The following is a 138,590-nucleotide window of genomic DNA, read 5'->3' on the forward strand; positions in this document are numbered from 1 at the left end:
TGCCTGTATATGATGCAGTGGCGTCTAAGGGCCCGAAGATATTGGGCACCCAGTATGGTTTTCCGGCCTTGACCCTTACGCACAGAGATTCTTCCAGATTCTCTGAATCTTTTGATGATATTATGCACTGTAGATGATGATATGTTCAAACTCTTTGCAATTTTACACTGTCAGACTCCTTTCTGATATTGCTCCACTATTTGTTGGCACAGAATTAGGGGGATTGGTGATCCTCTTCCCACCTTTACTTCTGAGAGCCGCTGCCACTCCAAGATGGTCTTTTTATACCCAGTCATGTTAATGACCTATTGCCAATTGACCTAATGAGTTGCAATTTGGTCCTCCAGCTGTTCCTTTTTTGTACCTTTAACTTTTCCAGCCTCTTATTGCCCCTGTCCCAACTTTTTTGAGATGTGTTGCTGTCATGAAATTTCAAATGAGCCAATATTTGGCATGAAATTTCAAAATGTCTCACTTTCGACATTTGATATGTTGTCTATGTTCTATTGTGAATACCGTTTCAGTTTTTGAGATTTGTAAATTATTGCATTCCCTTTTTATTTACAATTTGTACTTTGTCCCAACATTTTGGGAATCGGGGTTGTATACACACACACACTTTATATATATTTTGCTGCTGTAACAATGTACATTTCCCCTTGTGGGATAATAAAAGACTATCTTATAATAATAATAATAATAATAAATAAATAAATAAAGAGCGACACCATACAACTGGAAATAGGTCAAAACAATAAGGACTTAGAAATTTGTTGAGAAATACTTCCAGCCACCTTCCAGTCTTTTGAACTAAGTAATACAGAATCGTACAATTTGAATTCATTCATAAAACAGGAAAATGAGGGTTTGTTTCCTCTCCATTTCCTACAATGGATGTGATATTTGGCTAAAAGTAAGACTAAAAGATAAGATAGCCTTTTATTATCCCACAAGGGGAAATTTATATTGTTACAGCAGCAAAATATCTAAAGAGAAAAAGATAAGGCAGTGAAGGAGTAATGCAAAAGTATTAAAAGATACAAAAAAGGATATTTTATATTGAAATAAACCACAAATTTTAACAATAACTAACTACAAATATTAACAATATTGGAGTTAGATGGGCTTAAATTATCCATATAAAATAAAATGTGAGTAATACTTAATGAAGGAATATTATGTTTAAGAGATAACCAGTTTCTGATATTCAGCCAAAAAAAGTTGAGTCCAATGGCATAAAAAGAACAAATGCTCCAGGGTTTCGTCATCAGAATTACAAAAGGTGCACAAATCAACGACAAAATTAAATCTTCTCTTAAGAAACTGGGCTACTGGATATATATTTTTGATTATTTTAAAGTGAGTCTCTTTGACTTTAGGTGGAAGAGGCCACTTTATGAATTTTGACACTGAAACGGTCACTATGAGCATTAGTCATAATTAATTGATTGTCTATATTCGGCAATTTCTTGAAAAAAAAAAAAAGCTCTGCTATAATCATCTTTTGTTTCATAGCATCATTAATTAGTTTGTTGCCACACGTACCATCTATTAAACTGCAGTCATTCACTTTTAAAGCTGGTAATGATATAGTCGCGTCAGGGTATTTCTGATTTACTGAACCAGAGGTAAAGGGATCACTCTGCAAACCTTATTGAAATCCTTATAGGAACACCACATCATATATTTCTCTACAAAAGCTGAGAAACTCAAAAGTTACCATTACAATCTAATAAATCTTTCACAAATATAGCACCTTTTTTATACCAATCCTTTCTAAATATTGATTTGTTACCAATTGTGATTACTCTGTTATTCCAGAGAGTAGACCCATGAGGAGAGAAATTATGGTTGAATATCAATTTCCAGAAAAGAATTATTTGTCTGCAAGAGTTTGATAATTTAACTGGAATCTTATTTATCTCAAAATCACATTTCAAAAGGAATTCAAGCCCTATGTCGCTCAAGTTTGTGCTCTGTAGTACTGCCTTTACAAGTGCACTTTACTGCGCAAACTCAGCTTTGTGTCATATGGTGGGTTTTTTTAATTGATGAATTTATAAACAATATGGTATATACGTACAATCACAACAGACTCCACAAAATACTGAGGATATAAAAACAAAGTTAGAGTTCTATATGGGTTTTAAAAATATACAAGATATAAAATATATGAGTGTCTTTGCTCCCCCACACACTTGGACTCATCTTGAAGTCCAAGTAAACAAGTAACATTTTAGAGCAAGTCAGGACTTTATGTATTTCACCTTGTACTGTAAATATCCCCCCCACACACACACTACACAAACACACACACACTGCACTATGAGTACATTTGCATTTCAGTATTGCAATGCAATGGCATAATACTGTACATGAATGCCACAGTGGGCTCATGTTTTGTCCATTCACACTATTTTCTCCACTCAACTTCACTATTTTTTTCCTAAAGGCATTTTAAGTTGCATCTTGAAGTTGGGAATTGGTTTTGCATGGATAAAAAGCCTCAGCTTTCTACCCTTGTCTTAATTACAGAAGAAAAAAAAGGCATATTTAAAAAAAAAAGAAGTGTGGATTCATGGGTATACGAACATAATGTCTTGAGTTTTCCTTTGCATCAATAAATAAACCCTGCAAAAAAAAAAATCCAGCTTGGTTTGACCAGCTATCAGGGGCCAAATCACAGGTCAGCCTGTGTTTTGGAAGCAAGTAGGGTCCAATGCCATCCGTCCATTATCCATAACCGCTTATCCTGTGCAGGGTCGCGGGCAAGCTGGAGCCTATCCCAGCTAGCTATGGGCGAGAGGTGGGGTACACCCTGGACAAGTCACCAGATCATCGCAGGGCTGACACAGAGAGACAAACAACCTTTCACACGCGCACCTACGGTCAATTTAGAACCACCAGTTAACCTAACCTGCATGTCTTTGGACTGTGGGGGAAACCGGAGCACCCGGAGGAAACCCATGCAGACACGAGGAGAACATGCAAACTCCACACAGAAAGGCCCTCGCCGGCCACGGGGCTTGAACCCAGGACCTTCTTGCTATGAGGCAACAGTGCTAACCACTACACCACCATGCCACCTGCTTCTAGCTCTCTCTGGTGAAATGGGATATTTGACATAACGCACAAATTTGACACATTTTTGTCATCCCCAAGTAATTATATTACTTGGTCACTAAGGGTCATCGAATCCAGTGCTTTTACAGGCTGGGGCTCAGCCTACATACTAAGCTTGGTAATTAACTGCTGAGTTATTAGAGAATATAAACCATCAGACTGGTATAAACCACCCAAACAAACAACAACAAAAAAAAGACAGACAACAAACTGAATTTCTTCCTCTTTTTAATTTTCTAAAACTGCGTACAAAATAAAGAAGCAACATATATTTCCCAATGTTTACTTTTTTTTTCCTTTTTTTAATTTTCCATTTTTTCAGTGATTTTTTAAATACCATTTTATTGACTAAAATAACATATTGCTTATTTTGGAAATCATATTAATATATTTCATCTTAATTTATTGTGAATTAAATTACCAGGTAGCATGTATGTATGTATATTTTCAGACTATCAATTTTAGTAGTAGTGAGGATTAAAAGTAGCTTAAAATCAACCTTAAAATACAAAAAGGTGTGACATGGTACGATATTAGTCTACAAACCGACATCTGCGTGCGCTTTCCTTAGATAGACCCTACAGAATCCAAGGGAAGATATACAATATAATATTTCTTTTATACACTTGACTGGTTCACAGACATATGAGGCTCCATTTGAACTAAAAATAAAAAGCAAAGTTTTACATGAAGATGGTCTGAAAGAGCGCTCTATCACAACACAACGTTCTCAAAGCCTACCGCTGCCTTTGAATGCATGCATGGCATTCTAGCAAAGCACTCGCATAAGGACAAAGATTTTTCGACCATCTGATGAAAATATTCTCCCTGCCATTTCATAACATAAATGATTTAAAAAAAAAAAGCATTTTAAAATTTGACAGCAGACAATCAACAAATTTACACATATGCAACATCCTTACATAAAATAAATCAACCATTTGTTTTTCAAGGCATATTTTAACTCCTATTGTGATTATAAATAACATTGTGTGACATACAGTGTGCTCTTGTGTTACCTGGAGCTTATTTCCTCATATCAATTAACTGTTCTTGAAATCTTAGAAATTCTGCAGCCCTAGACATTAGCTTGAGTCTGGTAAACAAGCCTTCATCTCTCAAACTCAATCGTTCTGTTCAGCACCAATTTCCTGTTAAGTCCTGAAAGGCATTCTTTTAAAAATGAGGTTACACAAAGTAGGTTCCTAGCTGTGTAAGCTGTATGCATGAATGAAAGTGTATCAAAATATTCCAATAGCAGGTAAATTGTGTGCACTTATGTACATAAACATTGTTGGTAATGCCGTGTTGATGGCTGAACAGTGAATGAAGAAAATAATTCAAACAACACTGAACTGGTCAGGTCACCCGGAAAAGGACAGGGTTTAACGGCAGACCTTAATGCATGTACACAATTTCTGTGACCAGCTGTACAAATAGATATACAGATCCTGCCATGATTATTGGCACCTCTTGTAAAAACATTAGGAAAAAAAAAATCCACCTTTTGGTGACATAGCTTCATCTCACACTGAAAAAGTGAGGAAAAAAATCCAACCTTTAATTGACAAATTTATTCAGAGAAAAACAAAATCCCTCATCAAGAAATAATTATTTAATAAAAACTCCTGTGCCACTATTAATGGCACCCCAGAAATGATAGTGAACACAATGTAACTGAAGCAGGTTTCCCATTTAAATTGTACATTTTTGAGTTGATTGGAGTGTGTAGGAACTTTTAAGCTGTAATCCATGACTTCCTGATTAACTGGGGTACAAACATGAGGTGACACAGAGGCCAAATTCCCTTAGTCATCCATCAACAGGGGAAAGATAAGAGAACACACAAGCCAACTGAGGGAGAAGTGTGTTGGCTTTCATTAGTCAGTTAAAGGTTACTTTAAGGCAAGGCAAGGCAAGTTTATTTATATAGCACATTTCATACACAGTGGCAGTTCAATGTGCTTTACAGAGGTAAAAGCAAAACAGTAAACAATAGAAAATTACATAAAATAAAGGGGGAAGAAGAGAGAAAAAAATAAGAATTAAACAATAGTAGAAATAAAATAAAAGTTCAGTAAAAAAAACAGCAGAATAAAATAGAATAAAAGGTAAGTAAAGTTTAAAACATGCAGAGACTGTAAAAGTTAAGTAAAGTTTAAAACATGTAAAGATGATTATATTTATCAGTTAGCAGAAAGCATCTGAAAACAGCTTGGTCTTTAGTCTAGATTTGAAGCTGCCAACAGCAGGAGCATTTTTGATGTCCTCTGGCAGTTGGTTCCATAGCTGGACTGCATAGTAGCTAAAAGCTGCTTCACCACACTTTGTTTTAACAACAGGTTTTACCAGTACATTTTGCTGCTGCGATCTGGTAGATCTGATTGGGTTAGGCCGCTGCAACATATCAGAGAGGTAATTGGGCCCTGTACCATTTAGAGATTTGTACACCAGCAGCAATGCTTTAAAGTCAATTCTGTAGCTTACTGGGAGTCAGTGAAGGGACCTTAGAATTGGAGTAATGTGCTCTGTTCTTTTTGTTCGTGTGAGAACCCTAGCTGCTGCATTTTGAACCAGCTGAAGTCGTTTGATGGTCTTTTTTGGCAGGCCTGTGAAAAGGCCATTGCAGTAATCAACCCTACTAGAGATGAAGGCATGTATAAGTTTTTCCAGATCATTTTTTGACATAAGTCCTCTTAGTTTGGAAATGTTTTTTAGGTGATAAAATGCCGATTTAGTGATTGCTTTCATGTGACTGTCAAAGTTTAGCTCGCCGTCAATGAAAACACCAAGATTTTTAACCATATCTTTTGTTTTAATCCCCTTTGTATCAAGAATAGTGGTAATCCTGAGTCTTTCATCTTTTTTACCCCAAATAGAATTACTTCTGTTTTATCTGTGTTCAGCTGAAGAAAATTTTATGACATCCAGTTGTTGATTTGGTCGATACACTGGTAGAGACATTCAAGGGGGGCATAATCATTAGGTGATAGAGCAAAATAAATTTGGGTGTCATCTGCATAGCAGTGATACAAAACTGAGTTGTTCTTGATAATTTGTCCAAGTGGGAGCATATAAAGATTGAATACTAATGGTCCAAGGATCAACCCCTGGGGGACACCACAGGTCAAGGACATTGATGTTTTTTTAAAAAAAAAAAAAAAGCTCCTTGCCTGAAAATGTCAATTTCTTCTGTTAGGGCAATAATAAAAAAAGTGGACACCATCTGGAACTGTTAAAAACTTGCCTGGAAGAGGATCCACATTTATTTTGCCCCCACATACAGTGAGGAGGAGGGTAAGAGAGGCAAATAAATAAATAACTAAATAAGAAAAATTATCCCCAAGGATCACTGTTGGTGAATTATAAGAAAAAGTTAAATCTTGGGGGTTCCACATTTCCAAAACCACCATCAGACTCCACCTCCATGCTAATAGATTATACAGAAGGTACGCCAGAAAAAAAAAAAAGCCTTTTCTGTCAGTTAACCACAAACGTAAGCGCCTGAAGTTTGTGAAATAAGGTGCCAATAATAGTGGCACATGCGTTTTTGTTGAAAATCATTTCTTGATGAGGGATTTGGTTTTCTCTGAATAAACTTGTTTCAATTAAAAGGTTGGATTTTTCTCATTTCTTCAGTGCGAGATGAAGCTACTTCAACAAAAGGTGGATTATGTCAAACCATTTTTACTAATCTTTACAAGGGGTGCCAAGAATCATGGAAAGCACTGTATAATTTATATAGATGCAATATACAGCAAATGGAGCATACAGCATGGAATTTCAGGTTAGTAGAATAATGACGTTAACTTTACATAAAAGCAAGTTTTCAAATGAACGATGAAAAAAGAAATTTTATAATTTTCATTAAGTGAATATAATAACAAATGATAAGTGGTAAACTCAGTAGTTCCTTAAACACAATAAAAAGGTTTGATGGGCAAGCTTTAAAACAAAGCATTTGTGGAGTTAATATGATTCATTTGCCGCTTTAGTGAAAATATTTTTTTCAACTAAAAAGAGTGTGTAACATGGCAAATAATAATGTAGGTTATATATAAAAGGTCAATCAATAAGAGGTGACGGTTAAGAGATCATAGTTGAGTATAAACAGTTGATCATTAATCGAGGGGAGTTGTAGAATGATGCTTACCGCCTACAAAATCAAAAACAATATCCTTTTCGTCACAAGGTGGAGGAGAAGAGCCAGGATGCGATTGTGATCATCTCTGTGTAATAGCTCATGATTCCCAACATAAATTTAAAAAAAAGTGCTTTTAATCAGTAGGTTAAATATAAAAACCTTTCGAAAGTTTCCAAAGAAGAAAGGTGGAAAAAAAAAAGTCTAAATCTGGCACTCTTTACAGGGTTGAGATTATGTAGAGAGACTGGCACCAAATAAATATGGAAAAAGGGAAAGCAGCTGAAATGGTGAAACCTGATAAGACGAGTTGCTTATTTCTTGGAAATGATAACAAACGACACCTGAAAATACGTCTCCGTCATTTAGCAAATTCAATTAGGTGTTAAATTTTGGCAATTTAAAACTAGAAAAGTTTCACCACACAACAGTTTCAGATGATGGGTTAACTGTGCTGCATGGAATAGCACTAGGCTTCTGCAGGCAGAGCTCTCACCGTCTCCGTGTTTTGAATAAACACTCAATCCACACATGCGCGCGCGCACCCCCCCCGACGGCTATGATAAATCGAGTCTTCTGTGGTCCAATGCATTGTGCTGACTACTGAGTGCTCCCTTAAGCACACTGAACAGTCATTCCTTTTCCATGTTCATGCGATATGTATCCGTTTTACGTAACTATAAAATAATGCTAGAACATCAAAAGAAAAAGTCTCTTGGTGGTCTATAGTGAATTTGATAATGAAATAAAATTCTCAAGCTCATGTTCCTCATTTTATCCATGTTATTACAATATTACAAAGCTAGTAATGCCCACTCAGTTTACAGTGGGGAAGATGGGGGAGATATTTTTTTTGGGGGGGGGGGGGATAAACTAGATAAAAAGACACCCCTGAAGTAATGGACCCTTTGTTCAATGACATTGTGTAGACGTTCCTGACCAGTTCTAGTTAACCTTACCGCTTTCTTTGCCTTTCTCACTGGGTTTCATTTTGTCTCTCTAATGTACATGCACAAAAAGTAGTTCCAAAAAAAAACAAACCTAAAAAATAAAAAAAAACACAACAACTAAAAGATGACAGCATCATGGATGCGTCCCTCTTCTTCAGACTGGCCCAGTGGAATGGTGGTGTAGTAGTACTGACACTTCGAGCCCCTTCAATCCAGCTCCCTCTCCCCACACAGGGTTAGCAGAAGTGGTCATCCTCATCTTTATCATCCTTCATTCCCTTCAGCCTCAGCCGTGCAAAATCCTCAAACACGAAGTCATCATCCTGAGAGAAGTTACTGTGGAGGCACAGGAGAGGTCAGTAATACCAAGGACAGACTTGGTCATTTCCTCTCATACACACAAACAGCAGACTCACTTTGTCTCAAACTCTATCAGGTTGGTGTCCACAGGAGCATCTGTCTCTGGCACAGCTGAGAGAATGAGGCAATAAAAAAAAATTTCAAAATTTTTTAAAAATTAATTAGGACATATTTTAAGAAAAATAGAAAAACTAAAATACAGCCCAAATTATTATTCAGAACTGATCATCTCTGAAAATGCCTGGATTGAACCCCAGATGGTGAGTTTAATGAAGCGAGTGCGTACGATTGGCTCAGATTTTGTACATACTTGACTGTGGTCTCGAGCTGGGCTGCTCAGAGGGCTTAGGGTGCATCAACACAAAGGGAAGCTCTACTGCCACATCACTGTGCAGGGAGAGGAAATAGTTTAGCACATTTTACAATTATTCCACAAAATCAAGTCAGACGTGAGCTGATAGCTATAAGTCATGTATGATGAGATTGAGTGGAATAATTGTTTTATTCTATCCAGATCCACTGGATTTTGAGAAACTGAGCATTTTTATTTTTTGTAAATTCGATAAATAAAAAGTTTATACAAAGCGTCCAACAAAATCATTTCTGCTTAGAATGTAAACAAACCTGCAAAATGACAGTAGCAATTTGTGAAAAATGCGATAATTTGGGGGGGGGGGGGGGGGGGGGGAGAACTACGTTCTTACCATGAAATACATTCGTTCCATATTCTTCTTGGTTTTTTTTTTTGTATTTGTTGGGGTTTTGTTTTCGAGTAATAAGAGTTTATTTCGTCCTCCGTTGGTTCAGCAAAACATTCTCCATCAGCTCATGTACTCATGGTACATGAGCTGACAGCCTAGTAGTAGAGTAACCAATCGAAGCGCACAATTGCTTATATCCAGTGAATGTGGATAGAATAAATAGCAATATAGTATTATTTGTATAGTTACAGTACACCTGTATACCTGTGCATTCATGCAATGATCCAGATACAGGTCTAGAGCTTCAGTTAATGTTCACATCGAGCATTAGATTGGGGGGGGGAGTGATCTCAGTGATGCTGTGACATGGTTGTTGGTACCAGATGGGCCAATTTGAGAATTTCAGAAACTGCTAATCTCCTGGGATTTTTATGCAAAACAGTTTCTAGAGTTTATACAGAACGGTGTGAAAACAAAAAACATTTGGTGAGTAAGTTCTCTGGTCAGAAATGCCTTATTGAGAGAGAGTAGAGGATTATAGTCTGACCGGTTCAAGCTGACAAGAAGTCTGCAGTAACTTTTAAAAAAAATTAAGCAAACAAACACACTCTTTACATCCGGAGTGAGCAGAAAAGCATCTCAGAAAGCAAGACACTGAGGCAGATTGGCTACAACAGCAAAAAAGGGAATCGGGTTCCCCTGCTATCAGACAAGAACAAGAAGAATATGAAGCTGCAGTGGGCACAGACTTGTCAAAACTGGACAGCTGAAGACTGGAAAAAGACCAGGCAAAATCTGTCCAAACTTCAACTGTCTACGAATGCATGTTCTCAACCCTTGTCCCAGAGTACCCCCTGTCCTGAAGGTTTTAAATGTCTTCCCAGCTAATCGCTTAATTAACAGCCCTTTCTGTGTTTTATGTAATTAAATTCAAGTGGCTCTGTGTGTGTGTGTGTGTGTGTGTGTGTGTGTGTGTGTGTGTGTACGTGTGTGTACATGACTGTGCTTACCCTCCACGAGAGACAACCAATTTAACTTTGACTCTGTAGGACACCAGGATACCCAAAACCTCTTTATTGGATGCATCCTTCACACTGTAGAGCAAGTAAAATGCAGCACTGTGATTCTTTCTGAAAGATTCTGCATCAATTCACAAAACATGTCTTGTTTTTAAATTTGAATATTAATTAGCCTGGAATTTAAAACGCTACAAACAAAGCAAACAGGAACTTCTCAATGCGTGTTTGTGTCACACAGACACATACAAAATATATTTTATACACTAATATATACATACATACATACATACACACACACACACACACACACACACACACATTATATATATATATATATATATATATATATATATATATATATATATATATATATATATATATATATATAAAAATATGAGTGATTCCACGCTTATGGGTACTGAAATGGGGACATGAACTTATTTTTAAAAATTCACCTAAAACCATTTCTTTTTTTTACCATCAGGTCACAAAACATGTAATCTTTAATGAATGATATGTTAAAAGATAACTTTAATTTTCTGAGATGTAATAAAAACATATTTATATGCCAAAGTCAAGCCTATGAGTTCCAAAATGATGTCTGTTGCATTACTTCTGTTACGATTGTCCATCTCGCGTCTGTTACAAATTAATTACAATCTAGCTATATACCATGTTAATCTTATTGAAAGAATGTGTTTGTTTATTCTACTACACATGTTTATTAATTATATTTGCTAAAACATCACCTTCCTATGTTTCAAAAAGTAATTCTACATTGTTAAAATTGAGAATATATATGTCCACAACACTTCTGTTACGTTCTGACTTTGGCATATAAATATGTTTTTATTACATCTCAGAAAATTAAAGTTATCTTTTAACATATCATTCATTAAAGATTACATGTTTTGTGACCTGATGGTAAAAAAAGAAATGGTTTTAGGTGAATTTTAAAAATAAGTTCATGTCCCCATTTCAGTACCCATAAGCGTGGAATCACTCATATATATATATATATATATATATATATATATATATATATATATATATATATATATATATATATCCATCCTTTGTGATAAAACTTTACTGGTTGAGATTTTTTTTTTTGGCATACCAATATTTTCCTGTCACTTGTTTCACACTTTTTTTTTTTTTTTTTTACATTTTTCCTAGGCTACCTCCACGCCATGTAAAATGCATCACTAAAGAATAGTTTATAGATCTGCTGAATCATAAATGGCTTCCTACTCACTGCAGAGTATATAACATAATGAAACCGGAGAACCTACATAGTGTGAAATGCTATTCTGGATTCAGCCAGAGAAAAACTGTGACTCCAATAAGTGCCTGTAGGAAATTGTTCACTACTTGCATGTCATAGGACATTTAGGGCACATATTTCCATCTTTCATTTGTCATTATATTTCATTGAATAACTTATTCATAACCTTGAAAAGTATAAAGTACAACCCCGATTCCAAAAAAGTTGGGACAAAGTACAAATTGTAAATAAAAACAGAATGCAATAATTTACAAATCTCAAAAACTGATATTATATTCATAATAGAACATAGACAACATATCAAATGTTGAAAGTGAGACATTTTGAAATTTCATGCCAAATATTGGCTCATTTGAAATTTCATGACAGCAACACATCTCAAAAAAGTTGGGACAGGGGCAATAAGAGGCTGGAAAAGTTAAAAGTACAAAAAAAGGAACAGCTGGAGGACCAAATTGCAACTCATTAGGTCAATTGGCAATAGGTCATTAACATGACTGGGTATAAAAAGAGCATCTTGGAGTGGCAGCGGCTCTCAGAAGTAAAGATGGGAAGAGGATCACCAATCCCCCTAATTCTGTGCCGACAAATAGTGGAGCAATATCAGAAAGGAGTTCGACAGTGTAAAATTGCAAAGAGTTTGAACATATCATCTACAGTGCATGATATCATCAAAAGATTCAGGGAATCTGGAAGAATCTCTGTGCATAAGGGTCAAGGCCGGAAAACCATACTGGGTGCCCGTGATCTTCGGGCCCTTAGACGGCACTGCATCACATACAGGCATGCTTCTGTATTGGAAATCACAAAATGGGCTCAGGAATATTTCCAGAGAACATTATCTGTGAACACAATTCACCGTGCCATCCGCCGTTGCCAGCTAAAACTCTATAGTTCAAAGAAGAAGCCGTATCTAAACATGATCCAGAAGCGCAGACGTCTTCTCTGGGCCAAGGCTCATTTAAAATGGACTGTGGCAAAGTGGAAAACTGTTCTGTGGTCAGACGAATCAAAATTTGAAGTTCTTTATGGAAATCAGGGACGCCGTGTCATTCGGACTAAAGAGGAGAAGGACGACCCAAGTTATCAGCGCTCAGTTCAGAAGCCTGCATCTCTGATGGTATGGGGTTGCATTAGTGCGTGTGGCATGGGCAGCTTACACATCTGGAAAGACACCATCAATGCTGAAAGGTATATCCAGGTTCTAGAGCAACATATGCTCCCATCCAGACGACGTCTCTTTCAGGGAAGACCTTGCATTTTCCAACATGACAATGCCAAACCACATACTGCATCAATTACAGCATCATGGCTGCGTAGAAGAAGGGTCCGGGTACTGAACTGGCCACCCTGCAGTCCAGATCTTTCACCCATAGAAAACATTTGGCGCATCATAAAACGGAAGATACGACAAAAAAGACCTAAGACAGTTGAGCAACTAGAATCCTACATTAGACAAGAATGGGTTAACATTCCTATCCCTAAACTTGAGCAACTTGTCTCCTCAGTCCCCAGACGTTTACAGACTGTTGTAAAGAGAAAAGGGGATGTCTCACAGTGGTAAACATGGCCTTGTCCCAACTTTTTTGAGATGTGTTGTTGTCATGAAATTTAAAATCACCTCATTTTTCCTCTTTAAATGATACATTTTCTCAGTTTAAACACTGATATGTCATCTATGTTCTATTCTGAATAAAATATGGAATTTTGAAACTTCCACATCATTGCATTCCATTTTTATTTACAATTTGTACTTTGTCCCAACTTTTTTGGAATTGGGGTTGTATGCCATAAATAACGTGCATTAATTTATACCTCTTTTAGGGGGAGTCTGTAAACGTACATTTGGTGACTCAAAATTAAACATAGGCTATTTTCATCATTTTAATTAGGATTGCCCTAAAAAAATATTTTTCATCTGAAATTCATAATAGTGTGAAAACAGTGAAGTCTACAGGGTGTTTCAAAAAATTTGATATCATTTCACAATCTAATAAGGTCAATTAACCTCAAATTTTTAACAGCATGTGTGGAAAAAAATTTATGTTTAATGTTTTTTGTTTTTATCTTTTTAGGTATAGAAATACCATTCACTGGAAAAGAAAAGGTGTTTTGTGTGTTAGAATACGCTCGAACATAGTCAAATCAAGACTGTGCAGTGTGCATTTATGAGAGAATTCTCTAAAAATGTACCAACTGCAATGCAGATTTGGACATGGCATAAAAAGTTCAAAGAGGAAGGCTTTCTATGTGTGTCAGTGTCTCAGGCGGCGTGCATACTGAAAATTTGTGAAATCATTCATGGAATCCATATACCTTTGAATTGCTTATTCAATTTTTGAGGAATAAATCTTATATTGATCAACATTAAGCCTGTTCAGTTTTATTTGCCTAGACTATGTAGTTTATGGGATATTTACATCTCAAATAATATCAAATTTTTTGAAAAAACACCCTGTATTTTGACAGTCCTAATGGAAAACATCAAGCTGAGTGTTCTATTTTTTGTTTTTTTTATGAAAAAAAAGACAAAAAATGGTTCATCAATGACTGTCAAAAATAAAAAAAACTCACAAAAACAAAGAAAACAAACACCCCTTTTATTTACATATACAGTACCAGTCAAAGGTTTGGACACACGCGTGCCAAAATTTTTAACTGGTAATGTATGATGAAATGCAAATAAATAAACAAATATAATATATAAAATTTTCCAGAATTGGTTACTGAATTATGATGAAAACTTTTCTCCAGTCCACTTTGTGTACACCCTATGCAAATGTGTACTATAATCAGGCTTGTAGCACTCGAGTCCAGGACTTGCACTCGAGTCCAACTCGTCCCCTAATTTTAAGTACTCGTGATTTGACTTGGACTTAAGCCCTGATGATTTGGATTCGTAAATTGAAGACGATGACTCAGATTTCTTCTTTATTTTTCTTGTAACATACCATAATAATTTGGCATAAGATATTTATCCATCCATTCATTATCTGTAGCCGCTTATCCTGTTCTACAGGGTCGCAGGCAAGCTGGAGCCTATCCCAGTTGACCATGGGCGAGAGGCGGGGTACACCCTGGACAAGTCGCCAGGTCATCACAGGGCTGACACATAGACACAGACAACCACTCACATTCACACCCACGGTCAATTTAGAGTCACCAGTTAACCTAACCTGCATGTCTTTGGACTGTGGGGGAAACCGGAGCACCCAGAGGAAACCCACGCGGACACGGGGAGAACATGCAAACTCGCCGGCCACGGGGCTTGAACCCGGACCTTCTTGCTGTGAGGCGACAGTGCTAACCACTACACCACCATGCCGCCCTTATAAGATAGTTATATCTACATTAATTTTTATACTAATTTCGTGCAAGAGAATGCACATTCACCTGTTCATACATCATGGTCAGGAACAAATTAACGTTAATGGTGCTAAAATGCCTAGAGAGAATGCCCCAAGGATTGTCCACTTTGCTTGTACAGACTTCTCGTGCAATGGGACAAAAATGCACTGCTATGTGTTCCATGTGTAGAAGAACTATCGAGGAGACAACGGGGACAAGCTTGAACTTCAATCGTCATTTGGCAAGACTCCACCCAGAGAAGTAAGTGACACGCTATGTTCATTGCTCTGTTGATAGTGAGACTTGCTTGCTGACCGATGAACTAGCTAGTGTTAACCCTCTCATGTTATTTGCCCTGTTGATAGTGGACGGGGCTTACTGAGCGATGAACAAGCTTTTTATCTGTAGCCTATTAACTAAAATGGGGCAGTCAAGCAGTAACGTTAGTCCAACACAGTAGCAGAGACAGTTTCACACAAAGGCAGAAACAGCCACCGTCAAATGGTGTGACTGGAGTCTTGGACTTGACTCGGATCAATCGTGGACTCAACTCGAAATTTTCTTTAATGACTTGGACTTAACTCGGACTTGAACACTGGGAACTCGAGACTGGACTCAGACTTGAGGTTTAGTGACTCGACTACAACACTGATTATACTTGAGATTTCAGACCCACTACATGCTCTATCCTCTCAGCGAGTGCTGCTAGAGTTGTACACGCTGCTAGATGTATTTTTGTTTCTGATTTCCATTTGTATGCTGATGCTTTGTAGTTTTACAGTGATGCTGTTATGTACCTGACTTGTTTGGTAGCATCACCAGCATTTCTGACTATAGTTATTCTGTGAGCAAATGTTTTATCCTATCATTTTCCTGTTAAAATAATACTAGCTAGTTAGAACGCGCATACCTAAAACACCTTCCCAATGTACGGTGGAGCAAAAAAGTATTTAGTCAGTCACCAATTGTGCAAGTTCTCCCACTTAAAAAGATGAGAGAGGCCTGTAATTTTCATCATAGGTACACTTCAACTATGAGAGACAAAATGAGAAAAAAAAAAAATCCAGAAAATCACATTGTCTGATTTTTAAAGAATTTATTTGCAAATTATGGTGGAAAATAAGTATTTGGTCAATAACAAAAGTTCATCTCAATACTTTGTTATATACCCTTTGTTGGCAATGACAGAGGTCAAACGTTTTCTGTAAGTCTTCACAAGGTTTTCACACACTGTTGCTGGTATTTTGGCCCATTCCTCCATGCAGATCTCCTCTAGAGCAGTGATGTTTTGGGGCTGTCGCTGGGCAACACGGACTTTCAACTCTCTCCAAAGATTTTCTATGGGGTTGAGATCTGGAGACTGGCTAGGCCACTCCAGGACCTTGAAATGCTTTTTACGAAGCCACTCCTTCGTTGCCCGGCCGGTATGTTTGGGATCATTGTCATGCTGAAAGACCCAGCCACGTTTCGTCTTCAATGCCCTTGCTGATGGAAGGAGGTTTTCACTCAAAATCTCACGATACATGGCCCCATTCATTCTTTCCTTTACACGGATCAGTCGTCCTGGTCCCTTTGCAGAAAAATAGGCCCAAAGCATGATGTTTCCACCCCCATGCTTCACAGTAGGTATGGTGTTCTTTGGATGCACCTCAGCATTCTTTCTCCTCCAAACATGACAAGCTGAGTTTTTACCAAAAAGTTCTATTTTGGTTTCATCTGACCATATGACATTCTCCCAATCCTCTTCTGGATCATCCAAATGCTCTCTAGCAAACTTCAGACGGGCCTGGACATGTACTGGCTTAAGCAGGGGGACACGTCTGGCACTGCAGGATTTGAGTCCCTGGCGGCGTAGTGTGTTACTGATGGTAGCCTTTGTTACTTTGGCCCCAGCTCTCTGCAGGTCATTCACTAGGTCCCCCCGTGTGGTTCTGGGATTTTTGCTCACCGTTCTTGTGATCATTTTGACCCCACGGGGTGAGATCTTGCGTGGAGCCCCAGATCGAGGGAGATTATCAGTGGTCTTGTATGTCTTCCATTTTCTAATAATTGCTCCCACAGTTGATTTCTTCACACCAAGCTGCTTACCTATTGCAGATTCAGTCTTCCCAGCCTGGTGCAGGTCTACAATTTTGTTTCTGGTGTCCTTTGACAGCTCTTTGGTCTTGGCCATAGTGGAGTTTGGAGTGTGACTGTTTGAGGTTGTGGACAGGTGTCTTTTATACTGATAACGAGTTCAAACAGGTGCCATTAATACAGGTAACGAGTGGAGGACAGAGGAGCCTCTTAAAGAAGAAGTTACAGGTCTGTGAGAGCCAGAAATCTTGCTTGTTTGTAGGTGACCAAATACTTATTTTACCGAGGAATTTACCAATTAATTCATTAAAAATCCTACAATGTGATTTCCTGGATTCTTTCCCCCCATTCTGTCTCTCATAGTTGAAGTGTACCTATGATGAAAATTACAGGCCTCTCATCTTTTTAAGTGGGAGAACTTGCACAATTGGTGGCTGACTAAATACTTTTTTGCCCCACTGTAAATGAAATTAATTTGCTTTTATGATGTGCATGTAGCATAAAAAAAGTGCTTATTGCTTTCAGGTTATTCAATGCAACCACTTATGAATTAAAGATGCATAGGAGAGACTCAGGCGGCAAGTTGGTCCAGTGTTTAGCACTGTCGCCTCACAGCAAGAAGGTTCTGGGTTCAAGCCCAGTGGCCAACAGGGGCCTTTCTGTGTTGAGTTTGATGTTCTTCCCCTATCTGCGTGGGTTTCCTCCAGGTGCTCCGGTTTCCCCCACAGTCCAAAAGACATGCAGGTTAGGTTAACTGGTGGCTCTAAATTGACCGTAGGTGTGAATGGTTGAGAGGAAAATACCTCAATAATAATTCAGTAGAAGGTGACAGGAAACCACTAGCACAAATTCCTCTAGAAGCACTGACAGAAGACAGAGCGGCCACATCACGGCAGTGACATGCCAAATAGTGAGTGCGTGAGTAGAGTAATGATCATGTACATTTGTAAAGCCATTTAAGGCTCATTTAGGACAGAGTTAAAACTTAGTTTAAAAAAAAATCTAAAAACATAAAGCTTGCTCTCCTTTATTATCCTTGACTAAAAGTATTTATCTTACTAATATTACTGTAGGTTTATCATCAATTACATCCAACCTAAAAGCACCAGTAACCAAATGACTAAACTGTGACTGAAACTGTTTTTTGTTTGTGTGCGTGTAACGCTGTTTTAAAAGCAGCAAGGGGTCATAGTGGGGAGGAATCATAACACAGGCTATAGAGATCAAAAAATCTTTTAAAAAATGTCTAGGCTGTTTTAGAACAGTATCTTGCTACTCTGAATCAAAATGTAATCAAATCATGCGACACCTGGAGAGTCCCACCAGTTTTAAACAATAATCCATTAAGTTTGTCTTTACTGCTGTTTCCAAAAGCTCGAAGCAGTGCTCTAGAGTTGATGAAGTAGGGAGAGTGTTACTGTGCATTTGACATGTGGATGATGTGTGAGAGACGAGTGCTCACATAGTGCTGGAGGCCAGGTTGGTGTCCTCGTGTTTGAGTTTGCCGTCCAGTGCTAGACCTCTCTTCTCTCGGTTGTTGTTCAGTGTCGGGGTGAGCGTGTACACCTTACAGAACGTGGAGCTGGATGACACCTGATCACTGAAGACGAGTAAGACGGACATTAAACAAAACAGTGATGAGATGCTCTCTGATCATATTGTTATTGTTCTATTGGATGCACGCAAATAGCTTGCTCCTAAATGCACACAAAGGTTTCAATAGTATACATCTTATGTGTAGAAATGAACAACAGTGTTTATGATGCAACAAACAACCTGTTTTCAGACCTGGATTAACCACAGCACATTCAGAGCATATAAAGTTATAAGACCAATGAAGAAAAGAAGGGGGGGAGAGAGAGAACAAAAGCTCTTTCACTGAGGCCGTCACTTAATTGTGTAAACATGATGCTGTAAGTAAGCCAAGAGAAACTAATCATGGTTTTATTTCTACAGGGAGTACACAGAATGGGAGAGACAGTATGTGTCTGAAGGGCCTCATATCTATTTAGCCTGTGACAAATATGGTGTTAACAAACAGGGCCACTTTTCAGTGTACACCGACTTGCACGAGAAATTCACTGCATCAGTCGTCCATTTTAATTCAAGGCGTACGCTAGCATTTTTCTACATAATCTCTGCCTGGTGCATCTGTAGTTGAATGTGATTACCACAGACAACAATTTGGACACTGAGAAAAGACATATCTAATGATCTCTTGGGATTTTCACACACAACAGTCTCAAAAGTTTCACAGAATGGTGGTGGTGGTGGGGGGCAAAAAAAAAAAAAAAACACACATTTCCAGTGAGTGGCAGTTCTACAGACGAACACATCGTCAGTGAAAGAGGTTAGAGGACAACAGCCAGACTCGAGCTGACAAGTCGTCCATAGTAACTCAAATAACCACCCTTTACAAACGCGGTGTGCAGAAAAGCATCTCAGAATGCACATCATGTCAAATCTTGACTCGTACACCACATTGGGTTCCTCTTCTGTCAGCCAAGAAGAGTGTGGGGGGGAGGCCTGGCAATATCAATAATAATACATTTATCAAACTAATTTATATAAATAATACTTTCTCAAAAAAGCTATTCTTGTGAAATGCAGTTTGTAAATAAAGCTTTAGATCCGTGTAATCTTTTCAGAGCTAGGACTTCTTTTCCAGAATGAAGAATCTGTGGTTATGTATTACTAATATAAATCAGTTTTCATCTGATTGAAACATTGCTACCATAAAACCTCAAGGAAAGCGTGAGAAACCGTTCAGCAAGAGGAGCTGTTTACTGTACTGCTCTAGTGTTTGAAAGTTGGATAAAACCACATAAGAACATCTTTGGGTAAACATCCCATCATTTCTGTTTGAGCCTATGATCGGTTTTCCTGTGAAAAACTTGTCTGTGGTAAATTCACATACTGCACTGTGATTGAGCTGAAAAAGCCTGGATCGTTCCTTTAAATATGCGGAGGAAAAGTCCAAAAATCATAGTGACTCAGGGGAGAGGGGGCCAACCCACAGACGTCCTGTAGTCACTGGAGCGCCGAAACAAGGTTCAAAACGAGCTAGATGTAATAAGAGTATTTTCCAGGTTTTGTTCAAGTTTTATTATTGCCACTACAATATATTTGTAGCCCTTTCATGATCATCTTTCATTTGATCCTGTGGCGTTTGTTTGTAACAGCAAAATCAGGCTGAGCTATCATACATCATACAGTATAAAACTAGCTTAATTTAACCTGGCCCTGACGTTTTTCGTTGTTACCGTAACAACCAAAATGTCGAGAAGTGAGAAAATGCGACTACAGTTCGATCAAACCATTTTAACATTTACCTTCTTGTAAAAAAGTTTAGAATTAAGTAGAACATGCTCTGCTGTGTAAACAAAGCCGGAGTATCTGCTCTGATTCTGCAACAGAATGGAAAGGGCGCAAGGTTTGGTACAGAGGCAACGGAGCTGTGGGTCTTGCTTCAAGTGAAAGGTGTTAGGCTCGAGCTGCGAGCTGGTTGCCAGGGGTTCTGGGTCAGTGACAGAGTACTGACTGGCCTTTTGGAGGCACCAACACAAAAGCAATCAGAGCAAAAGCTGGGGACGGTCTGTTAGGCCCAGAGTCACAGAATGAACCTGATTTAATTCATCGCCGCTTCTCTAAACTTCTGTATGCTAATATATGAAAGCTGTAAACATCCAGTTCTGTGTGGGGTACACAAAGGACATGTACAACCTCAAAGCACAAACACACAGAGGATGAGGAAATGAAAAATATTACAGAGACAGGGGGGATGTTGAGTCAGATGTAATGTTTATCAGCTCATAAGCAGAGGAATATGAGGTCAGGAAATAAAAGTATGGGGTGAGAGAGAAGAGAGGGTCTGAGATGAAAGGAGGGAGAAAAGGAGATGAGGGGATACTCACTCGGCTTCTACCTGAGCCACGGGGCATTTGTACTGTGCAGTGCTGAACAAACAGATATCAGCATACTGTCGCACTGTAGGGAGAGAACAGGGACATGCAGCGGGGTTAGCAACACTGGACACACACACACACACACGCACACGCAGTAAAAGTCACTGAAGTCCATAAAACAAATTCTATAACCCATACATAAACAGCAATGTACATCCATATAACAAGTTCTCAGTATCCCTCTCTGCTAACACCTGAATGCCTGGAGATTTCCATCAACACTGAAGCTGGCAAACAGACTTATCTAAAATATTGCCATGGTGCCATCAATAACGGAAGCAAACGCCTCTTTAAGTACTTTAAAAAAACCTCAATAACATCCTCAATAACACTGACCAACAGCTGTTTCTGTTTTCACACACACAATTATTAACTCAAGACCGCCCCTGAGCAGATACAACAACATTCCAGTTGTTAGGAGGGAAACAGAGAACGCAGTGGACAAGGATAAAAAGGGTGGAGGTGCAAAGCAAGAAAGCAATGAGCTGTAAAACCGAGCAACTGATACTCAGTAGACAGTTTCACACATTTAACAAAATAGATTTGATGTCATGAAACAAAGAAATCTGGTTTAGATTGCGTTTTACCTGAGATTTTGATTCGTTTGACAGTTTTGGTGGAGTTGTTGGTGACGTGGACGTTGACACTGATGGGTTCTCCATGGTAATAAAGCTGAGAGAGAGAAAGAAAGGGGCTTAGAAAAACTCACAGAAAGCAAACAACATAACATACACAGCACTGGATGTTAATCAAAGAGGTAGCACTGGTGCTAGTAAAGTTGCAAGCAGAGGGGACGGTCAGGGCCTTCTAGGCCTTCAGAGAAGGCCCAAACATATCAGCATTTCAAATATCTCATCTCATTATCTGTAGCCGGTTTATCCTGTTCTACAGGGTCGCAGGCAAGCTGGAGCCTATCCCAGCTGACTACGGGCGAAAGGCGGGGTACACCCTGGACAAGTCGCCAGGTCATCACAGGGCTGACACATAGACACAGACAACCATTCACACTCACATTCACACCTACGCTCAATTTAGAGTCACCAGTTAACCTAACCTGCATGTCTTTGGACTGTGGGGGAAACCGGAGCACCCGGAGGAAACCCACACGGACACGGGGAGAACATGCAAACTCCGCACAGAAAGGCCCTCGCCGGCCACGGGGCTCGAACCCAGACCTTCTTGCTGTGAGGCGACAGCGCTAACCACTACACCACCGTGCCGCCCATTTCAAATATTATATTTAATTTCTTTCATTCATTATAATTATTCTCTTCTAATTTGGCCTCATTTTCTATCAAATTTGCTTCAGAAATGAAAGGGTTACTGTCCTGAAAACATTAAAATCGAGTTATCCAAGGAGATTTTTTTGTTCGCTGTCTCTACGCTGAGAAGAGTTTAAAGCCGGCTCACTCATTGGTTAGGACTTCATTGCCGGGACAGAAGGCCATGGCAGTGTATGTTTATGTATCAAGTGACAGATGAATTAACCAATCAGATTTTGAGTTATAGTGGGAGGGACCAAAAACTGATCACCCTCGGTCTTCTGGAAGGCCAGCGCTAGCTTAACCGTGAGTTGGTGCTATCGAGAGCAAGTAGCACAGGCTAATGACCGAGAAACTAAGATTTCTGTCTCTAGACTCTTCTTCCACACACATGTAGCAATATCATAATTTCATATGAATAAAGGTTTTTGTCTTTTTCTGAACTTCCCCAAATCCCTCTGTTGTAAAATGTGTCAATTTGATGGGTTCCCTTAGGTGGGGTTTACATTAGACCGTATCAGCGGATCATCAGATTAACGTTTTTAAAACGATTAGCGTGCACACAGCAACGCCAATACACGATTTGCGTGCACACAGCAACGCCAATACACGGATACGCTCGGCTCCGCAGGCATCCTGCGCTCCAAATCACTCCGCCCTGAACAGCGAGTGCCCTCTGGAGGGTGCGCACTCCGGCCCTGCGCAGCTCACAGAGCGCGCGAGTGAAGCGCACGAGCTGTGATTCGGGACTGAGCCGCTGTGTGTGTGATCTCAGTGCATGTCAGGCATGCGTGTCACTTACCACTTGCAAGTGGAAGGATGGCAAGCCTAAAGACAATCATAACTACACAATGGGCAGTATTTGCATCAGTATTTGCAGTATTTTCATACTTTTATACTCTTTAATGAAAGGTGATACAAGGCGCCGTTTTTCAGCAGTCGCGTCACATGACCAACGCCAGCGAATCAGGAAGGTGGATGTCACAGTGACGTTGTCCAATGACGACGCCAGCTAGAGCTCAGCACAGTGTATCCGCGTATCCTCAATGTTTACACAGCACCGGACCAGACACGATCTGGATTGAATACGTGGACCCTGGCGGATTCCCGTTTCCCGGCGTTTTAATGTAAACGGACAGTGCATCCGCGAAGAAAACGAGACAGATACGGTCTAATGTAAACTTGGCCTTAGTGGCGCCACTATTGTTTCTGATGGGGCGTTAATTAGTGTGGACATTATCGTGCTTGGGATGTCTGGAAAGGGGTAAGCTGGCTTCGTGAATCCTGCATGGACAATATTCATTAATACAGTATACTGTACTCCCCAAAAAAGATGTTTATTTTTTGATGCAAGAATGTTTTGACACACATCTGCTGTTTGTATCGGATCAAATATGTAAATTAGCGTTGTAAAATTCCGTGTGAAAAGTTGAGTGTTTATCTGAGTAGCCATTTGGCTGAGTGCTAACTGGTGTATTATGTTGTCGAGATGCCAGAATTCTTTCCCCTGTCTGTGTGTTGATAGCCCTGTCATTCATTGTTTTCCAGAATAAATGCGGACAGATCAGCTCTTCGCCTCCTCTGCATCATCTATTAGCCACAGAGACACTTTTATTATTAGAGTAACTGACTGGTTACAGTCGGTTACACACCCCAGTATTTTTCACTCATAGTTAAGTGTTCATTTTCCTTTGTAATTTACTTACTTTTAAAAATCACATACAGATACACACTACCTGGCACACTGCCACTAATCCCTTGCAAAATCCTTTTGTCTGTTTCCTTCCTCATGAATGAGGGTCAGAGATCATGGACTTGGTCATATCTCTCCACTTTTTCCTGTTGTATGCCATCCTGCTACATTTTGCCAACGACATCCCACTCCAGGTCTTTGATATTGTCTGACCATCTTCTTTTCAGTTGGCCTCTGACCTTCCATTTTCTGCTGTAGGATAACAGAAGAAAGCTTGCCAGCTCTAGTAATGTATCCAAAGTACTTGAGCTTCCTCTCTATAATGTGTTGTAGCAACTGATGTGTGGTTTGAAGTTCTTCCAATATGGACTGGTTCGTTCTCATTTCAGTCCAGCTAACTCTGAATAATCCCTGACAGGCATAGCGCTCGAAAGCCTCCATTTTGTCTCATCTCATCTCATTATCTCTAGCCTCTTTATCCTTCTACAGGGTCGCAGGCAAGCTGGAGCCTATCCCAGCTGACTACGGGCGAGAGGCGGGGTACACCCTGGACAAGTCGCCAGGTCATCACAGGGCTGACACATAGACACAGACAACCATTCACACTCACATTCACACCTACGGTCAATTTAGAGTCACCAGTTAACCTAACCTGCATGTCTTTGGACTGTGGGGGAAACCGGAGCACCCGGAGGAAACCCACGCGGACACGGGGAGAACCTGCAAACTTCACACAGAAAGGCCCCCATCGGCCGCTGGGCTCGAACCCGGACCTTCTTGCTGTGAGGTGACAGCGCTAACCACTACACCACCGTGCCACCCCGCCTCCATTTTGTTTTTATCTTTTTTTTTTAATATAAAAAGAGTCCAGGTTTCACACCCATAGGTTGCAATGGGCCACACAAGCGTTCTGTGTAATTTCAGCTTCGTGTGTATGCAGACAGCTCTCTCTTTCCATAACGTCAAGAGCTCTTTTACTGTTTTATGTGCCATTCCAAGTCAGGGGTGAATTTCCTTACTACAGTTTATGTCATGATGAAAATCCTTTGCCCTGTTGCTTTTATGGTGTGTCTAACAAAGTTTTGGCTGAGCTGAAGTCCCAGCTCTAATAGTAACAGTTCGCCACTGGTTGTAAGTGTTGTAATAAAACATTATAGAAGTCCAGAATAATACTGCTAACAAAGGTGTTAATCCATAGAGGTGGTACACTGATTTTGCATGCAGAACAACCAAAATGTACAAGGTTTTCTTTGACTACAACTATGAGCAGCAGTAGGACAATGCTGTGTGATCCATCCTTATGCCCTGTGTCTGGTTGGAGTCTCATCGTGTCACTCCTGTGGAGGACGGCCCCATACGGACAGTTGAAAGTCACGCTTGGAAGACGCTCTGGACGCTTACAGTAATGCTTTTATGGCTGAGGACTACAGTTGGCTTGCTAACTTTAGGACTGCAGTTGTCATGAACAGTTTTGCACTCAAGTTTCCATCAATGAAGAGTTTATAACATCAACGAAACTGACTACATGTTAAAACTGTTAATGTTATAGTCATGCTGTCTGTTGTTGCCCAAATGAGGATGGGTTCCCTTTTGAGTCTGGTTCCTCTCGAGGTTTCCTCCTCATGTCGTCTGAGGGAGTTTTTCCTTGCCACCGTCGCCACAGGCTTGCTCATTGGGGATAGATTAGGGACAAAATTAGCTCACGTTTTAAGTCGTTCAAATTCTGAAAGCTGCTTTGCGACAATGTTTATTGTTAAAAGCGCTATACAAATAAACTTGACTACAGTGGTGCTTGAAAGTTTGTGAACCCTTTAGAATTTTCTATATTTCTGCATAAATATGACCAAAAACATCATCAGATTTTCACACAAGTCCTAAAAGTAGATAAAGAGAACCCAGTTAAACAAATGAGACAAAAATATTATACTTGGTCATTTATTTATTGAGGAAAATGATCCAATATGACATATCTGTGAGTGGCAAAAGTATGTGAACCTCTAGGATTAGCAGTTAATTTGAAGGTGAAATTAGAGTCAGGTGTTTTCAATCAATGGGATGACAATCAGGTGTGAGTGGGCACCCTGTTTTATTTAAAGAACAGGGATCTATCAAAGTCTGATCTTCACAACACATGTTTGTGGAAGTGTATCATGGCACGAACAAAGGAGATTTCTGAGGACCTCAGAAAAAGCGTTGTTGATGCTCATCAGGCTGGAAAAGGTTACAAAACCATCTCTAAAGAGTTTGGACTCCACCAATCCACAGTCAGACAGATTGTGTACAAATGGAGACCATTGTTACCCTCCCCAGGAGTGGCCGACCAACAAAGATTACTCCAAGAGCAAGGCGTGTAATAGTTGGCGAGGTCACAAAGGACCCCAGGGTAACTTCTAAGCAACTGAAGGCCTCTCTCATATTGGCTAATGTAAACGTTCATGAGTCCACCATCAGGAAAACACTGAACAACAATGGTGTGCGTGGCCAGGTTGCAAGGAGAAAGCCACTGCTCTCCAAAAAGAACATTGCTGCTCGTCTGCAGTTTGCTAAAGATCACATGGACAAGCCAGAAGGCTATTGGAAAAATGTTTTGTGGATAGATGAGACCAAAATAGAACCTTTTGATTTAAATGAGAAGCGTTATGGTTGGAGAAAGGAAAACACTGCATTCCAGCATAAGAGCCTTAGCCCATTTGTGAAACATAGTGGTGGTAGTATCATGGTTTGGGCCTGTTTTGCTGCATCTGAGCCAGGACGGCTTGCCATCACTGACAAAACAATGAATTCTGAATTATACCAGCAAATTCTAAAGGAAAATGTCAGGACATCTGTCCATGAACTGAATCTCAAGAGAAGGTGGGTCATGCAGCAAGACAATGACCCTAAGCACACAAGTCGTTCTACCAAAGAATGGTTAAAGAAGAATAAAGTGAATGTTTTGGAATGGCCAAGTCAAAGTCCTGACCTTAATCCAATGGAAATGTTGTGGAAGGACCTGAAGCGAGCAGTTCATGTGAGGAAACCCACCAACATCCCAGAGTTGAAGCTGTTCTGTACGGAGGAATGGGCTAAAATTCCTCCAAGCCGGTGTGCAGGACTGATCAACAGTTACTGGAAACATTTAGTTGCAGTTATTACTGCACAAGGGGGTCACACCAGATATTGAAAGCATTAGGTTCACATACTTTTGCCACTTACAGATATGTAATATTGGATCATTTTCCTCAATAAATAAATGATCAAGTATAATATTTTTGTCTCATTTGTTTAATTGGGTTCTCTTTATCTACTTTAGGACTTGTGTGAAAATCTGATGATGTTTTAGGTCATATTTATGCAGAAATATAGAAAATTCTAAAGGGCTCACAAACTTTCAAGCACCACTGTATGTCGTCATATCAGAATTAGAGTAATGACAACTTTCTGCTTTACAAAACCCATTCAAGGCTGGCCACTTGTTACATTCTAATGCACAGCTTTTGTTTTATTACATTCTGTGAAGTTTCTGAAAGCATCGTGCAAAACTACACTGTGCCATTCTGAAGTTTCAATTATTCTGCACTTAATGTTGAAGGTTTTAATACATTCAAATTAAACGGTACCTTAAGGCATGGTTTATTTTTGCTATATCGCAGAATGTATTGAGATACCACCATATGATATCAAATCAAATTTTGAGCATCACTAAGCCCCTAATGAACAGCACCAAACAGCCCCTCTGAGGCCTCATATTATGGGTGAAAAGCTCAAATCTGTCTCGAGAGGTGTTCTTGTGCAAGGGTATAACTATTGATGCTTTTGTACAGCATGAAAATATGTATCCATATGCAAATTATGCATGCAAACATCAACCATCCTGGAAAATATCATTAACCAAATGGTAACTGTGTGCATGAACGTGTGTTTGCATGCGTATCTATACACCTCTTTGTCAAGCGAAGCCTCCAGGTGGAGGGAGCGGTCAGACATGAGGAAGCTGCGTGTGGTCTCAACCATAGGCTGTGGTCCTGGCTTCTCCGGAGCATACTGCACCTTACGGATCACCAGCCGCACAGAGTTTCTACACAAAACACACGCAGTCTGTTAATCACTACAAATAAAAAATCTGAAACAAGCAATATAGACACACAAATTACGCTCACGCTTGTATTTACAGTGGCATATCCACCCACATACAGCACACAAACTACACTGTGCTCAGCAAGTACATGAGCATGAAGATAAAGTGCTGCACCTCTTATGAATCTTCTCCTCCACAGATTTGGCACAGAAAGCTCTAATCTCAAAGTCTACACCGCATGCCTGAGGGAGGAAAAGTAAGGATATATTAGTAGTGACAAACATGTAAGGTCAGAAAACCCACGTGAGAGAGAGAGTGCGAGCGAGTGAATGAGTGTGTTTACCTTGCCTGTGTCCTCTGGTCCAGGCTGTAAAGTGACTGAGCAAGGAAGATTCTGAGGAATCTAAAATAAAACAGCAGACGAACTGAACAGTTCTCTCATTTACAGTGGGCATGCATGTATCATTAAAAACAAATCTAGCTGTGGAGTATTTTTCACCCAAAAGAAAAATTTGAGGAAGGAATATTGCAACAATTTTCAACCTTGTCTATCTGCTGCATTGGTATCATGTGTGTGATTAGCACAGTGAAGAACTTCCTTCTACCAAGAATGAATGGAAAACCCGTTTATGCAAAAACAACACTGATGTGGGGCGGCACGGTGGTGTAGTGGTTAGCGCTGTCGCCTCACAGCAAGATGGTCTGGGTTCGAGCCCCGTGGCCGGCGAGGGCCTTTCTGTGTGGAGTTTGCATGTTCTCCCCGTGTCCGCGTGGGTTTCCTCCGGGTGCTCCGGTTTCCCCCACAGTCCAAAGACATGCAGGTTAGGTTAACTGGTGACTCTAAATTGAGCGTAGGTGTGAATGTGAGTGTGAATGGTTGTCTGTGTCTATGTGTCAGCCCTGTGATGACCTGGCGACTTGTCCAGGGTGTACCCTGCCTTTCGCCCGTAGTCAGCTGGGATAGGCTCCAGCTTGCCTGCGACCCTGTAGAACAGGATAAAGCAGCTAGAGATAATGAGATGAGATGAGATATATCTCACACACACAATGCATTTATACCACATGCACTGCTGAATTCTCTAATCTGATTGGTCAAACCTTGTTTATTGATTGAATGTTGTTAATCAAAAACTGACAGTAGTATAAATTGCAAAGGTTTTTATAAATCCATCCATCCATTATTCATAACCGCTTATCCTGTGCAGGATCACAAGCAAGCTGGAGCCTATCCCAGCTGACTACGGGCGAAAGGCGGGGTACACCCTGGACAAGTCGCCAGGTCATCACAGGGCTGACACATAGACACAGACAACCATTCACACTCACGTTCACACCTACGGTCAATTTAGCATCACCAGTTAACCTAACCTGCATGTCTTTGGACTGTGGGGGAAACCGGAGCACCCGGAGGAAACCCACGCGGACACGGGGAGAACATGCAAACTCCGCACAGAAAGGCCCTCGCCGGCCCCGGGGCTCGAACCTGGACCTTCTTGCTGTGAGGCGACAATGCTAACTGCTACACCACCGTGCCGCCGGTTTTTATAAAACGTACTTCTAATGTGTTCTCAATTTTATACTCAAGCTAATTTGATAATTTAAGCTTGTTAAACAGATTTAAAAAGCAGCTGCTTATGTGGTGAAGTTGAGTTAGCATTTATAGAAAGGAGTCTCCAGGGTCATCAATTTGTATCAGGCAGAAGTAAAGCTCTAACTAAGTTTTCCGATTTTGACAAATTTTACAGTTTCAGAGTAACGTAATAAAGAGGCTAATAAGGAAACAACTTGCTTCAGAAATATTCCAGAGCATTAAACGCAACTATAAATAAACAAAAATATATGGCTTCTTGTTCTTGAAAAAAAAAAACACCAAACAACATTCCTGTGGTGTAACAGAGATAAAGCATTACTGACATTTGAATACGTTTTGATTATTTTCCTAGAACAACATACCCAGTCATGTTTTACTCTGTAGATGATTCACTCTTTCAGACGGAATTTATCATCAGCTTGCTTTATTTTAGTAATATAGTAGCTTCATTGTATGGGATAATCCTTGTATAATAATTTGGAGTATGTTGTACTAATCTGACAATAATAAGAAGCATTTGGAGGTTTATAATATGTTCGACTGCTAAACAGGCAGCTGGAGAGGAAGAATGAGAGTAGTAATTACAGTGAAGTTAAAGGGGTGTGCGTGTTGGCCGAGCTTCTTGAGGAGACGCTCCTGCAGGCGGCTGAGTGGTTTGCGCTCCTCAGGCAGTGGAGGAAAAGCCTGGAAGGTGGAGATGTAAAGGTCCTTTCTGAAGGACAAGCCCAACACGTCCAGATCCTCTCGGCCATAACGAAATGCACACGTCAGAGTCACAAACACTGACCAGGAAGTGAGGAGAAAAGGAAGAAGTTTTTTCTTGTTTTTTTGTTGTTGTTTTTTTTAATGCATGATGCAAATGTAGATATGGTCATGAGAGAGATTTAGGTAAACAGATGTCTGAATTTTTTTTTTTTTTAATGTCATGAAAATGAATCGTCAACAATTCACTCACCTTTTCTGTCTTTAAGGTATTCTGGGTCGACCAAAAGTACTCCATCTAAAGTCAGTTAAGAGAAGGAAACGGGTGAACATGATAGCATATACTATACACTATAGAAAGGTCCATTCAGTCCTACAAACTTGAGTCCGAGAAACTCTACCTAAAACATCAATCACAAAACGACATTCTTGACAATACCGATTATTAAACACAAATAACTACCTATACAGTCTACTCATTATTGTCACATTAGGCCCATTGTCTTTAAACCTTTTATTCATTTCATTTCAGTCCTGTATACGAGAAAAATGTGCTATGATAGAAGCGCTGATAAAATGTATAAATCGCATGTTCAATTTAAAGTCACAGCCTCTTACAGAAGTGGACACTTGGAAAAACAGGGTTTTTTCTAGAAAAATTTAGTATGAGGGCGCTAACCATGGCGAGGGAGCGAAGCGGGGGGGGGGTGGGGGTGGGGGGGGGGGTGCCGGTTGTCCCCCCCGCCGTGCAAAGCCTTTGAAAAATGCTCCAATGGGACATTCTGAGTGTCTGAGAGGGAAATTGTAACAAATTGTCTGTCAACATTGAAAAAGAAAGAAGTAATCATCTTCTGCCCCGGACAGTCTTTGGCTTTCTTCCGCTTCGTGCCGCGGGATGACATCTTTAAATGCCCAAGTGTCAACAAAAACAACTCGCGAACTACTTCTGTCAAAAGCTCCCGCGCTGGTGGGTGAAAGGTCATTCAGTCTCGAGAAATCTCGCTCTACAAGTCAGCTGACCTTGTATGTAACCCATGTCAAATCTCGCGAGAGCAGCCGCGACAAGTAAACAACTAAACAACATGGCGCCTCAGTCTGGAAAACGCCAATTCGGATTGTTTTTGCACCGTCTGGCGGTGTATCTACTATGATTGGAATATTTTTGGAGCAATTATAACGTATTTGATGATCAGACACATTGTCACGTAGTGTTGCTGGGATGTTTTCACGGAGTCGGTAAGGGGGCGCACGCCGAGAGTAAGAGGGCGCAGCGCCCCTGTTCCCCCGTTTAGACGAAAGCCTGAAAAAGATGAGCCGTGACTAAGTAACTTACATATATTTCATAACATGCAGCACTATGGTAACATGACATGCTTCATAGCATTTATATGTGTGGCTCCTTGGGAAAATCATCACATGGTGAAATTTTGGACATTTTCTACTATACACCATCCTGAAACCTGCAGACTTTCCTGAGAGAAAATTAATTTTACGTCACTTGTCCATCGTGGGTCACAGGTGAGCTGGAGCCAATCCCAGCTGATATGGGGCGAGAGGTGGGGTACACCCTGGACCGGTCGCCAAACTATCACAGGGCAAACACAAAGATAGACAGCAGTTCACACTCACATTCACACCGAGGGGAAATTTAGAGTAGCCAGTTGATCTAACCCGCATGTCTTTGAACTGTGGGAGGAAACCCGGGGCACCTGGAAGAAACCCACACAGGCACAAAGAGCTCATGCAAACTCCACACAGAAATATGTATGGCTTCTTCGAGTCAAGTTGTCAAAGTAGGTCATGAGCAATTTTAGCCATAACCCTACAGTCTTTTTGCTGCTGGCCAGAATACAGTCACAGCGACACCCAACGCATTTTCCTCAGGCGATCTCGTATACAAGACTAATAATGCAAGATGTAATAATAATAATTTCAATTTATACAGCACGTTTCTCAAAACGCAAGGTCGCTTTACAATTGGGGGGGGCGAGTCCACAGGGCGCACGAAAACAAGTCCCATGCCACCAGCACAGCCGCCGCGACAGCACCGGGCAACATCACTTGGAACACCACGCCATGGATCCACAAAGCGAGCACAGACACACCACCACGCAGAGTGCTGGTATGTCCCAAACCGCCTGCACAGTCGCCGCGATGCCTCTGAGCAACATCACTTGGAACATCACGCCATGCACTAAAGCACTGCTGCTGTACAGAGCGCTGGACAACCACAATGTTAAAATGAGCAATGAGCTCACTGCAGTCCATAGCGAGGAGCACAGGCATCACCCACAGCGAACCAAGGCCTGGAGGGAACCGACACCCAAAACTGGGTCCGGAGCTATGCCACAACCGGCGGACAAAAACGCTCAAACAAAAATAAACAATGATGTAGAAACAGATGGACAGTTTAGCCAACAAGAGTCATCAGGAGATGACATATCCCCCCGGCCCCCACATTAAACCCCACTCGAAATTTTCCTAAGTTGAACTGGTTGCCATGGAAATACGGAAAAAAATACAATTAAAATAAAATAAAAATCACAGAAATCCCAAAAGGCACAACTCCTCTAATCACTTAAACGGTCAGGTTTCGTGAAAAAAAATTCCTAATCGTTTGAGTTATGCTCCGGAAACTAAAATGTTTACAGATGGACGGACAGAGCGATAGTTATATTCCCCTGCATTATATGCCAGGGGGATAAAAATCTTCAACTATAGCCTGTAATCATTAGTCTAACCATCAGGCTACAGACACAAATAAAAAGAAGCTGATATGTCCTATAATGGTTCTTAGTAGTTTCAGTACATCATGTATACGCGCCTGTTCACATTTTTCTGGCCCAGAAATAAGCTCCAACCCCAGCCAGGACAGAGCCGCTCAGCTTCACCACCAACAAGTGTACGTAGTTTCAGTAGAAAGTGTGGGGTTGGTTGGATGGAGGTAAAGTGCCCTCTTTGCATTTGAAACTCATCACATAGGCTTTAGAAAATTACAAACTGCTCCTTTAATCGCTTAAGGTCCGGGTCAGACTGACTCCTTCAAAATTTCAAGTATTCTCTTTGATCAAAGAACATCAAAGCAAAAGAGAAGTGAAAGTACTTAATGGACATACAGTGCCTTAAAGTATTCATACCCCTTGAACTTTTTCACATTTTTCCACCTTACAACCACGAACTTAAAAGTTTTTTTTTATTGAGATTTTATGTGATAGAACAACACAGAGCAGCACATAATTGTGAAGTGAAATGAAAATGATAAATGGTCTTCAAAATTTTAAACAAATAAAAATCTTTAAAATGTGGTGTGCATTAGTATTCAGCCCCCCTGCGTCAATACTTTGTAGAACCACCTTTTGCTGCAATTACAGCTGCAAGTCTTTTGTGGTATGTCTCTACCAGCTTTGCACATCTAGACACTGAAATTTTTGCCCATTCTTCTTTGCAAAATAGCTCAAGCTCAGCCAGATTGGATGGAGAGCGTCTGTGAACAGCAATTTTCAAGTCTTGCCACAGATGCTCAATGGGATTTAGGTCTGGACTTTGACTGGGCCATTCTAACACATGAATATTCTTTGATCTAAACCATTCCATTGTAGCTCTGGCTGTATGTTTAGGGTCATTGTCTTGCTGGAAGGTGAATCTCCTTCCCAGTCTCAGATCTTTTGCAGCCTCCAACAGGTTTTATTCCAGGATTGCCCTGTATTTAGCTCCATCCATCTTCCCATCAACTCTGACCAGCTTCCCTGTCCCTGCTGAAGAAAAGCATCCCCATAGCATGATGCTGCCACCACCATGTTTCACAGTGGGGATGGTGTGTGCAGGGTGATGAGCAGTGTTAGTTTTCCGCCACACATAGCGCTTTGCATTTAGGCCAAAAAGTTCAACTTTGGTCTCATCTGACCAAAGCACCTTCTTCCACATGTTTGCTGTGTCCCCTACATGGCTTCTGGCAAACTGCAAACGGGACTTCTTATGCCTGTCTTTCAACAATGGCTTTCTTCTTGCCACTCTTCCAAAAAGGCCAGATTTGTGGAGTGTACGACTTATAGTTGTCCTGTGCACAGATTCTCCCACCTGAGCTGTGGATTTCTGCAGCTCCTCCAGAGTGATCATGGGCCTCTTGGCTGCTTCTCTGACCAGTGCTCTCCTTGCTCGCTCTGTCAGTTTAGGTGGACGGCCATGTCTTGGTAGGTTTGCAGTTGTGCCATACTTTTTCCATTTTTGAATGATGGATTGAACAGTGCTTCTTGAGATGTTCAGAGCTTGGGATATTTTTTTATAACCTAACCCTGCTTTAAACTTCTCCAGAACTTTATCCCTGACCTGTCTGGTGAGTTCTTTGGTCTTCATGATGCTGTTTGTTCTTCAGTGTTCTCTAACAAACCACTGAGGCCTTCACAGAACAAGTGTATTTATGCTGAGAGTAAATTACACACAGTAGGACTCTATTAACTAATTAGATGACTTCTGAAGGCAATTGATTGCACTGGATTGTATTTAGAGGTATCAGAGTACAGGGGGCTGAATACTAATGCACACCACATTTTTTCAGATTTTTATTTGTTTAAAATTTTGAAGACCATTTATCATTTTCGTTTCACTTCACAATTATGTGCTACTCTGTGTTGGTCTGTCACATAAAATCTCAATAAAAAAAAACTTAAGTTCGTGGTTGTAAGGTGGAAAAACGTGAAAAAGTTCAAGGGGTATGAATACTTTTGCAAGGCACTGTACATTTTGGATTGACGAATGTTTTCTCTAGAAATCACAGTAAACCCTTTTAGCCAAATAGTCTTCCAATAGACGACACGATACAATCCAAACATCAAGCTGTTTAACGTGTTCATTAATTTATATAAATGCCAGCAGACAGAAAGGACTTAAATTAAACACATTTGTTCAAGTCTACATAATGGTTTTCTTCAGAGACCCTAAATTGCACTCAACTAAATAGAACTGTGCACAGACAATCCCTGCTGTTTCGCAGCTCTGCTTAAGTGCACACACACTGGCACACTGTTTCAGTGAAGGAGGCAACAATTACAAAAATCACCTTGTGAAAACGTGATAATTACAAAACGTGAGATTTGGAACTCACTCTGCGTTGCACATTCAGATCCATTATAAATCACCTTCATTAGTGAAACTCCCATCTCTCTCTAACGCAATTAAATCGGTTTCTTCTTAGATTAGCTGCCATGGCAACAGTGAAAGACACAGGCACATCAACGATGCAAAGAGGCATTGGAGAAAGCAAAATGCATTACTTATCCCAAAGCCAGACTATAAATCATATGTGAAGAACAATGTGGACTTGTCATGCGAAAGCATGTTGAAGACTTGAGCATTTCAAGCGACAACAGAGTCTGCAGGCTTACACGAACTCTGATGTATATGCAACTACAAGAAATGAGCCACGCTCTCAGTTCAAATATTCACAACCAGAATGCGTATTAAAATTCATCTCATCTCATCTCATTATCTCTAGCCGCTTTATCCTGTTCTACAGGGTCGCAGGCAAGCTGGAGCCTATCCCAGCTGACTACGGGCGAAAGGCGGGGTACACCCTGGACAAGTCGCCAGGTCATCACAGGGCTGACACATAGACACAGACAACCATTCACACTCACATTCACACCTACGGTCAATTTAGAGTCACCAGTTAACCTAACCTGCATGTCTTTGGACTGTGGGGGGGAAACCGGAGCACCCGGAGGAAACCCACGTGGACACGGGGAGAACATGCAAACTCCACACAGAAAGGCCCTCGCCGGCTCCAGGGCTCGAACCCAGGACCTTCTTGCTGTGAGGCGACAGCGCTAACCACTACACCACCGTGCCGCCCGTATTAAAAAAAAAAAAAAAAAAAACACTTGAGTTTAAATCCATTTTATAGCATTTATTGGTGTACATTTATATTAGGTAGCATGTTGAGATCTTGGAATTATAGGTTTCCATCTGACATTTCTGCGATTATGATACTGAGCCATAAATTTTTGACCCTCATGAAAAAGTCACAGACTTCAATGATTTTTTTTTCTTTATTCTTGGCCAATTCTCACCCACTAACATGTGCTTCCTCTGAGACATGTGAAACCGTTAACTGCACTTTTTGAACTGCTCATGTTGCATCACTTAACACACTGAGGAAAGCGCTATCTGCTCCCTTCTGCATGCATGAGTTCACAGATGCCAGTGACGGACTTGTGTCATGGGTTTTTGCTCTTTTGGACTCCCAGCCTCAGATGGCTATGGCATTGTCGGGACTCGAACTAGAGCTCTCCAGACCACAGGGCAAACATCTTTCTGTTGCACCACTCAGAAGCCCAGATAAACTTTTAATGAATGAATGAATGAATGAATTTATGTATTTCGAACATGTATAAAAAATATGTATGTAACTATTTGTACATACAAAAGAAAGAAAACGAGAAAGTGACAAAAAAAAGAATAAATAAAATAAAGAGCTAAGACAGTGATTCTCAAACTGTGGTACGCGTACCACTCGTGGTACGCGGGCTCCATTCTAGTGGTACGCCAAAGAATCACTTAATTAAATATAAATAAAATTAAAAAAATAAAATAAAACGTGAAATACTATCCATAATATCCGAATGGATGAAAAATATCTTATCAACCGATGACAAGAAAATGAAAGGAGATACAAATTAAGTTAATAATTTTAAAAAGTTTGCAAGTGCTTCTGGGTAGCCATACGTAGCGTACATACGCATTCCCGCTGGTTCCGCTGGCAGACGGTTATCCGCCATTGGTAGACTAGGCTGTGATGGGAAAAGGTGGAGGTGGCTTTGCTAATTATGACGAGTACGACAAAATTACTGTCGTGGCTTAAATCCGCGAATGGGAGCGTGGATCAGGAGAGAGGGAGAACTGAAGAGGACGTGTGTGAGCCGAGCGCAGATTCTAACGACAGTGGCAAAACCAGCCCCAGAACTGCTAGCAAACGGCAGAAACCAGTGAGGAGGAAGTATGACGAAAAATACATAAAACTGGGATTCATTTGGAGCGGGACAGAGGAGCTGCCCAGGCCGCAGTGTGTTGTATGCGGGGACGTTCTGAGCAATGAGTCCATGACATCTCAAACGGCATCTTACAACCAAACACACAGCACTAAAGGACAAACCAATGGATTTTTTTTTAACGAAAACGTGATGAACTGAAGCAGTCCAAGTCCACCATTCTGTCCTATGGTACACCCGCAGCCAAAGCACAGGAAGCTTCATATCGTGCCAGCCTCCTGATCGCCAGAGCCGGTAAGCCGCACACAATCGGGGAACTGCTGTGTTTGCCATTAGCCAAAGAGATGACACGTATCATGTGTGGAGAGAAAGCTGCCAGAGAGTTAAACTTGGTGCCGCTTTCAAATGACACCGTGTCAAGGAGAATAAATGACATGGCTGACGATGTTAAAAAGACACTGATTGAGCGCATTAAGAACAGTAGATATTTTACCATACAGCTTGATGAGACTACAGATGTTGCAGATTTGGCCAATTTATTTGATTCATTATTTAAGTACAGTGTTTTATTTTCCTATATTTAAACACAGTGTTACTGTTCAAAGTACTGTGTGTAATGTTACAGTGGCCAACAATATTAAATATACTTGTTAAATAAAACCTCTGCCTTGTTTTTAATGAATACTTAAGCCTACTACACTACTGTATTTTAAATGTTGGTCATTATGGTGGTACTTGGAGAGCCAAGTATTTTCTGAGGTGGTACTTGGTGAAAAAAGTTTGAGAACCACTGAGCTAAGACATTACAATACACCGCACATTGTTCGAAAAAGGAGTGGGAAGAAGTACAATACTTTTTTAAAATTTCCCACCCCTTTTTAACTACCCCGAAATCCAAACTTCATTAATACACCTATAAAAATATATACCATATATACACTTCATGAATATCCAGGGTGTGATTTGTCAAAAAACCAGAAGGGGGGATGGTTTTTTTTTAATCATGAAACGTCACAAAATTAAGGTAACAATAGGCTAACAGCTCAATAACATCCGATGATATCAAATGAATAACACTAAATGAAAACGAACACTAAACCAGAGATAGTAAATTCATCTTCCTATCTCTCTGACTAAATACACGAACACTAACACACAACAAAGCTCGCATTGCTTGTCGCGTTGCTGTGATGTTTCTCTCCCTCCGGATTAAATGGACAGTGACTCGAAAATCACTGAAATACATGAATACTAAATGAACAGTTTACTCTGATGGCGCAGTTCATGTGGCCTTTCTGCTTTCCCGTCGGTGCGCTATCCGCCGCGTTTCGCCCTTCTTTAATCCACATTTCTGCGAATTTCTCAGCAGGGAAGGAACGCACGTCTGGCCCATTGACAGCGAGGAAAAGAAGGCTGTCAGTGTGGATCCATTCATTCTGTTGCGCTCATCAGTAAGGATGTGATTCATGGCGCTAAATCCACGTTCACACTCTGGATATTGTTATTATCTACAATGTATCTATTTGCTGGGGACGTTCGTGAACATCAAAGCTGCCACTTCGGGTCATTTTGAAAGTGAGTGCAATGTAGACCAAAGAAAACTGTCTCACAACATGCCTGTCATGTCAACTTTTTTTTTTTTGTTTTTTTTGTTTTATTGACGGGGTTGTCCCCGAGGATTTTTTTTTCAGCAGAGATAAAAACCGGGGGGGGGGGATGATCCCCACCATCCCCCCCAGCAAATCGCACCCAGTGAATATCTATATAAATATATAATTACAAAAATTTATATATATATATATATATATATATATATATATATATATATATATATACACACACACACATATATATACATATATATATACATATATACACACACACACACACACACACACCATAAATATCTATATAAATATTTAATTACAAAATTAAATATATACTACATTCCATATATACACTTCATAAATATCTATATAAATATATAATTACAAACACATATATATATATATATATAAAAATTTTTTTTGAATGAATGAATTTAAAAAAAAGGTACTGACTGCAAAGTCATCGAAACTTTTCAATTTTTTTTTTTTTTTGTTAAATTGTGTAGGGTGTTTTCCTATATGCCACAAGAAAAAGATCAGGTGGATGAGATGGGGTCATTTTGATGTGCCGAGGGTCCCTTTTCTCCATTTGCGGACTGTTTTCCTACCTCTTGAGGTAAAACAATATGGCCCTACAGAAACAGCCAAACACAAGGAGCTTTAACTAATTAGCATAACTATGAACTGCGTCACACCAAGATGGCGACACACGGAAAACATCGTGACTCTGTATCGACCTCAGAGAGTTTTGAGTCGCAGAGATACAATTTGTGGTTGACGTTCGCAAATAGATCTGTGAAAAAGACAAATATATATTTTCTCTGGTACTGCTTTTGCGTTATTACTTCTTTCTCTGCAAGATGAAAACATTAGTTGTATAACTCTGTACTCAGACTCACCAATCCAAGACAAGCGCTGCAGATTCTTCAGATTTTGCGCCCATTTCATCCTTCAGTCGATTCCAGTGGTCGATCTGTCCCTTCACGAAAATTTCTGCAGACAACCTTTTGGTTTCCATCACTTTTCTGGCGTGCTTTCTCACTGATTCACGTTGATGTTTTCCTTTTCTTTTCTGCTGGCTTTTAGCTGGCAGGAGAGCAGAGTCTGCCATGTTTGCCCATGCTGACTTGTTTTGGTTAAAAGTAGGTCAAACACGCCCCATGGTGGTCACGTGATATCGTTGCTCACTTGCTTCAGCAATCTCCGGAATCGTAAAACGCAGGACGCTTTTTATCCCGGCAAAGCATTTACACATGAGATACATGGTGTGTGCAGCATCGCAACTCCTCAATTTCAACTCGCATCAATGCAAAACATCTCGAAACTCCAACAGCAATAGAACATTTTTCCACAGAATTCAACTTTGCAGTCAGAGCCTTTAACAATTCCTAGTTTTAAGCAGTGTTCTGGTATAAAACGTCTCATACAGTGAATGCAGAATGTATTCTCACCTCACACCCAGTATTCCCAGAATAGCTTAATTCCCAGAATAGGCTTCACTGCAACCCTGACCAGAAGCTACTGAAAGTAATCGAATGCATGACTCCCATATATTTTTTGTGGCATAACATTAACTAATTTGTGCCAAAATAGACAAAAAAAATTCCAGTTTTGATTTTTGTAGTAAATTATAAATAAATAAACCCAACAAGCTAAGTGGGTTAAGACTTCAGCTAATTCATGTCACTACCGTAAATGCTCATGAGATTGTAGAGCTACAAGTGGGCTGGTGTTGCTAAAGAAAATTAGATTGCTAACAGGAATAAATGAGATACAATTTATTGCATCTGTACAAATCAGTAAAAACTCTTTCAGACTCACCAACTGGATCCACATGATCTAGATGATCCACAAAGTCCCTTTTGCCCAAGTACACTGTAAGCTAAGAGGAGAAAAACACAAGTCATTTGATGCCACTTAAACCAGGGCTTCTCAACCTTTTCTGCTTTGAGGCCCACCTATTCATACTTGTAACAAGTCGGGGCCCATTAAAAAAGATCCCCCAATTATTTTGGCTCATCTATTCTATTAGAATCTAATAATCTACTGTAAAGTGTATGAATGAGATGCAACATCACTCCCTGTTACAGATGGGAGCCCAGGAATTAAATAAGTGCAATAAAAACAAACTTAGATTGTAGCTATTGTATTTAAAACTGTATGGAAGTGCCAGAAGCCAACATAAACCCATGCAGGGCGTTCTCAGTCAAAAGGGATTAATGATCCAAAAGTGGAGTCTGGTCCATTAACACAAGAGCTTATTGCTATGTTTGTGTACAGCAAACAAGCACGTTATTAAAACCAAGACGTACACTCAAAAGAAGTGGATATAGAAACCACTCAATGGGATTAGATCTTTACACACTAGTAAAGAAGGATTTTTTCCTCTGAAAGAAAAATTTATTAGCTAAATTTGACATTAGTAGAATAAATTTTGATCCTATTGTAGCTGTAACTAAATACAAAGACGATAGTTATGCATACTATTAATTAACTTAATGTGAAGATAACAGATTTTAAAGGGGTTTATGATTGTGTTCATTTTTAGCCTTTTGTATCTGTAATTATTTGTATCTGTACATGCATGTCCCCACGAGCTCTGCTGATCAACTTATCGTGTTTAAATAAAAAAGTTATTCGTTCATTAAGAGTTGGAAAATTATCCATCTGTCAAGTTCCCTGACATCTCAAACTACCTGGTGCTGCAGACATCGTTCTACACGGACACACAGATGAAAACCTGGAAGAGCATGGAGGAGTACAACTTTTTATATGTGGCTGGGTTAAAGATTTGGGGATCAGGACACTACAAGATAAATCCTGCATCATTTTTGCCCAGGGTTGGAGGAATTTCTGGGCTTTTTGTACGCGTCTTTGCGGTGGTACGCTACAAGTTTTAGTATTGGGTGTAAACAAACCACACCCGCTCGATTCTCAATCCTCCCTGCTCTTCTCTTCCAGCAGGCATCGCAGATCCATATAAGTTACCCACAAATGTATTTATTTATTCTGCCCACTGCACGCGCTCTGTGTGCGTACGGGTTAAACGTAGAGGAGCAACGTGACAAAAATAAAGGCTTGTTCTTCTTAATTTACCCACAAATGTATTTATTTCACTTGAAAAGCATACAGCAAACCAGCTACCGGATTTGGGATACTACGACATCCTGAACTATTTAGTATTTAGCTTCAAACTTGAAAAAAAACTTGCGGCCCACTAGATGGCACCTCGCGGCCCACTAATGGGCTGCAGCCCAGCGGTTGAGAAACAAATTACTTAAACACTGAAGTAGGAAGCAAATCAGAGTGCTTAAATGCTCTTCTTGGGGATTATTCACCCCCCTACACACACACTTACACAACAAAAAGTCTGAATCATTCTAAGCTGACCCCAAGCTGCTCCACACCCTTCCTGTCGATGACCCTGCCAGACCGAGTGAGATCACAAAAAACATCTTCCACACAAACAGCGACACTGAGACAGTGAACAGATGGACTACACAAAAGGAAAGAGAGCAAGCAACACAGAAGGAGATGGTCCACAGAGAGAATGGGGGGGGGGGAGACACACGAGTCCATCACATGTGTACACATACATATTCAGGTAAAATTACCTTGCAGTTGGGGCTGGACTTCTTAAAGACTCTGCAAGGGAGAGAAAACCAATATTATTAGAAACACACAGAGTGGAATTCCTGTAACACTGAAATATACTATTTCAGGTCAGTGTAAATGTATCAGATGCAGGATTGCTGTATTTGAAGCTAAACACTGATTTTCTAAAAGAATGTCAGAAATTTGGCAAGAGGAAAGGAGATCAAGAGAGACAGAGGTGTACTGTACATGTTGCAATGTGTCTGATTGTAATGCAGTGTGAGGGGTAGAAATAGCTGTGGTGAGAAACTTCACATTCCCTGCCAAGCTACCCACATAAAACAAGTGAAAAAAATAACACCATCAAGTCTTCCACAACGCTCCTGAACATTTTTCCTATCCATTCTGCACCCCCATTTTCTACCTCTCTCTCACACTCATCTCTTATCTTGGCATCTTTATTTCTCCCTCTTCTTAGATAAAAACTCGTCAGAGAGACAGCTGACAGAAAAGCCATCTACACACTTAACCTGATTTTACACAGGCACTTGCACTGGAACAAGTTGCCTGTCTAAACATGATTTCTTCTGGAAAAATTCAACACCGGTGGGTGCAATCTGCTCCACTTTACGAGGTGGTCCAACTTGTTCTGGGCACAACTTGTTCTTGTTTACTATCTAAACACAAATCAGTGGCAAGTAGGAGGGCTTACACGTGCACAGTAGCATTCATCCAGGTCATTTATCATCTGGACAAGACTGCAAAATTCAACTGTCAGTTGTTCAAGTGTTTTTCCCGTGTCAAAATTCTCCGCCTTTAAACAATGGAGTCGAGTGATTCCCAAGCCAACTGCTGTGATAACTAAACTAAAGAAGTAGTTGTTCTTACCCTCATCCAGTTATGAGGAGATACAGATCATTGTTTGCTTTTTCAATTTAAAATTCCTCTGAAAGAGCCGACTCAAAGAGTCGATTCATTCCTCGAATGATATCACTCGGAGTGAATCAATTTTCCAGAAGTGAAAGTTGGATTTACCGCCGAATCACCGAGCATTTAAGGGTGATTCTCATGAAGCTGCAGTGAACATGTCCAGGACGCATTTTCCAAAATCAATACTTAATTCACATAAACTCTGATATTTTGTGTAAAGAAAATAGGAAGCACTGTATGGACAAATGGTTTTCATCATCATATAAACAAATTTTTATATCAATTAAACAAAAAAATCTATGGAAATTCTCATTACCGTTATGTGTCCGCATCCCTTTTTTTAATGTTTACTTTAAATCATAAAAAAATTCCTAATTATATAAAAAAATAGTGTAAAGTTATTTTAAAACATCTGTATTTATGCATAATATTAATATTTTTTGTGTTGAACAAAAAAAGGTACTTGATTTTAAACAAAATAACTGTGTCCGCACCAAATGTTTCTCATTACCGTTTCATGATTTCACCCCCCTATAAAAAGTACACCGTGCCTTTAAATTGATCAGCTATCCCATGATGCATCACTTCAGATACAAGATTCAAAATGGAGACAAGGTCAGTTGCTCACTCTTCTCTTACTTTGTGATATTTATGTTAATGTTGCTAAATCTGTCCTCAGTTACACTGTATTATCATTACCATTATGGTTTAATACTCATTACTTTTAAAAATAAAAAAAATTATTATTTTATGATTATCACCACAATATAAGGCTTTAACATGTGGCAAAGTTATAGGTTGCTAGCATTTCAGGTTATTTGTGAAATTAGCCAAGAGTATCTCATTACCGTTACTCAACATTCTCATTACCATAAAATAAAATGTCAAAAAAATATAAAAGTAGTTGTCATGGACTGTGCTGTTCATTTAATGGGATATTTTGTGGAAATATGAAATAATTTGTCAAAAAATGTTTTTAATTCATGATCTAACTTCATCATTTACTGTAACGGTGATGAGAATTATTCTGGATCATGTAAGCCTCAAATAAGAAAATTCTATTAAAATATTTTCCATTAAAAAAGATCAACATAGTAAAGTTCACACTCTCAACTTGAAAAAAATACTGAAATGAGGTGAAAAACTTTATGTTAATGTGAAGGTCTTCATGAGAATCACCCTTAAACAGAAATGAGCAGCAAGAGAACAATAAAGCAAGTTAAAAACAAGCTTCTGATCACTGATTTGTGCATATGCACTTTTTTATTTACCTGTCTAACCTCCGGTTTGCCACAGACAGTGAGCAAATGTGCAAACACAAAGGAAAATGGGTGCAACTTGCTCCTGTTGCCCATGTAAAAAGCGCATTAAAGAAACACAGAAAAGAGAAATTACTGGGGTATGTGGGTGCCAGGAGCGGGTTGCTAACTTTGCGTGACTAGGCTTGGGAGATTATGTGACAATCATCTCATGCACCATCTCATTTTACCCCCACACTCCACAACCATCACTAACTGACTATTTTATTAGTAGAGGCGGGCAATGTAGTAGCTATTTTGCCAAAATAAACACTTGGGAAAGATCTCAGGCCGATTTTTCAACTATGACCTAGGGTAAGAGCTTCTAAGGACTAGTGCACTTCTTAACTCTGTCCACAAGGTGCCCTTAAATGTAGCATAACTCCGCTATATCCTAAAATGTACAGATTTCGTCTTGCATTACTGGTAGTATACAGCTGAGATAGAGCAGACTGGAGATGATACGTTAAAGCAGCGTTTCTCAACCTTTTTCAGTCACGGCACCCTTCAGAAGGATGCAAATTCTCAAGGCACCCCCATATAAAATATACGCAGTCACGCTGACCATACGCTGACCCCGGCAGTGACGTTGTGACATGGAAAAGGGGGCTGTGAGACAAATTTTGATGATGCACGAGGCAGCGATGATCTGCATTAGTGTAACACTTGTTTTTTGGAATTTTAATTCATTTTATTTATTTCAATGTTAGAATATATAATTTTTTGGCGGCACCCCTAACAAAGCCAGACGGCACCCCAGGGTGCCACGGCACCCTGGTTGAGAGAGGCTGCGTTAAAGTATACCTGAACTTGGAAACTTTTTTTTTTTTTAAAGGTTAACTTGAGATCTAGAATGGCTAAATTTAATTATCTAGTTTAGTACTCTGATCAAATTTGTTACCACAGCTCTCATATTTTTCCATTTAAAAAATAATTCAGGAAGCATGAGGTAATCTCATCTCATCTCATTATCTCTAGCCGCTTTATCCTGCCCTACAGGGTCGCAGGCAAGCTGGAGCCTATCCCAGCTGACTACGGGCGAAAGGCGGGGTACACCCTGGACAAGTCGCCAGGTCATCACAGGGCTGACACATAGACACAGACAACCATTCACACTCACATTCACACCTACGCTCAATTTAGAGTCACCAGTTAACCTAACCTGCATGTCTTTGGACTGTGGGGGAAACCGGAGCACCCGGAGGAAACCCACGCGGACACGGGGAGAACATGCAAACTCCACACAGAAAGGCCCTCGCCGGCCACGGGGCTCGAACCCGGACCTTCTTGCTGTGAGGCGACAGCGCTAACCACTACACCACCGTGCCGCCCCATGAGTTAATGAAACAGGCTTAATGCTATGAACATGTACTGATACTGAGAAACATTTTCCCACACAACCTGCATGCTAAGCTAGCTAATTACCTCAGCCAATGCTAATGATGAACAAAATCATGACTTAATTGTATATTTAGCTACTGGTTATGAACAAGAATGAAAACATTACAATGCCTTTTTTTTCTGCCAGTTTGTTATTGAAATCTTTGTATCCACGAGTAGCAAATGTGCTAGTAAAGTGCTAACAAGCAGCTAGCTATGATTTCTAATAAAAGGTGAAGCTTTAGTGATGTTTTTAGGTCATTCTAAATAATTTGGGCATTAGAACATTTATTATTGTAATTATTTTTGTAATGGTTTAAAATAGGCGGCACGGTGGTGTAGTGGTTAGCGCTGTCGCCTCACAGCAAGAAGGTCCGGGTTCGAGCCCCGTGGCCGGCGAGGGTCTTTCTGTGTGGAGTTTGCATGTTCTCCCCGTGTCCGCGTGGGTTTCCTCCGGGTGCTCCGGTTTCCCCCACAGTCCAAAGACATGCAGATTAGGTTAACTGGTGACTCTAAATTGAGCGTAGGTGTGAATGTGGGTGTGAATGGTTGTCTGTGTCTGTGTCAGCCCTGTGATGACCTGGCGACTTGTCCAGGGTGTACCCCGCCTTTCACCCGTAGTCAGCTGGGATAGGCTCCAGCTTGCCTGCGACCCTGTAGAACAGGATAAAGCAGCGAGAGATAATGAGATGAAATGGTTTAAAATGTTGTCTCAATGATAAAACATGCTATATTTGATCAGAGTTAATATTTATCTGATATGACCTAAAAGGCTAGTCAAGTATCAACACAGGCTAATAAATAACATGAAGCAAACTAGCCAACTGTTACCAGGAACTTCATAAGACATGCTGTTGTGGAGTATGACAGCACAATTTTAAAGCTCAAAACATTGTCGTCTATGGTTTAAAATTATTGCGTGTACACGCACCATATGAACACAAACATAATGCAAAGATTATGTTAAAATTAGAGGTTCGATCATGTTGGCTATTTGCCTAGCATTAGCAGTGAAGATTTCCATTAAGTGAATGAAGTGCGTGTTGTCGGAGGCCAAGTTTTTCTACTTCAGTCCACGTCAGTTGTGATATTCACAAAACAAGTCCGTTATGTGAGTGAATAAATATGAGTACATTCAGAGTTTTGAAATTACTATGAATAGGTGTGATTTCCTGAAACTTTACATTTGACCAACTGACAAATAATTCTGTTCCATGCACACACATTTGTCTTGCTATCCTTCCAATGATGTTCCACTGATTTTTTTTTTTAATAAAAGCTGTAATTTTTGTAATGAGACAGATATATAGACAAACAAAAATAAAGCAGTTTTCCCTTACATGCCTGAGGGAGGAAAAGTAAGGATATATTAGAAGTGTAAGGTCAGAAAGCCCACATGAGCATGCATGCACATACATACACATATATATATATATATATATATATATATATATATATATATATATATATATATATATATATATATATATATATATATACACACACACACACACACACACACTAGGGCTGTGCGATATAGGAAAAAATGAATATCTCGATATATATCGTGAAATGGAGAAAATGCATCTCGATATATTTAAATCTCCTCTAAAGGACCCCATGAAATCTAACTTTTACTCTTTACTGTTTTCACTCCAATCCCTGCAGATTAAATAACATTCTTGGTTAACTTTACAGGTGGTTTTCAACAACACATTTTAAGTTTTCATGTTAGTGATTTAATCACAATTGAATTGAAATAAGACTATTTTTATTCAACAAAGACGTGGCACAAACTGCAAAAACAATCTTGAAAATTGCAACAAAGGGGCAACACAATACAGAGCTGCTCAAACCAATAAAGTGCAGCTCAACACTGAGAAAGACATTTAGCCTAAATAAGAAAAGTGCTCTTTCATTAAATTATTTTAAAAAATAGATCTCCAAGCTATTAACCTGACTACTGAGAACCACTGGAACATTCACAATAGAGAGAGAGATTGAGGGAGAGAAGAGAGAGATCTGCAAAACATCATTTTTCTCTTTGCACACTTTTGAACTGAATGTTTTCTGGCTCTGCCTCTCAGATGTGTTTAATTCCGGCTGCTGCCTTTCGTGATGACAGGGTTTTTTTGCACACTTTACAAACTGGCATTTGCTGCTCCACGTCCTCCTTGCGATATCCAAAAAAATGCCAGATGACTGACCCCTTACTAGTTCTTTTAGGAACCAATTCGTCCGCTTCTATTTTTAATTTGTTGCTGAAATTGACAGAGCTTACACGGTAGCCTATGCAGCACTAGTCTGGTTAACACCAGACCATATCACAAGTGAAATATGGTCTGGAATCTGCCTATTGAATTTCTCGTAGGGGAGGTGTGGTTTACGATTGTCAGCGGCTGTTTATTGGACGTTGCGAATGTCTATCATTTGGCGTATACGTAGCCCATGGCCAATCATGGCAGTTGTACCCGGTGACGTAGTTAGAGCGACGAAGAAAGACTGAAACGCCAAACGCTGTTCTTTTTTTAAAACAAACTTTCGCTCTAAACTATTCAGAACAGTGTCTAAAGCTTGATCGAAAGTTTGGTTTGTATCGCTCACCGCCATGTTAAATGTGATCCGTAAACAGTCCCAAATAAACTACAAGCTTCCGTTTGTCGAGTAGTACGTGTCACCGTCTTTCCACCCCTCCCCACTCTCTGATTGGCTCCCTAACTCAGGCGAGCCTTTAGACCATAGTTTCCATACTGTCTTTTCAGATCGGAACGATTGTGCAAAGCAGCATGGGATTTCCCAGGCTAATGCAGCACCAGCGATTGCACGAACTGAGTCAGCACTGTAAACCGGAACCAGGAAATCTGCCCGCCACGTGTTGCCAGATACTGCTGACGTTTTCCAGCCCAAAATATGTTCAAAACCCGCCAAAACGCACTTAAAACCGCCCAATCTGGCAACACAACCGAAACTAGAAAATCTTCCCGCAAGTTCCTTTCAGCACCGAGATGTCGCCCGGGATTGGTTGGCGAGTGCGTGACGTTATTGTTTTTACCCTTAGGCAGCCTCTCACGTTACTGCCTGAGGGACAGAGAGAAAACCACCGGGAAATGTTTTAAACAAACACAAAACGAACGCAAGTCGGAAGATGACCATAAAATACTCGATAGTTACGATATAATAATTTTATGTATCGCACACAGAATTTTCGGCGATATATCAAGTACATTCGATATATCGCACAGCCCTAACACACACACACACACACACACACACTTGACTCCGACCCTTGCTACAAGTCTGTTGTTGGAAAGTCAATATAAGAATGTTTTCACTAGTGAATGCTGGGAGATTGACAGACTTTAATAGTGCTTTAAAACTTCCATCAGCAGAGTGAGAAAGAAGGAACAAGGGAGAATGATGGAGACATTGAGAGTTGACAAAGAGCTTGAATCAATTGTGTGTGTGGGGGGGGAAGCTATGAGAGAAGGATCTGATTAAATGAACAACAGAAGTGAACAGAGGATTTATAAAAAGATCTGAAGAGATAATGGGAAGATGAAAGAGGTGAGTAGGAGAGGTTGATGGGAGAGAAAATGAAGACGAGGGAAAGTGATTAGAGAGTGGAACCTTAATGACAGGAATTAAGTATGGGGGGGTTGAGAGAGAGAGACTGATGAGGATTTTGTTGCTTTCTTTCCCAAAATTTATGTACTGAAAATAGCTTTGCGAGTGTTCTACGTTAAAATATTAAGAAATCTTACACTGGGATCATGAATGTGTGCTAGTGGTATTCAGGGAAATTGTTTTGCACGCCTCTGCTCTCACCAGGGACTCAAAAAGGTGCAATAGTCCATTTTTAATGCCTTACTTGTACAAATAAACCTGAACAACATGCTGATGTAGAACATTTAAAAAAAAACAAAAAAGGCATTAATACACTGAGAAACCCCACTTGGAAAACTGACTTCCAATGTGGAATTTCTTTTTGTGGTTGGATGTGCCTCCTGCCAATCATTTTGAAGATACGCTCCAGGCCACCACCCTGGAGGTGGAGCTTCGTGAACATGGACGGGCATATGGGAGTGGGCTCAACAAGTGTCCCTCCCCCACCGCCGCCAGCTGGGATTGGCTCCAGCTCACCCACAACCATGACAGAAAAGTAGTAGAGATAATGGATGGATGGAAGGAAAAGGTCAATTCCACCCAACTGTTAGAGACCCAATCTTGGGGGAGAGGAAAAAAAAAAAAAAAAAAAGGAATATCTGAATTCTGACCTTGTTAAAACATTTGGCTGATCTGCCCAAGGGAAAACTTGCCTTTTTTAAATAATATATATATATATATATATATATATATATATATATATATATATATATATATATATATATATATCTCATCATTCATTATCTCTAGCCGCTTTATCCTTCTACAGGGTCGCAGGCAAGCTGGAGCCTATCCCAGCTGACTACGGGCGAAAGGCGGGGTACACCCTGGACAAGTCGCCAGGTCATCACAGGGCTGACACATAGACACAGACAACCATTCACACTCACATTCACACCTACGGTCAATTTAGAGTCACCAGTTAACCTAACCTGCATGTCTTTGGACTGTGGGGGAAACCGGAGCACCCGGAGGAAACCCACGCGGACACGGGGAGAACATGCAAACTCCGCACAGAAAGGCCCTCGCCGGCCACGGGGCTCGAACCCAGGACCTTCTTGCTGTGAGGCGACAGCGCTAACCACTACACCACCGTGCCGCCCATATATATATATATATATATATATATATATATATATATATATATATATATCAGAGAGAGCTGAACAAGAACTTCTTGTTTTATCCACTTTTTGTTCAAGGTGTGCAAACGCCCCAAACTCACTTTTTATTGCGTCACCATGGCAGCTAGAGGTTTTTCTTGCGTTCCTATGACAACAGTGTGAACCAAAACTACAAAAGCTAAACACAAAAAGTGTGAGAGTGGGTTTGTAAGCATGGAGCAAAACACGTCATCGACCCTCTGCTTCTCCAAATAACACACCACCCCTACAAGCCAGTGATCTCCTCCTTATGGTGATAATCTGGTGTGTGTGTTTTAAATGACAACAGAACAGAAAGACAGTGCAGTTAAGGACATTATAATGAAGGATAAAAGCGCTCAACATGAAGCAAAGAGACCAGCAGCTTCTCGTATTTATCCAAACCCCTTTCTTATCCGCACGTTACTACACGTCTGTTCACAGCATCACTGTGTAGATCACCTTAAAAGCATGGCCACTGGGTTTAAAGCAGCTTGTCCACACACCTCTCAGTCGAACAAACAAAACCTGGCCTCATGGCCCAGCGACGAGACCGTGCGAGTGTGTTTATTCATGAATACCTGAGCATTACTGAACATGTAGTTGCAGGTTCGTCAACCTAAATCTGAAAATATTCTGCGCAACATTATTCTGAGTGCCGCTTGGTGGTGGCACAACAAGGAATCGGCATGACGAGTGCTTTTTATGCGGGTTGGACGGACACCTGCTTCTGCGATTTACAAATGCAGACTGATAATTTACACAAGCGTATACAGAACTGTGCATCTCTGCCAAACAGGAATACAAATATTAGTGAGTTTAATGCACGCACAGATACACATGCCCCACTGAACATACAGTTCCTCTGCTGTGATAAATGACCTGCCAGACAGAAGATTGGGGAGCGTACACAGCTCCCAGAGGGTCTTCATTCACCTTATTCTCTCTCTCTCTCACACACACACACACACACACACACACACACACACACACACACACAATTAGGAGGTGAAGGTCACAAAGCATGACCGTTATCCCATTGGACGTATTAGATTTTCTCATAATCCAAAGTGATTTACTTTGAGAGAATACAAGCCAAGCATTTAGTTAAACAGTGGAGGATTTAATTCACACAACTTTACAGGAAATGTCTGGCCAAAAACGGAGTCCTCAATCTAGCTGATCGGTTACGATCTGAAGTTTTCTTTAAAGGTGTTTCCACATAAAGTCCTTTTTAAAGGGGAACAGAGGGCAATATATAGAGTAAATATAACAAAACACACATTGATGAACCTTATTCAAGACTTACAAAAGTTTTTTGTTCTAAGGTTGGAAAGTTCTAGTGTTTTGAAAGTAGCTCGAGCAAACTATTTCCGCAGTTTGAACAGCCCGCTATGATATTAATTTTATCCAATCAGAATGCACGTTCATTTTCTCTGCGTAACACTCATGACGCATGTATGTGCCCAGTTGTGTTGGCTCATTGAGGTTGGGAATAGCACGTGTGAAATACCTGTTTCTGCCTCTTGCGACGATTTCGCAAGTCCACGGGTGGCGCCTATCTCATTGCAGCAAATAAATTCTGCTGGACTCGTGAGCAACTCCACGTTACATTTTCCGCACGAGCACCACGCCATGTCACCTGCACGCAGACGCTCTGCCCCACGCTCGCCATGCCCATGGTCAGCATCAGTCTCATCCTCGCCGTCATCCGAGCTTTCTTCTCTTATTTCATCACCGGAGTCGAGAGTACCTCTCCTAGGTTCAAACTGGTACCCTTCTAAGCCATAGCCTGCTTGCAGTGTGTCTTGCGGGATCTCTTCGTATGATTCGACAGAGCTGTCGCTTTCACTTGATGCGCCCGACGCCATGATTACACGCTTATCTCCTCTATTTCGGAGAGTTCCGCTAGTGCAGTGGGTAGCGCTGACGTCACGGTCTTTTAAAAATGGCGACTCTTGTGCAGTTTAGCGTATAAAGTATTATATTTACAATTACCAAGATATTTCGTTGTTTTCTAGTACATAAATTTGATAGAATACTTAAGAATACGTTACTTTGTCACATCAGCAACCGTCTCATCTCATCTCATTATCTGTAGCCGCTTTATCCTGTTCTACAGGGTCGCAGGCAAGCTGGAGCCTATCCCAGCTGACTACGGGTGAAAGGCGGGGTACACCCTGGACAAGTCGCCAGGTCATCACAGGGCTGACACATAGACACAGACAACCATTCACACTCACATTCACACCTACGGTCAATTTAGAGTCACCAGTTAACCTAACCTGCATGTCTTTGGACTGTGGGGGAAACCGGAGCACCCGGAGGAAACCCACGGGGAGAACATGCAAACTCCGCACAGAAAGGCCCTTGCTGGCCATGGGGCTCGAACCCAGGACCTTCTTGCTGTGAGGCGACAGCGCTAACCACTACACCACCGTGCCGCCCATCAGCAACCGTATATATTATATTTTGTACCCCTTTAAGTGAACCAAACTCAGCCCTCCAAAAGTGGACCAAAATAAAGGGGACTCGGTTCTTTTTGCGTTCACATTGTGAGTTCATTTGAAAGAGGACTCAAGTCTCTTTCTGGTCCACTTCAGCTCTGATGGGGCCAGAGACATCTTTCTGTTCACACTTGTTCCTCTGGACCTCTCAGATCTTTACCTTTAGGTGCATTCATTTTCAATTTCGACTGACTCCGTGGTCTACATGAACAGCCAGTCTCAGTCAGGGAGTTGAAGTACAATAAGGCAGTCAAGCCAGACAGTTACTTCTTCCTGTAGTAGGTTGCAACTGACGTGACTAACGAGATCTTGCGGAATTGTGTTCCTTATTGTCGTTTACAGTTGAAATTCCCCTTCCCTTTTCATTAAGTTGAACATGATAACTGATTAAATAAATTAGTGCTCATTTAATAAATCATTGTTGGGATGCATTCACAAATTCATCGAGTTTTTTTTTTTTGCATATTTTTAAATCATCAGCCTAAACTATGGCAGAAAATAAAAAAAAATAACAGGTTTTCAGTGCCACTGTTGCAGAAAATCACATATCAGATCCAGGTATTTCTTAAAATTTAAAATCAAATCATGCATCAGGAAAAAAAAAAAAAAGTCATGTTCATCATTGGAGATTCCAGCCAATGAGGGTGATGTTCTGACATGACAAAGGCACGTTTTACCTCGTGCAGCAGATGGAAAGCAACTGCAGCTGTCTTGCTCCCACAAGGTTTAATCATCATGTGACATGGTTACGTATCGCAGCGCCGGTGAAAGTCGGACAAAGTTTCGAACCAGCATGCATCATGTTAAATCAGTGCTGTTCAGCGCTGGACTAAGTCAAACACACCTCGTTTTTTTTCTTTTTCTTGAGTGTCCCAGTTAATAGCATGTGATCTTTCTACAGCAAGCGTTGAGGGCTGAAATACAAATGGCAAAGGCGACGTGAACCTGGAGCGCTTTGTGTTCAGAATGTACAGGTTAAAAGGAGAGGCTCACTCTTCCCAGAATCCACTTCGCTGTTTTTTGTTTTGAAAGAAACGTGACTGCTACTCTACTGTCTTTCTGGGTAGTCAAACCCTTACAAATTCACTGGTAATAAATCCATTCAAAATTCACCTCAGACTTTTTCTTCATCTACCTTTCATACTTGGAAGTTTTGAATAAAATATGCCAAATGTATTCTTTCCTATATGGCCACCTTCGAGACGGCTGAAGTCGGTTCTGGTCCATTACAACACAATAACCGTATGAAAATGGAATGGATGAGTCAAAAGAAATTAAAATATACCTGCTTTGCCAAAATCTCTTCAATTTCACATTATAGTTTATGATCTATAGCTTAGGATGTCGCTGGATTGCTTTTAAAACTGGAATGCCCATAGATGTGAAAATGGCGACTTGCTACTTGGCACAGAGGCTTCTGGGAAGGGTGAGCTGTCCCCTTTAAGTGAACCACAATGCAGACACGGGCGATTGCTCTAAGACAGCGAGGGAGGCTCAGCCTCCTCTAAAAATGACGAACATGTTGTAGGATGAATTGCGCTAGGCTTATGTTATAGCCGACCTTATAACATTGCTATTTCAGATCCAGAATCATAGAAATATATGTGCTCAACCCAACTACAGTGCGAAATCATTCCCTTATAACTTCCCCAGTTCGCCTAATGTGTGCGTGAGTTTTTTCCCCCTCGTGACAGCGCGATGCAGCCCAGCTTCAGTGGATTGGGAGCTATGTGCTTGTCAATCTCAAAATGCAAGACGATTATTGGACAAATACTGCGAAAACGCCCGCCCACGGAGTCTCACGGACTCCCAGCCTCAATGGACTTCAATGGCATTTGGGAGCTATGCGCTTTTCAATCTCAAAATGCAAGACGGTTATTGGACAAATACTGCGAAAACGCCCACCCACGGACTCCCAGCCTCACATGGGAGGGACATGGCAGTTTCCGCGAGGAGACTGGTGACTGGTGAAAGCGGCCGGATATTTTCTTTGATTGACAGCTCATTTCAACTATAGACAAGCAGCGGTACAGTGTTGCCAGATTGGACGATTTCCCTCCCAATTGGGAGGTTTTAAGTGCATTTTGGCGGGTTTTGAACATATTTTGGGCTGGATAACGTCAGCAGTATCTGGCAACATCAGTTCAGTCTCATGCGGATTCGCAAGTGCTGTGGTGTATTGTAAGAGATCGGCTTACATTTCGATTTCATTCATTACATATGGTTTCTACCAGCTTTTTTTAGTTTGTATATATTTTCATTGTAAATAAAGTGCAAATATAGTGTTGTCAAGTTTGCTATCTTAGTTCCAGAAATTTCGTTTGAGTGACTGAACTTGAACTTGAGGGGGCTAGTCAGCTAGCAAGAAAGCTGCGCATGGATGCCAAGCATTGCTGATTTAATTTTGGCGAAGCCATTTGCCAGTCTTCCTTTCGAGGAAAAAATTAAAATTAAAGAGCAGGGTAGACCAACGCCTCAAATTGACTTGGTGAAAAAGGTAGGGAATAATACTCGTTCCTTTCAGCTCTCCTGGTACGAGAAAGTGAATTGGCTAACAGCAAGTGACCCACATCAACAACAGTAAATAGGCTACTTTAGTAATATGTCATGGATGGACCAAAAATATAGAATCTATTTAAAATGTTTATGCTGAGTATATTATATTGGAATGTGTGTTTTTCTGGATATGAATTAAACACCGCTACAATTTGGAAAACATTTTTAAACAAAAACACAGCCGAGGTCAATTTTTAAACAACATGCCACAATTTTAAAATATAAAACGTTAAAATATACACCCCCCCACCATCATGTATATTGGACAGTAGGCTAATGGGCCAAAAGAACCTGTTATTTCACAGTTTGTGATCCTGCCAACAATCAGCCAGATCAGAGGCAAGAGTATGGGCAAAATTGATGTGGTTTTTCTTTTAAAATCTGGAAATATCGTAACCGACCAGCCTCCCCTGTTTGAAAGACTACCAGCCGCCACTGAATGCAGATGAAGTGAACTAAAACCACCTCCTGAGATCAGTTTGCTTCAGAGGGGTCCGAGTTCATTTGGACTGTTCACATATAAGCACAAAATACTGACTAATCACTCGTAGTTCATTTTGAGAGCTGAAAGAGACCAAGTGTGAAAACTCCCTAAATTTGCACTGGCGCGATGAGGATAAAGTAGCAAATATTATACCATCATATCACAATCATCTAGCTGAGAAATAATATTTACCTGTTGCATAAAATAGAATAAAAGCATAAAAAGAACGAATTGGAAAATACATTGCCACCTCAGTCATTGTTTTCTCCGTCCCTGAGCCCACAGATGCCCACGATTAGTTAGTGATGCTAGTGTTCATGTAGCAAGCAGGGATTGCTGTGGCAAAGTTATAAAGGAGAGAGTGTGTAAGATTTAAGCATGCAGCCTGCATAATGCTAAACGAGCATCTATACCCTTTTTTTTTTTTAATACTTACAGTGGAGCAAAAAAAGTATTTAGTCAGTCACCAATTGTGCAAGTTCTCCCACTTAAAAAGATGAGAGAGGCCTGTAATTTTCATCATAGGTACACTTCAACTATGAGAGACAAAATGAGAAAAAAAAAATCCAGAAAATCACATTGTCTGATTTTTAAAGAATTTATTTGCAAATTATGGTGGAAAATAAGTATTTGGTCAATAACAAAAAGTTCATCTCAATACTTTGTTATATACCCTTTGTTGGCAATGACAGAGGTCAAACGTTTTCTGTAAGTCTTCACAAGGTTTTCACACACTGTTGCTGGTATTCTGGCCCATTCCTCCATGCAGATCTCCTCTAGAGCAGTGATGTTTTGGGGCTGTCGCTGGGCAACACGGACTTTCAACTCCCTCCAAAGATTTTCTATGGGGTTGAGATCTGGAGACTGGCTAGGCCACTCCAGGACCTTGAAATGCTTCTTACGAAGCCACTCCTTTGTTGCCCGGGCGGTGTGTTTGGGATCATTGTCATGCTGAAAGACCCAGCCACGTTTCATCTTCAGTGCCCTTGCTGATGGAAGGAGGTTTTCACTCAAAATCTCACGATACATGGCCCCATTCATTCTTTCCTTTACACGGATCAGTCGTCCTGGTCCCTTTGCAGAAAAACAGCCCCAAAGCATGATGTTTCCACCCCCATGTTTCACAGTAGGTATGGTGTTCTTTGTATGCACGTCAGCATTCTCTCTCCTCCAAACACAACAACCTGAGTTTTTACCAAAAAGTTCTATTTAGGTTTCATCTGACCATATGACATTCTCCCAATCCTCTTCTGGATCATCCAAATGCTCTCTAACAAACTTCAGACGGGCCTGGACATGTACTGGCTTAAGCAGGGGGACACGTCTGGCACTGCAGGATTTGAGTCCCTGGCGGCGTAGTGTGTTACTGACGGTAGCCTTTGTTACTTTGGTCCCAGCTCTCTGCAGGTCATTCACTAGGTCCCCCCGTGTAGTTCTGGGATTTTTGCTCACCGTTCTTGTGATCATTTTGACCCCACGGGGTGAGATCTTGCGTGGAGCCCCAGATCGAGGGAGTGGTCTTGTATGTCTTCCATTTTCTAATAATTGCTCCCACAGTTGATTTCTTCACACCAAGCTGCTTACCAGTTGCAGATTCAGTCTTCCCAGCCTGGTGCAGGTCTACAATTTTGTTTCTGGTGTGCTTTGACAGCTCTTTGGTCTTGGCCATAGTGGAGTTTGGAGTGTGACTGTTTGAGGTTGTGGTCAGGTGTCTTTTATACTGATAACGAGTTCAAACAGGTGCCATTAATACAGGTAACGAGTGGAGGACAGAGGAGCCTCTTAAAGAAGAAGTTACAGGTCTGTGAGAGCCAGAAATCTTGCTTGTTTGTAGGTGACCAAATACTTATTTTACCGAGGAATTTACCAATTAATTCATTAAAAATCCTACAATGTGATTTCCTGGATTCTTTCCCCCCATTCTGTCTCTCATAGTTGAAGTGGACCCATGATGAAAATTACAGGCCTCTCTCATCTTTTTAAGTGGGAGAACTTGCACAATTGGTGGCTGACTAAATACTTTTTTGCCCCACTGTATTAGAAAACATTAGCCTCATAGCTCCAAATAAAAAAAGAACTTCAGACACAACTTGGCTGAGCGAGTATCACTGGGGTAAAGGGGAAAACTGTGTAAATAGTACGCATCATTACATCTCCAAGCATGGCCTAGCACTGTTTTCCATTAGGCCTAGAAAAAAAAAAGTGTGTTTCCTGTCAACCCTTCAAAAAAATTTAGGGTAGGACGGTCGGATTTTTTTTTTTTTTTTAATTTTCTGTGTTGACTATGCGGCTTCACACTAGTGATAAAATACTTACCAAATGGAGCAGATCGCCCAGATTTATCTCCTCGGCTATTTCTATTCCATGTGGGGCCGTTGTTGACGGTCGTGTGGGACCTATGTCTTCTGATACAGTGGATGTTTTAAGGTTGTGTGCTATATCTTGTCTTGGGTGGTGTAAATTATAAATTTGAATTAAATTGAGATTTGATTTAAAAGGACGAAATTATTGAAAAATGACAACATAAAAAGTTAATTTTAAAAATCATGGTGCCACTGGTGGTCGCCATGTTCTCGTTCTTGTCTCGACAAACTCCCGTAAGTGATAATGTGATCACGATAACACGTGGTCATGTGACCAATCAACATGGCAGTGCCCGGAATGGATTTTTTTGTGTATCGTCTTAAGTAAACGAGTCCACACAGACTGCATGTTGTGTTGTTGATCATTTTCTCGATGTATTTTGTTTAGAAATTGAGTTCTTTATTGAATGAACTAGTTAAAATATGTACAGGGTTGGTGAGGTTTTAGCAGGGTCGGGCGGACGACTGGAGAAACACAATTTTTTTTTCTAGGCCTTAGAAATCTAAAAATACATCATGCCAATACTTCAGTACTGATGCTAAAGAAGTTAGTTATATCCACACCTCCCATTCTTATCTGCATTTTTTTACTCCTTCCTTCCTCCCAATCCTGACCCAGACCAGTCAATGACCATGCAACCTCACTGACAGCACATATGCACTTACCCAGACACAGTCACTAACAGCAAGACCCATCTGTGCGTCAGAAAATCAATCAGGGTCTCATTTTCCCAATTTAATCAGAGTACGGTGATAATGGGCCAAACGGAGATCCATTTATCAAGGCTCTCACTCTCTCTCTCACACACACACACACACACACACACACACACACACACACATACACACACACACACAGAGAGAGAGAAAAGACAGAGATGTGAGCTCCACCTAAACTCTGACCCCGACTCCCTACAATACAGATTGCTCAAAAACCTGAAAGACAAATTCTGACTAAATACGGTGGGGGGGAAAAAAAAAAAAACAGTTTAAAAATAGAAAAAGGAAGACACACTGAAACCTATAAAGCCAAAAGAACAAAGTCTCTGCAAACGCTGTGACCTACAGGAAATAGAGATAGAGACACTTCACTCTGATCTGTCCAAAATATAACCACATGAGACATGAGTGTGACAGTAAATTCACAGCCATCGTTTCAAACATCATCTCTCTGAGCACGGAGCACAAAGTGAGCTGTGTTTTAGGGGAACATGAAGGAAGGACATGCACAGCTGGCAGCTATGTTCATCTCCACTCTCCGTCATAAACACAAATCAGCTCCAATCTAATGCAAGCCTAACACCATCAGTTATAATACTGCACATAGCTATGTAATGTACATCAGTCAATTCAACAGTGTATATCCTTCTGTAATACAGCTGTTAATTTATTTAAATATCTGCTCATGTTAAGTTTTTTTTTTTTTAATTCATTACTTTTTTTTTTGCTAATCCTTTAATTGTTATTGTTTAACTTTTATATTAATTTGCTTTGGCAATATTGTTAAACGTCATGCCAATAAAGCAGTGTGTGCGCGCGCGCGCGAGTGTGAGTGAGAGAGAAGAAAAAGAAACTTGGTGGTGTACATCTAACCACTATAACCCAGTCATTATGGGAGGTGAAAAAGTCACTGGGTTGGAATGGTGGTTTGCTGTCAGAAAAACATGTATGCATGCACACATTTAAACATTTTTATATTATACTGTTTGTGTGCGCACACGCATACATGTTTGTCTGACAGAAAACCACCACTCCAGCCCAGAGAGAGAGAGAGAGACACACACACACTCAGTAGTTCAGTTTAGAGCAGTACAGAAGACCATTTCAGCTTAGCTGCTGTTTCATTATCTGTAGCCGCTTTATCCTGTTCTACAGGGTCGCAGGCAAGCTGGAGCCTATCCCAGCTGACTACGGGCGAAAGGCGGGGTACACCCTGGACAAGTCGCCAGGTCATCACAGGGCTGACACATAGACACAGACAACCATTCACACTCACATTCACACCTACGCTCAATTTAGTCACCAGTTAACCTAACCTGCATGTCTTTGGACTGTGGGGGAAACCGGAGCACCCGGAGGAAACCCACGCGGACATGGGGAGAACATGCAAACTCCACACAGAAAGGCCCTCGCCGGCCACGGGGCTCGAACCCGGACCTTCTTGCTGTGAGGCGACAGCGCTAACCACTACACCACCGTGCCGCCCCTCAAAAACACTCATGATTAATTAAATAAATTTTTTTTTTTTGGGGGGGGGCACAAAAACCACCATGACCTCAGAACCTGTAGACTTGATGCTTTACTTCAGGGTGCATAAAAGTATGGACCTCCTTCAGAGACAGGGAGGCTTCATACATGAACACGCCTGCATAGATACTAACAATCTTCACTTAGACTTTTCCACTGAAATCAGTGAACCTTCTGTGATTCGTCCACTAAAAGCCAAACCACTGTGAAATGACACGAGTTTCTTCGTCAACAGCATAAACATAACCACCGCTGAAGATTTTATAGCTTGTACTTGTCTTCACTTCCTGCAGGCTGTGTGTATTTCATACAGGTTACACAAACTGTCAGACAGTTATGTTTAAGACAACAGGCTTGTAATTGCTTCGAATAGTTCTCTACAAGTAGATGCTTAAACGAAGGTTTACTAGCATTAGCCCTCAGTTCTTTGGAATTGCCAATAAAATGGTGGTTCCTTCTCAGCTCTCCGATTCCAAGATAAGCCATGTCCACGTCTTTTAAATATCTTCCATGCCATGAAAATATTTTCAGTTCTTGTCCTGGATGGTATACAAGACCTGAAGGTCACCAGGACAGCTTGTGCAGTAAAATGTGCAGTTCTAGATCAGCTGCTGGCTCAGGAACAAGAACCAGCACCTTCCTGTGAAAACAGCCTCATCATATCCACTTTTTCCACAACATTACAGTTCCCAGAAATCTCGTTATATAATAATATGTTAATGCTTTGAGAGAAACGTGGTCTACACCACAATCGGTTGTACACGCACATGCACATGCTTCTTATTACCGAAGGCTTCAGATTTGCAACACACCATCAAGTTCATTTTCTTTGAGTTTCAACAAAGTTGATTAATAAAACGCTGAGAGATTTTCAACTGCCAAGATAAAAGTGCGGCTGCATCCCTGACTGTTCTCCAAGACTTCATCATAAAAAATATCCCATGTTGAATTCCGAACATTATTACAGGAGATTATGCACCGCGTCAGGAGTGAGAGTTTTGATCTTCCAATGAAAAGCAGCCAACATGCACTCAAGTACCTACACACACACAAACAACTGGTTATCATTAAGTATTCAGGGGATTTGCACTGCAGCTGACTGGGATGCTTTATCATATTGATAATGAGCACACAGGATAATTCTGCTTCAGGGTTTTAGCTCTGCGTTAACTGCACATTCTGGCTGCTAGCATTCCTCTGAAACTCTAACCACATCAGATAAGTGCACACAGAAATAAACTTGCGCTCTTGCACACACATGCACGCATGCACACGCAATTGTGAAGTGCGAGTGAGAGGGAAGCTGACAGACCGTTAGAAACTGCAGAGTGAGGAAACGTGTCAACTCTCAGGACCATGCATCAGAACCTCTATATAGACATGTATAACGTGTGTGTTTTATTGCATGCAATGTTACACATACGTGTGCATTAAGTGTGCTCTGTATCCTAGACTCTACTTTGCATGTTTATCAATCCCAGTACAATTCTTCATCCAATAAGGCCTAAGCAGAAAGGAATTTATAACTTGGCATTTTATAATTTATGATCCCTTTATGTAACACTCCGTCTCTCCGTCCGTCTCGTTCATCCAGTTTCATTTTATGTTTACATTATCTGTTATTCATTTAAACTTGCAGGGCCCAGGCGCACATTCATCACTCCTGCAAATACATCACATCAGTTTACTGTAGTTTCTGATTAATAAGCTTAACAGATTCACAATATACACTACCGTTCAAAAGTTTGGGGTCACCCAGACAATTTTGTGTTTTCCATGAAAAGTCACACTTTTATTTCCCACCATAAGTTGTAAAATGACTAGAAAATATAGTCAAGACATTTTTCTGGCCATTTTGAGCATTTAATCGACCCCACAAATGTGATGCTCCAGAAACTCAATCTGCTCAAAGGAAGGTCAGTTTTATAGCTTCTCTAAGGTGGGGTTTACATTAGACCGTATCGGTGGATCATCAGATTAACGTTTTTAAAACAATTAGTGTGCACACAGCAACGCCAATACACGGATACGCTCGGCTCCGCAGGCATCCTGCGCTCCAAATCACTCCGCCCTGAACAGAGAGTGCCCTCTGGAGGGTGCGCACTCCGGCCCTGCGCAGCTCACAGAGCGCGCGAGTGAAGCGCACGAGCAGTAATTCGGGACTGAGCCACTGTGTGTGTGATCCCAGCGCATATCGGGTATGCGCGTCACTTACCACTTGCAAGTGGAAGGATGGCAAGCCTAAAGACAATCATAACTACACAATGGGCAGTATTTGCATCAGTATTTGCAGTATTTTCATACTTTTATATACTCTTTTTAATGAAAGGTGATACAAGGCGGAAGTCTGCGCCGTTTTTCAGCAGTCGCGTCACATGACCAACGCCTGCGAATCAGGAAGGTGGATGTCACAGTGACGTTGTCCAATGACGACGCCAGCTAGAGCTCAGCACAGCGTATCCGCGTATCTCAATGTTTACACAGCACCGGACCAGACACGATCTGGATTGAATACGTGGACCCTGACGGATTCCCGTTTCCCGGTGTTTCCAGGCGTTTTAATGTAAACAGACAGTGCATCCGCGAAGAAAACGAGACAGATACGGTCTAATGTAAACTTGGCCTAAAGAGCTCAACTGTTTTCAGCTGTGCTAACATGATTGTACAAGGGTTTTCTAATCATCCATTAGCCTTCTGAGGCAATGAGCAAACACATTGTACCATTAGAACACTGGAGTGAGAGTTGCTGGAAATGGGCCTCTATACACCTATGGAGATATTGCACCAAAAACCACACATTTGCAGCTAGAATAGTCATTTACCACATTAGCAATGTATAGAGTGGATTTCTGATTAGTTTAAAGTGAAAAGAACAGTGCTTTTCTTTCAAAAATAAGGACATTTCAAAGTGACCCCAAACTTTTGAACGGTAGTGCAGAATATTAAGAAATGCATTTCCTGCAAGTTTAACATTGTTTTTTTTTAACCCCCTTACTGTTATAATTAACGTACGCAAGCTCTGCACACAAGCTAGAGGTCATATTTTTCACACCTCCATTAATCATTATTTTTAACCCCTTCTTTAAATTTATCTTGACCAATTTTTTTTTTTTTTTTAAATACAGATGTGTACAAAAACAGCTTGTGGTTAATCAGTTCCAGCAGGATGCGAGTGTCTAATGTCCACAGCTTCTAGTTAACTCCAGTACTCATTAATACACTTACACTAATTTGAATTTCAGAAACTGAGAGAATATGAAAAATCAACAATGATTTGAATTCGGAAATGGAAAGCAGCAGGGGGGGCCAACAACATGAGGGGGCCGGTAAGCAAACACAGTGGGAAGACGTGTTTGACCTTGATCCTGATGCCAGCTATAGATTTAAACAAGAGCTTTTTATTGATAGACACAAGGACCCCATAAATTATTTAGATGCAATCTGCTTTAAAATACCTCTTATAAATGACTCATAATGCCTTCACCAGGGTTATACACACACTTACTGTACACCTAAAAGCGGCATGATGAGCCATTGTGCATTCTGCCTTATTAATAGCAAATCCTTTTCCATCCTCATGTAATAAAGGAGATGAAAAAAGCTCAGCCTAATTACAAAGCATTTACTATTAATAAAACCATTCATTTGGAGGAAGGGCTATAATCTTGATCAACACAGGAAACGTCAGAAAAATTAATTTAGTAACGTAGAACATCAGTCTTCACTACGAAACGAAAATAGCCGTTTTACTGATTTTTTTTTTTTTTTTTTACACAAAATCCACAAATGTGATTCATTACTATGAAAGAGACTTTGAAGTAATTTAGCACACATTATGACCATCACAGTGTTCAGTTTGTATCCTGTCACAATAAATGGGCTGATGATAAAAAATTATGTTAACAGGCATGTAACGATTCATCCAATTCACAATTCAACTGGATTCATGATATTTTTGTCGAATTTAAATGAAGAAAATTATTACCGAAAAAAGCTTCATTTATTTTCCCATTATCAACGTGAATATTCCTTTTGTTAAATTTAAAGAAAAAAAGTCATTTTCCCTAATAACAATTTACCCACATTTGTAAAAGTTGTAGTAAAATATAATAGCCTATTAACCAAAATATTCCATCCATCATCCAGAACCGCGAACAAACTAGAGCCTGTCCCAGCTGACTATGGGCGAGAGGTGGGGTACACCCTGTCACCAGGTCATCACAGGGCTGACACATAGACACAGACAACCATTCACACCTACGGTCAATTTAGAGTCACCAGTTAACCTAACCTGCATGTCTTTGGACTGTGGGGGAAACCGGAGCACCCGGAGGAAACCCACGTGGACACGGGGAGAACATGCAAACTCCGCACAGAAAGGCCCTCGCTGGCCCCGGGGCTCGAACCAGTGGAAAAATTGAATAGCATTTGTACTACTTGCATTTGCTTCTCTTTTCTTTAGCTTTTGGTAGTCTGTTTTTTAAAAAATAAATAAAAATTTAAAAAGGAGGGGGCCCTCTGATTTCTTGTTAAATCTATTTGTACAGCCAGGTCACACAACAGCTCTTTCCCTCTTTAGGATATTTTGTGTGTGTTCACAGCATTAAAGCTGTGTTAAGTCCGCCTGAGAAGACTAGAAGGATTAGAGGGTGAAGTCACGCGTGTTCCCGCTATTGTAAGTTATTGCACCCTCTGCTGTCTAAACACAATTACCACCAAGAAAAACGAAGATTATGCAGCCTGATAAATCACGATTTATTTTATTCGATCGATTCGAATAATCATAAATTTTGATCATGATTTATCCTGCATACAAGACACTTTCAATGGAATAAAAAAAACATGTATTCCATTTCCTTCTAGTGGGTTTCATTCATTTGGTTTAATAGCATGCAATATTGGTATCATATCGCTTATCCTACGTGTATTACATCACTCTACCCAATGGAGAATGAGCGTTGAATATGGTTTACGATATTGCATGGGGTTGGCACGGTGGTGTAGTGGTTAGCGCTGTCACCTCACAGCAAGAAGGTCCTGGGTTCGAGCCCAGTGGCCGGCGAGGGCCTTTCTGTGCGGAGTTTGCATGTTCTCCCAGTGTCCGCGTGGGTTTCCTCCGGGTGCTCCGGTTTCCCCCACAGTCCAAAGACATGCAGGTTAGGTTAACTGGTGACTCTAAATTGACCGTAGGTGTGAATGTGAGTGTGAATGGTTGTCTGTGTCTATGTGTCAGCCCTGTGGTGACCTGGCGACTTGTCCAGGGTGTACCCCGCCTTTCGCCCGTAGTCAGCTGGGATAGGCTCCAGCTTGCCTGCGACCCTGTAGAACAGGATAAAGCGGCTACAGATAATGGATGGATGGATGGATGGATGGATGGATGGATGGATGGATATTGCATGGTTGTCAAGACATGACGTTACACGTCAGAAACGTAAAACTTCTGTGCTTGCAAGTGACTGACAATTTGTAAACGAACATGGCCACCAGGTTTGCTTTGTTAAATACTTGAGATTTTGAGAGAATTTTGAAAGATGTGTTGAACACCCGAAAGGAAAATTACTACTACAACAAATCACCTTTTTTTTGTGGTATACCAGCTATATTCCATTCAGCGAGCATTATACTGAACTTATCTTCAACTTGTTCAATATCATGCTAGCTGAATGGAATATATCTGATATACCACTCAACGCCAGCCAGTATTATTTAAATACATCACTCAGATCAATGATGTATTTTGTCTGAAAAATATAAGTTTTCCAACACGAGAAGATAAACTTCATGTCTTCAAGCCAACGTGTGATTTTCTTATTACTACATAGGACACATTCACAAACAAAAGTACCCAAATCTATCAAACACAATTCATCGATTTCCTCACAAGTGACATATAGAGGTTTGTCACGGTTTTGGTTCTCCATGTCCCAGATGTAGCTCGTATGAAAAATAGGAGTGGCATATTTCCCAGTAAAACACTCACGTCCATCTAATATACATTGTTACATGCCTAGTTGCGAACATCAGTAAATACAGTATGCATAGGAGAGAAGGCTTCCTGTGACTGGTGTGCGTGTTTAACGCAGAGATTTCATAAGGTTGATATTTGCCATGTGCATAGACAGCATGGCTGAGGAGTCCCTGCTTGCACTCAGCGCACAACATATACTGTTCTTAACCACTGGGTGACAATGGGCATACCAAAACAACCTGCATTTTGTCGGTCGGTCACTACACGCCAATCCTTTTTTTTTTTTTAAAAGATATTTTTTGGGCTCTTTTCACCTTTATTGGATAGGACAGTGTAGAGACAGGACAGGAAATGAGTGGGAGAGAAAGACGGGGAGGGATCGGGAAATGACCTCGGGTCGGAATCGAACCCGGGTCCCCGGATTTATGGTATGGCGCCTTAGCCATGACGCCCCACTACGCGCCAATCCTGAGACACCAGTGATGTTGGCCTCTCCTGCTCCTCAGACCTGCCGGATCCATCCTGATGCCCTACTTCTGGCTGCAGTCTCATCACGTCACTCCTGTGGACGATGGTCCCATATGGACAGTCGAAAGTTGCATTTCGATACTTACGGTTCTGCTATAATGGCCGAGGACAACAATTGCCATGATAACTTTAGGACTGCAGTTGTCATGAACAGCTTTGCACTCAAGTCTCCATCAGTGAACAGTTTATAACTTCAACAAAACAGACTTCATATTAAAACTCGTCTCATCTCATTATCTCTAGCCGCTTTATCCTGTTCTACAGGGTCACAGGCAAGCTGGAGCCTATCTCAGCTGACTACGGGTGAAAGGCGGGGTACACCCTGGACAAGTCGCCAGGTCATCACATAGACACATAGGCTGACACAGACACAGACAACCATTCACACTCACATTCACACCTACGGTCAATTTAGAGTCACCAGTTAACCTAACCTGCATGTCTTTGGACTGTGGGGGAAACCGGAGCACCCGGAGGAAACCCACGGGGAGAACATGCAAACTCCGCACAGAAAGGCCCTCGCCGGCCACGGGGCTCGAACCCAGGACCTTCTTGCTGTGAGACGACAGCGCTAACCACTACACCACCATGCCGCCCCATATTAAAACTATATTGAATTTTCTCTGGTTACACAGCTGTACTGTGTAACTATATAGGACATTATAGAAGTGAGTTATTTATAGGTCACGTTATCACCCAGATGAGGATGGGTTCCCTTTTGAGTCTAGTTCCGCTCAAGGGTTTTCCCCTCATGTCGTCTGAGGGAGTTTTTCCCCTTGCCGCCATCACCACAGGCTTGCTCGTCAGGGATAAATAAATTTATTAGGGATAAAATTAGTTAATAAGTCTTTATTTTTCTGTCAAGCTGTGTCTGTTATTAAAAGCACTATACCAATAAACTGACTTGACTGGGCTGGAGTCTGGACATGTGGAAACACAAATAAAACACAATGTCAAACACAAACGTTGTCACATGTGTCCCTGATTAACTCCGACGCATTTCACTTTGTTCACACCTCACTGTGCATTTGTGATCAGATAGCACGAGCTGGATGTGAGCAGGGCTTTAGAAGAGTCCTCGTTGTTATGCCCTACTCTAACAGTTGCCTAAAAACAGAGTTGTGTCTCTTCCGTTGTTGAACTTTAGCCATTATTTTTTCACATAACCACAATGCATGACCCTGAAACACAACTGTGTCGCAACAGAACCTCCTCATTCCACTCCTGCACCCTCACCAACACATAGCAGTTTCTGATTTGTTCACTCAGTCAATCACTTTCTTTCACTCCTAACTACATGGAATTTTAATAATGGGTAGGAAGGTCATCGGTCATTTTAACATTCCTAAATGAGCCACCCAGAAATTTGAGTGAAGCATCTACGTAAACCAGCTCCGAAGCCTGAGAACTTGCGTCAGTATTTGCATGAGGAAAGTAACTACGTAAATAATATATCCTCACGTACAACTTAACTTGCTGATTTTGAATACGCACTGGAAGAAATGGAAGAACAGGAAAATCGACAACACTAGCTGCACCCTGACCGGACAGGACTGGTGCTGTTAAAAGTGAGGAAAGGATGGAAACAAGTATTAGAAAAGAAATGACATGCTGTATGTGGCTAATTTACGGCTGGGGAACTTCTACATTGTGTGTGTGTGTGTGTGTGTGTGTGTAACTTAGCCAACAGTGTAGTCACCCATCAGGAGCCGTTCTACTTCTACAGGGCTTAATAATACTGTTCTCTTAACGTCTTTAGAGAAAATAATTCTCATTATCTCTAGCTGCTTTATCCTGTTCTACAGGATCGCAGGCAAGCTGGAGCCTATCCCAGCTGACTACGGGCGAAAGGCGGGGTACACCCTGGACAAGTTGCCAGGTCATCACAGGGCTGACACATAGACACAGACAACCATTCACACTCACATTCACACCTACGCTCAATTTAGAGTCAACAGTTAACCTAACCTGCATGTCTTTGGACTGTGGGGGAAACCGGAGCACCCGGAGGAAACCCATGCGGACACGGGGAGAACATGCAAACTCCACACAGAAAGGCCCTCGCCGGCCACGGGGCTCGAACCCGGACCTTCTTGCTGTGAGGCGACAGCGCTAACCACTACACCACCGTGCCGCCCAGAAAATAATTATTATTATTATAAATATTTATAACATTCGTTTAAAGAAAAGGGAACGTGCTGGTGGAGCATGCTTGTGCACATCAAAGATCATTTCATTATTTAAGTGGAAGACTGAAGTGGTGACTGAATAAGACAAATCGCACTGAAGTCAGAGAACTGAATGAGCAGCAAGAACGAAAGAGCAAGCAAAAAGCAGAAAAAAAAAGACCAAACAATATTTGTATTACCAGTGGCCTGACTCCTCCTCAAACTCTTCCTCTCTAGAAGCGGAAAATGAAAAGCTCAAGGGTTAAAAGTGGATGGAGGTCTCTTGGCTTTGCATCTCTAACATAAGACCATGGTGCTGTGAACTTCACAACATGGTGCCACTTCACTTTAACGTGTCATGTTAGGAACAGCACTGATCATCTTGCTCTCTCTCTCTCTCTCTCCTCCCCCAATCCTTTCACTCTCATGTCTTCCTCGTCGCATGAATGACCTTTACTGACACTTATGACTGATAACAGAGACGCATTCTTTATAAAAACAGAGCAAGCCACATTTTCATAAACACGGAATGTGAACAGCACAGCACACATGATCCATGTCAGCCTCGTTTCAAATCTTCGTTCTGTCTCACTAAATTACTTTGCCAATCTCCGGATATGGTTTAAATGTGCTGGCATGAGAAAGACCACAAGGCAGCTGCGATTGGAAAATGGAGGAAAATTGTGGAGAAATACATGAAGCTGATACAGGACCTAAAGTCAGGGCTTAATTTGAGCCGGAACCTCCATCGTCGGATCCGGCAGCCATTTTCATTTCATTCGGTGTTCCGGCAGCTATTTAAATGGATCAGATCACCTCCGTGACCATCACAAAGGGAAAAAAAAAATCAAACGATAAAATAAATAAGTAAATAAAATTTGTTTAGTGTTCGGTTTTGATTTTGATATCTGTTGTTGATTTTTCTCCTATGACATCCACAAAATCTACGCGGAAGAGGGGGGTGGTGTATACTTCCACTCAATAGAACACCGGGTTTTTTGTAGCCGTTAGCTTGCGCTGTGGAAAAAATGGCAAAAAAAACAAGAAAGCTTACTAAAATTTTTCAAAGTCCCAGGACAGCCGGACCTAAAATGGACGACGTTGGACACCGTGACACTGCACCAGCTGCAAGTGTACCAGTCTCCAACTTGTTTTGTAAACGCTTTATTTCTTAACTATTACTTGAACTGATTGCACTTGTTTGCTGGCACTGCTTTTAAACTTGAACTATGCTTGAAATCCTAGTCTATGCTTTTAAATACCCTACTTAAATCCTTAAAATGAGTCATTTAACTCAAGTCTTGTGTGATCTGCTCTCCAATGGTAAAATAAACCGGTTGGGATATGAGTACAGGCTGTTATTTTAGAAGATACATTTAATATATAATTTAATATATATGGCTCTCACGAAAATGTATTTGAAAATATGTGGCTTTCATGGCTCTCTCAGCCAAAAAGGTTCCCGACCCCTGCCTTAACGTATGTGTGGAGAGCGAGAGTGAACTTGAGTGCCTGTTTGGAGAACATTCTGAGCGTTGTCCATTGTTGTCCAGGATTTGATAACTGGTGCTGTTGCAATACATGTCATGCAATAGGCGTGTGTGCGTAAAGTTATAGTAAACCACCCCCCGCTTTTTTTTTTTTTTTTTTTGAGTCGCCGGACCCACCCACCTCCTGCGTTCCGGGACCTCCCACTTCACAAATTAAGCACTGCCTAAAAGTGTTCCTCAAATCAAAAAAAAAAACTGATGCTGCTAGAAAAAGTAATCTCATCTCATTATTTCTAGCTGCTTTATCCTGTTCTACAGGGTCGCAGGCAAGCTGGAGCCTATCCCAGCTGACTATGGGCGAAAGGCGGGGTACACCCTGGACAAGTCGCCAGGTCATCACAGGGCTGACACATAGACACAGACAACCATTCACACTCACATTCACACCTACGCTCAATTTAGAGTCACCAGTTAACCTAACCTGCATGTCTTTGGACTGTGGGGGAAACCGGAGCACCCGGAGGAAACCCACGCGGACACGGGGAGAACATGCAAACTCCGCACAGAAAGGCCCTCGCCGGCCACGGGGCTCGAACCCGGACCTTCTTGCTGTGAGGCGACAGTGCTAACCACTACACTACCATGCCGCCCGCAGAGCTGAGTGACATATTGGCTGTCTTTTTGTCGTGGTGTATCAGATATATTCCATTCAGCTAGCATGATATTCAACGAGTCAAAGACTAGCTGAATGGAATATATCTGATAGACCATGAAAAAAGCCAGCCAATATTATAGTTATTATACATACACATTCTTCACGTCAGCATTCTCAAAGGCCAACGCTAGCTCACCTGTGACTCAGTGCTGTTAGTGCAGCAGTCCAGTTACCTTCCAGCTGGTGTAGTGTTCGTGAAGGCCAGTGCTACCGCAGTCAAGTCGAATATTATTTCTCCCCCCCCCCGTGTAATTTACTTGGTTACTTTTAAAATCAACATTGACAGCTACATACAATGGCACGACCTGGTAGCCAAAATTCTCTCAAAGTCTTCTGCTTTTAATAAAGCAAACCTGGCAGCCATGTTTGTTTACAAACGGTCACAGTCAGTCACTCACTAGCGCAGAAGTTTTACATCTCTGACATCTCTTTTCCAGTTTTTCGATGTCTGTTGGTAGGTTTTTCTCTTGTAAACATCTCATCTCATTATCTCTAGCCGCTTTATCCTTCTACAGGGTCGCGGGCAAGCTGGAGCCTATCCCAGCTGACTACGGGCGAAAGGCGGGGTACACCCTGGACAAATCGCCAGGTCATCACAGGGCTGACACATAGACACAGACAACCATTCACACTCACATTCACACCTACGGTCAATTTAGAGTCACCAGTTAACCTAACCTGCATGTCTTTGGACTGTGGGGGAAACCGGAGCACCCGGAGGAAACCCACGCAGACACGGGGAGAACATGCAAACTCCACACAGAAAGGCCCTCGCCGGCCCCGGGGCTCGAACCCAGGACCTTCTTGCTGTGAGGCGACAGCGCTAACCACTACACCACCGTGCCGCCTCTTGTAAACATGAGTTAAGAAAATATAATGAAGTTGTGGTAGCCTTTCGGGTGCTCAGTGCGTCTTCGGTTTCAGTTTATTTATGTAGTGCTTAATCCTAGCAGTAGCACTGGATTAGCCTCGTCTTTCTTTCCTGGTGGACAAAGAAATGATTGTGCGCATGCACGGCAGAAAAGTTGTGTCACTGGATCTTTGCACGAGCTGGGACATGTGACGTCGTGTTGTCTTGACAATGTGCAATATTGTAACAATAGTGCACGCTCATTCTCCATTGGGGAGAGTGGTGTAATACATGGAGGGTAAGCGATATCAATAAACCCGCTAGAAGGGAACAGAATACATGTTTTTATTCCATGGAAAAAGTGGCCCGTACATATAACAATTTCCAACATTTCACTCCGATGAGGTCACTCCCAGTGTTTTCCCACTGACTTGACACCCTTTGTCAAAATGGCGAATCGGTTCAAAATTAAAATTCTTTTGATTAACTTGCGTGGGTTTTTTTTTTTTTTGTGGATGTGTCCATATAATATAAAGAACATTATGTGGTGGCACGAAGATATGAAGAAGTTTATCTTCGTGTCGAAAATATGTTCGCCACTCGAAGATAAAACTTCATATCTTCACACAACTATGCAATATTCTCTCGCTTGCTCACACACACACACACAGAGCAGGGGATTAGTGTTTTTGTTGTTTGTATATTCAAGCTGACCAAATGAGGCTGTTCATGAAAAGCCACAGTACGATGACTGAACTACAGAGCGTATGAATGCATGTCAAAGATCATAATCAACTTACTTCCTCCAAGTTTGAGACTGAAACTTGCTGACATGCAGTTATATTTCCTCATGCCAAGAAAGCTGTACTAGTATGTGTCAGGAACGCCAATCACACATATGTACAGGGTTTAATCATGGGTACAGATCTGATACGAGGAATCACAATGTCTAGAATCACACAAAAGTGAGACAATAGCAAAGCCCTCTGCCATTTTTTTTCTCCCTCTCTCTCTCTCACACACACAGGGGAGATTTCCTGTGCTTCTGCAGAATAATCAAAAAATTCGCATCCCCCACTTCCTCTCTTGCTCACCCAAGGAAACCCAGCCCTGCCTCCACATTTCACTCGCTCACATACTGCACTATGATTTTATGCCTTATTTGTTGCTTAGAGTAATGTGATCGAAGGCAGGAAGGGAAATGCTGACTTCAGCTGAGGTTCAAAATGTGATTTTTTTTTTTTTTTTTTGTGTGTGTAGGAGACACTCAACTGATGCTGAATCATCAAACTTTAACCCCAAACTCTTTCCTCAATCTTGACCAGTCCTTTATTAGTTCCTGTAGTCCCGGAATTATCGGCTTTCATATGAATAAAGATTAGGCTGAAAGAGTTCATAAATTAATTTGAAGCACATTCCGTTTAGTTTATTCATGAAGGTGGAAAGATACAAGATGTAATCACTCCTTTCTTAAAACATGAAAAAAAAAGAGAGATGATAATAATACAAGGCTGCAGTGTGTGAATATAAAATTGCAAATGGATGCAACGAGGAAAGAAAATATAGGAAAAGACAATGCAAAAATGAAGGCTGGAAAATGGAAGGAGAGCAAAAAAAAAAGAGAGACAATAAAACAGCAGAATGGACGAGAGGAAGGAAGAGTAGAAGGGACTCGGTGCTCTTGCTTAATCACGCGCTGGTCACACTTCCTCTTTTCAACCCACTCATTTCCTGTTCTTATTGTATAGGTGTGAAAATTCAGAATATAAGGTGTTCACATGTAAACCCCACCCACCCACCCACCCCCACAAATGCTAACTAACCTGAGCGAACAATTTAATATTGATTTTCAAATTGAATTTTGATTAGAGGCTTTATTTTATTTATTTTTTAAATGAAAAAGTGGGAGACAAAAATTAAAGCCCACAAACACGCACGCGCACACACACACACACACACACGTCCTGCACGTATGAAAGGTTGTGAAAGGTCTCAAAGCCTTGATGACATCCGAGTGTCCAAGACTAAAGTGCAGCAGTCATCTTGCTTCATAACTTCTTCCATCTGCAGTCCTAGAACAGGAACAGTGATCTAAAATGAAGTTCATATACACATCCTGTTGCAAACCTGTTTCATATCATTAAATGAGACGCAACAATTAAATGGAGTTCCTTTTCTTTCAACAGTAGATTTCCACTTTGCTGTGGCTTGTGAGGGAGGAGAAAAAAAAAAAAACACAAAAGAAAAGCGTAGGTATTCTGTATCTCTACAAAGAAGAGAAAGAAAGATAGAAAGCATTCAACATTTACACATTAAAAGCCTATCTTCTGTAGCCGACAGATCAAAATCTTAGGAGGTCTTTATTAGTGCCGTTACGGTAGAATCGCATGGCCCATAAATGCATCTTCAATGTAAAACCACTCGGGTTATGCAAAGTCTAGACATGATGTGGTGTGGCTTATAGAGTAAAAACGGTCTCTGCCACTGGCGAGGTCATGCTACAGCTTTATAACAGCTTAGCTTTATTCACATCAGGAGCCTTTTTAATGCTCAGCCAGAAGGTTCAAATGAACCCAGAAGGTTCATTTCCAGACTAGCTACACTCATGCAACTATCTAAATAGCCAAATCATATGGCAGCAGTGCAAAGCAAAAAAACAAAACAAAAAACAACCCACAAGAGTGCTCGGAGCACACAATATCGCTCACTGGCAACTATACCTATGCTATAAGTGCTTCAAGGAACAGTCCACCGTACTTCCATAATGAAATATGCTCTTACCTGAATTGAGACGAGCTGCTCCGTACCTCTCCGAGCTTTGCGCGACCTCCCAGTCAGTCAGACGCAGTCAGACGCGCTGTCACTCCTGTTAGCAATGTAGCTAGGCTCAGTATGGCCAACGGTATTTTTTGGGGCTGTAGTTAGATGCGACCAAACTCTTCCGCGTTTTTCCTCTTTACATAGGTTTATATGACCAGTGACATGAAACAAGTTCAGTTACACAAATTGAAACGTAGCGATTTTCTATGCTATGGAAAGTCCGCACTATAATGACAGGCGTACTAACACCTTCTGCGCGCTTCGGCAGCGCATTGATACGGAGCTCAGATATCAATGCGCTGCCGAAGCGTGCAGAAGGTGTTAGTACGCCTGTCATTATAGTGCGGACTTTCCATAGCATAGAAAATCGCTACGTTTCAATTTGTGTAACTGAACTTGTTTCATATCACTGGTCATATAAACCTATGTAAACAGGAAAAACGCAGAAGAGTTTGGTTGCATCTAACTACAGCCCCAAAAAATACCATTGGCCATACTGAGCCTAGCTACATTGCTAACAGGAGTGACAGCGCGTCTGACTGCGTCTGACTGACTGGGAGGTCGCGCAAAGCTCGGATAGGTATGGAGCAGCTCGTCTCAATTCAGGTAAGAGCATATTTCATTATGGAAGTACGGTGGACTGTTCCTTTAATACACACTCATGAAATTGTCAAAGGACAAGTTTGGTAATCAAAGGCCATAACTCTGGTAAAATGCGACTGAATTGAATGAAATTGCAACGTGTGTATTAAGGACGTATAACAAAGAATCCTGCCAAGTTTTGTGAAATTCCTCCAAAAAAAAAGTGAGAGGAGTTGATTTCAGAAGGCGAGTACCCTTCCCGGGATGGACCAACAAACGCACAGAGGGACATCGCCACGACATAATCCCTCTTCGGGCCTTTCGGCCAGCGGGCGATTAAAAAAAAAAAAAAATGTAGATATGAGGCAGCAATTTCAGGTAATGTTCACATCAACCATCAAAATGGGGAAAAATGTGATCTCTGTGATTTGGGCCATGGCATGGTTGTTGGTGTCAGATGAGCTGGTTTGAGTATTTCTATAACTGGGATCCTCATACACACACACACACACACACACACACACACACACACACACAGCTTGAATTTACTCCAGGGGCGATTCTAGCATCTGATCTTTGGGGGTGCTTAGCCCCCAGAGCTGACAGAGGCACCTGGCTTGAACGACAGTGTTTCCACGTTTATTCCGCATTTAGACTAGACTTAACTAGACAAGACGACTAGACAAGACTAGACTTATGCAATGTTTTAACAGAAGTTGACCCAATAAACTATGATATCTACACATTTACAACCACTGACACAAATATTTACGTTATTTTTTTAACTAAACAAGACCTACTACTGCATTTGTAATGTTGGAGCTATTCATTTTGAACAGTGGTAATTGTTAATTAATGTGTTATTGTGTATTGTGTAATAATAGTGTGTATTATGATTTTACATTAGTTTACATTAGTTTATATTTTTTGTTATATTTTGGTAGTGTTCTTTTGATGGTCATTTGTTTAATTGCTTGCTTCGTGCATGTACGTTTCAGATATAGTGCTATACGTATATATATGTTTCAGACAATGACCAGGGTTTGGATTTGTGAATGATAAGCAAACGTAAACGCTATGTTACATTAAATAAAATTGACTAACACACGGTGGTCTAGCACCATAGCACTTGTACAGCTCTGCACAAAAGTATCTCGATATGGATGATAAATGTCGTTTTTATCATTCTGTTCATAGACCACGGAACATCAATATTGCATTATGCATATTATTGTGTTGTGTTTAACAATTGTAACTCCAGTCCGTACCTTCACATCTCGCTATGCCAGTAATACTCAGGTGCTACTTCGAGTTCCTCATCGGCGTGGAATCCAGTTAAAAAAAACACCATGTCTTAGCAAGCACTCGCGCAGACAGGCAACCCAATCGGAGGGGACGCAAGGAGGAGAGGGATTTTACTGCTCATAGAACTATCACGTAACAGGTGAATTCAAGAACACACACACGCCCGCGCACACATTCATTGCGCAGTGCGCAAGGGCACTTATTTCTGAAAATTACGTCCAAAAGCAGTATTTTTGAGGGTGCTGAGCTCGTTTTTGGGGGTGCTTGAGCACCCCCAAAAATAGGCTAAACACGCCCCTGGTTTACTCAGAATAAATATACAGTTAGCAGCAGATCTGTGCATATAACTGCCTTATTGATGAGAGATAGGAATGGAGAATGGTCACAGTAATTCATATAACTACTCTGTACAACTGTGGTGAGCAGAAAAGCATCTCAGAATGCGCAACCCCTTGAACCTTGAGGTAGAGGAGTTACAACAGCAGAAGACCGCGTCAGGTTCCACTTCGGTCAGCCAAGAACAGAAAGATGAGGCCACAATTTATCTTCTAATGGCTGCTTCCAGCATGATAATGCACCAGGTCTCAAAGCAAACCTAGTCTCAAACTGGTTTCATGAGCATGACAAAAGTTCAGTGTGATTCAGTGGCCTTCCCGGTAACCGGATCTGAATCCAGTAGAACACCTTTGGGATGTACATAGCAGAACAGGAGAATCACAGCATAAAAAAAAAGTGCACCTGAAAAATCTGCAGGAACTGTGTGATATGATCATCTCAACATGGACCAGAATCTCAAAAAGGCGTGTGGAAACCATGCCATGAAGATTCGAGGCTGTTTTGAGACCAAATGGAGGCTCGAATCAATATTAGTACAGTGTTCCTAATAAAAAGTGCTCAGTAAGTGTAGAGTCGAGCTAGCCTTTTGAACAATAAACATGACTGCTTAAATACAATTTTACTACAATTCAGGATTGTAGTATTAAGAAGGGTGTTTTTAACTCTGCTGTGAACAAATTGTTCGGGTTGTATGGTAAATTATGCACCCCAAATCTGTTGTATTTATTTCAAACTTATTGTTGTTCTTTTTATGGCTCACAATTATGGGATTTTAAATCCCAGGATTTCACAAGTTGTTGTACTCAGTGGAATAAAGCAGTCAGGAAGCTGCTAAAGCTCCCTTTCTGCACTCATACTTGGTTATTAGGTCCTCTATCTGGGCAACCTCATATCTCTGTACAATTTTATGTTAAAACGTTTAAGTTTAGAGTATGTACCATCATGTGAATCCTGTTGTTTCTTTTCTGGCGCGGGTAGCCAGCTCATGTGCTAGATCTCCGCTTGGTCGTAATATTTTGTATCTTCGTCATCACTGTGATATTAATATAGAGGAGTCGGTCTCATCTAATGTTGGACATATTTATGGCAGCAATATGTTGTCTCTTGAAAAAGAAGCGCTTTTTAATGTTTATAATGAACTTGTTTCTCAGCCTGTTATTCAGGGCTTCACTGATGATGTTATATGATATTGTCAATAACATATGCTCTGATTAACTTGTACGTGTGCTTATTGTGGTTTTTGGAAATATGTTCTATTGTTGACCGTTGTGTTCCTTGTACCTTTTAAAAGTACGAATAAAAGATATAAATAAATTCCAATATAATTTCTTTTGATTGCCCTGAACGCATTTTATTTTTAGCATTCCACACTAACGGTTCCCTTTATTCGTCTGGAAATCTCACGTTTTATTCTTAAAACTTAAGAAGCCCTTTACCTTGCAAAATATCTGCACACTCATACTGTCATTCTGTGCTCACTGTTACTTATACTATTCACCTTTGCACCATATTGCACCAAAAGGGAAATCTTTTCTGTGATGAATAGCTAAAATCCAGATTCATATATCAGTAATATCACTTGTAAAATATCTGAACACTTATACCGTCATTCTGCACACACTGTATATTTTATATTTAACTATTCCATACTTGACTTACCTGGATTACTTTGCACTATGCACCTATTTTGTTGTTTGCTTGTTTTTGTGTATACGCTTTTTTTATCTGTTTTGTACTATGAGAGCTAAGTGAACCGGAGTCAAATTCCTCGTGTGTGTCCACATACCTGGCAATAAAAGCGTTTCTGATTTCTGATTCTGATCATGAAGGATTTTATGCAAAATGTGTGCTTATTGGATCAAATCAGGTCAATATTAAGACTTAAAAACAAAACACTGCAACATCGAGAGCCATCAGAGTTTTGAATGCAGTAACTGCACAATGACCGTAGTATCTCAGATTAAAGGGGCTTTTGTGTTACATAAGTTTACCAAAAAGCCCCAACACAAACACTATTTATGAGCCTCGCAACATTTCCAGAGAACCGCATTAAGTAGCACAAGAAACCGCTTTTAACATTCTTTGTGTGTCTTGGATTCTTCTCCAAGTTTTATTTCATGATCTTTGTCTTATAAGCCAAAACTTGCTGTAAACAGCCTAAAGGGTCGACTTACAATTCCTCTGTTCAGCACACACAGGCAATGCTTCTTTGAAGTTTATTCTTTCTCGTACATAAATTAATAACAGCTAAAGAGCTCCTGGGCAAAAACAAATTTGCCATGATTGCCATTTTCCACTTTGTTCAACACTTCTTTTGTTGGAGAAATCGGTCCCTGAACATTGTCTCCTTTAAAATTAGACAAGAAACATGAATTCATGAACCACCAAGCAGACAGGGATAGTACCAGGGGGTGCTAATCACGCCGAAAGGGATTTTTGCATAGAGACACAGTTCATTTGTACGGTAATCTCTCCTAGACCCTTGATTGTGGCTCGATGGGGCATCATCATGCTTTGAACTTTGATTCTTGATAACAGGGTGAAATCTTTGACAGCTAGGTGAATCGAGAGCTTCTGGAAAGTGCACTTTAGGGTGTTTAAAGGGGAACAGAGGGCAATATATAGAGTAAATATAACAATAAAACACACATTGATGAACCTTATTCAAGACTTACAAAAGTTTTTTGTTCTAAGGTTGGAAAAGTTATAGTGTTTTGAAAGTAGCTCGAGCAAACTATTTCCGCAGTTTGAACAGCCCGCCATGATATTAATTTTATCCAATCAGAATGCACGTTCATTTTCTCTGCGTAACACTCATGACGTATGTATGTGCCCAGTTGTGTTGGCTCATTGAGGTTGGGAATAGCACATGTGAAATACCTGTTTCTGCCTCTTGCGACGATTTCGCAAGTCCACGGGTGGCGCCTATCTCATTGCAGCAAATAAATTCTGCTGGACTCGTGAGCAACTCCACGTTACATTTTCCGCACGAGCACCACGCCGTGTCACCTGCACGCAGACGCTCTGCCCCACGCTCGCCATGCCCATGGTCAGCATCAGTCTCATCCTCGCCGTCATCCGAGCTTTCTTCTCTTCTTTCTTCATCACCGGAGTCGAGAGTACCTCTCCTAGGTTCAAACTGGTACCCTTCTAAGCCATAGCCTGCTTGCAGTGTGTCTTGCGGGATCTCTTCGTATGATTCGACAGAGCTGTCGCTTTCACTTGATGCGCCCGACGCCATGATTACACGCTTATCTCCTCTATTTCGGAGAGTTCCGCTAGTGCAGTGGGTAGCGCTGACGTCACGGTCTTTTAAAAATAGCGACTCTTGTGCGGTTTAGCATATAAAGTATTATATTTACAATTACCAAGATATTTCGTTGTTTGTTTTCTAGTACATAAATTTGATAGAGTACGTTACTTTGTCACATCAACTGTATATATTATATTTTGTACCCCTTTAACTACTACTACTGGTGTCTGCTTAATTCCTGACCAGATTATGTATGAAAAATTTAAAAAACGACCCGAGAACTACAGAACAGACCTTCGCGTTAATGCCTTATGTCATGTGGTTTTGCATTTAGGTGTTCAAAATGCCACAACTGTAGGTATGTGCAAGTGGACACACAAATGCAGGCATATAGGGCTCGTCACCGTCAGCATTTACATTACTACATTAATGGCACACAGGATTAATCCCGAAAGTGTCATAATTAAAAAGGTGTTACAGGGATGCTGTTAATTCCTGCATATGATAAACCCATTTCATTATCAGCAAACCACACATTCACTAATCCCACAGCACCATTGCAGCTTCCCCAGAACAAACAATCCTATCGCACATGTCCAATCATTATACTGCACATATAACCGAGACAGAGAACATAGGCAGAAAGACAGAGCTAAGATTAATAGACTGTTTATATGCACTGTGCACACACACAAGGTCAGCACGGATTGTCGAAACATCATAAAACCTAACGCCTGAGAATTCAAACAAACTGGGAAGGGGGGCGGGGGTGAATTCTGGAAGTGAGCAGATACACACAGAGAGATAGAAATAAGAGTGCTCTGGTTCTGTGAACTGGGGGGGGGTCCAGGTCAGCCATCCGTTGCCTTCCTTTCCAAAATATGCAGCCTGCGTCACCAAAGCTGTGTGTGTGTTCCTGTTGCCTGTTGTGTGGACGCGTGCCTGTTCCATAATTCAGGACAGGGGAGGAGAAAAAAAAAAAAAAAGTAGACGCACACATGAAAGCGTATGTGCATTCGGCGTTTCCCACCAGAGGTACAGATGGTGACAGAAGAATTAAAAGGAAAAATAGCCAGCATTATTAATCTGCGGCAGCATCTTGCTGTAGCGTTTTGAGCCAATTTGTCCCCTTTGAGGTAAATGTCACCGCAAATCAGTTACTCGGAGTGATCACCATTATCCTATGATGCAATGCTTCCATCCTAATGGGTGTGGTCCCTTCCAGAATGATCCAGCCCCATCCACAGGGCATGAGAGCTCACCCTCATGAATGGCTGATTAGTATGAAAATGATGTACAGTGGATAAAAAATAATAATAATAAAAGTCTACACACCTCTGTTAAAATTGCAGATTTGTATGACGTTAATAAAGGAAACTGAAAGGAAAAACTAGACAGGGACACTAACGAGTGCAAACCCCGCCTTTTCCCTATTAAAATACATTGGGCGAAAATTTCGAAGTTCTGCCATGACCTTGACCTTTGACCTCCAAAATTTAATGGTTTCCTTCCTGGGTGATTGGCAACACGTACAAAATTTGGTCCAAATCGATCCATTGGTTCTTGAGATATCTTGCAGACAGACAGACAGACAGATATACACACACACACACACACACACACACACAGACTGACGCAGGTGAAAATAATAACCCCTCCGACTACTGTCGGTGGGGTTAATAATAAATCAGGTCACATCTTTTCCCACATTTAATGTGATACAGCAAATCAACAAATAAAAATGGCTTTAATTTTTTTTTTAAAGCACAAGTGAGCACACCCTTTTATAATGGGGCACTGCTCAGAATTGACCAATCACATTCAAACTCGTATTCACAAGTAATTATTATACAACCCCGATTCCAAAAAAGTTGGGACAAAGTACAAATTGTAAATAAAAACGGAATGCAATAATTTACAAATCTCAAACTGATATTGTATTCACAATAGAACATAGACAACATATCAAATGTCAAAAGTGAGACATTTTGAAATTTCATGACAGCAACACATCTCAAAAAAGTTGGGACAGGGGCAATAAGAGGCTGGAAAAGTTAAAGGTACAAAAAAGGAACAGCTGGAGGACCAAATTGCAACTCATTAGGTCAATTGGCAATAGGTCATTAACATGACTGGGTATAAAAAGAGCATCTTGGAGTGGCAGCGGCTCTCAGAAGTAAAGATGGGAAGAGGATCACCAATCCCCCTAATTCTGTGCCGACAAATAGTGGAGCAATATCAGAAAGGAGTTCGACAGTGTAAAATTGCAAAGAGTTTGAACATATTATCTACAGTGCATAATATCATCAAAAGATTCAGAGAATCTGGAAGAATCTCTGTGCGTAAGGGTCAAGGGCGGAAAACCATACTGGGTGCCCGTGATCTTCGGGCCCTTAGACGGCACTGCATCACATACAGGCGTGCTTCTGTATTGGAAATCACAAAATGGGCTCAGGAATATTTCCAGAGAACATTATCTGTGAACACAATTCACCGTGACATCCGCCGTTGCCAGCTAAAACTCTATAGTTCAAAGAAGAAGCCATATCTAAACATGATCCAGAAGCGCAGACGTCTTCTCTGGGCCAAGGCTCATTTAAAATGGACTGTGGCAAAGTGGAAAACTGTTCTGTGCTCAGACAAATCAAAATTTGAAGTTCTTTATGGAAATCAGGGACGCCGTGTCATTCGGACTAAAGAGGAGAAGGACGACCCAAGTTGTTATCAGCGCTCAGTTCAGAAGCCTGCATCTCTGATGGTATGGGGTTGCATTAGTGTGTGTGGCATGGGCAGCTTACACATCTGGAAAGACACCATCAATGCTGAAAGGTATATCCAGGTTCTAGAGCAACATATGCTCCCATCCAGACGACGTCTCTTTCAGGGAAGACCTTGCATTTTCCAACATGACAATGCCAAACCACATACTGCATCAATTACAGCATCATGGCTGCATAGAAGAAGGGTCCGGGTACTGAACTGGCCAGCCTGCAGTCCAGATCTTTCACCCATAGAAAACATTTGGCGCATCATACAACGGAAGATACGACAAAAAAGATCTAAGACAGTTGAGCAACTAGAATCCTACGTTAGACAAGAATGGGTTAACATTCCTATCCCTAAACTTGAGCAACTTGTCTCCTCAGTCCCCAGACGTTTACAGACTGTTGTAAAGAGAAAAGGGGATGTCTCACAGTGGCAAACATCGCCTTGTCCCAACTTTGAGATGTGTTGTCATGAAGTTTAAAATCACCTCATTTTTCTCTTTAAATGATACATTTTCTCAGTTTAAACATTTGATATGTCATCTATGTTCTATTCTGAATAAAATATGGAATTTTGAAACTTCCACATCATTGCATTCCGTTTTTATTTACAATTTGTACTTTGTCCCAACTTTTTTGGAATCGGGGTTGTACACTGATCACTGAAGTGACTGATTAACCCCAAATAAAGATGAGTTCTTTCTGTAAGATTTTCTTGGTTTCCTTCCACTGCTGAAACCACAACCTGCAAAAAGCTTACAAAGCATGTGGCTCATCATTTACTGTTGAGGGGTCAATTTTTTAAAAATTTCTAATTAAATTCATCCATCCATTATCCGTAACCACTTATCCTGTGCAGGATCACGGGCAAGCTGGAGCCTATCCCAGCTGACTACGGGCGAAAGGCGGGGTACACCCTGGACAAGTCGCCAGGTCATCACAGGGCTGACACATAGACACAGACAACCATTCACACTCACATTCACACCTACGCTCAATTTAGAGTCACCAGTTAACCTAACCTGCATGTCTTTGGACTGTGGGGGAAACCGGAGCACCCGGAGGAAACCCACGCGGACACGGGGAGAACATGCAAACTCCGCACAGAAAGGCCCTCGTTGGCCACGGGGCTCGAACCCAAAACCTTCTTGCTGTGAAGCAACTATGCTAACCACTACACCACCATGCTGCTCTGTAATAAAGTTATAATAATCTCATCTTATTATCTCTAGCCGCTTTATCCTTCTACAGGGTCGCAGGCAAGCTGGAGCCTATCCCAGCTGACTACGGGCGAAAGGCGGGGTACACCCTGGACAAGTCGCCAGGTCATCACAGGGCTGACACAGAAACAAACAACCATTCACATTCACACCTACGGTCAATTTAGAGTCACCAGTTAACCTAACCTGCATGTCTTTGGACTGTGGGGGAAACCGGAGCACCCGGAGGAAACCCACGCGGACACGGGGAGAACATGCAAACTCCACACAGAAAGGCCCTCGCCGGCCACGGGGCTCGAACCCAGGACCTTCTTGCTGTGAGGCGACAGCGCTAACCACTACACCACCGTGCCGCCCAAAGTTATAATAATAATAATAAATAATAATAAATTATTCATAGAACACATTATTCAAAATAATTAAAAAAACAAAACCCACACAACACAGACTGATGGTATGTCTGTCAGGTTGTGTAAAGGCCCAAGTGTACTTCCACAGATGCAGCATCACACAACATGGACACGCGCCTGGGTGTCTCCATGGTACACTTGATTTTGTGAACTCCTGTGCAGTGCCACTACTGGACTACTGCATGCTCAATTTCATACGTACGCAAGGACACAAAACCTGGGTGCTGCCCGACTGTGCGCATGACAAAATTAGCATCATACGCACCACGTGGACCATGTCTGCTGAAGTATACTTGAGCCTTACCCTGCATTTTACACATGACCACCTAATGTGACCTCATTTTACGCAACATGTTGTGCAATCATCAATGAGGCCTCAGCCAAGCTATACACCTGGTGGCCCGGTCATCATGATTGTTGATGCACAATGTTAGCTCAGAGAGACTCTGAGTCCCAGTGTCCCTCATTAGTGGGTCTAGAAAGGTGGTTGGAGGTGAAAGGTGGCCCCTCCGCAGATGACCACGGGTTGGGCACCACAGCAGCAGCTGACTTGCAAGAAGGTCAGGGTGGCGATAGCAATGGTCAACAAGGCCAAGCCTCCTGTAGCCAATCTTGTCCGAGATACAGAGGAGGTCACCGTACAGCTCCGAATTGATGACATGGTCTCTCCAGTTGATGTTAAGTACCCTACAGAGCATGCGTATGTAGGTGCCATTTAGGGATTTCTCCAATGCAGCTGTGAGGGTCCAACCATAAAGCAAAACAGATTCGACAGTAGCTGAGAAGAAATGAAGCTTTAACTGTCTAGATAGATTTGATCACCAAACATCCATCATGCTCGAGTGCTTTCCAAGTTAGGCCTTTCCTGACCTTAATGTCCATCACATGCCCCTTTTCCACCAAAGCAGTTCCAGGGCTGGTTCGGGGCCAGTGCTTAGTTTGGAACTGGGTTTTCTGTTTCCACTGACAAAGAACTGGCTCTGGGGCCAGAAAAACCAGTTCCAGGCTAGCACCAACTCTATGCTGGGCCAGAGGAAAGAACCGCTTATGTCAGTGGGGGGGGGGCAGAGTTGTTAAGACCAACAACAAGACCGCGAAAGATCGCCATTTTTAAGCGACGAGAAGCAGCAGCTATACAAACGCAAAGTCATCCATTATTATTATCGTTGTTGCTGCTGCTGCTTCTTCCATGTTGTTTTTGCTTCGATATTCGCGCCAAGGTTTATGCAAACGTAGCGACGTAACTGACGTATACAACGACGTAATGACGTGGCTTCCCTTAGCACCGCGAGCTATGGAAAAGCAAACTGGTTCTCAGCTGGCTCGCAAGTTGAACGAGTTGTGAACCAGCACCGGCCCCGAACCAGCCCTGGAACTGATTTGGTGGAAAAGGGGTAACAGACCCATGAGCCAAGGTACTTGAAAGGAGTTGTGCAAACTCGCGGAATAATAGGATAACAATCGTGACTGAAACAGCAGTGATCTGCGATGACAACTGTCTTATTGAAAAGGCAAATGAACCAAATTGTGAAAACTTGTCCACCTGTCTTGTTAGGTGCCAATTGAAGTGAACGTCTGTCCAAATTTAGAAGATTGCATTTGTGCCTAAATTTATTTCTCTCTCACACTCACACCACCCAAGTCCACCTCAATCACCCCGAATCGTGTTATGGTCTGATGAGACCAAGGTAGAAATTTCTGTGCATAATTCTAAAAGTTAAGACTCGAGTGAAATGTAGCGGGTGTCATGAGGGCTCCAAATACCCATCTATTTTGGCACAAAACATGCAGACGCCTGTTAGACAGGTGAAGATGAAACATTTTCCTCTCTCAAAGCACAAATCCAAGTCAACAAAGAAATGCCTAAAGAAGAAAAAGAACAGCATTTTGGAGGAAAAAAAAACAAAAAACAAACACAGATCCAAATCCTCCAAAAATCTGTGGAATGACTAAGTGGACTGTGTACAGGAGATCCCCTCGCTATGTGACGGATCTAGGGCATTTTCCCTCGGGAAAGTGGACTAAAATTGCCAAATCAAGATGCACCAAGTTGGTAGACTCTTCCTCCAAAAAACTGAGTGCTGTATTACAAGCAAAAGGCACATTAATAAAGTATTAGTTAGGGGTTGTGCACAATTATTGGGTTATTGCAAGCCTTTTCCTTTCTTTTATTTCCTCGATAGTTTCCTTTCGCCACTTACTTGAATTGTGGGGTTTGCTATAGCCACAGTAAAAAGGTGGAAAACGAGCCGACATGATTCATCTTGGTTTCTTTTTTAAGCGTAACAAAAATCTGCAATTTTCACAAGGGCGTGCAAAATTTTATATCCACTTTACATCATATGCTAGAACAATTGGAGTGATGGATTAGACAGCGAGCACTCTTTACCACAAGCAACACATCAATGGAGTGAATATCATTTGGAAGCATGGTGTAACTTCTTCATACACGGACAGTCGGTGCCAAGACACATTGAAGCTGTCCTGGCAGCTTGTCGTAGATCAACACCTTAGTAAGAGACATTATTCATTTTATTTATTTTTAAACTTACTTTGTCATCCGTCTGATATTATCCAGTTGTTCCACAGAGACATGTGTTGAGTATGAATCACTGCGCAGCACACCATCAGCTTTCCACACCCATATGCTCATGCATATAAACACTGAGCACTTTGGGATGAAAGCCTTCAGTCACTGCACTGCATATTTTATGCTTCAGCTCAACTCGCCAACGACTCATCAGCATGTGTTTTTGTGTAGAACTGGGAAACTGGGAGAACTTGAAAGCCACACAGTTAAAAGCTTGTTTGAGCGCACCTCCAAAAAGGGGAAAAAAAAAAAATCTTTTCACATCTTAAAAAGGTTGCTTCATGTTATGCCATGGATTCAGCTTGGTATCAATATAACAGCAGCCATTTCTCTGTGTATTTTTAAGTGGACCAGTCAGCATGTTTGTCAGCAATGGAGCCACTCCAGTCAGCGGAGAAAACTTAAATTCCTGGAGAGCAGACCTTTGTCTATACCTCAATCATAACTGACCAAAGAGCTTTTTCTTCAGTGTTCTGCCTGATGGCAGGTCTGCTCTGACCGCTTCAGCCATCCAAGTTTCTAGGGAAGAATTACAGTAGTGGTTTCCCATTGCTTTCTACCGGATTATTATTATTATTGAGGTTTTCTCCTCTCAAGCCATTCTCACACACAATTTAGAGTAGCCAGTTAGCCTAACTACATGTCTTTGGACTTTGGAAACCAGAGCACCCAGAAGAAACCCACACAGACACGGGGAGAACATGCAAACTCCACACAGAAAGGCCCCGGTTGGCCACTGGGCTCGAACCCGGACCTTCTTGCTGTGAGGCGACAGTGCTAACCACTACACCACCATGCTGCCGACCGAAGAGCAATCCATGCTAAATCCATGTTAGCAGCTCTGATGCCATTATACACTATATGGCCAAAACTATGTGGACACCTTAACACCCATATGTGATTCTTCCCCAAAGTTGGAAGCACACAATTGTTTAGAATGTCTTTAGATCTAAACCAACTCCCAAAAAAAAAAAAACCCTGGGGAAAAAAAATTATATACATCATCTCATTGTCTCTAGCCGCTTTATCCTTCTACAGAGTCGCAGGCAAGCTGGAGCCTATCCCAGCTGACTATGGGCGAAAGGCGGGGTACACCCTGGACAAGTCGCCAGGTCATCACAGGGCTGACACACAACCATTCACACCTACGGTCAATTTAGAGTCACCAGTTAACCTAACCTGCATGTCTTTGGACTGTGGGGGAAACCGGAGCACCCGGAGGAAACCCACACGGACACGGGGAGAACATGCAAACTCCACACAGAAAGGCCCTCGCCGGCCCCGGGGCTCGAACCCGGACCTTCTTGCTGTGAGGCGACAGCGCTAACCACTACACCACCGTGCTGCCCTATATATATATATATATTTAAAAAATATATTTTTTTTTTGCATTACTAAAACATTAACCCGTCAAAAGGGAGCCATCTTCCCAGAACTACATGCAGTCAAATCAGACTATAAATGCATCTAACAGGGATGTAAAGTCACAGTGCATGCAAATTCCAGCGAACCACAAGGCTGCAAAAAAAAATAATAATAATAATTTTTAAAAAAAAGTGCCCGTAAGGAAGATGGATGAGAAAATTAAAATTTGTGGTGTGCTCCTGAAGGACAAAAGAAGATTATGATGAATGAGGATTGTAAATGCGTCAAAAGAGTGAGACGGTGAGAAAAGAGCGAGTTAGTGACAAACACATTGACGCTTTTAGGCCGTGTTCTAATCTGATTTCATAGGCATAGCTAATTTGAAAAGGAAAGGATTTCCTGCACTGGGAACAGGAAGAAAAGACATGACATCAGACTTCCAATCCACAAGCTATATCTAATGTGGTTTCAAATCCCATTATTCAGATGTGTGCTTACTTTATCATTCAGTGCATGACGTTTCTTGACGTCAGAAATTTGCAAAACTAACAACATAGACGTATATTAGCATAAATCAGCATAAAGGTGGGTCATGGAGGAGAGAAACTGGGCCGAGCAATGAAGCAGTGACCTTTCGCATTTCGTTTGAAATACGTCTGGAGCAAATACATTCAGATCCGGCACTGGACTTAAAATTGTACCAGTCACTGGATATTGCTCTTCTCTAAAGACATGTCCACTGTAATAATACAAATGTAACACTGCCATTATCTGTATCTGTTTAGTGCTCCAAATATGTGTATCAGTATTTAGAGTTGAACAGGAAGTGGACAAGATTTAAAGCAGAAACCATGTTGAAATTGTATAGTTCCTCAGCCCTAGCTGCATCAACTGAGTTCAGAACTGATCTCAGTCAGATCGGGCCTCTGTACACTTCTGTCAGTTTCTATCCAATACAGGGGTGGGCAGTTATTTTTTCCATGGGGCCACATGAGAAACAGAAAATTTTGTGGCGGGCCGGATCAAAAGGCTGAACTAAATTCTGCATAATATTAATTGTATTTCTTTATATAAAGCAATAAATAACATTGTTTTTACAAACTGCTAAGAGTATGGAAAAAACGAGGTTTCCTTACAAAAAATGTCATTTATTCAATCAAATTCCCCAAAACAATGGTTAACAAAATGTGAACGTTTGTACCATTTTTTTTTTCAGTCACATTCACCCCAAAACACAATAAAGACATCACAATATTGTCTTTCTACTCCAAATATCAAGCAAGATACATCATATTATAATAATGATGCCCACATTTCTAGTCTAATCACCTCATTTGGTGTTTTTCAGTTTTTCGGATCTGCTCTCCGCAAACTAAACACACTGCTTTATCTCTGACTTTAGTAAATAAATACTTAGCAGTCCATGTTTTGTTGAAAGCCCTGCATTCGGCATCTACCTTTCTTCTTTTTGCGGACATTTTGGGGGTTAAAGTCTTCTTGTGACCTGCTCGCAACAACGTCGATTCGGTGTAGGTATCAGATCTACAGATCGGCTCGGGCTCCGGCGCCTGCTGGTGACGTCACACTATGTGATTGGCTGGACCGTTTGAAGGATGACGTACAAGTTTGTGGTTGGTCTGGACAAATTACGGAAGTAGTTATCGCGGGATTAGGTTTCGTGGGATTTCATGTCATGTTCATGTCGCGCGCATTGCGTTTTTGTTGAACAGAACTTCAAAATAAAAGCAATGCACATTCAGTCCATGCATGAGGTAAAATTAGAAAATACGTTTATTTTGTAATTTCTAATTAACCTTACGCAGGCCGGTCAGAATGAACCAAAGGGCCGGATGCGGCCCGCGGGCTGTAAAATGCCCAGGTCTGATCCAATATGACCGAGTAAGTTAGGAATTACTGATTACAGCTGATTGAAACAACACTATTATGAGGTTTGTGGGTTAACAGGTTTGTAAAATTCCAGAAGGAATGGAAAATTTTCACTAAATAATCCCGTACCAAGCTGAGTCACAGTGCTGCTGCTAGTCAAAATGGGGTCCTTTAAATGGCATTAAAAGTCCGTATGATTTTCTGGTTTAAAAAAAAAAAAAACTTTTGAAGAATGATGAACAATATTCAATAAACATACAATTAGAATGTCTTAATTAAATTAGTGTGACTGTCAAGCAGACCGAGGTCACTTGTAGTTTGTCTCACGTGAGTGTGGAGCACTTGTGACTGTTGTTGCCTGCGAGTGTGTACCGCCTGTCCAGCTCTGATGAAATGGAGTAATGGCCAAATCATAGCCTACAGCACGCAATTTACGACAGTATACAATCTGTCTTTCAAACGCACTTTAATTGAATTGTAATAGTTTAATAAAATGGTGTGTGTAACATTTTACAATTATTCCACGAAATCGAGTGGTACATGAGCCGACAGCAAATGTACAACAAGATTGAGTGGAATAAACTTATTCTATCCACATTCACTGGATTTTGAGAAACAGAGCACTTATTTTTTTTGCAAATTCAATAAATAACTTTATTTTTTAAAAAAATGTGCGACAAAATAAGCTCTGCTTAGAATGCAAACACACCGGCAAAATGACAGTTGCAATTTGTGAAAAATGCGCCAACAATAATTCTTGGGAAATGAAATAAATAAAAATTCTCACACACACACACACACACACACACACACACACACACCAAATACTTTCATTCCATATTTTGTTGCTTTTTTTTTCTTTTTGCAATTTTTGGGATTTTGTTTTCAAGTAGAGTTTTTATTTCGTCCTCGGTTGGTTCAGCAACACACTCCGCCATTTTGTTTTTGTCTACTCACGGTATACAAGCTGATTGGCTACTCTACTACTAGGCCATCAGAGCGCACGATTGCTCATATCCAGTCAACGCGGATAGAATAAAAGGTGTTTGGTGTACATTTTGTGCCATTATTTGTATTAGCTATTAGCAGGACAAGCTAACTATACTCGCAAAGAACACTCTCCAGATACACCAATGATCTTTGCCATTTTCCTCAGATTTATCTTTATTCGTAATGTCTCCGTATACATTCACATGAGGTCTTGTATGACAGTATAATTTAAAAAAAAAAGTTTTTAATCAGGTAGTACATAGGAACTAAAAGCAGGCAGGAACTAAAATTGTGATTGGGAAAACTGAAAGGGATGGTATTAAAAAAATTAATTGTATCTCACACGCACCACATGACTGGCCTGAGGAATCATTTGAGTCAGTCAATTTTTCTGATTTGTCACTTTACCTCTTGTCGCACGGTCGCTGAAATTGCAGCTCCGTGTTGTGTGCCTACAGTACATAGAAAATGAATGGTCACCTGTTGTGCTGTTGCTCGCTAGCGTAAACGTACCTTGAGACATGCGGTGCAGCAGCTCCTCATCGGCAGTGTTCAGGTCAAGCTACTGGAGCAAACCATGGACACTACACGTGTATGCATGCACGTACGACTGAATTAATGGCGCACCTCCTATTCATATCTTTATTTTTATCTGTTTAGAACACATTTCCTCTTCATTGTGAATGTATTTGTATTCTGTTACATTCCTGCACAGTATAATCCCCCGTTAGCGATTAAGTCTGTGCTGCAGTTACCCATTTATCGTCCAAAACACTTGCATGTCGACAATCCGTTGAAAAAGAAAAGGAAGAAAATGGCATTTCTCCACTGTCTAAAACAATACTACACATTTCCTATTGTCTGAAAATAAAGGGACGGGCTACTGCTGAGGATCTCTGGCTATCATCACTGATCTCACACACACACACACACACAAAATCCAATGTTGCCCCTAGCAACAGTACTGTTCTCCCCCAAGCAGATGTACATACATCACCACTGTGTGATAATCTCTCAAGAGTCCACTTTTACTCGATGCCCCAAAGCTTCTGTATAAAAAAAGCAACCAAACACCTCATTTTCTCACATTTGACTGAAGCAAAAAGTGTTCTGGCAGGAGAGGAACAACCGCAAACTACCTGAAAATATGGCATTATACAACTTGCTGCAACTTAAAAACCTTCTCTCCTTAGCAACCAATCTTTTACGTCACTGATGTGCTGCACTGATAAATGGGTTTTTCCCATCGCTGCTTCTCACTGTGGGCAAATATTTTGAACAGAGCCATTCTTCTGGGCTTCTGCTTTCCATAATGCGAGAATTAACCTTGAGGACCGAGACACCATTCCATCCTTTCAACTCACTAAACTTGACAAAATGTCTCGACACTTAAAAAAAACTAAACAGGAAGTCATTCAAGATGTAACCAGGTGACAACAAATGTGGTACGTCAAGCTCATGGAGCCAAGTAGATCCTGAAGAGCTTTCGATGAATTTTTAACTTGACCAAGCAGTTGAAAGATAACAGGCACGTTAAAGTGATGAGACCGACCGACCGTCCAACACCCCCCCAACCACGCAGCACGCCTCCTACTTTGCTAGGCCCATTCACAAGTTCTGATCTAGTGCATGTAATTCAATCAGCACACAATACAAGCATGTGCAGGTCTGTGGTTTTGCTGATAACGGAGAACAGTAGAACACACTGCTGTATAAATGCATTCTCCTCAACATACTTAACATAATCATTATTACTAAAACCACCAGAGACCTGAACAAGCAAAACAATTTTACTATTAATTTCAGAGGCTTAATGAAAGGAAGTTACACTGCACCTCAAGCAGCGTGTACACACACACACACACACACACACAAAAAAAAAGATCCTGCACTCAAACACTTCCTGTAGTTGTTGATCGAGGTGTGTGGAGGCTTTGTAGTGGCTTCACCTCTCTAAGCAAAATGAGCTCCTCTGCACGTATTCAGCTGATTTCACACAACATCCATAAAACCATAAAGAAAGACTTGAGACCGTACCACAGGACCGACCATCAGACTCTTACTTTGTACTCCATTTTATACTACAAAGATAAGTTCCTGCGAGAAAATGGTTGCTAAATTAAACCAAGAAGATAGTTAGGGGATTTACATCTCATTACAGGATCAAAATAACTAGTTGATGATTTCACTACCTAAAACAGTCGTGCAAGCCAGATTTCTAGCCTTCAATGGAACTTTTTCCATCACTAAACGATTCCAAGCGACTGACATTTAGCCCTTTTCCACCAGTGTGAACCAGGTGCTAGTTCTGGTTCAGCTGGCTAACCTTTGAAGAACCAGTTTGCTTTTCCACGGGCTAGAGAGCTACGCCATTGTGTACGTCTCTACTTTCCCAGCTGTTAGCTCTGCTGCTAGTACAGCTTGCCCACCCTGCTAGCCCCTGGGTCATTAATCCAGATCTTGGCTGCGAGATCTTGTGCACGACGCACACATTGTGGTTTTTTTTTTTTTTGCTTTTATTTGTTTTTGGGGAGATTTGTAGTGGACAATTACCTCTGAAGGTGGTTTCCCAATTGTAGCAAACATTCTGGAGTTAACAAGTCCTTCAGCTACAGCACATCACTGGAACCAATTGGTGTATTTTCAGAAGACGCACTTAAAAACGAGTTCATACTAATGCAGAACCTTCACCACCCAAATGAGTAAACAGTAATATTAAGCAGACTAACTGAGTTCAAGATTGTTTTGATAAGAACGGCGATTCAACTGGCAACTGTTAAACTTGCAACACACATCCACAGACCACATCCGACACCATCTTAAGTGCTATTCTGTTCACACAAGGCTACTGTGGCTTTAAACATCAGAGTAAAATACCCAGTTTACCGTCACTCCACAAGATACTAATATTCAGGCATAATTATAAAACGCACAAGTAACCACACATTAACAGTGATCAGCAGTTTTCACAAATCAAACTCAAAATTCTTTAACTGATAAAGAAAGCAGTGAAACAGTTCTTGTTCACACACAAAGTCTACAACCCTGATTCCAAAAAAGTTGGGACAAAGTACAAATTGTAAATAAAAATGGAATGCAATGATTTACAAATCTCAAAAACTGATATTGTATTCACAATAGAACATAGACAACATATCAAATGTCGAAAGTGAGACATTTTGAAATTTCATGCCAAATACTGGCTCATTTGAAATTTCATGACAACAACACATCTCAAAAAAGTTGGGACAGGGGCAATAAGAGGCTGGAAAAGTTAAAAGGTACAAAAAAGGAACAGCTGGGGGACCAAATTGCAACTCATTAGGTCAATTGGCAATAGGTCATTAACATGACTGGGTATAAAAAGAGCACCTTGGAGTGGCAGCGGCTCTCAGAAGTAAAGATGGGAAGAGGATCACCAATCCCCCTAATTCTGCGCCGACAAATAGTGGAGCAATATCAGAAAGGAGTTCAACAGTGTAAAATTGCAAAGAGTTTGAACATATCATCATCTACAGTGCATAATATCATCAAAAGATTCAGAGAATCTGGAAGAATCTCTGTGCGTAAGGGTCAAGGCCGGAAAACCATACTGGGTGCCCGTGATCTTCGGGCCCTTAGACGGCACTGCATCACATACAGGCATGCTTCTGTATTGGAAATCACAAAATGGGCTCAGGAATATTTCCAGAGAACATTATCTGTGAACACAATTCACCATGCCATCCGCCGTTGCCAGCTAAAACTCGATAGTTCAAAGAAGAAGCCATATCTATACATGATCCAGAAGGGCAGACATCTTCTCTGGGCCAAGGCTCATTTAAAATGGACTGTGGCAAAGTGGAAAACTGTTCTGTGGTCAGATGAATCAAAATTTGAAGTTCTTTATGGAAATCAGGGACGCCGTGTCATTCGGACTAAAGAGGAGAAGGACGACCCAAGTTATCATCAGCGCTCAGTTCAGAAGCCTGCATCTCTGATGGTATGGGGTTGCATTAGTGCGTGTGGCATGGGCAGCTTACACATCTGGAAAGACACCATCAATGCTGAAAGGTATATCCAGGTTCTAGAGCAACATATGCTCCCATCCAGACGACGTCTCTTTCAGGGAAGACCTTGCATTTTCCAACATGACAATGCCAAACCACATACTGCATCAATTACAGCATCATGGCTGCGTAGAAGAAGGGTCCGGGTACTGAACTGGCCAGCCTGCAGTCCAGATCTTTCACCCATAGAAAACATTTGGCGCATCATAAAACGGAAGATACGACAAAAAAGACCTAAGACAGTTGAGCAACTAGAATCCTACATTAGACAAGAATGGGTTAACATTCCTGTCCCTAAACTTGAGCAACTTGTCTCCTCAGTCCCCAGACGTTTACAGACTGTTGTAAAGAGAAAAGGGGATGTCTCACAGTGGTAAACATGGCCTTGTCCCAACTTTGAGATGTGTTGTTGTCATGAAATTTAAAATCACCTCATTTTTCTCTTTAAATGATACATTTTCTCAGTTTAAACATTTGATATGCCATCTATGTTCTATTCTGAATAAAATATGGAATTTTGAAACTTCCACATAATTGCATTCCGTTTTTATTTACAATTTGTACTTTGTCCCAACTTTTTTGGAATCGGGGTTGTACATCCCCCCCCCGTGTTATTCACAGGACTCCTGTACTGCAGCACCAGCGCTAAAAACCTTATTTCAGGACGTTCTAAAGTTGTGTATGCTCGATAAACTAAGGTTAAAGCATTGTATCTGGACCACACGAGAGCATAATTTGGGCTGATCTTGAGGTTAAGTCCCACAACATGTGTCCTGATTTTAGGCTGGTCTTAAATAATTATCCTCTCAGATAATCCTGGAGTGTGGGGTGTAGAAAATTACCCCATTCAAGCTTCTCACAGTCCAGTCATGATTGCCCTAATGTACAATGTTTATGACTAAACATGATTGAGGTTTTGTTTTTAAATAAAAAAAAATAAAATAACCCCCCCGGGCGGCACGGTGGTGTAGTGGTTAGCGCTGTCGCCTCACAGCAAGAAGGTCCGGGTTCGAGCCCCGTGGCCGGCGAGGGCCTTTCTGTGCGGAGTTTGCATGTTCTCCCCGTGTCCGCGTGGGTTTCCTCCGGGTGCTCCGGTTTCCCCCACAGTCCAAAGACATGCAGGTTAGGTTAACTGGTGACTCTAAATTGACCGTAGGTGTGAATGTGAGTGTGAATGGTTGTCTGTGTCTATGTGTCAGCCCTGTGATGACCTGGCGACTTGTCCAGGGTGTACCCCGCCTCTCACCCATAGTCAGCTGGGATAGGCTCCAGCTTGCCTGCGACCCTGTAGAACAGGATAAAGCGGCTAGAGATAGATTTTTTTTTTTTTTTAATCATCTAAACTCACATTGAAAAATTCTGCAAGATCCAACAGTTCCAAGGGTCAGGACTCTAATTTGTGAGCATAATATGAAAAGCATGTGGAGTTTTATTCTGGACAAAGAATCTCTGAAAACCTTTGTGCAGCCTCATATTTGTAATATAGCCTAGGATTAATCACACAAGTCAACACGGAACTTTTACACAAATATTACAATTGCCCAACACTGGTCCCTTGGACATATCAAGATTTATATTTACAGCATTTTGCACATGCCCTGATTCAGAGGGAGATACAGAAGTGCTTAGAAGTCGCCAATAAATACTTCCCCGGTCTGGTTCAGTACATCAGGGACTAACAGTATTATCAGTCTACAAATCACAAGCTTCATATTAAGTTTAGAACAAGCTGGGGCATACATTAATACAAATTAACATTTAACTGGTTTAGGTTAACAGAGAGGTCCCCCCACACACACACATACACCCCATATACACTAGTGCATCTCAAAAAAAATTATAAGATTGTGAAAGGTTTTTTTTCCCCAATGTAATTTAATTCAAAACAATAAAACTTCCATATATTCTATATTCATTACATATAAAAGTGAAATATTTCAAGCCTTTTTTGTTTTAATTCTGATAATTATGGCTAATAGCTCAAGAAAATCAGAAAAGGAAATCAGCATATGAATAAAGCTTGTCAACAGATAGAAGCATGAAATGCTCCAAAATCTCCTGGTAGACAGCTATGTTGACTTTGGGCTTGATAAAACACATCAGACCAACATCAGCAGAGGACATGGCACCCCAAACCACAGAAAATTCACACTGGACTTCAAACTCCTTGGATTCTGTGCCTCTGCACTCTTCTTTCAGACTCTAGGGACCTTGATTTCCAAATGAAATGCAAAATTTACTTTCATCTGACAAGAGGACTTTGGACCACTGAGCAACAGTCCAGTTCTTCATCTCCTTAGCCCAGGTAAGACACTTCTGACATTGTCTCTGGTTCAGGAGTGGCTTGATATTAGGAATGCAACCGTTGTAGCCCCTTTCCTGAAGACGTCTGTGTGTGGTGGCTCTTGATGCACCGAAACCAGCTTCAGTCCACTCCTTGTGAAACTCTCTCAAGTTATTGGATCAATTTTTCTTGAGAATCCTCTCAAAGCTGCGATCATCCCTGTTGCTTGCGCACCTTTTCCAGCCAGTCTTTTCAGCAATGACCTTCTGTGGCTTACCCTCCTTGTGGAGGGTGTAGATGATCGTCTTCTGGACTACTGAACTAGACCGAGAGATACACGGTTTTTATACTGTTTTACTCAAACTTGAAATGAAGTATTCTAATATTTTCAGATTTTTTTTTGCCATAATGATCAAAATTAAAAGAGAAATGCTTGAAACATTTTAGTCTACATGCAATGAGTCTAGAATATATTAAATTTTCACTTTCTTAAATAATTGATGGAAAATACTGAACTTTTTCACAATATTCTAATTGTTTGAGATGCACGAGTACACCTAACAGAAAATGTACTGATACAGTTACAGCCATAAGTGTGAATGCATTTACCCAACTAGGTGCCACAGGACCAGGGATTATAACAACAAAATATAAAGTTCATTGACATACAGTACCAGTCAAAAGTTTGTACACCTCTACTCATTCATAGGTTTTTCTGTATTTTGACTATTTTCTATATTGTAGAACAATACTGAAGACATCAAAACTACGAAATAACATCTGGAACATGTATGAAATTATGCGACAAAAACAAAGTATAAAAAAAAAAAAAGAATAAATATGTGCTTCATATTTTAGATTCTTCAAAGTAGCCTGCGTTTACCTTGACGCTTTGTACACTATTGGCATTATCTTCATGAGGTAGGTCACCTGGAATGCTTTTCAATTAACAGTTGCCTCGTCAAAAGGTAATTAGTGCAATTTCTTGCCTTCTTAATGCGCTTGAGATCAAAGAGTAAATAATAAAAAACACAGTAAATAGCCCTATTCTACATTATGTCAAGAACCACTCACCTAATATAGAGAAACAACATCCATCATTACTTTAAGACATGAATGACGTGCGTTTTAATGAAAAAAAAAATAAAATAAAAATAATAATAATAATAATAATAATAGGGGCGGCACGGTGGTGTAGTGGTTAGCGCTGTCGCCTCACAGCAAGAAGGTCTGGGTTCGAGCCCCGTGGCCGGCGAGGGCCTTTCTGTGTGGAGTTTGCATGTTCTCCCCGTGTCCGCGTGGGTTTCCTCCGGGTGCTCCGGTTTCCCCCACAGTCCAAAGACATGCAGGTTAGGTTAACTGGTGACTCTAAATTGAGTGTAGGTGTGAATGTGAGTGTGAATGGTTGTCTGTGTCTATGTGTCAGCCCTGTGATGACCTGGCGACTTGTCCAGGGTGTACCCCGCCTTTCGCCTGTAGTCAGCTGGGATAGGCTCCAGCTTGCCTGTGACCCTGTAGAACAGGATAAAGCGGCTAGAGATAATGAGATGAATGAGAGATAATAATAATAATAATAAAGAAAAAAACAATTGAAGTAGGGTGTGTCCAAACTTGACTGTTACCGTAAACTCTTTCAACAAACAGACTTGCATTTCCTGGTAGCATTCTCAAAACCCAAGCTCTCAGAACCACAGCATAGGTGAAAATGAAAGCAAACAAAATGTATACATCCTAGGAAATGCTGCTTGCACAAGACGACAAATTTTTACAGGACAGATACAGCATGTGGGCATCTATACATTCCTGACACCATGGAAATACTGTGAATGAAGCATGAGTGATTTCTGAAGCACATGCACGGCTGGATTAACTTGCGTAAAAAAAAAAAAATTACCATAAAGCCTTTCCTTAAGCATGTCTGTGCTTACCACTTACTATAAAGCAGATGGGAGCAAACACTTTCACAGCACAGTATGAGTATGCGGCCTTTTACTGGTGGCGGACAAGGCAGTTACTATGGTGATGAGTGATGAAGCCTCACAGGTCAGGAGGGTCATCTACTTACAGAGAGACAGAGAAAGGGCTGTTTATGCTGCAGACAGAGGGGAGCATAGCGAAAAAGTGAAACAAAGAAAAGCAAAAAATATATATTTGTACAAAGAAGAGAATTTCAGTCGTGCAGTATTCAAGCGGTCACACAAGGCAACGGTAACACAAAGAGCCAAGTACAACATTCATATTCATCTTTGAATCCAGTTCATTAAATCTAACTTCATCCTATCCTTGAAGAGTCTCCTAATGATTTACAGTGATGTAAGAGAAGCTAAAAATCATCTCATCTCGACTATTCCAAGCACCATTTGTCCTTTACCCATATAATTATTTAAAATAGTCATGGAGGGCGACAGGAGGGAATGTGCTTTCAGCACAAGTTGGACAAATAACATTAAGACTATTGATTAACCCCAAATAACTACAAGACCCGATTCTTAGTTTTATGTAATTTCATACAGTACAGGTCCCCCCAGGATTCCGCGGGCCTTTTTTGTGATTGTTGCGGGCTAAAATGTCTGATGTTGCGGGGGGGTTTTCCAAAAAATTGCGATGAAAGTTGCGGTGTTTTTTAGGTTTTTGTTGTGATTACATTGCGGGAGGAAGTGAAAGTTGCGAGAAATTGTTGCGATTTTCTCTTTTTGTGATTAAAATTGAGTGATATGTTAAATATTAAGTTATTACTGAAAAATTATTGATTAAAAAAAAAAAAAGACACTGAGAAATGGTCCTATAAACAACTTTACCAATATAAAAGATTACCAGGACTACAAAAAAGCAGAAAAATAGGCTTTACTTATCCAAGTGCACCTGTTGGTTCAAAAGTTAAAGTGCAGAGAACCTCACAGCACAACATGAAGTTACCTTAAAATATAATATAAATGCCTCAGTTTTCATGTAAGAAAAAAAACTATTAATACTAGTACTGTGTGCAGGCAGTCTCTCCTGAAGACTAAATTAAACAATAATTATAAACTAATAAAATAAATGGCTCAGGCTTCATAGAAGAAAAACCCAATTTGAACAGAATCTCACAGTATGATGCTGAAGCTGCCTAAACAATGGAAAATAAAATACCATTTTGGCAAAAATGTTGGCATCCATTAATTTCTTGTATTAAGTAAAAAAAAATAAAGTGCACACAGTCCTTCACTGTAAACATAACACACTTTCAGTAACAGAATTTAAGCCTATATAAACACTGACTCGCACATGCTGCTGCTCTTGAACGTATACACGGAAGTAAGGCGGAAGGTAGTTTGTCGACGTCACCTCAAGACGACGCCAACGATTGGTCAAATTTGCGGGAAAGTTGCGGTGATTGGATATAATTGCAACACCGCCCTGAATTCGCAGGGATTGGTTGAATTTGCGTTGAAGTTGCAAATCGCAACATCGCGAAATCCTGGAGTGTCTGTACAGTACTATGCAAAAGTCTTAGGTGTATATTTTATGACTTATGTATTATTAAGTCCCATATAAAACATTTTAGATGTTCAAACATTACTTTTCCAAAAAAAAGGAAAAAAGTTCATACATCAGTAAAGAATGTGACATGCCAAGCGACAGACCACTTTTCAAACCAAAAATAAATAAATAAATAAATAAATAAATAAAATCCACCCTAATGAAGGCTGCTTGGTTTTGCATGCAAAAATAAGAAACAAGTGTGGGTCAAATTCTCCACAAGAACTGAAGCAGATGCTCAGTAAAACCTACAACAAATTTCCTTCTAAAATTGCTGTTTACTGCCTTTTTTTTAATGGATGAATGTTTATTTTCTTTTTTTAATGCATTGTTTTTTTTTCCAGCATTTCTTTGCACATGCCTAAGACTTTTGCACAGTACTGAATACAGTGATTATCTGCTGATAAATCTAATTATATGCCAATATTAAAAGGAAAATTGAGAATTTTTAACCTGGGCCATATTTTCCCATCTTTTTGGGTCCAAAACCAATCGGAAATCAATCCAGTGTCGAGGTACAACACTATATCCAGCAACCGCAAAACAGCTATACAATGCATAAACTTCCACAGCAGAGTTCACAGGCAGCAAAACGGTGTAGTGGTTAGCACTGTCACCTCACAGCAAGAAGGTCCGGGTTCGAGCCCAGCGGCCGACAGTGGCCTTTCTGTGTGGACTTTGCATGTTCTCCCCGTGTCCGTGTGGGTTTCCTCCGGGTGCTCCGGTTTCCCCCACAGTCCAAAGACATGCAGGTTAGGTTAACTGGTGGCTCTAAATTGACCGTAGGTGTGAATGGTTGGTTATCTCTGTGTGTCAGCCCTGTGATGATCTGGCGACTTGTCCACGGTGTACCCCGCCTCTCACCCATAGTCAGCTGGGATAGGCTCCAGCTTGCCTGTAACCCTGTACAGGATAAGCGATTATAGATAATGGATGGATCAAAGTTAACTGCTTGTTTTTGCCACTGAAACCATGTAAAGGATCCTTACAGAGATACGCGTGAGGTAAACGGACACAATCACTGTAGTCCTACCTGCAATTTCTTTCCACTGTATAGCCATTTTGTGGTTGCCAGTTATAGCGTTGTAACTCAGTACTGGCTCAATTATGATCATTTTTGTCCCTAGTGAAAATTTGGACCCAAAAAGATGGGAAAATGGGGTCCAGGTTAAAAAAATAAACTAACAAAAACCAATCTGGAGTTTCCCATTAAAACACAGTGTAACTTTAACATGTTCTTTACATAAAGTGTGGACACTCCCTTTGGCATTTCAATCTTTTTTTTGCATCCTTCAGAGCAGAGGTCAGCAACTATATCCACAAAAGCCTGTTGTGGCTACAGATGATCATTTCATCCAAAGAGAAGCCACACCAAGATCAGCTGTTTAAAGGAGTCGAGTCGGGTTGGAAAGAAAACCTTCAACCAGACCAGCACTTCAAGAATAAGACTGATAACTGGTTATGATCACCCCTTTCCCTACCCACTGACACCTCCCAACCACACACACAAAGACCAAAACCCATAAATGACTACTCTAATGGTCTACAGTAATTGGATTGCATCTTGCATTTAAAGCATCCTTAAGAGCTGAGGAAGGTCTCAGAGCAACAAACTGAAATTCCAAGCTGACTGATCAGAAGAGTAAGCGGGTCTCTCTCCATCTTCACTGCTCTGTCTATTAATCTCAAGCTCTCTTTCCCTGCGTCTCCATGACAGATTGAGCAAAGCAAGAGGCTAATGGTTTTCAGCTTACGGTTTTCATGGCATCATAATTACCAGTAAGAGCCTCTATAAAACTTAGGAATTGCTACTGAGGATTTCATGCAGCAGAAACATCCAAAAATCATACATTTCCGCTTTATATAGTAACGACTGTGTTTCAAAAGGATCCTGAAGGTGTACACACACCGGATAGTACGGTATATTGTTCTACTGGCAGATCAAATGTCTGAGATAACATGTGCTGGGGGTGGGTGCTTAACCAAATGCATGTTTTTTACTACACTACAAATATCATTACTTTATTTTACAGTTTAACAAATAATTACATGGGCGGCACGGTGGTGTAGTGGTTAGCGCTGTCGCCTCACAGCAAGAAGGTCCTGGGTTCGAGCCCCATGGCCGGCGAGGGCCTTTCTGTGCGGAGTTTGCATGTTCTCCCCGTGTCCGCGTGGGTTTCCTCCGGGTGCTCCGGTTTCCCCCACAGTCCAAAGACATGCAGGTTAGGTTAACTGGTGACTCTAAATTGACCGTAGGTGTGAATGTGAGTGTGAATGGTTGTCTGTGTCTGTGTGTCAGCCCTGTGATGACCTGGCGACTTGTCCAGGGTGTACCCCGCCTTTCGCCCATAGTCAGCTGGGATAGGCTCCAGCTTGCCTGCGACCCTGTAGAAGGATAAAGCGGCTAGAGATAGAGATGAGAAATAATTACATGCAATTTATATAACCTCACCATCCACTTTATTAGAAAAATGCATACAGCTACACAGTTTGCACATTCATGCATCTGATAAGCCAATCATGTGGCAGCAGCACAATGAATAAAAACATGCAGGTATAGGCCAGGTACTTCAGTTAATGTTCACATCAAACACTAGAATGTGGAAAGTGTGAGCTCAGTGACTTTGACCGTGGCATGGTTGTTGATGCCAGATGGGCTGGATGGATTGTTTCAGAAACTGCTGATCTCTTGGCATTTTAGGAGTTTACACAGGACAGTGTTTAAAAAAAAAAAAAATCCAGTGTGCAGCAGGCGGTTGTGCAGGCGGAATGCTTTAAATGCCTCCAAAGTTTCAAATTAAATGTCCAGACTGGTTTGAGCAGACAGCAAGCCTATGGTAACTCAAATAAGCACTCTTTACAACCATGGTGTGCAGAAAAACATCTCAGAATGGGCAAGACCTCGAACCTTGAAGTGGATGTGCTACAACAGCTTTCACTCATCAGCCCAAGAACAGGAATCTAACACTACAATGAGCACAAAGTCCCTAAAATCGGACAGGTGAAGATTGGACACACATCGCCTAGTCTTTTTCCAGTTTTCAACTGTCTAGTTTCCATTAGCCTGATTCCACTCTTCTGGCTGGTTTGGTAGTTCTTTATTGGCGGTATGGTGGTGTAGTGGTTAGCACGGTCGCCTCATAACAAGAAGGTTCTGGGTTCGAATCCAGCAGCCGGCGAGGGCCTTTCTGTGTGGAGTTTGCATGTTCTCCCCGTGTCTGCGTGGGTTTCCTCCGGGTGCTCCAGTTTCCCCCACAGTCCAAAGGCCTGCGGTTAGGTTAACGTGGGGCGGCTTTGGGCTGAAGTGCCCTTGAGCAAAGGTACCTAACCTCTGGGCGCGTGTGCTCACTGCTTCAGTGTTTACTAAGTAAACTTCCCTTGTTTTGAAAATGGCGTGTTTCACATTTCATTTACCAGGTTATCCTTTCTTGGAGTGTGTATCTCATCTCATTATCTCTAGCCGCTTTATCCTGTTCTACAGGGTCGCAGGCAAGCTGGATCCTATCCCAGCTGACTACGGGCGAGAGGCGGGGTACACCCTGGACAAGTCGCCAGGTCATCACAGGGCTGACACATAGACACAGACAACCATTCACACTCACATTCACACCTACGGTCAATTTAGAGTCACCAGTTAACCTAACCTGCATGTCTTTGGACTGTGGGGGAAACCGGAGCACCCGGAGGAAACCCTTGCGGACACGGGGAGAACATGCAAACTCCGCACAGAAAGGCCCTCGCCGGCCACGGAGCTCGAACCCGGACCTTCTTGCTGTGAGGCGACAGCGCTAACCACTACACCACCGTGCCGCCCGGAGTGTGTATCATTTGTTTATATCACAAACATATCAGAATGTTTTTTTAGACAGTGGGGGTAGAAGTTTTTATTTCTTCCTTCTCCTTTTCAAACAAGTTCATTTTAATTATTATTTATTTACTTTTTATTTTATTCCCCCCCTTTTTTCTCTTTTTTATGATTATGGTGATTTAGTCTGTTTGGTTTTGTTTTTACTGTTCACTGTTCACACACATGTTCGAAATAAAGATTACAATTTCAAACCTATTTGACACGATAACCAGTTTAAAGCAGCGATATGTCTTTCCCAGGTCTGGAATCTCTCAGCACGGCTGAGTCGAGTATTTTATTTCATTTAAGATCTGATACACATCGGGTACGTCCCATGGCTTTCCAGGGTTATTCTATGTGTTCAAAGAAAGAAAACATGACCACGTGTAGGGCTTTGTTCCTCCTCTACCTGAGCATGGTACAACCAGTTCAACTTTTAAAAGGTCATTGCGCACCTACGCGTGATGCGTACACATAATCTACTGAGTTACAGATTTACTTTAATGGCATACTGATGTATGCCAAGAGCATAGCAAGTACTACACTGATGAATCAGCGCGTTGCCTTTTGGGTGTGTATGGAGTATCTTATACAGAAGACTTTAAAAGACTGAGAAATGGGAGAGAGATCACTGAGGCTCAACAAACGAGATGGAGAAAAGTGACCAAATTGGGGAGTTGAAAGAAAGATTTCACTGTGCTGGAAAGGGGTTAAGTGGACAGATTAGCATGTTTGGAGAAGTAAGCCAACCGAATCTCCTGGAGCCTACAGCCATTCTCCACTGGTACAAAAGCCAGATGCACACTACACCCACGCTTCAGTGCGCCCACAACCCTCAAGCATGAGCGATGGAGAGAGAAGGTGTGCGCATGTGTAAACTAAACAGTACCAGGGCAGCAAATGGGTAGCACTATGGTGCTGGAAGTGGTTTAAAAACATATTTTAAGGTTGGTCAGGAGCGAGATTAGAGGCGGGTACAGATTTCATTGTCTGCAAATCTAATTTGGATCCACACACGAGGTGATGACACTTCCACCTCCACCATGCACTGCGCTGTGGATGTGTGTCAATCAATACAGGCTCAAGCAAAGTTGCTTCTGCACTGGTTGCTTTGGTCGGGGGCGGTGATGAACAACAGCTCTCCTGCACACAAAGGCCAAATGATTTTACTGTACAGTCAGCCATGCAGGCTTGCCATGTTAGATTAACTGCAGAGGTGCCAACAAGGCAAACATGAAAATCCAAACAGGCAGAGATAGAGAGAATGTATTTTACCACAAACACTAGCATATATTGATTGTTATATGTTTTTATATACAGTACCAGTCAAAAAAGTTTATACACCCCTGCTCATACGTTTTGCTTTGGTTTTTTTTACCATTTGCTACATTATAGAACAATACTGAAGACATCAAAACTATAACATAACATCTGGAACATACAGTGGTGCTTGAAAGTTTGTGAACCCTTTAGAATTATCCGTATTTCTGCAAAAATATAACCTAAAACATCATCAAATTTTCACACAAGTCCTAAAAGTAGATAAAGAGAACCCAGTTAAACAAATGAGACAAAAATATTATACTTGGTCATTTATTTATTGAGGAAAATAATCCAATATTACATATCTGAGTGGCAAAAGTATGTGAACCTCTAGGATTAGCAGTTAATTTGAAGGTGAAATTAGAGTCCGGTGTTTTCAATCAATGGGATGACAATCAGGTGTGAGTGGGTACTCTGATTTATTTAAAGAACAGGGATCTATCAAAGTCTGATCTTCACAACACATGGTTGTGGAAGTGTATCATGGCACGAACAAAGGAGATTTCTGAGGACCTCAGAAAAAGCATTGTTGATGCTCATCAGGTTGGAAAAGGTTACAAAACCATCTCTAAAGAGTTTGGACTCCACCAATCCACAGTCAGACAGATTGTGTACAAATGGAGGAAATTCAAGACCATTGTTACCCTCCCCAGGAGTGGTCGACCAACAAAGAATCACTCCAAGAGCAAGGTGTGTAATGGCAAGGTCACAAAGGACCCCAGGGTAACTAAGCAACTGAAGGCCTCTCTCACATTGGCAATTGTTCATGAGTCCACCATCAGGAGAACACTGAACAACAATGGTGTGCATGGCAGGGTTGCAAGGAGAAAGCCACTGCTCTCCAAAAAGAACATTGCTGCTCGTCTGCAGTTTGCTAAAGATCACGTGGACAAGCCAGAAGACTATTGTAAAAATGTTTTGTGGACGGATGAGACCAAAATAGAACTTTTTGGTTAAAATGAGAAGCGTTATGTTTGGAGAAGGGAAAATACTGCATTCCAGCACAAGAACCTTATCCCATCTGTGAAACATGGTGGTGGTAGTATCATGGTTTGGGCCTGTTTTGCTGCATCTGGGCCAGGACGGCTTGCCATCATTGATGGAACAATGAATTCTGAATTATACCAGCGAATTCTAAAGGAAAATGTCAGGACATCTGTCCATGAACTGAATCTCAAGAGAAGGTGGGTCATGCAGCAAGACAACAACCCTAAGCACACAAGTTGTTCTACCAAAGAATGGTTAAAGAAGAATAAAGTTAATGTTTTGGAATGGCCAAATCAAAGTCCTGACCTTAATCCAATTGAAATGCTGTGGAAGGACCTGAAGTGAGCAGTTCATGTGAGGAAACCCACCAACATCCCAGAGTTGAAGCTGTTCTGTACGGAGGAATGGGCTAAAATTCCTCCAAGCCGGTGTGCAGGACTGATCAACAGTTACCGCAAACGTTTAGTTGCAGTTATTGCTGCACAAGGGGCTCACACCAGATACTGAAAGCAAAGGTTCACATACTTTTGCCACTCACAGATATATAATATTGGATCATTTTCCTCAATAAATAAATGACCAAGTATAATATTTTTATCTCATTTGTTTAACTGGCTTTTCTGAATTTTCTGATGTTTTAGGTCATATTTATGCAGAAATATAGAAAATTCTAAAGGGTTCACAAACTTTCAAGCACCACTGTATATGGAATTGTGGTAAATTTAAAAAAAGTCTTAAAAACAAAACATGTTTCATAGTTTAGATTCTTCAGAGTAGCCAGTGTTTACCTTGATGACACTTTACACACTATTGGCATTGTCTTAACCAGCTTCATGAGGTAGTCATCTGGAATGCTTTTCAATTAACAGATGTGCCTCATCAAAAGGTAATTAGTGCAATTTCTTGCTTCTTAATGCATCTGAGATCAAACAATATATATCAAATAATAAACATACAGTAAATAGCCCTATACTACGGTTGTAGAAATCCATATTATGTCAAGCACCGCTCACCTAAGTAAAGAGAAATGACATCCATCATTACTTTAAAGACATGAAGTGACTAATACAAATCAATTTTAAAAAATAAATAAATAAAACCATACACCACTGAATTAGAAGGGGTGTCCAAACTTTTGACTGGCACTGTGAACTGGTGCTCTGTTTTGAAAATTTTTTGTGACCGCCAACAGTTTTTCAATTACAGTACCAGCTCAAAAAAAAAAAAAACCCACACCATCATCCCACATAATGCAACAAAAATAAATTCTATATACTAGCCACTAATACGAGGCGATATAGGATTGTTATTTATCACAAAACCACGATCACAACACATTTTTATAAAAGAGAAATTGCAGGATTCATGCAAACTCTGAGAACACTGACTAACGTACAAAAACAAGCAAGACAAAAACCTTTTTTTTTTCCCCCTACCAAGTGTCTTTTGTATTTTTATTTTAAAAAAATAAATTATATATATCAGGGCGGCACGGTGGTGTCGTGGTTAGCGCTGTCGCCTCACAGCAAGAAGGTCCAGGTTCAAGCCCCGTGGCCGGCGAGGGCCTTTCTGTGCGGAGTTTGCATGTTCTCCCCGTGTCCGCGTGGGTTTCCTCCGGGTGCTCCGGTTTCCCCCACAGTCCAAAGACATGCAGGTTAGGTTAACTGGTGGCTCTAAATTGACCGTAGGTGTGAATGTGAGTGTGAATGGTTGTCTGTGTCTATGTGTCAGCCCTGTGATGACCTGGCGACTTGTCCAGGGTGTACCCCGCCTTTCACCCGTAGTCAGCTGGGATAGGCTCCAGCTTGCCTGCGACCCTGTAGAACAGGATAAAGCGGCTAGAGATAATGAGATGAGAGGAGTTTAACTGTTGAACTACTGTTTTAACTAGAGTTGCTCCATTTTCAATCCGATGCAGATATCAGAGCTTTAAATAACACCCGGCACTTGATATCGATATCTACACAGTGATTAAGCCGCCTTGCTGAGGGCTTCTGTTGCAATGCTTTGCAAAAACTTTGTTGGTGTGATGGTGTTGAGATATGTTCTGTATTCAACATGCAAGATCTTTAATAGATCAGTCGACATGACAAGTGTTCAGAGCATAAAACACGTCAGTGAATTGGATGGGAAAATGCATCAGATCCAATCTGTTCCAGCATTTCAAGCCAGCATCGTATCAGTGCATCCCTAGTTTTACGAGCACGCTCAGAGTGCTGCTAAATTCTCAAATCTGACTGGTCAGAATGTGTGGTGTTTTTTTTTTAAACAATAGCATAGCTCTTAACAGCAGTGCGCCTGTCATTCAAGTCACAAGTATATAATAATACACAATAGTAATCACTTCTTTAGTAACAGCTCATACACAGGGACTTGTATGGCAAACAATCAGTCTAATTAACAGATTTCAAGCAATGCATTGTTATTTAACAAGGAAACATATACACACACACACACACAGGGGCAAAAAAGTATTTAGTCAGTCACCAATTGTGCAAGTTCTCCCACTTAAAAAGATGAGAGAGGCCTGTAATTTTCATCATAGGTCCACTTCAACTATGAGAGACAAAATGGGGGGAAAGAATCCAGGAAATCACATTGTAGGATTTTTAAAGAATTTATTTGCAAATTATGGTGGAAAATAAGTATTTGGTCAATAACAAAAGTTCATCTCATTTTGTTATATACCCTTTGTTGGCAATGACAGAGGTCAAACGTTTTCTGTAAGTCTTCACAAGGTTTTCACACACTGTTGCTGGTATTTTGGCCCATTCCTCCATGCAGATCTCCTCTAGAGCAGTGATGTTTTGGGGCTGTCGCTGGGCAACACGGACTTTCAACTCCCTCCAAAGATTTTCTATGGGGTTGAGATCTGGAGACTGGCTAGGCCACTCCAGGACCTTGAAATGCTTCTTACGAAGCCACTCCTTCGTTGCCCGGGCGGTGTGTTTGGGATCATTGTCATGCTGAAAGACCCAGCCACGTTTCATCTTCAATGCCCTTGCTGATGGAAGGAGGTTTTCACTCAAAATCTCATGATACATGGCCCCATTCATTCTTTCCTTTACACGGATCAGTCGTCCTGGTCCCTTTGCAGAAAAACAGCCCCAAAGCATGATGTTTCCACCCCCATGCTTCACAGTAGGTATGGTGTTCTTTGGATGCAACTCAGCATTCTTTCTCCTCCAAACACGACAAGTTCAGTTTTTACCAAAAAGTTCTGTTTTGGTTTCATCTGACCATATGACATTCTCCCAATCCTCTTCTGGATCATCCAAATGCTCTCTAGCAAACTTCAGATGGGCCTGGACATGTACTGGCTTAAGCAGGGGGACACGTCTGGCACTGCAGGATTTGAGTCCCTGGCGGCGTAGTGTGCTACTGATGGTAGCCTTTGTTACTTTGGCCCCAGCTCTCTGCAGGTCATTCACTAGGTCCCCCCGTGTGGTTCTGGGATTTTTGCTCACCGTTCTTGTGATCATTTTGACCCTACGGGGTGAGATCTTGCGTGGAGCCCCAGATCGAGGGAGATTATCAGTGGTCTTGTATGTCTTCCATTTTCTAATAATTGCTCCCACAGTTGATTTCTTCACACCAAGCTGCTTACCTATTGCAGATTCAGTCTTCCCAGCCTGGTGCAGGTCTACAATTTTGTTTCTGGTGTCCTTTGACAGCTCTTTGGTCTTGGCCATAGTGGAGTTTGGAGTGTGACTGTTTGAGGTTGTGGACAGGTGTCTTTTATACTGATAACGAGTTCAAACAGGTGCCATTAATACAGGTAACGAGTGGAGGACAGAGGAGCCTCTTAAAGAAGAAGTTACAGGTCTGTGAGAGCCAGAAATCTTGCTTGTTTGTAGGTGACCAAATACTTATTTTACCGAGGAATTTACCAATTAATTCATTAAAAATCCTACAATGTGATTTCCTGGATTCTTTCCCTCCATTCTGTCTCTCATAGTTGAAGTGGACCTATGATGAAAATTACAGGCCTCTCTCATCTTTTTAAGTGGGAGAACTTGCACAATTGGTGGCTGACTAGATATTTATGGAATCAATCTCCAGTGGCAGTGGCTTGCACAGTGAGTAATATTTATTTATCACTATTGCGCTGTAATGGTGCTGAATGGGAAGGGGAGCTAAAAATGGTAAAACCTAAACATTAATCTATCCTCTGGTGACCAAGTAACATTAATGATAATCTTTTGCCATGGCTCCAGTGGGAATTGGAAACGCTGGATTAACGTGTGACCGGTCGTGATGTTGCTGGTGGTGATGTAAATGATGACGCTGTGAAATTACGATGAACTATTCACACACACGCACACACATATATCATAATCACATCATAGAAATACCACAATATGGATTTGTCGCCTTGTGAATTATATGTCATATCCAGTCTTGCATGTTTTACATGTCTCATGGAGGTTTGTGCTCCGTAGCATTCCATTAAATACAATCAGGTGGGGACACATGACACCTGTTACTTTACGGTTATGGAAGACTGAGCGGCATTAAAAATGCGTTCTATGGGCGGCACGGTCGCCTCACAGCAAGAAGGTTCTGGGTTCAAACCCAGTGGCCGGCAAGGGCCTTTCTGTGTGGAGTTTGCATGTTTGTGTGGGTGTGCGCCGGTTTCCCCCACAACCCAAAGACATGCAGGTTAGGTTAATATGGGACGTCCTTAGGCTGAGGTGTCCTCCCAACTGCTCCCCGGGCACTGTTAGCATGGCTTCCCACTGCTCTGGGTATGTATGTGTGTGTGCTCATTGCTCGTGTGTGTGTGTGCGCGCTGCTTCAGATGGGTTAAATGCAGAGAGGAAATTTCACAAGTGTGTGATGAATAAAGTTGTGCTTTCTTTCTTCTTTATAGCTCATGTTTTTACCCGATACATTAACAGGTTTCGTATGTAAAAGGGGCTTAAGTTTACACCATGTGATAGTCTTCAGGACAGAGCAATTTGGGCCTTTCTGTTTCTTGTTAACATGGCAAGCTGCATCTCTCTTATACTTCAAGAGAGGAAGAGAGAGGCTGGTGAGAGAACAACTGTTTAATGTTGCAATAACAGAAACTGGCTTGTCTTGTGGATGTTCCACAACATTATATGTAACTAAACAGTTAAAAGCATGACAGGATGTCTTAATAAATAAGAATTGCAAATATTGGTGTGGTGTAGTGGTTAGCACGGTCACCTCACAGCAAGAAGGTTCTGGGTTCGAGCCCCATGGCCGGCGAGGGCCTTTCTGTGTGGAGTTTGCATGTTCTCCCTGTGTCTGCGTGGGTTTCCTCCGGGTGCTCCGGTTTCCCCTACAGTCCAAAGACACGTGGTTAGGTTAACATGGGGCGGCCTTGGGCCGAAGTGCCCTTGAGCGAGGCACCGAACCCCCAACTGCTCTCCGGGCGCTGTGGCATAGCTGCCCACTGCTCTGGGTATGTGTGTGTGCTCATTGCTCATTTGGGTGTTCAGTGCTTCAGATGGGTTAAATGCAGAGGAGACATTTCACTGTGCTTGAGTGTGCATGCAGCAAAATAAAGGCTTCTTCTTCTAGAGAAGAGAAAACCGCTATGATAATCCAGTAGAAGGCAACAGGAAACCACTACTGTAATTCCTCCCTAGAAACTTTGATGGCTGAAGCCATCACAGCGGACCTGCCATCAGGCAGAATAGTGAAGAGAAAGAATATTGGTAAAAATGCTGTGGTATAAGAGGAATAAAACACTTTACAATGTGCCGTTATTGAAAATTATTATCCATACAGGACACTTTTTCCATGGAATAAAAACATGTATTCTGTTCCCTTCTAGCAGGTTTCATTAATTTGCCTCGATAGCATACAATATTGTCGTCATATCACTCATCCTATGTAATTACATGACTCTACCCAACGGAGAATGAGCAGTGAATATGGTTTACGATATTGCATGGTTGTCAAGACAACATGACGTCACACGTCAGAGACGTAAAACTTCCGCGCTAGTGAGCGACTGTGACAATTTGTAAACAAACATGGCCACCAGGTTTGCTTCGTTAAATACTGAAGATGTTGAGAGAATTTTGAAAGAGAAAGACATGGTGAACACCCGAAAGGAACGTGTATGTATAACAATGTTGTCTAGCTTTTTTTTTTGGTACATCAGATATATTCCATTCAGCTACCATGATACTGAACTTGTCCTCGACTTGTTCAATATCATGCTAGCCGAATGAAATATATCTGATGTACCATGTAAAAAAAGCCAACCAGTATTATTTAAATAATCAATCAACATTGATATCGTAACAGCCCACCAAGCCCTTGATTATTTTCCTATAACAGCAAGCCCCGACATGTTTTATTCCATACACCCTTATTCCCCACTGACAGTTTCCCCAACCTGTCATGTTTAAAAATAACACAGCTGGCCAGGAAACTGCTCAGGCTGGCAAAACTGAAGCCACATCATCCCATGGGACACGTTAAATGTCCTCACAGGAAACTGTGAGAGCTCCTTTGTTAAAAGATAATTATTATTTTTAAAGAAAGAGAGAGGGTTTGTTTGATCTGTAACCATTTATCCAATGTGGGGTCGCAGGAAGCAAGCTGGAGCCTATCCCAGCTGACCATGGACGAGAGGCGGGGTACACCCTGGACAAGTCGCCAGCTCATCGCAGGGCTGACGCACACAAACAACCATTCACACTCGCGGTCAATTTAGAGCCACCAATTAACCTAACCTGCAAATCTTTGGACTGTATGAGGAAACCCATGCAGACACGGACAGAACATGCAAACTCCACAGAGAAAGGCCCTCGTCGGCCGCTGGGTTCGAACCCAGAACCTTCTTGCTGTGAGGCGACATCACCGTGCCGCCTGAGAGAGAGAGAGAGAGAGAGAGAGTAATTCAGCTTTACGTTTTTAAAATGCACATCACGGGGATGCAGAGCGAGGGGCGTCTCTCTGTGCGTCACACGTCAAAGTGACGTCATTACATGAAAAAGAGGAATACCTTGTGTAGTAGGGCACTCTGCAATAATCCTACGCTTTCAGAGAAAAAAAGGCCAAACGGAAACACATCCAGAGTAAACAGTTTGGCAGTGTAATTGACTATAATGCTGGATGTTGGTGTTCCACAGGCCTGGACCGAGCCTTTAATAGAGGAGCTCAGATGTAGGAGTTAAACTCCATGATAGAGAGAGAGAGAGCTCAGTTACTCATCAAACTGTACACGTACACCTTCGCCCACGACTCCACTGCTTCTACAGCCAGTCTTTAAAAGGGGAAAAAAAAGCCTCATGTAGGAAAACCAAAGGGGCTCTAACCCAAACCCCTCTCTCTCTCTCTCTCTCTCACACACACAGGAAAACACCGAGGCCTTTCTCTCCATGCTGAGCAAGTGATCAGCATCAACATGATTCTCACGCTGCCTGCAGCATCCGATCTGGTGCATTTCTAAATAGCTAGCAGCGTTCTTGATCATAAGTAAATACACCCTTCTTCAGTCTGCAGACTGAATACAATGTAACGAGTGTCTGATTGATTTTAAAACAATAGAGTCAGTATGAACAAAAACACCACTTCACAGTGCATGATCAGATGAACCCTAGGAAAGGAAAGACAGTAATGGTGCACTTGCTTGTTGAGATGATCACTGCTGATTCTTGGGTGCAGGGAATCAGCCCACACTTCAGGAAGACAGCTCGGTGGTCTGTAACCCCACCCTAGTGTAGTGTAGTGTAGTAACTAACAGGTCAGTTCACTAGTAGGATGATGTGATCAATAGATGGAGTGCAGACATCATGAGATCACTGCTGCAAAATCTTTGGATTCTCAGCTCCTTTCATTCCCTGCCTGATCATGCTGAGTAGATCTGCTTCGTGACTTTTAAACGATTTCTTTTGCTCTAATCTTGAGCTCCAGCACTCAACCTGAAACTAAAAGCACTCTGTCTTACCTGGTCCCCGCCTTGTCGCCCATCTCCAAACGCCTGTTTCTTAAAAACCGGGCTTCCACTTCGAAAAGAAAAGCTCTGCCTTTTCAGCTGTCTCTCCAGGCACAGCTTCTCGCTGCTGTGTGTGGTTGTTCTTTTCTTTTTCGCAGAGTACTTTCCCACAGTCCCGACACGGAAACCTCTGCTCGACTGCCTCTTCTGACAGCAGCCTCCAAAGCCCACCTACTTCCTCTAACCGACAGCGCGACCGTCCAATAAGATCAGGCCAACGACTTGCGTCAACGCGTTCTCACGCTGTCCACGCCTCCTTTGGGATTACCAATTAGAAAGCGCTTTTAAGAAATAGGCGTGGCTTGTAAAGAATAACGCTGGACCGCATAAGGAAATAGTAATTACTTGAAATAGTTAGTAAGATGTCTTCTAGAATTTTTTTTTTTTTTTTTGGGGTGGGGGAACAATTTTAGGTCTTTTTTTTTTTCCGGATATGTTGTTTCTTTATAAATGATGTAAAGAAACAGAATATTGTGGCTGCACTTTTCAGATCCTCATTGTACAGAACCGCAGCTTCCACAAACCCACTTTAACCATGCAAGTTCATTTCCCATTCGTGTTTATTACGCGTATTTCTTTCAGTTTCTCTGTCAGGATTATGTAATTGGCCCTGAAACTTGCCTTGTGACTGAAAATGCTATCTCCTGCCATCTAGTGAGTGGATATGGACAATGCATCTATCTATCTATCCATCCATCCATCCATTAGCCCAGGGCTATTCAAATACATTTGCAGGGGGACCAAACTAGAAAATTACAAAATTTGTGAGGGCCGGACGGACAATTGACATAAAATTGATATCACCTAAAGGCAAATTAAAATATACTATACTAAGGTACATAATATCTCATCTCTCATTATCTGCAGCCGCTTTATCCTGTTCTACAGGGTCGCAGGCAAGCTGGAGCCTATCCCAGCTGACTACGGGCGAAAGGCGGGGTACACCCTGGACAAGTCGCCAGGTCATCACAGGGCTGACACATAGACAACCATTCACGGTCAATTTAGAGTCACCAGTTAACCTAACCTGCATGTCTTTGGACTGTGGGGGAAACCGGAGCACCCAGAGGAAACCCACGCGGACAACATACAAACTCCGCACAGAAAGGCTCTCGCCGGCCACGGGGCTCGAACCCAGGACCTTCTTGCTGTGAGGCGACAGCGCTAACCACTACACCACCGTGCCGCCCCAGTACATAATATATGAAATAAAATAAGGTACATTATTTTCCTTTATTATGAAATATAATGAAAAATGGTACTTTTTTAATAGATGAGGACACGTTGTCTTTCATTTTTTGGTCAACAATCATTTCGTCAACAACCGCCAGCATGCAGTCTTTAATAGTCTCCGACTCGGTGAAGTGTCGCTTTTTTCTTGTCAGTATCCACGCCACTCGTAGAGATGCAATAAAAGCTCTCTCTTGTTCTGTGCAAAAGCCACCAATTGCACGCTGACTTTGTTCAAAAGAAGTTACCAGTCTGTCTATTCTCCTTCGTCTCTCCTTGGAGCCCTCTCGGTATTGCTCAGAAAATGAAGCATGTTTTGTTGTAAAATGCCTCTTCACGTTGTACTTCTTGGCCACAGCTACGGATTCGTTGCACAATAAACACACAGGTCTATCGCTTGCCGTAGTTCGCAAAGTAAATAAGTACTTTTCAGTCCATTCGCTTTGAAATTTACGGTTTTCTCTGTCAACTTTGCGATGTTGCTTGGACAGCGCCATGTTGCCACTGCTGGAGCTTCATGGAGTGTATCACATTGCGAGAATCGGCGAGAATGAGTGTTTGTCACCATGGAGACGACCTGTACTCTGGTCTTTGCCAGAGCGGTAGAGAAAACTGTGCGCCGCGGTAGATATGTTTTTTTTTTTTTTTTTTTTTTTTTTTTTTTTTTAAATCTGCCACGGGCCGGATTAAATTTCAATTGGGCCAATTTCGCCCCCGGGCCACTATTTGAATAGGCCTGCATTAGCCTATCCCAGCTGACTATGGGTGAGAGGCAGGGTACACCCTGGACAAGTCGCCAGATCATCGCAGGGCTGACACACAGACACGGTCAATTTAGAGCCACCAGTTCACCTAACCTGCATGTCTTTGGACTGTGGGGGAAACCAGAGCACCCGGAGGAAACCCACGCGGACACGGGGAGAACATGCAAACTCCGCACAGAAAGGCCCTCACCGGCTGCTGGTCTCGAACACAAGACCTTCTTGCTGTGAGGCAACAGTGCTAACCGCTACACCACCGTGCCACCCTATGGGCAATGCAGTTCTATTATATTTTCTTCTTCTCTGATAATGTCTCTCAATCTCCTCCTGTCTTCTGTCACACCAACCATCCTCATGTCCTCCTTCACCACATCCATAAATTTTATCTTTGGTCTTCTTTTTTTCCTTCTACCTGGCAACTCCATCTCCAGCATTCTTTCCCCCTCGTATACCCTGGATCTCTCCTCTGTACATGTCCAAACCATCTCAATCTCGCCTCTCTCACTTTGTCGCCAAGCCGTCCTTCATGTGCCGTCCCTCTAACATTCTCATTTCCAACCCTGTCCAACTTTGTCACTCCCAATGAAAATCTCAGCATCTTCAACTCCGCTACCTCCAGTTCAGCCTCCTGTCTTTTGGTCAGTGCCGCTGTCTCCAACCCATACAACATCGCTGTTCTTACCATTGTCTTGTACACTTTCCCTTTCACTCTTGCTGGTAACCTACTGTCACAAATCACTTCTGACACTCTCCTCCATCCATTCCAACCTGCTTGCACTCTCTTCTTCACGTCTCTTCTGCACTCTCCATTACTTTGTACAGTTGAGCCCAGATATTTGAACTCATCAGCTTTGACCACGTCTATTCCTTGTAGCTGTACCATTCCATTGTCCTCGCCCTCATTCACACACATGTACTCCATCTTGCTCCAACCGACTTTCATTTCCCTTCTCTCAAGTGTATATCTCCGTGTCTCTTTAAGTTTTCTTCCACTTGCTCCCTCTTCTCACTACAGATCACAATATCGTCTGTATTTGGTAGACCTTCTCTAATTCTGCCTATTCTGAAACCAGGTTGATTCTGATGGTAATATAATAAATTAAATAAATACATTTTTATTTTATTTTATTGATTTGTAGAAAATAACATTTGAGTCAGGGCTTGTGATATCCAACATCTATTTCAGGTTTGATATATAAGAGAAGGTCTTTTATTGAAGCAGTTTTAGTATAAAGGCAAGTTCTGATCTGAGGAACATCTGTACAACTGCTCATTCATGCAATTACCCCATCAGCCAGTCATGTAGAACCAGTGCAATGCATAAAATCAGACAGATACAGGTCAAAAGTTTTAGTTAATGTGTTAGGACTGGGACTGTTTTGGCCTCTAGAGGCCGCTGTTATTTCCATCGTGTCATGTTTGTTTTGGCCTCTAGAGGCCGCCACTATGTTTTTGTGTTTGTCTTCATTGCCTGTTTCCTGCCCCGCCCTGTTCCTTAATTAGTGTGTGTATAAATACCCCTCTGTTTGTTCCCTTGTCACGGAGTCTTTTTCCTATGCTATGCTGTTAGTGCTAGTTCCCTCTGGCCCATGTACCTTGCCTGTGTCTTTGTATTCTTGGTTTTTGCTTCTTTCTTTTGGACTTTGTGGATTTTGTTTTGACCTTTTGATCTTCTGAGTGTTTGAGCTTTTGCCTCTTCTTTTCTTAGTTGGATTTTGGACTTTGACCCTTTGGATATTTTTGTTTTTTGTACATCTTCTGAGCTTTTGGATTATCCTTTTGTTTTTTCCTTTGGACTGTATATAGTGTAAATAAACTGTTTTTGATACTCTACTTTCGCCTCACGCCTCTGCACTTGAATCATCCCCCTGGTGGCCTAGTGGGAGTTTGCTGAATTATCATGCCAGGAACCCAGGTTCAAATCCCAGCATAAACCCTAACATAATGTTCACAACAGAATGATGAAAATATGACCTCTTGATGACGTTAAACTTGGCACAGTTGTTAGTGCCAAATGGTCTGGATGTTTTAGAAATTGCTGATCTCCTGGGATTTTTACATACAAAACTTTCTAGAGTTTGCACAGAATTATGTGAAAAATAAAAAATATCAAAAATAAAAATTAAATTCTTTTCCAATCTTTAACTGTTTTTGGTGATCTTCGTGAGCATATATGCCCACTGTAGCCTCAGATTCATGGACTTGGCTGACATGTGCATTCTGAGATACTTTTCTGTTCAGCATGGTTGTAACAAGTGGTTGAGATGAGACTTCCTTTCAGCTCAAACCAGTTTAGCCATTCTCCTCTCTCTCATCAACAAGGCATTTCTGCTAGCAGAACTGCCACTCAATTAATGTTTTTTTTTTTTTTGCACCATTGTGTGCAAACATTGGATGAATGAACATGAATGAATGTGTATACATGTTCTTAATAGGGGTGGCATGGTGGTGTAGTGGTTAGCACTGTCGCCTCACAGCAAGAAGATCCTGGGTTTGAGCCCAGTGGCTGGCGAGGGCCTTTCTGTGTGGAGTTTGCATGTTCTCCCCGTGTCTGCGTGGGTTTCCTCCGGGTGCTCCGGTTTCCCCCAAAGACATGTAGGTTAGGTTAACTGCTGACTCTAAATTGACCGTAGATGTGAGTGTGAATGGTTGTTTGTCTCTGTGTCAGCCCTGTGATAACCTGGTGACTTGTCCAGGGTGTACCCCGCTTCTCAGCCACAGTCAGCTGGGATAGGCTCCAGCTTGCCTGCGACCCTGTAGAACAGGATAAGCGGCTACAGATAATGGATGGATGTTCTTAATAACGTGACCAGTGAGCAAGAAAAGTGAGTTTTTAAAATTGAGTGATTTTATTTATTCATAATTGAGAGATGAATTTTAAAAAAAATATACAGGAATTATTTATCATTTCAAAAGTCTAACTTTGCTTTGTAACTTTCCCCTGCACCCAGCAAGGGCAGCCCGCAGGCTGAATACCACTGATGTTAACCTTGTGGAAAATGTGAAGAGTCTTTCACAAAAGCAGGTAGAGACTGCAAAATAGGTTAAAATGTCATGTAGAAACTAGGATACTATTTTTGTGGGACAGGAACAGGATCCAGTGGGATGTCCTGGATTGTTTTGTGAGGATTCTCTACAATTAGGTTAAAGCTGAATCAGGGAAACATTATGCTGAAATTATCAGCAGTGGATTGCATGGTGGTCTATAATTAAGCACTGTTGTGATCAATCTTCCCAAATACTGGCAGAAAAAAGTTGTATTGTTGCTTCTTTAATGTAAAAGACTTTTCTCCAACCAACAGCTACAGCACGATTATTACTTGGCTTACAATGACACGTATAGCAATGAGATTTCTGTGTGCTATATGTGTACAGTGTCTTGCAAAAGTATTTATCCCCCTTGGTTTTTGTCCTGTTTTCTCACATTACAAGCTGGAATTATAATGGATTTTTGGAAGGTTAGTACCATTTGATTTACACAACATGCCTACCACTTTTAAAGGTGCAAATTGTTTTGGGTGGGGTTTTTTTTGTGACACAAACAAAAATTAAGATGAAAAAACAGAAATCTGGAGTGTGCATAGGTATTCACCCCTTTCATATGAAACCCCCTAAGTAAGAGCTGGTCCAACCAATTCACTTCATAAGTCACATAATTAGTTGATTTAAGATCCACCTGTGTGCAATCAAAGTATCACATGATGTCTGTATAAATCAACCCGTTCTGAAAGGACCCTGACTCTGCAACACTACTAAGCAAGCAACATGAAACCCAAGGAGCCTCCAAACAGGTCAGACACAAAGTTGTAAAGAAGTATAGATCAGGGTTGGGTAATAAAAAAAAAAAATCCCAAATTTTGAATATCCCAGGGAGCACCATTAAATCCATTATAGCAAAATGGAAAGAATATGGCACCACTACAAACCTGACAAGAGAAGGCCACCCACCAAAACTCACAGAGCAGGCAAGGAGGGCATTAATCAGAGATGCAACAAAGACACCAAAGATAACACTGAAGGAGCTGCAAAGATCCACAGTGGAGATGGGAGTATCTGTCCATAGGATCACTTTAAGCTGTACACTTCACAGAGTGGGGCTTTATGGAAGAGTGCCAGAAAAAAGTCATTACTTAAGGAAACACATTTGGAGTTTCCCCAACAGCATGTGGCAGACTCCCCAAACACATGGAAGAAGATTCTCTGGTTAAATGAGACTAAAATTGATCTTTTTGGCCATCATGGGAAATCCCATGTGTAGCGCAAACCCAACACCCTGAGAACACCATTCCTACAGTGAAGCATGGTGGTGGCAGCATCATGCTGTGGGGATATTTTTCATCTGCAGGGACAGGAAAGCTGGTCAGGACTGAAGGAAAGATGGATGGCACTAAATACAGGGCAATTCTGGAGGAAAACCTGTTTGAGTCAGCCAGAGGTTTGAGACTGGGATGAAGGTTCACATTCCAGCAGGACAATGACCCTAAATGTACTGCTAAAGCTACACTGGAATGGTTTAAAGGAAACATTTAAATGTCTTGGAATGGCCTAATCAAAGCCCAGACCTCAATCCAATTGAGAATCTGTGGCATAATTTGAAGATTGCTGTACACCAACGCAACCCATCTAACTTGAAGGAGTTGGAGCAGTTTTGCCTTGAGGAATGGGCAAAAATCCCAGTGGCTAGATGTGCTAAGAGATTTGCAGCTGTAACTGAATCAAAAGGTGGCTCTACAAAGTATTGACTTTTTTTTTGGGGGGGGGGGGATACCTATGCACACTTCAGATTTCTGTTTTTTTCATCTTAATTATTGTTTGTGTCACAATAAAACAATAATTTTCACCTTTAAAATTGTAGACATGTTGTGTAAATTAAATGGTGCGAACCCCCCCCAAAATCCATTTTAATTCCAGCTTGTAATGTGAAAAAACAGGAGAAACACCAAGCGGGATAAATACTTTTGCAAGACAATGTATGTATTTTACTTCATGTTGTTCATTTCTGTTTCATTGGTATTCATGAAAAGATATACAGTAGTCCTGTGTAGAACTGGAATTAGTCAAGTCAATATGTTTTTTTCTGATATCAGAAAGACTGACATCAATATTAAAATGAGCCTGAAGTCTGAAGTGATGGAAATGTATTTAGTGTTGTAAATAGAACTGAATACTTGAGTGACTGTAGTGGGTATATATTTACCTTTTTTTTTTTTTACTACTATAACTATTTTAACTAAACTATTATTCTGTATTATTACTGTCTGCATACACCCACTATCCACTTTATCAAGAATATCTGTACATCTGTTCATTTATGCAGTTGTCCAATCAGCCAGTCATCTGGCAGCAGCACAATGCATAAAATCATACAAATACAGGTCAAGAGCTTCAGTAAATGTTCAAATCAAACATCATAATGGGGGACAATTGTGATCTCTGTGACTTTCACTGTGGTATGGTTGTTGGTACCACAGGGGCTAGATTGAGTATTTCAGAAACTGCTGATTTCCTGGTATTTTCACACACAAATGTCTCTAGCATTTACACAGAATGGTACAAAACACAAAAAACAGTGAGTGAGTGACAGTTTTGTACGTGAAAACGCCTTGCTTAGTATTGAGGTATTTCACCTGACGTCACAGGGTCACGTGACGCCCCGGTGTCCACCATTTTGGACGGCAAGCTAGCTAATGTCAACAACAGTAGCTAGTATGTTACTGTAGCAATATTTACGTTCAGTCATTTGGATGACTGTTAAAACCTTTCAGTCTCAAGTTTTTCCTTTACTGGATTTACTAGTTTACTGAGCTAGCGCGCGATGGCTCCCGGCTCGGCCGGCGAGCGCGCGATGGCTCCCGGCTCGGCCGGCGAGCGCGCGATGGCTCCCGGCTCGGCCGGCGAGCGCGCGATGGCTCCCGGCTCGGCCGGCGAGCGCGCGATGGCTCCCGGCTCGGCCGGAGAGCGCGCGATGGCTCCCGGCTCGACCGAGCGCACTAGCTCAGTAAACTAGTAAATCCAGTAAAGGAAAAACTTGAGACTGAAAGGTTTTAACAGTCATCCAAATGACTGAACGTAAATATTGCTACAGTAACATACCAGCTACGATGTTGTTGACATTAGCTAGTGCTAACAGCTAGTTGCTAATACACTGCTACAACTACACCGACCCTAATAATACAGTTCTTGGTCATTGCCTGGTAACAGCAAATTTATAACGGGCCATGTCTCAACAGACTAAGAAGTTATTTCAATGACATTTAATAACATTTTGTTTATCCTGAGGACCGAAAGTAAATGAAAATGTGAACAAACCTTAGCTGTAATCAGATGGCGACCACCGGCTCCAGGGACGACCCGCTGATGTAGGCATGTTACCCAGCCTGACACAAAATATTTGTAGGCATCCAAACTCGTATACGCTTTCAGATCAATACCTGTGTATGGCGATGGGTTTTTGACGACATAGGTATACAGATCATGTGGGCCGAAGTCAGGTAAAGACGAGGGCTTCGTGTACTTCCGTACGTCAGTGAGCAATCCTGATGGAAGCAGGTAAACGACGTTCTCTAAGCCTGCTAACCTCAATTTTTGCAAATATCTCTCCCTCTGCTCGCCCTGTAAATGCCCTACGTCGCTGGATAGTGAAGGTGTTTTCTGCATCTCGCTCCTTTTTCTTTTATGTTTTTCGTTTGTCACCTTCCTCGCATTCAAACTGATTCGAGCCGTGCCGTCCAAAATGGCAGCATCACATGACTTGGTCACGTGAGTGAAATACCTCAATAGATATTTAGGCAGTCCCTAAAAGCAGAGCTCCTGATGAGTGTATGAGCAAAATGTTTGCAAGGACATAAAATCAACCTGAATAGAATAATAATATTATACCATTTGAACTATCAAATTGTGTAGTGTATTTTGCATTAATACATTGCTGCATTGTCTTGTGACACTGATACCAACAATGAGATATGTGTTGCAGTTATGAATACATATGTATCCCTTTCTGTGACACCACATGCCATGCGCCAGAAACAACACAACGACGTTTATTATGGTGTGGCTCTGCTGGGTGCCTGGTGGACAGCAGTGAACCAGCGCTTTCACTTTACATCATTACTATATAGTTACAATCCAATATCAAACTTGCAGAGTTTCAAACTGAATATCAAACTGCAAAGCACACACACGCCATTAGGACTAATTAGCATGCACCTGTTCCTGATTAGAGCGCAATCACAGCGAAACTATCAATTGTCCAACAAGCTAGTGGACTAATAAAATGTTTTAATTAGTTTTATATGAAAATATTGTGAATAATTTCTGTAAAATGTCTTAGTAAATAATCCCATGTAATTTTTTAAAAAGCAAATTAAAAATAACCACTGGATAAAGACCCATCAATCTAATGTAAATAAAGATACAAATTCATTGTCCAGTGGTCAAATGTTTGTGTAGCATCTGCACACTTCGAATTGTTACTTAGGTCCACGTGCATTTTGTGTTCTGAGTGTGTTGTGTGCACCTCAAGGACAAATAATTACATACACCTGCCCCTGATCAGAGCGCAATTACGGCATGCATATGAGGACTCTGGTAACTCCAGGACTTTGCGAAGTAAACGCATTGTTCCCTGTGTCTCACGTTGCTCAGCCTTGTATCTCTGAGCACTCTGCTTTTTTACTTTGCTTTGTTTATTTGGACTCTGCCTTTCGCCTTGCCTCTATTGTTCTGTTTGCCTAACATTTGGCTTTGTCTCTGCCTGTGTTGTAAATAAACCTTCCTGCACTTACATCTGTCTGCAGCCATCACATTTAACTCACAGTTTGTTAGTAAATATATATTCTATCCACATTCACTGACTCTGAGCGATCATGCGCTCTGATTGGCTACTCTACTACTAAGATATTGGCTACTCTACTACTAGGATAGAGTAGAGAAAAACAAAATGGTGGCGCGTTTCAAGTCAGATATATCACTTTATCATATTTAAAAGAAACAGAAATAGCAAAAAGAATCCCCCCATATCTCCTGTTCCACACTCTAGCACAGTTGATGGCATTAATGAACCTTTAAGTTGGTTTGCCACCTGCCAAAAAATCCTAAAGAAGAAGAAGTAAATGGCGGAGTGTGTTACTGAACCAACCAAGGATGAAATAAAAACTCTACTCGAAAACAAAACCCCAGAAAATACAAAAAAAGAAACAAAATATGGAATGAAACTATTTCATGGTAAGAACATACAGTATCTTTTTTTCAAGAATTATTATAGCATTTTTCACAACTTGCTACTGTCATTTCATTGGTTTGTTTACATTCTGAGTGGAAATGGTTTTGTTGGATGTTTTGTACAAAGTTTTTATTGATCAAATTTTCAAAAAATAAAAATGCTCTGTTTCTCAAAATTCAGTGAATGTGGACAGAATAAAACAGTGATTCCACTCAATCTCATCGTACATGGATTATAGCCAACTCGGTGCTACACGGCTCGTCGGCTATCAGCGCATACAGTGGGGCAAAAAAGTATTTAGTCAATCACCAATTGTGCAAGTTCTCCCACTTAAAAAGATGAGAGAGGCCTGTAATTTTCATCATAGGTATACCTCAACTATGAGAGACAAAATGAGAAAAGAAAATCCAGAAAATCACATTGTCTGTCTGATTTTTAATGAATTTATTTGCAAATTATGGAGGAAAATAAGTATTTGGTCAATAACAAAAGTTCATCTCAATACTTTGTTATATACCCTTTGTTGGCAATGACAGAGGTCAAACGTTTTCTGTAAGTCTTCACAAGATTTTCACACACTGTTGCTGGTATTTTGGCCCATTCCTCCATGCAGATCTCCTCTAGAGCAGTGATGTTTTGGGGCTGTCACTGGGCAACACGGACTTTCAACTCCCTCCAAAGATTTTCTATGGGGTTGAGATCTGGAGACTGGCTAGGCCACTCCAGGACCTTGAAATGCTTCTTACGAAGCCACTCCTTCATTGCCCAGGAGGTGTGTTTGGGATCATTGTCATGCTGAAAGACCCAGCCACGTTTCATCTTCAATGCCCTTGCTGATGGAAGGAGGTTTTCACTCAAAATCTCACGATACATGGCCCCATTCATTCTTTCCTTTACACATAATCAGTCTTCCTAGTCCCTTTGCAGATAAACAGCCCCAAAGCATGATGTTTCCACCCCCATGCTTCACAGTAGGTATGGTGTTCTTTGGATGCAACTCAGCATTCTTTCTCCTCCAAACACGACAAGTTGAGTTTTTACCAAAAAGTTCTATTTTGGTTTCATCTGACCATATGACATTCTCCCAATCCTCTTCTGGATCATCCAAATGCTCTCTAGCAAACTTCAGATGGGCCTGGACATGTACTTGCTTAAGCGGGGGGACATGTCTGGCACTGCAGGATTTGAGTCCCTGGTGGCGTAGTGTGTTACTGATGGTAGCCTTTGTTACTTTGGTCCCAGCTCTCTGCAGGTCATTCACTAGGTCCCCCCGTGTGGTTCTGGGATTTTTGCTCACCGTTCTTGTGATCATTTTGACCCCACGGGGTGAGATCTTGCGTGGAGCCCCAGATCGAGGGAGATTATCAGTGGTCTTGTATGTCTTCCATTTTCTAATAATTGCTCCCACAGTTGATTTCTTCACACCAAGCTGCTTACCTATTGCAGATTCAGTCTTCCCAGCCTGGTGCAGGTCTACGATTTTGTTTCTGGTGTCCTTTGACAGCTCTTTGGTCTTGGCCATAGTGGAGTTTGGAGTGTGACTGTTTGAGGTTGTGGACAGGTGTCTTTTATACTGATAACGAGTTCAAACAGGTGCCATTAATACAGGTAACGAGTGGAGGACAGAGGAGCCTCTTAAAGAAGAAGTTACAGGTCTGTGAGAGCCAGAAATCTTGCTTGTTTGTAGGTGACCAAATACTTATTTTACCGAGGAATTTACCAATTAATTCATTAAAAATCCTACAATGTGATTTCCTGGATTCTTTCCCCCCATTCTGTCTCTCATAGTTGAAGTGGACCTATGATGAAAATTACAGGCCTCTCATCTTTTTAGTGGGAGAACTTGCACAATTGGTGGCTGACTAAATACTTTTTTGCCCCACTGTATACGAGTCAATTTCATGGAATAACTTACTATATATATATATATATATATATATATATATATATATATATATATATATATATATATATATATATATATTAGTGTGTGTATGTATGTTCCCTGTGGTGGTACAGGTACATACGGACATCATACAGTGAAGCCATCAAGAATCAGGTCAATGCATTACCATATTCCCTCAAGTATGGGGCTGTCCACTATATGTAAGATGAAAATGGCCTGATTGGTTTGAGCTGCCAGGCTAGTCATTGTCCTCTGATCTTTCTCATCAACAAGGTGTTTCAGTCTGCAGACCCTCCACTCGCAGGATTTTTTTTTTTTTTTTTTGCACCATTCTGTGTAAACTCTAGAAACTGTTGTGTGTGAAAATCCCAGGAGATCAGCAGTTTCTGAAATACTCAAACCAGATCCTCTGGTACCAACAACCATACCACAGTCAAAGTCACAGAGATCACAATTTTTCCCCATTCTGATGTTTTATGTGAACATTAACTGAAGCTCGACCTGTATCTGCATGATTTTATATGCATTGTGTAGCTATCATATGACTGGCTGATTGGATAACTGCATAAAACAGCAGGTGTGTCTCAGATATGTGAGAGAGGCAGATGTATGTGCAGAAGTGTTTATTATAATACAGTGCGATCTATACATAAAGTGCATCAAACACACACAAAAGCAAACAGTCCAAATCAGCAGGCAAGGTCATAAACAAGAAAACAGGCAACGGGTCGGTCGAGGCGCAAACAGGATGTTGGAGGCAAAACAAGAACGAGAACCAGGAACAGGAGTCAAGAAACCAGGAAAACCACAAACACGGGAAACAAGGCTCGGTAATGCGCACTAAACGTAGCGTAATACTTTGCATCATCTTTGCATCAGCGCAGTCCTTAAATAGCCTAACACTTAGTTCATTAATTGAGAACAGGTGCACCTTGTTCACAGCACGCATGCTAGAGCTCACTCGGCGCGCGCAGCCCACAGCACACCTTTTGGTGCACATGCCACAGCGTGCAGGACTGACAGAACCCCTTCCCAAAGAGCTCCCTCCAGGAGCAAAAATCCATCATACATGGCCCCGGTGGGGGTTCGGGCTCAGGCTCTGGACAAGACTTGGTTTCTTGGCTAGGAGTAAGCTCGGGCTCTGAAGATGACATGGACTCTGGACTGGGCTCAAGCTCTGAAGGTGACTCCGGCCTGGGCTTGAGCTCTGGCTCTGGCTCTGGAGAGGACTCTGGACTGGGCTCAAGCTCGGGCTTAGACTTGAACGCTGGCTCCAGCACTGGCTCAGGAGTAGACTCGGACGCTGGCTCTGCCTCAGGAGCAGGCACTGGCACTGGCACTGGCTCCGCCTCTGGAGCAGATGATGTCGCTGACACTGGCTCTGCCTCTGGAGCTGGCTCCGCCTCTGGGGCAGACACTGGCACGGAAACAGGAACAGGTGCTGGCTCTGGCTGAGAAACCAGCTCAAAAGAGACAGCTTCCTCTGCTGTCACTACTTCAGCCACTAGGGAGAGCTCTGGAGCGACGGCCTCCTCATCGGAGTCGGCCACTGGAGTGGTTGCCTTTAGGAGGCGCTCTAGAGCAACAGCCTCCTCGACTGTGTCGACCACAGGAAGGAGCTCTGGAGTGCCGGCCTCCTCAGCTGGGTCGGCCTCTGGCATGATTGCCCCTCCCCGAAAATTTTCATGGGGTTCCTCCCTTACTAAGGATTTGAAAATAAACTTTAGCATGGCAAAGAAAGTCAGAGAGTTACGAAGGCATGGGTGTTCAACCCGAATCAGATAGTCTACCCATCTCCGTGCTCGTCCAGCAATGAATGTCAGCTTACCCAGATGGGTTCAGGTGGCTTGGGCTCTTGGAGGTTCTCGTAGAAGAGATCACATTGCAGCTTAAATCCCATAGGGTGATCTATCCCATAGTAGGCTGCCGGGGGACTCCAGTCAGTCTTCAGACGAAAATACGAGGTGAATGGCAGGGGCAGGGAAACCCGGAAACGGCGTGGGATCGCGTATTGAAACAAACACTTCCGCTACATCCATTTTGGGCAAAGTATTCTGTCAGATGCGCGAGAGAGGTGGATGTATGTGCAGAAGTGTTTATTATAATACAGTGCCATCTATATAAAGTGCATCAAACACACACAAAAGCAAACAGTCCAAATCGGCAGGCAAGGCCATAAACAAGAAAACAGGCAATGCGTCGGTCGAGGCACAAACAGGATATCGGAGGCAAAACGAGAATGAGAACTAGAACCAGGAACAGGAGTCGAGAAACCAGGAAAACCACAAACACGGGAAACAAGGCTCGGTAACGCGCACTGAACGTAGCGTGATACTTCGCATCATCTTTGCATCAGCGCAGCCCTTAAATAGCCCAACACTTAGTTCATTAATTGAGAACAGGTGTGCCTTGTTTATGGCGCGCGTGCTAGAGCTCACTCGGCGTGCCTTTTGGTGCACACGCCACAGCGCACAGGACTGACAGTGTGCATGTATTCCTAAGAAAGTGGACAGTGATTATACAATTTTAAAATGAGCCATACTTTGAAAAATGTTAGAATTTAAAATAATTTTTTTTTTAAATGCAAGGTTGGCACAACGGTTAAGACTCCAAGTTACTGATCAGAAGGTCAGGGGTTCAAAACCCCAGCACTGCCAAGCTGCCAATGTTAGACCCTTGAGCAGGCCTGTAATCCTTGCTGCTTCAGGGTGCTGTAATATGGCTGACCCTGCATTCTGACCCCAACTTCCAAATAAGCTGGGATATGTGAAGAAAAGAATTTCACTGTGCTGTAATAATTTATATGTGACAAATAAAAGCTTCTTCATCTTTACATTTGTGATTTATAAAGCACTCTCCTTAAGAAAACATTAAATGCAAACAGGCAAGCAGCAGGAGGGCAAAATAAAGAGAAGCTGAGGCTAAAGAGAATCTTATCAGTCTTTACAAGAGAATTTAGTGGCGTAATTAGATTAGATGCTTCCACATCAGCCTGGCCATGAACCCCTGACGTCAGATGGACCATTAGTTAAATATGTCGACAAAGGCTTAGTCCCCTCCTGCTGAATTTAATAATGGTGTTTAAAGGACGCCTGCTGCTACAAGTTAACAAGGGTTAGATTTTTGTCTAAGAAGGCAGTAGCAGTAGGCTGTTAGCATTTTGTATTTGAAAAGCTGTAATTCCAATTTGATTTTATAAATAGTGATGTAATATTATTGGTTCAAATATAAAAAATAAGTTTGCTGATGCAATGTGATGGTTTTAATAATAATAATAATAATTTCAACTTATATAGTGCCTTTCTCACACCCAAAGTCACTTTATAATTACAAAAAAAAAAAGTCCACCAAAAGAAGCTTAGGGTGTAATTCCAGTCATGTAGCTGCCCATAATCCCACCAAAAGGTGCACAAAGGTATGTCCCACACCGCTTGCACAGTCATCCCGACACCACCAGGCAACATTGCTTGGAACACCGCGCCATGGATCCACAAAGTGAGCACTGAAGCACCGCCGCAAAGGGCACTGGTATGTCCCAAACCACCTGTACAGCCACCTCAATGCCACCGGGCAACATCGCTCAGAACACCGTGCCAAGCACAGAAACATCGCCGCACAGAGCGCTGGATAGCCCCAATGTTAAAAAGAGCAACGAGCTCACTGCAGTCCATGGTGAGGGGCACAGGCATCACCCACAGCAGCCCAAGGCCTAAAGAGAACCAACGCCCAAAACTGGGTCCGGAGCTACGCCACAACTGGTGGACAAAACATTCAAACAAAGAACAAACATCAAATCATACAATCACAAAAAAAGAAAAACAAAGGGAAAAAAAGAAAAATAAAAAGTTCTGGTGAGAAGCAGCAGCCAAAATGCACACAGCGTACTCTCAACCGGAAACGGAAATGCCAAAGTCTGACAGTTATGTTTTCTTTATTAGTCTAATATCCAATCACTACATAGATACAAATAGTTGCACTTTTCCTCATCTTCATTTCAAGAAAACATGAAGCATATATAGTTTGTGTAGTGTAAAAGAGCACAGTTGCAGCTTTGTTAGCATTCTTTTACATGGATTGGAGATTTGTTTTTCAGTTTCTCCAAGAATGATTACTGAAGCTTGGACCAGAGGAAGTACAAGCTTGTCCTGGATCAGCACTAAATAGGACTAAACTCTGCATTAATTACCCAAATTGGAGTGTGAAGGCTCTAATTACACTAATATACACAAGATAAAACACAGAATAGCAAAGAATTTAAATACAACCCCAATTCCCAAAAAGTTAGGACGCTGTGTACACTGTAAATAAGAACAAAATGTCATAATCTGCAAATCATGGAAACCCTATATTTCATTGAAAATGGTACAAAGACAACATATCAAATTTTGAAACTGAGAAATTTTATTATTTTTGAAAATTATATGCTCATTTTGAATTTGATATCAGCAACACATTTCAGAAAAGTTGGGACAGGGGCATGTTTACCACTGTGTTGTATCACCTCTACTTTTAACAACACTCTGTAAATGTTTGGGAACTGAGGAGACCAATTTCCGAAGTTTTGAAAGAGAAATGTTGTCCCATTCTTGCCTGATATACAGTTTCAGTTGCTCAACAGTTTGGGGTCTCCTTTGTTGTATTTTGAGCTTCATAATGCACCAAATCTTTTAAATGGGAGACAGGTCTGGACTGCAGGCAGGCCAGTTTAGCACCTGGACTCTTTTACTACAGAGCCATGCAGTTTTAATATGTGCAGAAAGCAGTTTGGCATTGTCTTGCTGAAAGAAGGAAGGCCTTCCCTGAAAAAGATTTTGTCTGGATGGCAGCATATTGCTCTGAAACATGTATATATCATTCAGCATTAATGACACCTTCCCAGATGTACAAGCTACCCATGTCATGTGCACTAATGCCCCCTCATACCATCACAGATGCTGGTTTTTGAACTGTGCACTGATAACAAGCCGGATGGTCCCTCTCCTCTTTAGCCTGGAGGACGTGGTGTCCATGATTTCTAAAAAGAATTTCTACTTTTGATTCGTCAGACCTCGGGACAGTTTTCCACTTCGCCTCAGTCCATCGTAAAAGAGCTTGGGCCCAGAGAAGGTGGCGGTGTTTCTGGATATTGTTTATATCTGGCTTTAACTTGCATTTGTGGATGCAGTAATGAACTGTTTTCACAGATGATGGTTTTCTGAAGTGTTCCTGAGCCCATACAGTGATTTCCACTACAGACACTTGTCTACTTTTAATGCAGTGTCTCCTGAGGGCCTGAAGATCACAGGCATCCAATGTCCGTTTTCAGCCTTGTCTCTTGCATACAGAGATTTCTCCAGATTCTCTGAATCGTTTAATGATATTATGTACCATAGATGATATGAAATTCTTTGCAGTTTTACATTGAGGAATGTTATTTGTAAACTGTTGCACTGTTCACCCATTCAGTCTTTCACAGAGTGGTGAACTCCTCCCCATCTTTACTTCTGAGAGACTCCGCCTCTCTGGGATGCTCTTTTTATACCCAATCATGTTACTGACCTGTTGCCAATTCACCAAATTGCACAACTTTTTCAGTCTTTTGTCGCCCCGTCCCAACTTTTTTGAAAGGTTTTGCTGACGTCAAATTCAAAATGAGCATATATTTTTCAAAAAATAATAAAATTTCTCAGTTTCAACATTTGATATCTCGTCTTTCAATGAAATACAGGGTTTCCATGATTTGTAAATCTTCACGTTCTGTTTTTAGTTATGTTTTACACAGCATCCCAACTTTTTTGGAATTGGGGTTGTAATTATATACAAAGTTATAGGGAAAGACAGAAAAAGTCATCATGTTTTCCTTCATAGCAGTGCTATATAGCTTGTGTAAAAAGAAGGGTTTGATATACAGTATCAGTCAAAAGTTTTGACATACCTTCTAATTCAATGTTTTTTCTTCATTTTTATTAATTAAAACAAACTTCATGGCAAAGTAATGATTGTAATGATGGATGTCTTTTCTCTTTACTTAGTTGAGCGGTTCTTAACATAATATGGATTACTAAAGTTGTGGAATAGGGCTATTTACTGTATTTGTATTATTTATTATTTACTGTTTGATCTCAAATGTATTAAGAAGGCAACCATTTCTGGTTGAGAGTACACTGTGCGCATTTTGGCTGCCGCTTCTCACCAGAGCTTTTTGTTTTTAATTTTTTATATTTTTGTTTTTCTTTTTTGTGTTTGTGTAGTTTGATGTTTGTTTTATGTTCGAGTGTTTTGTCCGCCGGTTGTGGGCTAGCTATGGACCCAGTTTTGGCGTCCGTTTCCTTCAGGCTTTGGTCTGCTGTGGATGATGCCTGTGCTCCTTGCTATGGACTGCAATGAGCTTGTTGCTCTTTTTAGCATCAGGGTTGTCCAGCACTCTGTGTGGCGGTGTTTTAGTGCTTGGTGCAGTGTTCTGAGCAATGTTGCCTGGTGGCGTCGCATTGGCTGTGCAGGTGGTTTGGGACATACCAGCACTCTATGTGGCGGTGCTTCTGTGCTCACTTTGTGGATCCATGGCACGGTGTTCCGAGTGATGTTGCCCATAAGCATCGTGGCAGCTGTGCAGGCAGTGTGGGATTTATCTTCGTGCGCCTGGTGGGACTGTGGTAGCTCTGCCATTGGAATTACTTCCTGACACTCTCTTGGTGGACTTTCTCTTTTTTTTTCTCTCCTTATTTGTAAAGCGACCTTGGGTGTGAGAAAGGTGCTATGTAAATTGAACTGATTATTTAATTTAAGAAACTTTTAATGAGGCACACCTGTTAATTGAAAAGCATTCCATGTGACTACCTCATGAAGCTGGTTAAGATAATGCCAATAGTGTACAAAGCGTCATCAAGGTAAATGCTGGCTACTCTGAAGAATCTAAATTATGAAACATATTTAACATTTCTTTGTTTACTGTACAATTCCATATCTGTTCCAGATGTTATTTCATAGTTTTGATGTCTTCAGTATTGTTCGACAATGTAGAAAATAGTCAAAATACAGGAAAACCTATGAATGAGTAGGGGTGTCCAAACTTTTGATTGGAACTGTATGTCAGTGTACACAGAAATAAAGGGTGGTCAGGAAGACATTAGGTTGTAATGAAAACACACACACACAGTGCTCTTATGAAGGCAGGAAGCTGTATCTGTTCAGGTCTTATTCACGATAACTGTCCTTCTCACAAACATCCAATTCATGACAATCTGTGTATTCCTACTGCACAAAAATCCAGGAAGAAAAAATATTTTAAAAATAAACAGCAACAACAATACTCAAGGTCAAACTTTATTGTCATTCAGACAACAAGCAGTGCACGGCTGAAAGAAATTACGTTTCCCCATACTCCAATGTGCTGGTATATACAATAAACAATAAATGCACACAAGACAACAATAAGTAAACATACTAGAGAGCTAGACAGACTTGCATATTGCACTATAAACACAGACATAGACCAATAGACAGTGACAGTAGGGCCACAAACAAACATTGCACAAGAGAACATATTGCACAAAAAAAATGGATGAGAACCATAACACTGGTGGGTGATGATAAAGTGCATAGTGATGGCATTGAATTATTGCACAGGATAACAAGATATTGCACTTTTACAAGGCACTGTATTTGTATTAATTTAGAAAAACCAGATGAGAGGTGCACAAAACAAGTTTTTCAGTAGTTTAAGAGGTTTTTAAAATTCAAAAAGATATTCCAAAGATATTGCACAGGATGACAGCACATTATACCGGATAGCAGCATTTCAACAATCTGTATGTGCGGTAAGGGGGTCGTCAGTTGTAACAGTCTGTGTATGTTAGTGGGTCCAATAGTCCTGAGTCCATCATGTTCATGTGAACTTTTTAAATGTGTTAAGTATTCTGATGGCTTGTGGGAAGAAGTTATTGGTGAGTCTGGCAGTCTTGCACCGTGAACTTCGGTAGTGTTTACCCGAAGGTAGAAAGGAGAACAGACCATGTACAGGATGGGTGGGGTCTTTGATTATATTGATGGCTCTGTTGCTGCAGCATAACTGGTACAGATCTTGTACGGGTGTTTGGGATGTTCTGGTAATCTTTTCTGCTGTCTTCACCACTCTTTAGAGGGCCTTCCAGTCGGAGACAAAGCAGCTGCCGTACCAGACTGAGAGGTTGCTGGTAAGGATATGCTCAATGGCGCCTCTGTAAAAAGTTGTGAGGACGGGGGGGTGGAAAGTCCGCTCTCCTCGTCTGTCGCAGGAATTGTAAGCGTTGCTGTGCCCTCTTGACAAGGGAGGTGGTGTTAGTAGTCCATGTTAGGGCATCCGTGATGTGCACCCCCAGGAACTTGGTGCTTTTCACAGACTCCACAGCGCTGCCACAGATGGTGAGTGGGGTGTGAGGTGAATTCTTCCTTCTGAAGTCAACTGTGATCTCCTTTGTTTTGTTGATGTTCAGTTGTAGATTGTTATCACACCAGGCAATGAGTTGGTTTACCTCCTCTCTGTAGTCTGAGTTGTCATCGTTGCTGATGAGGCCCACCACTGTTGTCATCTGCAAACTTGATGATGTGGTTCAAGTTGTACTTGGCACAGCAGTCGTGGGTCATCAGGGTGAACAACAGAAGGCTCAGAACACAACCCTGGGGGACTCCAGTGTTCATGATGGTCTCAGAGGAGTTTTTTCCGACTCATACTGTCTGGGGTCCGTCTGTGAGGAAGTCCAGTAACCAATTGCAGTGTGGCGTTGATGCCAAGTGGGCCAAGTTTCCTTACCAGGTGTTGGGAAATTACTGTGTTGAAGGCGGAGCTGAAGTTGATGAAGAGCATCCACATATAGATAGTTTTCACATGACGTCACAGAGTCGGGGATTCCCTGGTGGCGGCCATCTTGGAGGGCTAGTTTACCGTACGGGTCACTGAGCACACATTGTAGCGAGCGAGTTACATTCATTTATATATTATTTACATTTATAGTTACATTACTACTATTTAAAGCTAGCAATGGTGCACACCTGTTGTATTCACGGCTGTTGTAATAGGTCAGATGATGAAGTCAAGCGGAGCTTTTATGGAATTCCCACTGTACGGGAGCACGAAGGCAAGCAAACAAAGAAACTCAGCATACAAAGGAGAAATCTATGGCTTGCGAGAATCAACCGCAAGGATTATCAGCCTTCCAAACACACAAGTCTGCTCCGATCATTTTATAAGTGGTAAGTTGTTTAAATAAACAATCAATTGTGTTTAAGTTTGTTTTTGGAAACCAAAACATCATGTGAACAATCTCTGGAGAATGCCTAACTGGAACCGCCAAGTGTATGTTTACATTGTAATGTACACTTAATATCGTTCGTTTGTCACGTTTCTATTTGAAACTTCTCACTTCACTCACGCAAGGGTCATTTTTGAAAAACATTTTAGGTCTATTCTGTATGATTTTATTTGGGATGCAAACAGCGCGCCTTTTGGCGGATGCCGCCTGAATCGCGCAGATCCGGGGGTTTTTTTTAGGGGGGGTGTTGGAGTGTCTGATTATAATTTCAAAGTAAATTCTGTATTAAAATTACTAAATAAGCAAATCCGTTACAGTCCATGAAACAGGAAGTATAAGGATGAGAAAAAAAAAGTTTAAATCGGGAAACTGCGCACATTTGTGCAGCCCGAGCGGTGTGCAGGACTGCGCAAATGTGCGCAGCTTCCCGATTTAAACTGTTTTTTTCTCATTCTTATACTTCCTGTTTCATGGACTGTAACGGATTTGCTTATTTAATAATTTTAATACAGAATTTACTTTGAAATTACAATCAGACACTCCAACGCCCCCCCTAAAAAAAACCAGATCTGCGCGATTCAGGCGGCATCCGCCAAAAGGCGCGCTGTGAATATATAAAGTTGTATATATCAGACAGCCTTTAAAGTTTGATGAAGTCAGTTTCAGGCTTTGGAGTAGGCTTTGGCAGTTTCAGGCTTTGGCAGCCCTGCATAGTCACTTGAAAATGCATCTTTGTCCACTTCGTAGGGGTCAATTCCCCCAATCAAGGCCAGTTTGGCTGCATACCGTTGTCGTGAGATGTCGTCTAATGTATCTATATACTTCTGTTTGCTTGATTTTGCCGACATTGATCTTTATTTTAGAAAACTGACTATATAACTTCATAAATTCGTCCGAGATAATGTAGCCGGTAGTGGCGATGGTCCGTTTTGTTTGCCCTCCAA

General features: G+C 41.4%; 1 protein-coding gene across 1 annotated transcript; it reads right to left on the minus strand.

The window, feature by feature from the left end:
* Positions 1-3,436: 3,436 nt before the first annotated feature.
* arrb2b (arrestin, beta 2b) lies at positions 3,437-116,420 on the minus strand. The gene is made up of 15 exons (XM_060935922.1): positions 116,215-116,420; positions 42,481-42,511; positions 40,688-40,748; positions 30,530-30,574; positions 30,160-30,356; positions 28,327-28,386; positions 28,158-28,225; positions 27,848-27,983; positions 21,559-21,643; positions 20,921-20,993; positions 18,469-18,606; positions 10,286-10,369; positions 8,885-8,961; positions 8,631-8,685; positions 3,437-8,550 (listed from the first exon to the last, which is right to left on the minus strand). Exons 1-15 carry the CDS (start codon positions 116,235-116,237, stop codon positions 8,451-8,453), a joined length of 1,233 nt encoding a protein of 410 aa, XP_060791905.1. The 5' UTR covers positions 116,238-116,420; the 3' UTR covers positions 3,437-8,450.
* Positions 116,421-138,590: the final 22,170 nt, after the last annotated feature.

Source organism: Neoarius graeffei, chromosome 1, assembly GCF_027579695.1.
Source record: "Neoarius graeffei isolate fNeoGra1 chromosome 1, fNeoGra1.pri, whole genome shotgun sequence".
In the NCBI taxonomy this organism is placed as follows: Eukaryota; Metazoa; Chordata; class Actinopteri; order Siluriformes; family Ariidae; genus Neoarius; species Neoarius graeffei.

Bases quoted from the DNA above. Each gene is read 5' to 3' on its own strand.
- arrb2b (XM_060935922.1), bottom strand. From the start codon at position 116,237: ATGGGCGACAAGGCGGGGACCAG. The intron at 30,575-40,687 runs GTGAGTCTGAAA...AACTGACTTTAG, and splicing joins AGATCATGTGGATCCAGTTG to ATGGAGTACTTTTGGTCGAC. The intron at 28,387-30,159 runs GTAATTACTACT...GTTTTATTTTAG, and splicing joins CACACCCCTTTAACTTCACT to ATTCCTCAGAATCTTCCTTG.